Source organism: Sus scrofa, chromosome 2 (assembly GCF_054392235.1).
Source record: "Sus scrofa isolate SSC_HxYL_T2T_F1_AM1 chromosome 2, Sscrofa_HxYL_maternal_Yorkshire_Landrace_v2.0, whole genome shotgun sequence".
In the NCBI taxonomy this organism is placed as follows: Eukaryota; Metazoa; Chordata; class Mammalia; order Artiodactyla; family Suidae; genus Sus; species Sus scrofa.
This window is the reverse complement of record NC_139384.1, coordinates 4,020,616-4,158,164: the sequence shown is the minus strand read 5'-3', so window position 1 is coordinate 4,158,164 and position 137,549 is coordinate 4,020,616. Positions and strand designations below refer to the sequence as shown.

The window sequence follows — 137,549 nt, the reverse complement described above, 5'->3', positions numbered from 1 at the left end:
AGAATCGGAGGTGGTGGTCAGGCCTGGGGGAGGGGGGGAACTGGGCATCGCTGGCTGAAGGGGACCTATCCGGTTAGAGGTGGCTAAGTTCTGGGGACCTACTGCCCAGCAGGGTGACGGGATTAACCATATCATCCTGTGTCCTTGAAAGGTGTTCAGAGAGCAGCTCTCTCTCTCTCTTTTTTTTTTTTTTGTCTTTTTAGGGCCACACCAATAGCATGTGGTAGTTTCCAGGCCAGGGGTCGAATCCCAGGCCAGCCTACACCACAGCCACAGCAGCATCAGCTCCCAGCCACGGTCTGTGACCTACACCACAGCTCATGGCAATGCTGGATCCTTAACTCACTGAGTGAGGCCGGGGATGGAACCCGCGTCCTCGGGGATGCTAGTCGGATTCGTTTCCACTGTGTCACGACGGGACCTCCGAGAGAGCAGCTCTCTTGTGTGTTGTCACCACACACGGCATGGCCACGAGGAGCAGCGAGCTACCTTCACTGCGATAAGAATCTCTGGAGGCCGAGATTGGTCTGGGACACCTTTAAAAAAACCATTTGGTTCAACCTGGGGAAAAATAAGACGGGAAGGCCATTCCTACAAAGGACTCCTGGTTCACTGAGAAAGGGGCTTGGAGGTGGCACCACCCCAGACAGCAGAAGCCAGTTCCTCGCCCTTCTCCAGACTCACCCGTTCCCCAAACGCCCCTCCCCTCCCGCACCCCCAGCATCTTGGGCCGTCCAGGCACCGCCTTTCCTGCGGATCCTCTCTGGGGCCAGGGCGGGTTCAGGATGCGGCTCCCGTGCCTGATTCCCTCCCACTTTCTGAGGTCGTTGGGTCCTTCCATCCACACTAAGCCGAGGGCTCCCTCTTCCAACCCCGGCCCGGGTGCGGTTCCGATTCAGGCTAAGGGCGCTCAGACTCCCCGGACCACGCCCAGCCTTGTATGGTTTCCCTAAACACACCCACAGTGGCTCGTTCCACTTGGTCTTAAGGAACTTTGCCCCCTCATCCGGTAAACTCCCCCAAAGGCACCCACAAAAATCACCCCGACCCTTACTCCTGTGGGGTATGGAGTTCCTGTTCTGCTCTCCACCCGCCCTCACTCGGGTGGGATCTGGTCCAAGGTAAGGAGGAATATGGGGGCGAGGCGGGAGGGAATTAAAAGCTAGATTCCTTAGCAAAACGCCCTCGGGAAGGGTGCGGCGGCCTCAGACGAGGCGGAGGGGAACCTTCCAGCGGAGAAGCCTAAGGGTGGTTCCACGCGGTTTGGCGCTTCAGGGCCAGGATCTTTCCCATGTCTTCTGGAACCTTCTGACCATCTCTTTTTCCACGGACAGAAGCACCGCCTCTTATGAGCAGTGCCTGGCTCACAGTCAACGATTACAAAGGTTGAATGAATAACAGACCCGTGTGAATTTGGGTGAAGTTGTGAAGTCAACAGATGTTCTGCTTCAGCAAATTGCAGAAGCACATTGTGAGTGTTCCCTTGGTTGGTTGGTTGATTTTCCAGCTCAGTCTCTCAGCCTCCAGGGTTTCTTTCAGCACTGGCACGGAAGGTTCCCGAGCCTCAGTCCAGATTTCAAAATGAGAAATTAGAGATTTGAGTTGTCATTCTGTTGACTTAAGGTATCCGGTGCTGTCAGAAGCAGCTCCCCAGGGCTCAATCCCTGGCCCAGGAATTTCTACATGTTGGGGGTGTGGCCAAAGGAAGGAAAAAACCTGCTCCACAGCTGTTGGCCCTGGGGCCCCGCCCATTCCGCATAGCCCCCCCCACTCATGGCCACGCCCACTCCCATGGGGCTCCTCCCACTCTCCACGAGGTCCCTCCCACTCTTCCTGGGGCCCCTCCCACTCTTCCTGGGCTCCTCCCACTCTTCCTGGGCTCCTCCCACTCTTCCTGGGCTCCTCCCACTCTTCCTGGGGCTCCGTGACAATAGCTCTGGAGTCGCCCCTCAGGCTGTCCTCCATGGACTCAGCCATGGTCTGCTCCGTGCTGACCATCCAGAATTTGAATGGGAATTCCTCTGCCTTCTGCCTAGGGACAAACTTCGTGGGGCCCAAAGCTCGTCAACAAGAAAGAGTGTTCTTTAAGAAAAAGAATGCAAAATGATAAGTACGGAGGTAGATGCCATAGTATTTATTTAGAACAGGAAAAGAATTCACAGCAAAGCACAGATTTTTATTTTTATTTATTTTTTGGGTTTTTTTTTGCCTTTTTCTAGGGCAGCACCCGCGGCATACGCAGGTTCCCAGGCTAGGGGTCTAATCGGAGTTGTAGCCGCCGGTCTACACCACAGCTCACCGCAATGCCAGATCCTTAACCCACTCAGCAAGGCCAGGGATCGAACCCACAACCTCATGGTTCCTAGTCGGATTCGTTAACTACTGAGCCACGGCGGGAACTCCAAGCACAAATTTTTAAAAGCTGGCAAATACCACAAATAATACAAAATAGAGAAAAACATCTGCAATGGTTTTTTTTTTTTTCTTACCTTTTTTAGCTGTACACTCTCTGGGAGCCTTTTCATATATCAATAGTTTTGAATATTTTCTTTCTTTTAAAAATTTTTTTTTTGTCTTTTTAGGGCTGCACCCATGGCATATGGAGGTTCCCAGGCTAGGGGTCAAATTGCAGCTGCAGCTGCCGGCCTACATCACAGCCACAGCCACGCGGGATCTGAGCCGCATCTGCGACCTACACCACCGCTCAGGGCAACACCGGATATTTAATCCACTGAGAGAGGCCAGGGATCGAACCCTTGTATTCATGAATACAAGTCGGGTTCGTTAACCACTGAGCCATGATGGGAACTCCAGTTTTGAATATTTTCCATAAAGAAATCAAAGACCATTCAATCTCGTTTTTTAGTATGGCTGATCCACATTTGTTTTGTAATAGTAATAGTTTTAAAATGTTTCTTAATTTCATAATTCATTATTGGTAAAGTTCTGCACATTTTTAGGGTTGTTATCAGATCTGGGAAAATCTCTGTTAAATTTTTTCACATGTGAGTAAGATTTCAGACCATCTCATGTTTTCTGGTATATGGTGATTAACCTGAAAGAGTCTCTGAGTTGATGCCATTTGTGAATTACTTCGTTGCCAGTGCCCTTGCTGCCGTGGTGACAAGATTTTTGAGCCGCCTTCAATGATGTCAAGTCAGTATGCAGTTTAAATATTTCCCGTGTTCCTAAGACACATTCTTCTTGATCAGTCAGATGATCCAAATCCAGGAGTTTGTTGATTTCTTCTAGTCTCCAAAGATTTCTTCCTCTTAATGAATTACTTTTGGTGACAAGTCAGCTCTCAACTCCAAGCTAACATCTGTCGACATCACTGTTTATTCTTTTTTTTTTTCATAAACCATTAATTTTAAATCTGAATGTTCTCTTTTTTCACAAACAAAATTAAAGATACCAAAAGAGGGTTCCTTTCATATCCATTGAAGTCAAGAGTTTAACATGTCTCACTTTGTCTCGGGAAATGTTACACACTATCTTTCCAAATTTGAATCATCTCTTTTTTTTTTCTTTTTTGGCCGCCCCTCGGCATATGAAGTTCTCGGGCCTGGGGTAAGATCCACGTCGCAGGGGTGGCTGCGCCGGATCCTTTAGTCCCCTGTGCCAGACTGGGAAATCAAACCTGCATCCCAGTGCTGCAGAGATGCCGCCGAGCCTGTTGTGCCACAGTGGGAACTCCTTGAATAATCTTTTAAAAAATTGTCTTATTGAAGTATAGTTGATTTAAAATGCTGTGTTAATTTCTACTGTACAGCATGCATATAGACATAGATGATATAGATATAGATATCGATATCACATAAGAATATTGGTGGAGGGTATTGAACATAGCTCCTTATGCTCTACAGTAGGACCTTGTAGTTTATTCATTCTGTATGTAATAGTTTGCACCTGCTAACCCCCAAATTCCAGTCCCTCCCTTCCCCACCCCTCCTCCCCTCGGCAACCACAAGTCTTGAACAATCTTTTTTTGATGCTTGATTTGTGCTTTCCTTCCACATCCGGTCTTCGAACCTATATTTTAGGGTCTTGAAAATGTCATTTTCCGCATGACGTAAGGAACAAAGAGTTTTGTGATGGGAGCCCATCTCGTTAGGATATAGCTCTTTAAGAGGAAAAGCCAGGCCGGTGTGTGGCTTAACATATTCCATGAACTTGGGGAGTTCCCGTCATGGTGCAGTGGTTAACGAATCTGACTAGGAACGATGAAATTGTGGGTTCGATCCCTGGCCTCGCTCAGTGGGTCAAGAATCCGGCGTTGCCGTGAGCTGTGGTGCAGGTCGCAGACGCGGCTCGGATCTGGTGTCGCTGGGGCTGTGGTGTAGGCGACAGCTGTAGCTCCGACTCAACCCCTAGCCTGGGAACCTCCATATGCTGTGGGTGTGGCTCTAAAAAGACATCAATCAATCAGTCAATCAATAAACGACCTCACCCTGCAAATTCCACACATGGCGCTCGTGAACACAGGCTGGGGCCTCCTCGAGGGCTGGAGTCCACGGACAGGGAGCTTGGGGGTTCATGCTTTATCAGCCTCGTCCCCCCTCCCCCCGCCAGATCTCAAAGACTCAACTGGAGAATCTGCTTCCTTTCCAAGGGGACGTCTTGTGTAAAGTTAGTGATCCTTGGTTGCAGCAACAAAAACCTCTTGTGGCCACGTCATGAAGGGAATTAACTAGAAAGAGAGCCCGTGTGTAATCAACACCCAGGCTGGAGAACTGGCTTACAAACAGAGCAGGCACTGGGACAAGATCGGAGCTCTATGTCAGGTTGCGGCTCTGGGAACGGATGACTCCCCAGTGCTTCTCCTGCCCTGGTTCGCTCTCGACGGCGTCCAGCATCATGCGAGAGAGGCAGCCTGGCCACCGTAGGTCCTGGACCAGCCTCTAAGGTGTTCTGGGATGCAGAGGACTGGATAGAAGGACCTGTGTGAGTGGAGGGCCCCTCGATTTGTCCCACAACGGGACACAGTAGCAAATTGTGGGGTCCTAGGAAAGGGGACTTGAGGCTGGGTGCCCCCCCCCATCCTCCGAAAGGTCAGGAACATAAAGACAGTGACCACTTAGCGAGCCCTTGCCGTGAGCCACATACAGCTAAGCATGGCACAGTCATCCCTGAACCCTCTGTGAACCCATGAGACAGACTCTGGAATCGTACCCACTTCGCAGATGAGAACGTTGGAGGGATCTGGCATTGTCACTGCGGTGGCTTGGGTTCAGTCCCTGGCCTGGGAACTTCCGCATGGCACGGGTGTGGCCAAAACAGAAAAGATGCAATTGTGGGGAATTAGGGAGACTTCAGGACTGGACCAGCCCGCACGGCCAGTGTGCGGTGGAGGCCAGAGTGCTCCCCCACCCTGATCACGCGATCCCGAGGTCTTGGTCTTGCACATTTTGTCCTGTTTTCCACCAAGAAAATAGAAAGAGGAGTTCCCCCTGTGGCATCTTGGGTTAAGAATCTGACGGCAGGGGCTCAGGTCGCTGTGGAGGTATGGGTTTGATGCCCGGTCCGGGAACTTCCATCCAGTGAGCATGCAGCCATAAACAAACAAACAAACAAACAAAGAAACGGGAAGAGAACTTGAGCTTTCTTCAGCGAGCAGATTTATTTCACAATTTCTACAGCTCGGATGCATGAAACATGCAGCAGCACGCAGACTTTTTGGCGGGTTGTGCTCCTGCGCCAGGACTGTGTCTACAAAGACAAGCTGTTGGATAAATTGCATCTTTGGATGGCTGCTGTCGGAGAAAAGATGTACCTTGCTTTACAATCACACGTGATGCAACTTCAAGCATTTTCCTAGGGAGGAGAATTATTTTGACCAGGCGGCCTTGGGAACGGACGCCTCCTCTTAGGATTTAACGTGGCCGATGACCGGAGGAGCTGAGATGGGACAGCAGGTGACCAGGAAACAGAGGGCGCTCAGAGCACATCTGCTTCTAGGGGCTGCATAGTCCCTGGCTCAGTTCAGTGAATGCCAGGGGGAGGTCAGGACAGGGGGCCCCAGGGGGAGGGTGGCCCGGGGGAGGCCAGGAGGGGGGCCCCAGGGGGAGGTCAGGACAGGCGCCCAGGTGCGTGCACACTAGTGTCTTAGCTCCCAGGACTCCCAGTTCTACAGCCTGGGGGATTTGCTGTCTCGTTGTAGGTTTTTAAGTTGATCAGTGAGCTTTGCTCTTCCTTACTGAGGATCTGACCTTCGACCCAGCTGGCTCGAAGCCTCCATCTTTCGGGAGGAGCTTGAGAATTGCTTCAGAAGGATGCCAAGAGAAAGAAGGTGGTATTCTCCAGCTTCTCATATAGAGAATAGGTCCACAGGGCAAGATGTGGCCATGTGGTCAGGGCTGGGGTCCTGTCTTCCCACCCCCCACCTCTCTTCATCCATCCCCGCTCTGCTCGGCTCCCCCATCATGCTCCTTTCCAGGTGAGCCCCCCGCCACGAGGCTGGATACTGGACAGTAGCGGAGGGTGGAGATAAAAGGAGGGGCCCCTCTTGTTCTGGACCCGGGAGACGGTGGGAGGAAGAGGGAAGGAGGGGAGAAGGGCACTGCCCCCACTTTTCCCTCTTTGCACTTAGGGCCCAGAGAGGAAGAAATGTTTTGGACAAGTTGGGGGAGAGCCTGGGGCGGGGGTGAATCGGGGTACAGACTCTCACTCTGCTGGTCACGTGGGTCGCTGGGACAAAGCTGCTTCCAGGCTGCCCCCACCCCCCGGGGCACAGTCACCCCAACAATGGGGCCTCTCCCACGAGGCCAGACAGAGGCTCTTGGGCTCCAGTGCGACCTCCTGGAGAGAAGGAATCAGACCTGCCGTGGGGGTAAGATGACCGAAGGCCAAGGCCCCGGGGGCAGGTGCTGGCCAGGGGCCAGTGGAGGGCAAGGCCATCTCATGACCTGCCGCCCCCAGGAGCCGGGTCGGCCATGGCGACACAGTTGATTGGCTGCAGGCTGCAGGCGTGGGGGTGCTCGGCCCGACACTGGGTGGAAGGAACATCACCCAAGGACCAGCATGGGGTCTCAAGGTCACACAAACCACATCCCACCTTCTGTGCAAAATGGTCTTAGGGGGAGAAGGTGGCTGGGCGAACCCGAACCCGGAAATGCACACTGCGCACCCAGGGATCTTTTTTCAAACAGGCCAGGGCTGGACGCTGACACCTGCCCTCTAACCTCTAAGATCCTCCCCAAACTGAAAAATTCCCCTTCCCCTTCCCAACGGAGTCGCCTTGTGAGATCTCGAACATGACATCTGGTGGGGGAGTCCTGGCTGGTAGGAAAGGGACCCCAACAGGGTGAGATGCAAACTGGGCGGTGGTGGGGCTCCCTGGACAGCAGCCAGCCAAGCAGGTGGGGCTGCGGGGTGCGGCTGCTCTCAGACCCCCACCGGGTTGGTGCTGGAGGCGTCTCCCTGCCTCCAGCTCTGGCTCCTCCGGCAGCACCTGGCACAGCACGGCCCCAGGGGCTCCCCGGGGACCTGGCTCCCCCGCGGGCCCACCAGAAAGGAGATGATTCAGACGGCGCTGCTGCTCACGGCCGAGGAGAGGCGGATTGAGCGGCAGAACAGACTTTCCCTGCACTGGGGCGTTTCCAGCCAGAAGAGGGAGAACCAGGCGATGCGGAAGGGCAGGGGGCAGAGGAGGAAACCAGGACGGAGACCAGGAGGGCCCCGTACCGTCGTGGGGGCTGCTGTCCGCGTAGCCGGGAGCTCCTCTGCACCTGCGCAGAGGGTGAGGCTGGGCCGGGTCATCCCGGGCGTGAGGACCCCGTGATGACGATGTTGGAGACGGGGGCTGCGGTGAAGCGGTCCAGTTCTTCGGAAGACAAACGCTGCACCAGAAGAGGAAGGCGAGCCAGCTCAGCAGGAAGGAGCACCCAGAGCAGGGCGCACACCGTGGACCCCAGGGGCCGGGGCTGCTGACCCTTGTACCAGACGGGGAAGAGGACGGAGATGCCGTGCCACTCGCCATCAGCAGGCTCAGGCTGTGCAGGCGAAGTACGTCGCTCTGTGCATCACCTTGGAGGCCACGGCGCCTGCGCGCAGCAGCAGGGAGCTCTCCAGGCTGAGTGTGGAGGCCACGCAGAGGAGGAAGAGCAGGTCGGCCCCGGCAGGTGGAGGACATAGAGGCAGAAGGGGCCCCTCTGCCTGCGGAAGCCCAGCAGGATGACCACCAGGCTGTTGCCCATGAGGCTGGCCATACAGGTGGGAATGACCAGCGTGCTGAATGCCCAGTCGGCTGTACCCGGCCGGATCACCTCGGCACGGCTCCAGTTGCATGCCAGGGTCTCGCTGCCATTCAGAATCTCACTCATCCTATGGAAGGGAGATGGACCAGTGTGAGACTCTGTGTTGCTTGGACCCTGGGGGACTCCTGGGAGCCCCCAGCTCAATGTTCCTCCTTCAGGGCTCTCACCCTGGGCTCTTTTATTTAAAAAAAAAAAATTAAATGACTCTGTTAATAATTTTTTTCTTTTTAGCTGCGCCCGCAGCATGTGAAAGTTCCCCGGCCAGGGATCGAACGCTCGCCAGAGCAGCAACTCAAGTCACAGCAGTGGAAGCGCCAGGTCCTTAACCCGCTGAACCACCCTGGGAACTCCCCCTGGGCTTCTTTTTGCTACAGACCACGACCCCATTCCCCTGGCTCCCACCACACCTGGTTCTGCCAGGGGGTCCCCCAAGGCACCCTCAGAATTGTTCTAGATGCCCTTTGTCAAGTTAAGAGTTTCTCTTCTATTTTGTTTCATCAGTTTTTTTCAGCATGAAGAGATACTGACTTTTATTAAAGGCTTTTATATACCTCTTCAGAGTGTATTTGTTTTTCTCTCGCAATCTGCAATTCCTGTGAAGTAAACATTTTTAAGCTGGACGGCACGTACAAAGAAATACTTCAGTTTCGTCCTGCATACCAGGAGCATTAGGCCGCTGAAAATCAAATAAAATCATCGATTAATTTCAGTTTCCCTCTTTATTCTACCCGCTTTCTCCCTCCCCTGCTAGCATCTGTTCTAACCTAACCTACGTCCTTGGACGGCTATCTTTCCAAAGAAGTGGTTGCCCAGGAAGTGTTTTGAATTTATGTAAATTTTGTTGTGATGTACAATTCGTGCAGGTTTTTGTTTTTGCTCCACGGTGTTTTTAGGAAACTCCAGTTTATACATGGGACCGTTTTTGCACCCTTCTTTCTGTAGCGTTGGTTTGTCTCTTCCTACGACCTTAACACATTGCTGCTGTTTTTAAATTAGATATCTTTGTGGGAGCCCCTGCGCCCCCCACCCTGGAGTTTTTAGCTGACAGTTATTCAATGGCTGTTCTTTGCCACTTTCATGGAGTTTCATCTTACTAAGCTCAGCCTAGTTTTCAGCTCAAGTTTACTCAAGGGGACCCTAGGCAGGTTTTTGGAGTTTTTTCTCCAAGTAGCTGGCTCCCTTCTTTCTGATTCTCCATCTCACAGATTCCAAGCACTTCAGTTTTCACCAAGTCTGCCCTCGTGTCTTTAACTCAAGGAGCCCCACACACCCTGCCTGTCTGGAGAGCAGCTCCGGGCAGAAAGCTGGCATGAGCCTAGGGCTTATCGCCTATTTCTCTTGTCTCAGAGATTATCATCCTGAGGTGCCCCTTGTTCAATCCCTGAAGACAGTCATTTTTTTGTTTGTTTGTTTCCTCCAATTTTCTAGTTGTTTACAGCAGGAGGGCTGGGTGGGATAGTAGCAGTTACCCCATCATGACCACACAGAAGTGTGTCTATTATATCTTCTGGTGGATTATTGCTGGTATAGAGGTATGCAGATGATTTTTGTAGTTTTTAAAAACCAGGCCGATGACTTCATTTAGTTTATCCTTTCTTTCTTCCTTTCTTCCTTTCTTCCAGGGCTCCAATCGGAGCTGTAGCTGCCAGCCTAAGCCCCAGCCCCAGCCCCAGCCCAGCCACGCCAGATCCGAGCCACGTCTGCGACCTACACCACAGCTCCCGGCAACGCTGGATCCTTAACCCACTGAGCGAGGCCAGGGATCGAACCTGCAACCTCATGGTTCCCGGTCGGATTCGTTCCCGCTGCGCCACGACGGGAACTCCTAGTTTATCATTTCTGTCACTTTGCTGAACATTTTGATTTTCTATGTGACTGTCTTCATACCTCTAATTTCTTTTGCATGTCTTACAGCATAGCCCAGGGCACCTAGTATTATGCTGAGCAATGACTGGAATCAGGCACACTTATCTTCCTCCCGATCTTAAAGAAAATGTGTCTAATGTTTTGCTATCAGATATTTTGTTTGTTCTAGGGTTTTGGTACTATCTCTTTTTTTTTTCTTGTCTTTTCTAGGGCCACACCCGAGGTATATGGAGGTTCCCAGGCTAGGGGTCTAATCGCAGATGTAGCCACAGCAATGCGGGCTCTCTGCCCTGTCTGCTACTTACATCACGGCAACGCTGGATCCTTAACCCACTGAGCAAGGCCAGGAACTGAACCCGCAACCTCATGGTTCCTAATGGGATTGATTATCCACTGAGCCAACACGGGAGCTCCATGGTTTTGGTGCTGTCTTTTATCAAGTTGAGAAAGTTCCCCTCCTAGTTTTTTTTAAGGGTTATTATAAATAATGGCCTTTATCATAATTTTTTTCTGTGTCATCTACTTAATAATTTTCTCTGTCCCCTCTCTTAGTCTGTTTATGTGGTGAATATATATTGATACCTTTTCTGATGCTCATTCATCCTTCTATTTCTAGGATAAACCATTTCCATTTGCTCTTTTTTTCTTCTTTGCCTTTTGGTGCTCGATTTTATTTGGAAAATTTTTAGCCATGTTCATAAGTGGAAATGGCCTGTAATTTCCTTCTTGTATTATCCTTGTCATTTTTTTTTTTTAATTTCAAAACTGTAAGGCTATACTGGCTTCATAAAATGACTTGGGGAAAGTGTCCTTTTTCTCTATCCTCTAGAACAATTTGTATCATGTAAGGATTATCTTTCTTTGAAGATTTGGCAGAAGGTAAAACCATCTGGTCTGGTAATTTTTGTGTGAGTGTTGGAGGCTACGCATGGCTTTGGGAAAAAAATGCAGCTGCAGTTATTTAATGTTTTAGGCCTATTTAGATTTTTAATCTCTTCTTGAGTTAGAGTAGGTGATATTTTTTCTAGAAAATTGTTGATCTTTCTAGTTCCACGTTTATTGGTATACTACTTTCCTGAGGCATATGGAGGTTCCCAGGCTAGGGGTCAAATTGGAGCTGTAGCTGTTGGCCTACACCACAGCCACAGCAATGCCAGATCCAAGCCATGTCTGCAACCTACACCACAGCTCAGGGCAACGCTGGAGCCTTAACCCACTGAGCAGCGCCAGGGATTGAACAGGTAACCTCAAGATTCCTAGTCGGATTCGTTTCCATTGAGCCATGACAGGAACTCCCTTGCATGGCATTCTTTTACTATTTTTAAAACCTTAATTCTATCTGCCATTTTAAATTTGTGCTTCTGCTCTTTTTTTTCTTTATCAGTTACCAGAAGCTTTTTTTTTTAAGAACTATTTTTAAAAATCAACTTTCTTTGCTTCCATTTCCTTAGTTTATGCTTTTATTTCTTCTACTTTCTTTGAATTTACCTTGTGATTCTTTCTTCAGCTTTTTGTGTTGAATTCCTAGGTAATTAATTTTCAAACTTTCTTTTTCTAGCAGATTTTTTGGGCTATAAATATGCCACTAAGTATTTCTTTAGATGGTTCATGAATTTTGGCTTGTAATATCTTCATTGTTATTTATAGCTAAAATTTTACAACTTAAAACCATTTAAACATTTAAAATTTCAATTTCCATAAATTAATTAGAAATACATTGTACAGTGTCTGCTTTGGCTGTCTTTTCATGACTAATTTCTAATATTGCATTGTGGTCAGATAATGGGTGAATTTTTTCATATTTGTTGAGACTCACTTGGTAGCATGGTAGATGGCCAATTTTTGTTTACTTCATATACTCATTCGATTAAACTTTTAAAATTGTGTTGTTTAAATGTGCTATATCCTGATTGATTTTTTGTCTTCTACAAATGTAACCCATTATGATTGGAGTTTTGTCATTTTCTCTTTCCTTCACCTGTTCAGAAACTTCGTTAAGGGTATGCAAATCCTTGATTATAATTTTATTTCATTTTACTATTTATTTATTTATTTTTGAGGGCTGCACCTGCAGCATATGGAAGTTCCCAGGCTAGGGCTCTAATCCGAGCTATAGCTGTCAGCCTACACCACAGCCACAGCCACGTCAGATCTGAGCCATATCTGGGCCCGGCAGGCTGGAACACCACGGCCCACGGTTTCGATTCAAGACCATGACTCAACAAGGGATCTGGTTTTAGTTACCAGTCATGGCACTGACCCAAAGCAAAGAAACCGAACATGCTGAAGGTGTGCAGAGGGCAGCATCGCCTAAGCCTGGCTCGCCCTGCGGGACCATCAGAAAGTGGTCCCTGGAGGTGTCTCATCCGAAGGCTCAGCTGTTTCCAGACTTGCACAGGTGTTGACAGGATGAAGTTTCTTGCAGATGGCTGGACTGAGGGCCCTTGGTGTGTTGCTGGCTATTGGCCAGAAGCTGCCCTCAGCCCCTGGCCATGGGGACTCCCCCGGTATGGCAACTCGACATGGCAGCAGGCTTCCTTAAAGCCAGCAGGAGGGCGTCCCAACCTCCTGGAGCTGGACCATCTTCTCTCCATCCCACTGGTTAGATGCAAGTTACCTGGTCCAGCTCATCCGCAAGGGGACGGGTTTACACAGGCTGTGAATCCCCAGCGGCGGGTTGTTGGGGGGCATCTTGGATTCTGGCGCCCATGCGTATCGGCCGATGGAGAACCTCCCGTGTTGCCAGTCCTTACTGCTTCCTGTCCAGTGGGGACTATGCAGTGGGCCACTACCATTGCCCATCGTTCCTGTGCTCTCCTTTTCCAAATGGGATTTTCCTTTAAAAAAGTCATAGTTCTTCCCTTTGTCCCGCCCGCTGTGCGGTGTGTGTCTTGATGGATGGTGTCTGTCACTAGGATTGGACTGGGCACCAATCCTAGAGGAAAGACCTCTGGGTCTGATGCAGGGAGATGCACGTGGCCACAGCTCCTGGGCTTGGCGCTGGGGAGGCTGTTGCTGGAACTGACTGGATGGTCTCCTTCTGGGGGGAGCGGGGCGAGCCTTTTTTGCGGTGACGGTGTGGGAAAGGATATGTGGGAAGGAAATGGGGTGTGGGTGGTGGGATGGCGGGGGAGTGGCCTCCCTTTGTCACGTCACCTGCTGGCATCTCCTTTTCATGCTTTTCGTTTGAACGCCGTTCTCCCTGCTCTCAGCCTGCTGGGTTTCAGCGAGGTGGGCACCCTCCTTACCCCATCTGCCTTCCACTCCAGGGGAGGGCGTGGGCCTGGGGCCTGGCCAGTGAGCGTGATGGTCGGGACTTTGTCAGAAGTATCAGCAGACGGATGCCCTCGTCTGCTGAGATCGCTGATTTTGCTGAATGTGAACTAGGAACTGCTAGTTACCTGCCATTTATTTTTTTATTTTTCATTTCCCTTTTCGGCTGCACCTGCAGCATATGGAAGTTCCTGGGCCAAGGATCCAACCCGAGCCGCATCTGCGACCTATGTGACAGTTGCAGCAACTCCGGACCCTTAACCCACTGCGCCTGCGTGGGGCTGGGGATCGTACCGGTAGTGCCACAGGGACAAGTCAGATCATTAACCCACTGTGTCACAGCAGGAACTCCTGTTAGTTAGTTTATATTTATTTATTTTCTCTTTAGGGCTGCACCTGCAGCATATGGAAGTTCCCAGGCTAGGGGCTGAATTGGAGCTGCAGCCGAGGCCTATGCCACAGCCACAGCACCGCCAGATCCAAGTTGCCTCTGTGACCTACACCACGCAGCTTGTGGCAATGCCGGGTCTTTAACCCACTGAGCAAGGCCAGGGATCCAACTCCTGACCTCTTGGATACTAGTTGGGTTCTTAACCCGCTAAGCCACGATGGGAATCCTGTTTAGTTTATTCATTGTGAATGAAGGCAAGGCAGACAAAAGCAGAGACGAGAAGCAGTGTGAAAAGGGGAGTAACCTTGCTAACGTCATTTGAGGCTTGGCTCCAGCTAGGTATGAATTGAAAATCACTTCTGGAACTTCCCTGGTTTGTGAGTCAGTGAATTCTCTTAAATAGACAAGACTCTCATCTCTGCTTCCCCACCCGAAGCTGGATTAAAGTCATGTTTCTGTTGCTTGTCACCAAAAGTCCTGGCTGATGTGATATAACAATTTGCCTAAATGAATCTATAATCTATAATCACTAGTGGCCTAGAGCGGAGAATGGGTGGTGGCCTCCGGGTGGGGGCAGGGGTGGGAGGATGGGCTGGATGCCTTAGGACACTTGCGGGCGGGGGTGGAAGCTTCTATATATTGATCTGCACACAATACAGGTGTCAAAGATCGGTCAGCTGTATATTAAACGGATGTGTCTTCCTATGTATAAATTAGACCGCAAATAAATCAGTGGCAAAGATTGAAAAAAACAAATCTGCCCGAGTGGGGAAAGCCTTCTCTCGAATTGCCAGGAAACTTGGTGCTGGCATTCTGACTCACTGAAGCAGTGTTTTCCATGAGTTTCAATTTGGTGAACTGTATCCTGTTGTTTTCTCCAAAGCCCTACTGGCTCCTCTCCAGCCCCGACTGGCTTAGAATGGGATATTTTCGCACTGGTGTTCCCAGTTGTCCTGGTTCGGGAAGATTCTGAAATTCGTTTGCAGAGCTCCTGAGCCTTGTCCCCAACACGCTTAAGGGCACCCTTCCCTGGGTGGGGGCTTCTCCGCATGCATCGAGAGGCTGGACCATAAACGGACCCATCCCCCCGGGCTGCTTCTAGAAGATGCCCTGGGTTTCTTGGGAAAGAGGAATCCTCTCAGCCAAGGGTCATGAACCCTGCTGGGCTTCACCATTCTGGCAGAAAATATAAACCCCAAGTTATCTCCAAACCTCACTGGCAGGAGATTCCCGAAAGCAGGGTGGATGCCAGAGAGAGATTCCATTTGCTCCTATTAGGTGGGAAGAGGAGACCGGAAGAGGTGTCGGTTTCCAGGCCGTTCACTGCCTTGTCTGTTGAAAGCGCCTCTCTCTTCCCATCCCCCACATCACTCCAAATGCGACAGCCCGAAGCGGAGCTGACCCGGTCTCTGGTGTCTATTGACCGAGGAATCCCACAAGGCTGGCCTGGGGATGGGCTGGATTCACCCGCCCCACCTTATCACCCCCGAGCGGCAACGCTGGTGCTTTGCTGATGGGAAAGGCTGAGGTCAGAGGCCTGAGCTTCCAGGGAAACAAGAAACCACTGGGCCAGAGTGTGGGGATAGTGACTGGGGCTCCAGTCTGCGCCGTCCGCCTGGCACGACTGACCTTGAACGAGCAACCCCACTTGTGAGTCTGACCTCAGACTCACAGCTGCTGCTGTACCTCGGAGCTCTTGGCGTGAAAATTAAATGAGGTTTGTACGTGCAGCTCTCAGCCCAGGGCCTGCCGCACATAGTAGGGCCTCAAGACCCAGCAGTCATTGCCCTATCCGCCAGTGCTGGGACTGGCTGTTGGCATGAATGTCCTGCCTTCAGTGTCCGCCCCGCTCCCCTCTGAGGCCTGACTGTGGTGTGCGGAAAACGGAGCCACTGCAGACCCAGGCCCCGGGGTTTGCGGGTGGCAGCCCCTGGCCTCCTGGAGGCTTTGCTCTCGGCTTTCCAAACTTGGCCGTTTGATCCCTTGCCTGATCTAAAAGGCTGCTTCCCCACTTGCTCATGTTTGTAGAGACAGCGGCGACAGGAAGTCTGAAAAACTGAAGCTCTCTGTCCCGCCCGAGGCCACCCCCCCTCACCCCCGCCCCACCCCGCCTATCCTGCGCTGGGAAGTCTGCCTGGTAACAGGCAGGGCAGCGTGGGGACAGGGGAACAAGGGTTCGTTCTTTGTCCGACCGCCTGGAAGCTCCTAGTAGGTATGGGCAGTTGTCAGGGGAGGCCAGACCCTGGGCAATTTTAGGGTAACCGTCTGTGATGCTTGGGGACCCTGGGCTTCCTGCCTTTACTGGACACCGGGAAGAAAGAGGCTTGGAGTTCCGTTGTGGCTCAGTGGTTAACGAATCCGACTAGGAACCATGAGGTTGCAGGTTCGATCCCTCGCCTTACTCAGTGGGTTAAGGATCCGGCGTTGTCGTGAGCTGTGGTGTAGGTTGCAGACACGGCTTGGATCCTGCGTTGCTGTGGCTCTGGCGTAGGCTGGTGGCAACAGCTCCGATTGGACCCCTAGCCTGGGAACCTCCATATGCCTCGGGTGCAGCCCTAAAAAACCAAAAAAAAAAAAAAAAAATGAGAGGCTTGAGGGGCTGCTGGGTGGCCCCAGCTGTGATGCTTGTGGGGGGGCAGGGGCGGGGGCGGGGCAAAGTCACATGACCCCACTCTGCATGGCGGCCACTTTACTAATTAAATACCAAAGGATGGAGGAGGAAAGTGGTCAAGGGCCCGAGGCTCCTGTGTGGGGGTCTATGCCTTCTCCCCTCCATTAGCACAGAGCCTTCGGCACAGAAGGGAGGGGGTGGGTGTGGAAGCCCCCTGGGGGCTGGAGTGGTGGGCAGGGCTGGGGCGTGTGTGGCTCCTGGAAAGATTGCGGGGTCCCGGGGCCTGGGAAAGACCCCGATTCCTGGAGCCCATCCCTCACCAGGGCCCCCGCGTGTTCATACTCGGGCCCAGCCCTGTCCTGGTCTCCAGGCCTTGCTAGTGGGCGAGGGCTGCCCATGCCCCAACTTGGCCTGGGTCCTGAGCCGCAGCAGCAGGCAGCGGGCCTGTGGAGCTTCTGGGTGGGGGGCAGCTCCCCACGGGGAAGGGGCTCAGGGCTGGAGGCCTGGGGTGGGGGCCCCTGAGGAAGAGGTGAGCTCCCAGGGACGCCCTCCAGCAAGAGGAGTGGCCAGCCTACCAGGACAGGGGGCACGCCAGAGTGTAGACAGGCCAGCCAGGAGAGGGGTGCACCAGGGTGTAGACAGGCCAGCCGGGAGAGCGGTGCAAGATCTGAGGTGTACACACAGGCTGCCCCATCCGGGCTTCGGTTGCCCTGGGATTCTCACTGTGGGCACAAGAACAGGGACCAGACAGAGGGCAGGGAGCCTTCTTCAGTGCAAGATAGAAAACGTTTATTGATAGGCATTTCCTGTCCCTCATAAAACTGCCATCTGCTCCGCTGGGCCACTGTGCTTGCAGGCAGGCTGGGGGGCACCAGGCAGAGCCAGTGCCCACTGCTGGGTGGGGGCCGGAGCCTAGAGGCTGCCTGGATGGCCCGTCGAGCCCTGTGGACCAGGCGGATGGCAGCTCGGACACTCTGGCCAGCACGGCGTCAGAAAAGAGGGTCACCCAGCCAAGCTGGCTGAGGGGTCCTTTCCGAGTCCAGAGGCTCGCTGTGACAGAAAGTCCCCCGTTTCAGTCACTGAAGGATGCGCCAGTGGCAGGGACGTGGTCAGCAGAAGGACTGAGCTACAAGGCAGCTTAAGGAGAACCCTCTCCAGAGAGGACAGAATGGAGAGAGCAGGTGTCCTAATGGCAGGACGAGACTGCTGGCCTGATGGGCGACCACACTGGCCGTGAACTTCTCAAGGAGGCCTGACTAAAGAGGCAGGAGGTGGGTGGGGCTGGGGGACCCCCTCTTCTCCTTTCCTGACCAGCCTGGCCAGCCTGGGGCGAGGAGGAACCCCACAACTGCCGCCCCCACCAGGGGCACCTTCGGTACACTGGGTCTTGGAAAGGGGGTGGCTGGGGGAGCCTGGCGGGGCCACAGGGTCTGTGTCCCTGTGTTTGCAGTTGGCCACCCCGGAGCCTCAGCCCAGGGAGCACGCGGGACGGGCACAGACCTTTCTCCTTGAGCTTGGGCACCAGGGCACACACCCAGCTCCTGTCCCTTTGCAAAGGGCCTCTGGAGGCCCCTGCCTGCCCTGCGGGGGCGCCGGCCTCTCAGGAGGCGTTGCCCGAGGGGCACTGCATCTCCATGGTGACGGTGTTGGGCGTGCCGCCCCCGGCCTCCCCCAGCTCGGCCCCATCACGCAGGGCCCGCTGGAAGACCACCCTGAGGGGCTCCCATAGCCGCTGCGACTTGTCCCTTCCGGCCAGGAAGTAGACGACCGGCTTGGCGCTGCTGTTGATGCAGATACACAGGTCGGTGACATACTCGGGGAAGGGGGCCGGGATCTGGAAGACCCAGAAGAGGAACCAGTCGATCCCTAAGTAGATGGAGGACACGAGGAAAACGGAGACCATGGCCAGGACGACGTGGTTGAGCTTGGCGGAGCGCTGGCGCCGCCGGGCCCGGCATTCCACCTGCAGGATGAGCGCCAGGCAGGGCAGCACCATGAGCGGGCAGAAGACCAGGAAAAGCAGGATGCCCAGGAAGGTGTCCATGTGCCTGCAGCCCGCCCCGGATCCGGATGCCTCGTGGCCCAGGAACACGCAGAAGTAGTTGTGGATGCTGGTGACCAGGAGCGACAGGGCCCAGAGCAGGGAGCACACCACGGCGGACAGGCGCTTGGGCCGGCGGCGCCAGTACCAGTGGGGGAAGAGGACCGACAGGCAGCGCTCCAAGCTGATGGCTGGCAGGAGGCTCACGCCGGTGACAAACATGCAGAGCCCCAGGATCCGGCACACGGCGCGGACGTAGTCGGCAAAGGTGCTCAGGAAGCCGCCGGTGTTGAGGACGGAGAACACGGCCTTGCTAAAGAGGTAGCCGACGTCGGCGCTGGCCAAGTGCAGGAAGTAGATGGAGAAGGGGCTCCTCTTGATGGAGAAGCCGAAGAACCAGAGGACCAGCCCGTTGCCCACCAGGCCGCACAGACAGAGAAGCAGGAAGATGTAGTTCATGACGGCCGGCGGCGGCAGCATGGTGATCTGCTCGATGGTCAGGAAGCCGCGGCTGTAGAGCTCCGGGGCCTCGCTCACGCCGGGACACATCTGCGCAGGCGTGGAGGGGAAACACCTGAGGATGCTGGCTGGGCCCCGCCCCCCGCCCCGCACCTGCGTCCAGTTGTGCTGGGCCCCGCCCCCCGCCCCGCACCTGCGTCCAGTTGTGCTGGGCCCCGCCCCCCGCCCCGCACCTGCGTCTAGGCGTGCTGGGCCCCACCCTCAGACCCGCACCTGCGTCCAGGTGTGCTGGGCTCCACCCCCAAACCCACAGCCCAGCCCAGGTGTGCTGGTCCTGATTACAGACTTGGCCCTGGAGCAACGAATTGGCTCCAGCTGGAGCAGAAGACACCCCTGATCTGGCCACCACTCTGTTCCCCAGAGCCTGGAGCGAGCTGTCTATAGGAGTGGAAATAATGAGTCCTTCATAAGAGTACCTGGCCGCCCACTGGCTAGAACATGTCCTTGTAAAGCGAGATGAAGAAAAGCCCCAGGAACCTTTCCACATTGAAGGAAACAAAAGAACGTGACCAATAAACGCAGGGCTGTCAGCCTGGACTGTAGAGTGGCTCTAACCACTGCAGTAGAGGCTCTTATGGGGACGAGTGGGGCAACGCGGACACGGACTATGGAGAGAGAACAGGGTGGCACCAATGCGACGCTTTCTGAATAGGAAAATGTACTGTGCCTGTGTTTGGAGGCATCCTTGTTCTTCAGAGATACAGGCTACGGGGGGCCAAGGGGCTTGGTGCCTGCCGTTTACTTTCACATGGTTCTGGGAAAGACAGTCTAGCTAGAGACTACACACAGAGAGAAAGTCCACGTGGCAATAGGCTAGCAATGACAGCATTGGTGAAGGCGTATGCAAAATTTCTGCACACTTGCAATTTTTCACGCTAACACAGGAACATGTTTATTTCAAAAAAAAAAATAAGATCACTTGCAAGTTACCAAAACAAAACTGGACGCTGACCCACAGTGGGATTAGAGAGAACTGGGGCATCAGAGGTTGTCCCCTGCTGGGCCAGGGTGACCCTTTGGATTTCTGGGTCATGAGGAACGAGGGGGTCCTCAGAGGGGGAGACACTTGAGGCATTTACAGAGCCGTGGGGAGCACTTCGGTATTTTGACATGGGCCTGGCCGTATGAGTCCTGCTGGTAAATCAGTCCTGCCGGCAGGGTCTAGGCGGGCATATAAAGGCACGAAGGTGGGTAGGTGCACGACCATGGCAACTGAGGAGGTTGGAGGCAAGCGGAGGGCACCCGTCCTGCACAAGTGGGCAGTTGTCCTGCTCTAGCCGGTAGGTGCCAGGGGGGACAGCAGGCTGAGTGATGGGCCAGCCTTTTCCCACTCCCCAGAGACGCCAGAACTCTAGATCGTAATGTGAACTATCCTGATTTTTAAATGTCCACATTTAAAGAATACTGTGTGGGCCAAACACAACATAGCTACAAGTTGCATTTGGTTCTCAGGCTGTTGACTTTGACCTCTCATTCCAAGTGGCCAAGGCTGCCCAGAGCACTGTCACTCCCCCTCCCACACCCTGGCAGACATCACTAATCCATCCCAGCACTCTATCCCGTCGGAACCTGGCCTCCCCCTGATCTAAGGCTGGGTATCATTTCCCATTGCTCATGACTCTCTTCCCATCAAAACAAAGCAAAACAAACAAACAAACAGGAAGTTTCTTGAAGCAGGACCATTCTGCCCCTTTCTAGATGTCCCTAGAAGAAAACTGGGCAGAAAGCTAGGACCCGAAAGACTGCTCTTTGGGCCTGGCACCCTTTAACCAACGGAGGGACCTTCTGGCCTGGCCCAGGTCAAGGTGAGTCTGCAAGGAGGGGTTGCGGGGTGCTGCCAAACTTTGGAGAGACTCCGTGAAGTCAGGGTAGGGAGTCCTATCCACTATCCAGCATCCTCTAAATATATGCATTGGCTCCACATTTGTCTGTTGGTCACCCCTCAATCCCCTTAGCCTGCTCTTTGCTCAGCCTTTCCTGTTGGTGGCTCTGACCACACCAGGCCACCCTGTGGCCTCCCGCGAGCCTCCCGCGAGCCTCCTCGCCGCTGGGGAGCAGACCCAGTAATTTAGGCAGCTCAGGGTGTAAAGGAGCCCCCAGAGGACCACCTCTGCTGCTGGAGGGAGCTGGGCTGCAAGGTTGCATCTGACAGATCAGATTACTCAGTGCCTCTCGCTGAGGCTGGGAAAAATCTGCCATCCTCTCCTCGGAGTCAGAGGGGAAGGGCCAGTGAGTGACTGGGCACGCAGCTGCCAACCCAGCCACATGCCACCTGGTAAAATGCCTGTCCTGGAGCCTGCTCCCCTCCCTGGGCTCTGCCTTTTCTCTGGGGATTTCTGGAGTGTTCGGAGCCAGTCCCATCTCTGCCTCTCATGGCTGCCACTCCACAGTGGACCCCATTGGAGGCAGGAAAGGGCTGCGGGCATGGTGGGGAAATGCCAGGGGGGCTGGGGTCCGGGGCCCTGGGCAGGAATGCCCAGCTCCGCCCCGACCTCTGGACTCACCCCTGGTCAAGTTACACGGATATGAGCCTTAGTTTTCTCAAACGTTGCAGTCCGCAAACTCAAGGGATCCTTCCAACTTGAGAGCGTTTTGCCCAGGATTCCAGAGGAAAAGTCTAGTGTTTTCAAGGGCCTCAGAGGAGTTGGGGGCACGTGCAAGGAGGGCAGAGGGGGTGCCTGAGCCTGATGGGGGCAGAATCTCAGCCACTGCTGGTCCCTGGATGTGGGAGGTAAACTGACTAGTGGACCCTGGCCTTAGCTGACGCCGGCAGGGTGGCCCAGAGCTCCGTGGAGCATGTGACCTCAGGGCCAGCCTCGCAGGGCCTCCTGGCAGGGCCTGACCATGGGAAAGAGCTGAATGCCCTGTCTCCCCAGGGAGGAGATGATGAGGCCTCAGAAGGTTGGTGACAGACGCCCCTAGGTCTGCAGGGACAGGAGTCGAGGGTGTCCAGGGATGAAGGTACGGGGGGTCCGAAGCACCTGGTAACCCGTGCCAGGCCACCTGCCCAGAGGGCTCTGCTGCCCGCCTGTCTGTCCTGAGCTAGAGGATGGGGCCTGGGTGGCAGAGTGCATCTGAGTGGGAGATGCTGGCCTGGGTCTGCCCCCTCCCACTGCACCCGTCCTGCAGACCCAGGCTGAGGAGCCCCCTCGGACGGGAGCCGATGGTGGCACATGCCTTGTTCCTGTTGGTGGGATGGGCGTCCCAGGAGCAGTTTCCAGCCATCTCCAGGCCTGGCGAGTCCAGATTCCTCACGGCTCTGCTCGTGGCTCACTGGCCTGCACACCTGGCAAGGCAGAAAGGGCCCCATCAGGTCCGCGCCATTCTCCAGTCCCCCGCAGACCCTTCCCCAGGCCCCTGGGGCTGCTCATCAGACATCAGCCTGATGAGCCATCCCTGGCTCCTCGGAGGCTGGGCTTTGTGGGAAGCACGGGGCTTCCCGCAGAGCTCAGAGCAGGTCACATCTGCGTGGACCACCCTCTCCTTCTCCAGGGAGGGGGTGTCCTCATTCACCCCCATGCCGGCATCCTAGTGACACCTCCTGGGAAAGAAGCCCCTCTCCTTTCCCACTTGGTCTGAGATTCCTGGAGCCAGATGCTTCTGGAGGTATACACTTTTTTGCCCACACACATTTCTTGGGCCCATCCTTTGTGCCCAGACAGGGGTTCCAGGCAGTCAGTCCCGGGAGGGAAAGTGGAAGCAAGGCTTCCTGGAGGAGGAGGCTTTTGCCCCTGCCTTGTGTCTGTAACATGCCAAGGTCTGGTCTTTCCCCTGCACGGGTCTGGAAGGCAGGGCAGCCCCATCAGCAGCAGTATCATTGTCACCACCATCAACCCTGTGTCAGTGAGTAACAGCTGGCCTACACCCAGCCTCCTGTTGGTCCTGGGTACCAGCTATCAGGCAGGTGTAGTCACCTCCCTATGAGGAGGGTAGGGAGGTGAGGTCACCTGCCTGGGACACACACTATAACCGCCGCGCACGCTGCAGCTTTGCAGATTTGTGTTTTTGCAGGACTACAGCAGCTGCGGGGGCAGGAGGGGCCAGCTTCCAGGCACTGGTGGTGGCTCGTTGTCCAGGCTGGAGGAGGGGCAGCTAGGCTAGGCCAGGACTGCAGGTCAGGAGGTCTGGGAGAAGCGACAGGCCGGGGAGGGGGCGTCCCCGCTTGCGTCGTGTCCACTCTGGCTGCCTAGAGCTGATTGGTCTACCCGCCTTGGGGCCCCTCGAATTGCCTTCTGTCCCCCAACTCGCCGGCAAGCACCCATCCCTCTCACTGTGGGGACCCATTGTGGGGACCCCTGGATGGGAGGAAACTGAGGCTGTGAGCGGAGGAGGGGCCCTGAGGGGGCACAACCAGGCCTCGGGCTGCTGGGCGCCTCCTCCTGACTCCCCCGGAATTCCTTGCTTGGCCCTGAGACCCAGCCGCCACGCGCGCGCCCCTCCGCCCCGGGCCGGGAGGGCGGGGCCGGGCAGACGCCGGTCATTGGCTGCGTGGGGAGGCGGTCCCCGCGAGCGGCCCGCCCCTCTTTAACCCTTGGCCTTCTGGCGCCGCCCAGAAGAGTAGCGAGCAGGACCCCGGGGGCGTGCGGCTTGTGCTGGTTCTCCGGGGGTGGCTGCTCGCGGGCTGGGAGCCCTCGTGTGCGAGAACAAATGAGCAGCTCCGGAGGGGTGCGCAGCTGGGTTGACAGATGGGGAGGGTTGATGGGGTGGGCAGAGATGTTACTACGTACCCGCCTCGCACCCACCCCCCCGCCCCCGTGGAAGTCTAGTTGGGTCACTGTCCCCACTGGCCACAGAGAGGCCTCATGCTTCACGCTCTGGGGCTTGCCCAGGCTGTCCTGATAACTGCGACCTCCAAGCTACCTGCCCCACCCCCACCCTTCCTGGCCTGGGGTGTTCTCCCCCACCCCTACCCGCAGGCGCTTCCACCCTGCTCTTCCACTGCTCCACTCTTCTCTACCGCCCTTCCAGACACAAGGCAACTCCTAGGTCTGGGCCCCAGGCGTGGCCCCCAGGGCCTCTGCCAGGCTAGACCCGGGTGAGACAGATGCCCCAGGGCAGCCGGCTGGGGCTGCGCATGGAGGGGGGCCTGAGCTCATCTCTGCTGGTTGGAGGGGAGGGTGTCCCCGTGTATCTCTGAGCCCTTGCTGCCCTGCCACCAGCCCTCTGAGAAGCTTCTGCCCTTGTGCAGAGAGATCTGGAAGCCAAGCTGGAGCCCACATGAACCAAAGCAACACATGTGTGTGACATGTGTATAGGGTGTGTGCGAGCATGTGTGCTCCTCCGGCCTGTAGCAGAACCAGCTCTGGCCAAAGCCGACGCAAAATGTGGCCAGCTCAGCCTGCTCCTGACTATCCCCTCAAAGCCACGCCCAGGGATGGGCCCCCAGCTACCTGTCTGCCTCTCCAGCCTCCAGAAGCTCCTCATCTCCTTTTGTCACCCCCACCCACCACGCCCAGCTCCAAACCCACCCTGGCCTCTGTCCCCCTCTCCTTGTCCACCTGTGATGTGCCCGAGAGCGCTGTCTCTAAGGTGGGCTTGCGGCTGTCACTTCCCCCAGACATAGAGCAGACCTTCCAGAAGGTCTCATGAATTGTCTTCATCCAACACCAGCACCCCATCAGGCACTGCCCACCCCGGGGGAAGGTGGGATGCAGCTGTCAACCTCCAGTGGCTGATCCCTCGGTGTCCACCCCAGGGCTGGTCCCACAGCTTCCCCGGGCTCAAGCTCCGTGGAAAGAGGGCAGTGTGGTCCGTGTGGATGACAGCAGTGGGAGCCATCACGCCTGGGACACTGTCTGCTGGGTGTTCCCTTCCTGCCCTTCCAGAAAGCACGCTGGCGAGGGTGGGGAGGGAGAGGGGGGGAGCGCCCACCCACAGGGGGCCGGAGCAGGAGTTGGAAGCTGAGGACAGCTTGGGGGCCCGACACACCGGAGGGGGACTCGCAAAGCTGCCCCGTGTCCCTGGGACTCCTGGGGCCCTGGAAGTGCTGCATACGGGAGGTCCTTCTCTGGTGGTGACACCACTGCTCTGGGGTCTCAGGGCTCCTGCTTGGGGCCATGTCATTTCTGGGGACCGCCAGACTCAAGGTGCTCACGTCTTTCTCCTTCCCCGCCCTGGCCTTGACCGTGCAGCCCTGGGTCCTGGCCTGCCACCCCCCCTTCCCCCCCCGGGGGGCCCTGGGCGCTATGGTGCTCTACCTGCAACTGCTGGCCTGGTCCTCGGGGGCCTCTGCTTCGTGGGCGGATTTCCCCCTGATGCCCACCTCTGGTCGCTGACCACCAGGGCTCGGAGCCTCGGGAAACACGAACTCAGAGCAGAGAAGAGATCTGCCTGCCTGCGGGGGGAGGTGGCTTTGGAAGTGTAACCCGCCCCAAACCCAATTCCAGGCCCGGCAGGGGAGGAGGCGGGGAGGGGGAGGAGGAGGAGGGGCTGAGCCGGGGTGAGGCTTTGGGAAGGAATGCCCCACTCGGGAGCCCCCCCAGAGCCCCACTGGGAACTCAGCTCTCTGCCTGGTGATGTCACCCTGGCCCGAGCACTGTGGCCCGAGTCCAGCTATGAATTTGCAGGTCCGCAGGGCTGCCTGGAGAGGGCGCCAGGCTGTCCACCTGCCCAGTGCCTTCCATCGGCCCCTGCTGGGCATTCTTTTGGGGCGGGGGCACAGGCCTGGGAGGGGCGTGTCCCCACCTGGTTGTTTAAATGTACTGAGGGGCTCTGGTAAGGAGAAGCCGGGAGGCCACAGGCTGAGGGCCCCAGGGCTGGGGTGGAGAGGCGGGGCGGGGGGGGGGGCAACTGGATGGACATGCCACCCAGGCGGCACCCCAGTACCCCTTCTACCCCAGGCCCCCTGCGGGCTTCTGGAGCCAGGAATTCCCTTTCCCCAACCCTAATAGCAATCAGATGGCGCAAGTGGAAAATCACAGCGCTGGGGAATTGGCGGGCCATGGTGCCTGGTGCGTGCGCTCAGCAAGAGGATGAGTCAGCCTCCCCCACCCCTGCAGGGACCTGGGGCACGGAGCCAAAGCCTGGGGCGGGGGGTGCAGGGGCCAGGGGATGGTGGGGAGAGGCTTTCCCCTGGGCGGGGGAGCAGGGAAGCCCTCCCTGCCCTGGACCAACTTTCTCATGGCCCCGGGGAGCCCAAGGGAATTCTGAGCAGCGCTTTCCCTGCGGAACGCATGGTACCCGGATTGGAGGGGGTTCCTCGGTGAGCATCTTCAGGACCCAGAAATCAGCTGCCTCTGCACCTGCCCTGGAGCTGCAGGCCTCCTGCTGGCCTCCTGCACCTGGAGGAGCCCCATGTCCCCACATCCAATGCGGGTGGGGTTGTTCCGCTGCAGGGTGCAGCTGGGCTCCTGGGGCCTTCGTTTTTAGGGAGGGGAGGGGAGCTGGAGGATGCTGAAGCTCACGGCCACGCCCAAGGCTGAGAGAGGCTGGCTGCAGGCAGCGGTGTGACCCTCCCTCCCCTTCTTCCAGGCCGGCCAGCTGGGGCCCAGCTGGGCTGCTTGTTTACGTGGGGAGGCCAGGGGGGAGAGGGGGAGGCCAATCCGGGCAAGTTCCAAGTGTAATTGCGTTTGGACTCTTAAAAGGAATTGTGTGAAGTGGGCAGCGGACTCTGAAGTCCACCGCCTTATTTGGTATGGAAATCGGTTTCTTTCAAAACTAACTTGAGGTGCTTGTAAACGGGAGAGCCATCCTTTGCCTGGGTTTGCTGTGTCCCATGGCCACCCAGGGTCCTCCCGCCTGGAGGCTGGGTCCTGCGGGGACGGGGAGAGAGCCCCACTGGCCACACTGGGGCTGCCTCTCACCGTGGCTGACTCCGCCTGGATCCCTCATCTGTCAGGTGGGCAAATAATGACTTGCGGAGCTGCAGTGAGTAAGGATCTGGTCCCCGGGGGGGAAGGTTCTTGGTGACCCTAGAATCGTTGTCATTCATTCCCTCCCTCCCTCAGCGAGGCTTAGGGCGACTTGGAGGTGGCCGGCCCCGTGGAGACCGAGACACCATCCTGGCACTTCCGACCCTCCTGTTCCATCCTTATGTTCTTTTTTTTTTTTTTTTTTTGTCTTTTTAGGGCTGCACCCGCCGCATATGGAAGTTCCCAGGCTAGAGGTCCAATCGGAGCTGTAGCTGCCGACTTACAGCACAGCCACAGCCACAGCCACGCAGGATCCAAGCTGCATCTGCGACCTACACCATAGCTCATAGCAATGCTGGATCCTTAACCCACGGAGTGAGGCCAGGGATCAAACCTGCGTCCTCACGGATCCTAGTCATATTTGTTTCCACGGAGCCATGACGGGAACTCCTGTCCTTATGTTCTTCTGAGCAGCCACCACCCAGCCATCAGGTGCCCTCCTGCTCCCCTCCCAGTAGAAAGTAGGGACATTTATTTTCAGTGGTCCACTGCCTTGAGCCTCATAAGCGGAATCTGTGGTTTCCCATCCTGTCCCATGCCCCTGACAAAGGTGCAGGCCAGGGAGTTCCCGTTGTGCCTCAGAGGGTTAAGCACCCAACTAGGCTCCATGAGGATGCAGGTTTGATCCCTGGCCCCGCTCAGTGGGTTAAGGATCTGGCATTGCCGTGAGCTCTGGTGTATATCACAGACATGGCTTGGATTTGGTGTCACTGTGGCTGTGGTGTAGGCTGGCAGCTGCAGCTCTGATTTGACCCCTGGCTGGGAACGTCCATATGCCACAGGTTCAGCCATAAAAAGAAAAAAAAAAAAAAAAAGGTGCGGGCCAGGACCCTCCTCTGCTGGGCCCTCCTGTGGTCCCTTGCTGCCCGGCAGCTCCCTGGATGGTGGGTCGGAGCCTCCCAGGGAGGCCTGTTCACACTGCAGAGCACCTGCTGGGGGCTGGGTACTGTGCTCCCTGAGAGTGAGCAGGCAGACAAGGAGAGCTCTTGGCCCTAAGGGAGCCCACATCAGGCTCGAAGCAGACCAGAGTCAGATGCCCAGAACTGAAGGCACCAGGGCCAGGCTCACCAGGGAGATCAGGACGGCTTCCTGGAGGAGGTGACCGTAAAGCCGGTGGGGAAAACTGGGCAGCAGTGATTCAGGTAAGAAGGGGCAGGAAGGCATCCGAGGCAGCAGCATGAGTGAAGGCCCTCAGGCAGGAGGGGTGCGAGCAGGTGAGTGGGGGCTGGATGAGGCCGAGGGAGGCAGAGAGGGCAGAGGCTCGGATGAGTCCCCCGTGCTGGGCAGCTCTGAATGGCCTCTCCCGGCTCAGGATCTCCCTCTGCCTCCTGTTCTCACCTGTCTGCTGCCCTTTGTCCATCTGCTCAGGGGACAGTGCAGTGACGGTAATGACCCCTGCGGCCACCACTGGCCGTGTCCTCTGAGCCAGAGCCCGCCTGAGGGGGAGCACGTCCTCCTCAGAGCCTTGCCCACTTTGCGCGTTCATTCAATGTGCACTTACTGAGCATCTTCTATGTGCCAGGTACGGTTCTAGGCCCTGGGAATCCACTGATGAAGGAGGCAGATAAAGACCCCTGGAGGCAGGAAGCCCAGATTCTGGAAACGAGGACGTGCAGGCCCGTGAGCATCTCCGTATCTGTTGGACCCCTCCTGCCTCCATCTGCAGGACTGGAGCTGGGGGGGTGGGGGTGGGCGGTAGGGTGCTGGGACTCCTCCGTGTCTAGCTTCCAGCTCTGGGCACAGAGGCATCGGGATGGGAGGGGAGCCGCGGAGCCCCGGGTTCTGGTCCCACTCTGCCTCTGACAATCCTGGGGAAAGCTGAGCGTCACTTTCCCAGCTGTACCACGGAGAGGGCGGTGGGGGGTTTGATGATACCTCGGCCCTGTGCCTTGTCCTACCTTCTGCTCCACCTCTGATAAGCTGGTGCTGCCTTTTCCTCAGCAGGTCTGTTGACATAAATGTCACACACCAAACGACTCACCTCTTTAAAGTGTACGACTAGGGAGCTCCCTCCATGGCTCAGTGGTTAACGTATCTGACGAGCACCCATGAGAACGCAGGTCTGATCCCTGGCCTTGCTCAGTGGGTTAAGGATCCAGCGTTGCTGTGAGCTGTGGTGTAGGCAGGCGGCTACAGCTCTGATTCGACCCCTAACCTGGGAACCTCCATATGTCACAGGTGCGGCTCTAAAAAGAAAAGAAAACAAAACAAAACAAAGTGAGACTCAGTGATTTCCGTGTATGTTCACAGGGCTGTGCAGCCATGACCACAGTGGAGAGAATGTCATTGTCACCCCCCAAAAAGAAGCACACGCTCCCTAGCAGTCTCTCTCTCTGCCCCCCACACCCCTGCCACTCATCTATTTTCCGTCTCTATGGGTTGACCTGTTCTGGACATTTCATAGAAAAGGAATTACGCAATTTATGGTCTTTTGTGTCTTCTTTCTTTCATTCACCATAAAGTTTCCAAGGTTCTTCTAAGTTGTGTATTCACTCACTGGCGCTGTGTCCTTTTTATGGTGATAGGCTGGTTCTTTGAGGTCTGAGGCCCCTCTCTTCTGCTTGATTAAGCTCCTCCAGGAGAGCTGTGTGTGTGGTCTGGGTCTCCTAGAGGTCCTTTGGTTTCAATCCTGATATTAAAAAGGTCTCTCCAGGGGAGTTCCCGCTGTGGCCCAGTGGGTTACGATGCTGACTGCAGCAACTCAGGTTGCTGAAGAGGCATTCTGACCCCCAGCCAGTGGGTTAAAGGATCCAGCATTTCAGCAGCTGTGGCGTAGTGGCAGCTCGGATTCGACCCCTAGTCTGGGAACTTCCACATGTTGAGGAATGCAGCTGTAAAACAAACAAACAAACAAAGAAACAAAAAAAATGGGTCTTTTAAGGACTTCCCGGGTAGCCTAGTGGTTAAAGATCTGGTGTCGTCACTGCTGTGGTGTGGGTTCAATCCCTGGCCCAGGAACTTCTGTGTGCCACGGGGTGGCATAAACAAACAAGCAATTAAAAGGTCTCTCCAAGGTCTTGCTGGCTTTCCTGATGGGGGAGAGTGCTCTTCTTCCTCCTCTCTCCCCTCCTCCAGCCAGGCTGGACAGTCTGTGATAGAATATGTGTCTTGGGAATCTTTGCAGAAGCCTATATTCTCTTCTGTCCTGCATGTGGAAGACTATTCTTTTGTTCTTTCATTTGTTAATTTATCCATCCATCCATCATCCATCCATCACCCATCCATCATCCATCCATCATCCATCATCCATCCATCATCCACCCATCCATCCATCCATCATCCATCATCCATCATCCATCATCCATCATCCATCATCCATCCATCCATCCATCATCCATCACCCATCCATCATCCATCCATCATCCATCATCCATCCATCATCCACCCATCCATCCATCCATCATCCATCATCCATCATCCATCCATCCATCATCCATCATCCATCATCCATCCATCACCCATCCATCATCCATCCATCATCCATCATCCATCCATCATCCACCCATCCATCCATCCATCATCCATCCATCCATCATCCATCATCCATCCATCATCCACCCATCCATCCATCCATCATCCACCCATCCATCCATCCATCATCCATCATCCATCATCCATCCATCCATCATCCATCATCCATCATCCATCCATCACCCATCCATCATCCATCCATCATCCATCATCCATCCATCATCCACCCATCCATCCATCCATCATCCATCCATCCATCATCCATCATCCATCCATCACCCATCCATCATCCATCCATCATCCATCCATCATCCATCATCCATCCATCATCCATCATCCACCCATCCATCCATCCATCATCCATCCATCCATCATCCATCATCCATCCATCATCCATCCATCCATCCATCCATCATCCATCCATCCATCATCCATCCATCCATCATCCATCCATCATCCATTCATCATCCATCATCTGTCCATCCATCTATCATTCCTCCATCCATCATTCATCCATCTATCCATCCATCATTCATCCACCCACCCATTCATTCAACCTCCATCTATCCATCCATCATCTGTTCATCCATCCATCATCCATCCATTATCTGTCCATCCATCTATCATTCCCTCATCCATCATTTATCCATCCATCAATCCATCCATTTTTATCTTCATTCAACACGTATTTACTGAACACCAACAACAGGGCTGGGGGAAGAATTGTGGAGGAATCAGACATGAGGGGAGAGAAGAGCAGGTGATAAATAGAAACAGGTGAATGCAAGAATTCCAACTGGAGTCAGTGAGGAGCATACATAGACAATGATGTAGTAGGGGAAAGAGCTTGCGGTGTAGCCGTGGTCGCCCTGCCGCCCTGCCCACCTGAAACTCCACGGCCAGTCTTGACGCCAGCTCTGGTCTGCCTCTGCCCGTCTATACCCTGCTCCCTTCCCCCCACACCTGCGAGCAAACGTCCTGAGAGCAAATCACAGTCGTCACTCACCGGATCTGTGACTGCTCCAGCATGGCGCTGAAAAACAAGGAAACCTTGAAAGGTCCACCATTTCATTTTAAAAGTCCGCCATGATCATTCCTACAAGTAATAAACAGTAATTCCTTAAAATCAACCAGTATCCGGGATCCGTGTTTGTTTGCTTCCTTATGTGTTTGTTTATTTTTATGGGAGAGGGTTGCATGTGTGAATCAGGATCCAAAAATACCCTCTGGTTGGTATGCTTCTTTCCCTGTACTTTATTTTTTATTTTATTTTATTTTTGGGGGCCACACCCACAGTGTATGGAAATTCCCAGGCCAGGGATCAGGCAGAGATGAAGCCAGCAATGCCATAGAGACAAGCCAGGTCATTAACCCACTGTGCCACAGTGGGAACTCCTTCCTGTATTCTGTCTGTCTGTCTGTCTGTCTGTCTGTCTATCTATCTATATATCTATCTATCTATCTATCTATCTATTTATCTTTTTAGGGTTGCACCTGCAGCATATGGAAGTTCCCAGGCCAGGGGTCGAATTAGAGCTGCAGCTGCCGGCCTACACCACAGCCACAGCAACTTGGGATCTGAGCCGCATCTGCAACCTACACCACAGCTCACGGCAATGCTGGATCCTTCACATACTGAACGAAGCCAGGGATTGAATTCGCATCCTCATGGATACTAGTTGGGTTCTTTACCACGGAGCCTTAACAGGAACTCCCCTCCAAGTATTTTAATAGGTTCCCTTGCAGCATCTCGCTCGCGCTCTTTCTGAGTGGATCACATTATCAGGTAAATAAGAGGTTTAATATGGGAACGTGGCTGGGGCTGGGGCACGAAGTCTAGACCCGTGTGGGTGCAGCAGCTGGGGGACCTCTGACCCAGGATCACTCAGGGAGGTCGGGGGAGGGGGCGCAGACAGCCCGCCGTGGCCCACCCACCTCTTCCATTATTCTTAACTTGTTGGAGGGCTGCAAGTAGCGTATTTGGGAGATGATCCCAGGACGAGGGACACAGAGGTAAAGGAGTGAGACGGGAGAATCACGAGAATTGCTCCCGCCTGGCTTTGAGAGGTCTGGGCCCCAGCTCGCTGAAGCCCCTCCTCCATCAGTGGGTTATGGTGACGAGAGAGGCTTGTAAGACATAGGCAGGTGCTCCAGGGAGGGGGGATTGGCTGGGATGGACAGTGAGGGTGGCCCGTGTAAACCCACTCCTGATTTGGGGGAACGGGGAAGGGGCCAGGCAAGAGGTGACTTTACATTAAGTATAGAGATGACATTTTGTTCCCCTGGGGCTGTCACAGATGCTTATGGGTGGCAAGACCAGAGATGCCTTGAACTCTGCATCAAATTAGTCACCGTTTTCCATGGAACTAGGGCAGCGTTGCAGAGCTGCTCTTAAGTCTGAGTGCTCCAGTGAGGCCGCGTTTCCTAAGCTTTCTGGCCCAAGGAGCTGTTTTCCAGATAAAACTCAGAATTGTGCTGCTCCTTTGTACAGCTGTTTGATCTGGAATTTCCCCTGAGGCCTGGGTCAGTTGAATAGATTACACAGGTTGGTGTGTGTGTATCTCAAGTCATTAAAAAAAAAATTTAAACACCACCACCAACAACAAAGCAGTTTTCTGGCAGCCTGTCGGTGAAGGATTCGGAGTGGTCACTGCTGTGGGGTGAGTTCAATTCTTGGCCCTGGAACTGCTGCATGCTATGGGCATGGCCAAAAAAAAAAAGAAAAAAACAGGATATTTTAAAATAAATTGTGGTCAAATACGCATAACAGAAAATGTGCCATTTTACCCAATTTTTAGGGTACAGTTCTGCAGCATTACGTACATTCACGTTGTACAACCAGCACCTCCATCCATCTCCAGAACTCCTTTTTTCTGGCGAAAGTGAAACTCTGTCCCCGTTAAACACAAACGTCCCTCCTGCCAGCCCCTGGCCTCCACCGTTCTCCTGTCTGTCTCTGTGAACTTGATGACTCTGGGACATCAGACGAGTGGAATCCTGACATATTTGTCTTTTTTGTTTTTTGCTTTTGAGGGCCCCACCCACAGCATATGGAGGTTCCCAGGCTAGGGGTCGAATCGGAGCTGCAGCCACCAGCCTACGTCAGAGCCACAGCAATGCGGGATCCGAGCCGCATCTGCAACCTACACCACAGCTCACGGCAACGCCGGATAATTAACCCACTGAGCAAGGGCAGGGACCGAACCCGCAACCTCATGGTTCCTAGTCGGATTCGTTAACCACTGCGCCACGACGGGAACTCCCCTAGGTCTTTGTTCTTAAGCTTAAGTCATTCACCGTCACTGTGACTGTTTTTCAAGCAGGAAGGTGGGATAAAGTAAAGCAGGACAAGATGGGGTTTTCAGCAATGAGGCTGAGAAAATACTGCAGAAACGCGTCTCGCGACAGGATCCGAGCCGTGTCTGTAACCCACACCGCAGTTCACGGCAATGCTGAATCCTTAACCCACCGAGCGAGGCCAGGATTGAACTTGTGTCCTCATGGATGCTAGTCGGGTTAATTCCCTCTGAGCCACAGCGGGAACTCCTGAGCATCTGCTTTTTGGGGGGTTTGTTTTGGGCACACCTGTGGCATGGGGAAGTTCCTGGGCCAGGGATTGACCCCGAGCCACAGCAGAGACAATGCCGAGTCCTTAAGTGCCAGGCCACCTGTGAACTCCTGAGCATCTGCTTCTGCAGTGACTTATGCCTTCAGGTCTGATCTCCTGAGTGTCCTTCCCCTTGACCGTGGGGTGCCATGGTCCACAGCTCAGGTTCTAACATCTAACTCAAGATGCACAGCTCAGATCGACCGTAATTTTGCAACCCCCGTTCTCACTGTTACTCTCTGCTAGGCCCAGCAGCAAGCCAGGAGCTGGTTTCCAAAAGGAGAAGAGTCTGGAGCTCCCGCTGTGGCTCAGCAGAAATGAACCTGACTAGTATCCATGAGGACTCAACTCGGGTTTGATCCCTGGCCTCGTTCAGTGGGTTAAAGGATCTGGCGTTGCCGTGAGGTGTGGTGTAGGTTGCAGATGGGGCTCGGATCCTGTGGGGCTGTGGCTGTGGTGTAGGCCGGCAGCTGCCGCTCCCATTCGACCCCTAGCCTGGGAACGTCCATATGCCTCTGGTTTGGCCCTAAAAAGACAAAAACCAAACAAACAAACAATCCCCAAATCCAAAGAGGCCCCCCGGCATTGTGGCGCTTTTCTGGCAGCGGGAGCTGGCCCGCCTAGCAACTCGTATTTCCTCGTGGCGGGGCGGTCTCCGAATGCCCCAGACGATTGTCCTGCTGGAAACATCACTGCATTCCACCCCCTGACATGCGTGTGTCTGACCAGGATTTCTGGATTGTTTATGTTTCTGGCTGACCCGGTCCAAGGTGCCGATGTCATCAGAGGGTGGGTGAGTTGACGGTCCTGTGAATCAGATCTAGGGTTTTTTTTTTTTTGCTTATTCCAATCAAGCGAGATCTCACTTGGCTGCTCATTTATCAGGTAGGCCCATTGGAAATGGCAGTTCAGGTCCAAGATGGTTGCATATCATACATTTTATGGGATTAAACCCAATGTTTTAGTCCCAGGCACTTCGGGATCAATTAGCCACAGCCAGAGGTCTCAAGCGACTCTGGGTTTTTGTAAGGGAAGCTCATTTCAAAGGCAGCGTCTCCCAAGGTCACTCCTGGCCCGCAGAGGTCAGCCACGAAGCCTTTCTGCAGGCTGTGTTCCCCCCCCCACCCCCGAACGACGGATGCCTCACAGATTTGGTGAAGGGCCCTCCTAGGGGCAGAGTTAGGGCCTGGGCGAGTAGTCATACACAATTAATCCACCTAATATGCTTATTTCCCCAAGTTTTTGGAGACTTTTCTCTCTCTCTTTCTCTCTTTCTGCTTTGCTTTTTAGGGCTGCACCTGCGGCATATGGCCGTTCCCAGGCTAGGGGCTGAATCGGAGCTGCAGCTGCCGGCCTACACCACAGCCACAGCAACTCCAGATCCGAGCCGCATCTGCAACCTACACTGCAGCTCATGGCAACACAGGATCCTTAATCCACTGAGTGAGGCCAGGGATTGAACTCGCGTCCTTATGGGCACTAGTGGAGTTCGTTACTGCTGAGCCACTAACCGGAATTCTGGGATATGGGCTTTCAAAGGGCAGTCACGGAGGTTTTCTGGTGCTCTAGTAACTTGGCTGTGAACCTGCCCCAGCACCACGTGCCCTTACTGCTGTCTCCCGAGATTGTGGGAGCCGTCGCCCAGGTGAATGCTCGTCCATCTGGCTCTGAACGGCACCCAAGTCCCTCCCTGTAGAAATTTGGGGTTCTCTCCCCTCTGTTGTCACCTGTGCCTTCTGCAGCCTCACCTGGGGAAGGGCCTCAGGGATCCCGAGCAGGTGGACTCAGCCAAGCTGGAAGCTGGGAGACCCGGAGGAATTGAACCAGTTAGGGGGTCAGCCCAGTCCAGGGGGCTCTCGGCAGAGAGACTCCAGGGCTTTGCCCCTCCTGGAAAGTCCCCCACAGCTTTCCACCCCCTGTCGCGGGCTGCTCAGGTCCCTGGTTGCGCAGGCCCTTTCCAACCTCTAGGTCTGTGCTCCTGGCTTCTCTCTACCTGCTACTTCTTGGAAAACTCCCACCATCCTTCAGGGCCCAGCTCAAACGTCTCCTCCTCCAGGAAGGCCTTTCACGAAGCCCGGCCAGGACCTGGTACCCAGGGGATGCTTGATGTGGGGTGAAAGTGATCCGCGGGGGCGCCCTCAGCCAGCTCCGAAGGAAATCGAAGTTCCCTTGGCTTCGCTCTCCCAGAGGCTTCCCGGTTCTGGCTGCTGGGACCTGGCCAGCTCTCCGAGGGACTCACGTGTTTCTGAGGCGTGTAGGGACTTCCCCTCCACCCGCAGAACAGACCTGGACAAACAGACCTGACTGTGACCTGCCAGGTCCCCTAGCCTGGCTTAGATTCCTGGCCAGCCAGGCAGGACCCACCCTCCCCAGGCTGGACAACCACTAGGGCCTTCCAGGTTTCCTGGCCCTGGTGGCCTCTGCCCTTTGGGTCTGGGCCATGGGCCCGGCTGCGGAGCCTGGGCAGCTGGCCTGGCAGTGAGCCAGCCGAGTCTGGGCTGCTTCGGGGCCTCCGGCTGAGCCCCTTCTCTGTGCTGTGAGCTTTCCTCTCTCCACCTGGGGTTCATCATCCAAGAGCAAGGATACCTTTCAGATGCTGCAAATGGCACTTGGATCGAGCGACCTGCCACAGCCCCTCTTAAGGGATGGGGGTGAGAACTCATTTGTTCTGGGTAACCCCAGTCCCAAGTGATCCCCAGGGGGCATCTGGCCTTCTGGGGGTGTCTGCCTCCTGGCCCCCTCTAACCTACCCCCACCCACCGCACTTAAAATGCATAAATTGCAGGAGCTCCCGTTGTGGCTCAGTGCCAATGAACCAGACTGGAATCACGAGGTTGCAGGTTCAATCCCTGGCCTCGTTCAGTGGGTTAAGGATCCGGTGTTGTCGCAGACTGCCCTGTAGGGTTGCAGATGCGGCTCAGATCTGGTGTAGCTGTGGCTGTAGTGCAGGGCGGCAGCTGCAGTTCTGATTCGACCCCTAGCCTGGGAGCTTCCATATATAGCAGGTGCGGCAGGAAAAGGAGAAAAAAAAAAGTTAAAAAAAAATTAAAACATAAGAGCCGAAATCCCATCGTGTCTCTCCCAAGCTTGAGACCCTCCAGCCACCTTCCCACTGCTCTCAGCGGGTGCGATGAGATGCTGCGCCCTCTGGGGTCTGCTGCCACACACTCGCTCCACCTTGACCCGCTGCCCTTGAGCTCACTGTCCTCAGCCCGTTGTCTCTCCCGCTATACACCATGCCCCCTCCTGCCCTGCCTCGTGACCAGCTCATCCTCATCCTTCAGAACCCCAGCTGAAATGTCACCTCCTCCCAGAGGCCCTCCCTGACACAGCATCTAAAGATGGCCCCCCATGTGTTTCTTAGAATCGAGATTTAAGGAAGTTGCTTAACATAAAACTCACCCTTTTTAAGTATATAATTCAATGATTTTGAGTATATGGTTAAGGTTGTATGGTTGACACCATTCTCTAATTTCTGGTCATTTTCATCAACTTGAAAAGAAACCTCTAGGCGTTCCTGCTGTGGCACAGTGGGTTACTGAGCTGGCTTGTCTCTGTGACGTGGCCGGTTCGATCCCTGGTCTGGTTCAGTGGGTTGAGGGTCCAGCGTCGCCACAGTTGTGGCAGAGGGCAAACATGTGACTCAGGTTCAACCCTTGGCTCAGGAACTTCCACATGCCACAAGTGCAGCCACAAAAGGAAAGAAAAGAACACAAAACAAAACACCTCTTACCCATTAGCCATCTCTCTCCATGCGACCCCGCCCTCCCCAGGCACTGAACCCCACTCATCTGCCTTCATCTCTGTGGATTTCTCTCTCCTGGACCCTTCCATATTAATGGAATCCTACAGTACGTGGCCTTCCGTATCTGATTTTTCCACATAGTGTCTTTATGTCAAGATTCAGCACTTCATTCCTTTTTTGGGGGGTGGGGGGGGAGTGCTTGCAGCATGTGGAAGTTCTCAGGCCAGGGGTCAAACCCGAGCCATGGCAACGACAATGCCAGGTCCTTAACTGCCAGGCCACCAGGGAACTCCCTCTTTCCTTTTAACAGCAAAATAATACGTCCTTGTATGGATCTGCGAATTTTATTTCTCCGTCCATCAGTCCCTTTGTGCATGAATCCAGTGCGTGCTTTTTACCTCCCTTCTGTGCCCGTATTATTTTTGAGCTTTTTGATGAGACATCACCTCCAAGAGGGGAGGCTTGAGTGTGTGCTCATGGCTGTGCCTCAGTGTGTGGCCCGGGCTGGGCGCATCAGGGTGCTCGTGAATAGGGGTGCGTGGGAGGGTCTGAGCTCTGCACAGACTCGTGAAGGAGGATGCCTTCCGTGCTGGCTCGTATCTTGGTGGCATCCACTGGTCCAGGACAGTCTGCTGGTGTCATCCCATCAGCATTGGCACCTCTCTGGGCTGGGAAACTCACACCCTCGGAGCGGCCCCAGACAGTGGCCGTGTCACTGAGTTGGGGGAGCACCGATTCCTCACCCCTCGATGGACGGATGCCCTTAGGTTTGTCCTCCAAGGTCCCCACGGGGACTGAGCCCTGTGGCTACCGGCTGACGCTACTCCTTCTGCAACGTCCTACTTCCCCGGCCAGGCTCTCGGGATCACCATGCAAACAGCTCAGACCCCATCCCAGCTCCCCGCGCAGGAGGATGTGTGCCTGCCTGACCCGGAGAGGCTCCGGAGTCCACCCGAAGCCTGACGCGGCCCCCGCCTCTCCCAGGCTCTCATTCGGCTCCCCCGGGGCCTTCTCTCCAGCACGGCACCCCCACCCCGATGTTCTGGGCTCGACCATCAGCCCCCGCTCTCCCGCCCCGGCCACCGACCCTCGTCGCCCCTAGTCCTTCCCTTGGCTGCCGCCCCGAGCAGCTCTGTTCCCAAGGCGCAAGCAATCCACTCTCTCCAGATTCCCGTTGCTTGGCTCAGGGGTGGGAAAACCCAAAATAGCCCGTGTAGCCTGTGCCCAGGCTGGGAACTATCTGGTTTTCCCAGGGGTGGTTCCCCAGGGTCTGGACGAGGGGCTCGATTGGCAACACCCCTGCTTTTGGCCCCATGATCAGCTGACGTGCTCGCCTTCCAGACTCGGGCAGGCGGGACGCCCACAGTGTCTTTCACCTGCTGTGTGACTGTGGACAAAGCATGTGGCCTCTCTGAGGCTCAGTGTCCCCAACAGCAACATTAGGGTGGGTACCATGTCCTTCTTGGGGTCATTTCAAGACCGAAGTGTGACAAAGGACTTGGGAATTTGCTGCGATCTTAAAAGTGCGTGGTATGTTTCTCCAGAGATGGTTCAGAAGGGTCGGCGGGAAGAGCAGGACAGCGTCTGGGGCCCCGCCGTGCGTCCTTTGTCGCTGCAAATGGGACTTGCTGCCACCGTCACCCCCATTTTAGGGAGGCAGCGACCAAGGCCCAGCAAAGTGGGGGGGCTGCCTGAGCTCAGGAAAGAGGTCATGGGGAGGGGTATGGATGCAAGGCCCACGATTTTCCCTCATAACCATGAAGATGGGTGATTTTTTCCAATTACTTCCCTTTTAAAATTTTTTAAAAATTATAGTTGATTTGCAATGTTCTGTCAATTTCTGCTGTACGGAAAAGCGACCCAATCATATACATATGCACATTTTTTTTCTTATGTGATTTTCTATCACAGTCTATTTTCGCAAGCGATTGGATAAAGTTCCCTGAGCAGGAAACTGTTCTCAATGCTTATCCATTCTAAATGTAATAGCGCAGTTATTTCTTTTTTTGGGGGGAGGGTGTTGCATCTGTGTCATGCAGAAGTTCTCTGGCCAGGGATCGAACCTGCGCCAAGTCACAACAGTGACAATGCCGGGTCCTTAATCTACTAAGCCTCCAGGGAACACCGAGGTGGGTGATTTTTAAAAATGTTTCCATGGGCGTTTAGAAATCCTTTGAAACTGTGACAAGGAGGACCTTTTGTATGATTCAATAGCATTTGGGACAGTTCCTTGCATGCAGTAGGCGCTCAAGAGATGTATGGATGAATGGGTGAGTGAAGGAATTAAACCATAAAGCTATGTTGGCTTTATGGGCACATAACCCACAGGCACATGTTTGCTGCTCCTGCAGGTGACAGAGGAGACCCAGCCCCACGGAGGGGGGTTGGCCTGACGCATCCAGGAAGGAAATGGACGCCGCCAAGCAGTGTCAGGAACAGGCCCGGGGTGTCTGACTTCTGAGGGTCAGGGGCCCAGGCTGGGAGGATGTTTGGGCCCCTCTGGGGTCTCCTCGATGCTCCAGCGCATCTCCCGGCGAGGCTCCGTTACTTCTCTCTAACACTCTTCGGGATCGAGACACAAAGGTGGTTGGCTGGGGGACCTTTCAGGAGCCAAGGGGGCATTTCTGACATTCAAGCCAAGTTTGCAGCATCCTGCGACAGTGACCCTGGTACGGCATGAAGGCCACGCAGGCCGAGCCAAAGCCAGTGTCCCCACCAAGAGGACGCCTTCCTCCACTGCAGGCTCCGAGGGTCCTGGGCAAGGAGAGCAATGCTGGAGACGCGCCTGGGGGCAGTGGGTGGATTCCTTGTTCACGTCTGGTGTGTGGGGGGAGGGGTGGCAGGGGACAGGTGGACGCTGGCCCCTGAGGAATCTCAGGTCTGCTTTCTTGGCTGGGGGAAGGGCAGAGAACTGAGTTCGTGCCAAGGATGCCCTTTCTTGTCTGCTTGGCAAACCAGTGTCTCTGGCCGCCCCACTGATTCCTCTGAGCCAGTCTCATGTGCAGGAGCAAAGTTTCGCTTTGTGTCTCTGAGGGTAGCCCAAGCCCCTGGCAAGGCCCAGCCTGGCCCCTCCCCAGGTCTGTCCTGTTGTGGCCTGTCCTCCTGGGCGGCCTGACTCTGCAGCCTGCATCCCTGCCCCCGCAGCGGGTCCTATGCTCTGGGCTTGGCTGACAGTCCTTCAGCCTATTAGTGATGCAACTTTGGGAGGAAAGTCACGGAGCCCCTCTGGCCTTGGGGACAGTCACAGCTGTCTCGTCCCCAAGGGTGGGGTGAGAACCAGGTGAGGAAGTTGATGTGGGAGACGATCTGAGTGGCACAGGACTGAACATTAAAAAGAAGCCTTTCTTGGAGTTCCCTGGTGGCCCAATGGTTAAGGACTTGGCATTGTCACTGCTGCGGCTCCTGTTTGATAGCTGGCCCAGGAATGTCCACATGTCATGGACATGGCCAAAAAAACACAAAACAAACAAACAAACAAAAAACCCCCAAAACCCAACAAAGCCTTTGGGGTCACTACTGTGGTCAGCAGCCTTCTAATGTGACCCTAAGAGTCCCCGCCTCCTGGGGTTCTAAGCTCCGGGTGTTCCCCACCCCCTGATGCTGGGCTGGGTCTGGTGACTGGTTCTGACCCACAGAACACAGCAAGCGTGATGGACGTTGCTCTTGACGTTAGGTTCTATAGGACCAAGACTTCCATCTTGTTCCCTCCAGCTTTTCTCCCTTGCTTAGTCCACAAAGCTGGCTGCCCTGCCATGAACTGCCCTATGGAGAGGTCACAGGGCAGGGAACTGAGGCCCTTGGTCCATCAGCCGGTGAGGAGCTGAATCTAACTCATGGCTGCTGAGTGAGCCTGGACCCTGGCAACGTCTGCAGCCACTGCCACACCTGGACTGCAGTGTCTGAGAGACACAGGGAGACCTCTGTCCAAGCTGCATTCAGATCCAGCCTAGGTAAAAGTGGAAGACAACAAACATTGGTTTAAACCATGATGATTCGGGGTTATTTGTTATGCAGCAGTAGCTAACTGATACACCTATGTAATTGAATGTGTCTTCAGAAAAACGTAAGTAGCCCATGACGTTGGGTTTGGGACATTTGTTGGTTGCAGTGATACTAAGGGAAAAAAAGCAATCAATTTAGATCAGTTTGAAGAGACTATAAGATAAATAAAATGCAGATGATGGCAGGATGGTAAAAATCCAGAGAAGGCAGATGATGACTGAAGTTAAGTGAGTGCTGAGATATTGACGGGACAGTCATCCATGCCATGGCAGGTGTGTTCAGTGTGAGGGGTAATTCTGGATCAAGTTGGGGGCACAGGGTGCAGCAAGGGCTTCCTCTTCCCAGGCTGAGCTCTGCTCTGATGAGGGGGTGGGGGCTACACACAAGATCATCCAACTTACCACTGCCTTCCTCCCAGGCTCCCTGCCTCTCCCTGGACCTCCCTGCATCCCAGCCTACATACTCCCAGCATCCTCATCACAGGAGGCGTGGCCCATGGCTTCTTTGCTGTAGCCCAGTGTCCAGTGGGTGGAGGGGACCAAGGATCTGGGAACCCTGGTTCTAGGGCAGCTTCCGACGGTGGCAGAGTCACCTCCTTTCTCTGCGCTGAAGAGGAGGGACAGTAGGGGTCAGGGGAGGAAGAGGAAGGAGAGAGGAAGATGGGGGCAGAGGTGTCAGATGCTGTCACTGCCACACCCTGGGTTTCCTGCAGGCCTGATTTCCAGTCTGGGGCACCAGAAAGACCCATGGACAGAGCTGGTAGGAGGCCTGGTGACCTCATCTGACCTCAGTCACAGACAAGGGGAGACCTTGGTAGAATCCTTCTTACCTCTGGCCCATCCCTAAAATCCGGGCTCTACAGACCCGCAAGGCATTCTGGGGGGTGTGGCTAGAGCCCACTGAGCCTGCATCCCTTCCTCCAAAGGCTGGGAAGTGCTGTCACAGTGTCCTCTGTCCCTGTTCCGTCTGTCTCCTCCACCGAGCCAGACGGTGGAGTGCTCTGAAGGCTAAGTGGCCCCCTCTCACTAAGCACCTCCCTCCGCCCAGCACCTGACAGGTGTCACCTTGCGGGAACCCTGCCAACAGCCCGAGAGGCGGGCGTAATTCTCTCCCCCGTTTAGGGATAGGGAAGCAGCTTAGAGGGGGTGTGGAGAGACCAGCCTAGGAGCAGAGGCCACAGAGCCAGAATGCTCGATAAATAATTGCTGGGCGGGGCTGGCTGGGGGGCACTTCCTGGTCAATGTCGCAGGGCAGCTGGACCTGGAGGAGGCAGGTTAGGTCGCCGCCAGGTGGGCCAGGTCGCCTGGAAATTCCTGAGGGCCTGTGTGACCCCTGCACGCCTCACAGGGCGAGGTCTTGGGTTTGCTAGGATCCCACTTCACAGAAGAGGAAGGGCTGTGAAGTGCCTGAGGTCACATCACGGCTGGGCTGGTGGGTCAGCACTGCTCCTGGGTCCTGTCCCCTTCAGCCAGGGCCCCCAGGCCCAGGAGACCCGTGCCTGGGACCACCAGGCTGTACCAGTTACCCATGGCTACCCAGACGGCGCCAGCTCTTTCTCTCCCCCAGGGGACCCATAAGTGCCAGGCTGACTTACTGAAAGCTAGGACTGGACATGGCCCAGGGGCCATCTGTCTGCACCCCAGGGACGGTTTGGGCCTACTAGGAATAACACACTGGCATCTGAAAAAACTTATTTCTGTCTGCCCTTTCTGGACAGCCCCTTCTTTGAGCCCCACCTGCCTCCAAACCAGCCTCGACCCATGAAGTCCTTGTAAACGCTTACACAGCACTGCGTTCCCGCCTGGGCCTCCTGAGTTTGTATAAACATCAAAGGAATTCTTTAATTACAGTAAAGACAAGTCCTCGGGGGATGGGCCTGTTTGGCAAAGAGCTGTGTGCATCTATTGTTTCCTTTTTCAGAATAAAAATATCTTCCCTTTTTTCAGGTTTTCAAATGTATGCCGATTGTGTAAAAAAGGAACAGGGAGTTCCCGTTGTGGCTCAGTAGTAACGAACCCAACCACCATCCATGAGGATGAGGGTTCGGTCCCTGGCCTCGCTCAGCGGACTAAGGATCCAGAGGCAGCTTGGATCCCATGTTGCTGTGGCTGTGGCACAGGTTGGCAGCTACAGCTCCAATTTGACCCCTAGCCTGGAAACGTCCATATGCCAAGGGTGCGGCCCTAAACAGAAAAACAGCAACAACAAACAAACCAAAGCCATGAATACATCCTGTGATTTCTCTCCACCCTCCTGGGATACAGAGCTGTTATCATCTCTTAAATCCTGACCAACTGATGGGCTCAAGGATTTCGCTGTTATTTTAATTTGCACGTCTGTCTTCTAAGGAGTCATGGCTTTGCTTCAAACATTAGTTGTTGATATTTCTTTGTTGGTAAACTTCTGGTTCTTGTCCTTAGCTCCTTTCCCACCTTTGGGGAATTTTATCTTTTCCTTGCTGACTCTTTTTGTTCTTTTTATGGCCTTCCCTGCAGCATGTGGAAGGCCCTGCACCTATGCCACAGCCACGGCAAGGCTGGACTGGAGCCTCATCTGCGACATACACCACCGTTTTCATCAATGCAGGATCCTTAACCCACCGGGCAAGGCCAGGGATCAAACCCGCATCCTCACGAGACCGTGGCGAGTTCCTAACCTGAGCCACAACAGGAACTCCTCCTTTTTAATTTTTAATTCTGTGGGGGGCACGATTTTAGGTCCCATGACCCCCCCCTCCCCATCATGCCTGTGGTTATGGTTGGTTAGATGTCAAAAGAGATTACGTAGATGTAATTAAGGTTACTAATCAGCTGATCTTAAAATAAGGAGATGATCCTGGATTATTTGATGTGTCTAGTGTAATCACATGAGCCCTTAAAAAAGCAAAGAGATGCTGCAGAGGGGGAAGCACTGTTGCTGCATCTTGGAGCATCTTATTCAAAGTATGGGAAGGATTCAGTGTGCTCTTGTGGGCTCTGATGATGGAGGGGGCCCAAGCAGAAGAATGCAGTGGCTTCCAGGAGCTGACAGTGACCCCCAGCCAATACCGAGTGAGAAGTGGACACCTCAGTCCTAGCCCCTGTGGCGGTGGATTTTGCCAACCACCTGGATGAGCCTGGCTCAAACCTTGACTTTGGCTCTGAGTACAATCTTTTTTTTTTTAGTTGCGCCCATGGCATGCAGATATGCCAGGGCCAGGGATCGAACCCACGCCACAGCAGTGACTTACCTGCGCCACAGCAGTGACAATGATGGATCCTTAATCTGCTGAGCCACCAAAGAACTCCCTCTTGAGTTTGGCCTTGAGATGAGAGCCCAGCCAAGCTGCTGGACTTCTGACCTCCAGGATTTAGAGATAATAAGTGGGAGTTGTTTTAAGCTAAGTTTGTGGTAATGTGTCACCACAGCAACAGAAAAAAGCGCTTTATGTATTAACACCGGAAACGCTTTTTGCATATAGTGTAAATATTTTCTTTAAGTGCATCATTTGTCTTTTTGAAGTTTTCCCTCAATCATATTTAATCTTACAACTTTCAATATCAACTTCCATTTGGGGGATGACCTTTGGGGTCACCCCCCACATGCTCAAAACTCACGTGCCAAACACAGATTCCAGCGCCTTGCTCCAGAGCTTCTGAGAAGGCCCAAGAATGTGCTTTTCTAACCAGTGCCCACGTGGTGCTGACGCAGCTGCCCTACCACCCGCTGAGAAAGCATTTCCCCAGCCCTAGGAGGGTCCTTCGACCTCTCCCGAGGGAAGGAAGCTGAGCCCCACCCACCATGGGGCGTGGTCGGATAAGTCCCGCCTCCAAGAGAGAGATCTCTGTCATCATTGGCTAGTACTGAAGGGGCGGCCCTTACATCACAGTGCTGTCCCCGCCTCCTCCCGAACTCAGGGGCGGGGACACTGCGCCTGCGCCGTGGAGTCCGACTTCTGAGTCTTGCGACTCTGTGACCCCGAGGCGGCGGTGACCCTATGGCGGAGCCCCAGGAGGAATCGGAGCCGCTTCTGAGCCGGGCCCGCGGCGGCAGCGGCCGCTACTGCACGCCGGGTGTAGCCGCCTGCGGCAGCGTCCAAGTCGGCCCCGGTGAGCCGCGGCCAGGGGAAGGGCCGGGCAGCGCGGAGGTGGCGCGTGGGGGTCCCGCCCGCCCTCTCCGCGTCACTGCTGTCGCTTCGGGCATGCCCCCGGCCGGGGTCCGAGCGAGCCAGGGCGGTGCCGGGCGCAAGGGAGCCGCCTTCCCGATGACGGGGCGGCTTCGCCCTGCAGACCCCTGATGCGGGGCGTTGTTCCCTGCCCCCGGCCGGCCGGGCCGAGAGGCCTTCCTGAGCCCGGGGGCAGGCAGGTCCCTGCGGCCCTCCTCACCCCGCTGTGGCCCTGGGCGGACCCTTGCTCCTGCTTTCCGTCGATTTGCTTGGTGACTCCAAGGAGGCAGCACTTCCGTTTTCCCCAGTTCTTATGGGAGAAACTGAGGCACAGAGAGGGGCGTTCGCCTACCCAAGGTCACACAGCCAGGAAGTGACCGAAGTGAGATTCGAACCCACTTGGGGGTGAACTGTGAGCTTGGGTATGCCTCCCCGGGACAGGACAGCTTCCTCCCACCGTCTTCTGCAACTCTCTCCTGCCCTTCCTGTTTATCCGTGAGAGATTGCTGAATCCTGGGAGGGTGGGGAGGGTGTGCTGGCCAGACACCCAGGGCTTGGGTGCTGAGTTAGGGAAGGAGGGGCCTCAGCCTCGTTTTACAGAGGGGGAAACTGTGGCCCAGAGAGTCTCCAGGACCTGTCCAGTATCACAGCCCTGAGATCTGTCACAGCGGCTGCAGGCACCCACTCTGGGCCATCCTGGGGCCACTTCCTGTGTTGGGGACATGTCTGTAGTATGCGCCCATTCATGGGATATTGGGGCAGCTCCCTGACAGGAGGTGGAAAATAAATCCACCTTCCCATCTCAGAGGCTCTCCCTTTGTCCATCCAGCCCATGCAGACCTCCCAGGGCCCTGGACAAGGGACATGGGACTTGGTGGCATTCTGGGGGACGCAGACTTTGTGTCTGGACGTCTGGCCTCCTTTCTGGTGCTGCCGGCTGTGTGACCTTGGCAGGGTGCCTAATCTTGAGTCTCAATAAGAGGGCAGTGGTCATGGGGGCTGCCCTAGGGGTGGGGGTGTTGTGAGGATTCAGAATCCAGGTGCCTGGCTGGGTGGCATCACTGGTGCATGTCGGTGCCAATGGCTGTTCCGGGCGGAGGGCCATGATCACTGCTGGTCCCAGCCCTGGCAGAGCACACACCAGGCAGGAGAGCCATGTGGCAGGGAGAGGAGCCAGGGCAGGCAGTGTGGCTGGGGAGGGGGACTCTGGGGAGGGTTCTCTGTCCTGACACCAGGGCCTTGGTGGTGGCTTCTGCAAACGTGCACAGGACACTGTTCTGGATGTCCCTGGCCAGGCTGTCCAGCGAGGCTCTGCGGGTCCTCATTGAGTTTGTACCCAGCTCCCGTGCGAGGCTCCCGGATGGGCCCTGAGCTTAGGGGCTTCCTGTCCTGTTGCCTGACTCTCCTCCCAACCATGGTGGGGGAAGGCTGCTGCTGGGTGTCCCGCGGAGCCCCCTGGGCCCTGTGGTCAGGTCCTGACTCACCCTCCCTCATGGGCCATGAGCACAGGGCGGGGATAGTCCTTTTCTCGTTCCTGGTCAGGGATTAGGGAAAGTCAGAGCCCAGGACTGCTATTCTCTGGAAGCGGCTTTGAGAACAACAGTGACGACGAATGTTTATGAATGGCTTCCCGTGCGTAGCTCTCACCCTACAGTAACCCATGCAGCCCGCCCATCGGCCGTGCTGTGTAGGGGCTGCAGGAACTGAGGCACAGAGAGGTGACGGGGCTTGCCCGGGGTCTCACAGGGAGCTGGTCAGGACCCTGGCCAGGGAGCGGGGCTGGAGTTGGGGGCTGGAGCCAGAGGGAGGTTTATACTGGGCTGTTGGAGAGGGGAGGCTTGGGGCAGGGGGACCGGCGAGGCTGATGTGGGACCTGGCATTTGAGCCCCTACGTCCTCTGCACCCTGACATTATCTACCCTGGTGTGCCAGCGGGCTGATGGGCATGCTGACAAGTGAGTGCCACCTGGGCTGATGAGTCCCTGGATGGCCAAGCTGAGGGACAGTGCTCCTGGTAGGGCCGAGCCTGGGCAGGGGTGTGCAGGCTTTGGAGAGCTTGGCCTTGGCGGAGGGTGGGGTGGCGTGGAGGGCCACGGAGGAAGCAGCAGGTGTGCTGCCCGTGGTGCCAGGCTGGGGGCAGAGTGTGGACTTTGTCCTGGAACAGTGGGGACCCATGGAAAGCTGTGATGTGCTGACTGAGGGCTTGTGGCAGGACCCCTCTGGCTGCTGCAGGAGGGGAGACGGAGGCTGATGGCAGGGCTGTGAAGCCAGGTGGGATGCCTTCCTGAGGGCTGGTGCCTCGAGGGCTGGGTGGCCCTGAGTGAGCTCTCAGTTCTGGTCCTGGAGCGAGCTCGGGGTCCTTGGGCGGCCTTTCCCTGGTCTAGAAAGCTCATATCCAGGGATCCCTGCAGGCTGAGTTCCCCCTCCCCTGGGGGTTTGGTCCCCAGGACCTCTCGGAGTCCCCCCTTAGGCTCCCCTTGGCTCTTCGCTGGATAAATAAGCTTTGAGGGCTACTGTGTGCCAAGCCCCGCGCCTCAGAGCCTCCCTGGGAGAAATTTAGGTCCCTCAGAGCCAGCATGGAGGTTGTACAGGGGGTGGGGGCGTGGGGAATGGTGGTGGAAGGGGTGGGGAGCCAGGGTGCTCGTCCTGGGTGACGCAGCAAGGGGATGGCAGAGACAGGACAGAGTCTAGTCGTCTGCCTCTGTCCAGGGGTCCCCGCATCCACAGTTGTTCCCCAGGCCCTGCAGACAGTGGCAGCTACGTCCCCGGGGCGGCAGGCAGAGTGGGCAGTGGCCTCCCGGCCTCTGGCTTCCGCTCCTTTGCTCCAGAGCCCTGCACACTCTGTGCGCTCAGTACCAGTTAAGGGCGGTTTGGGCAGCTGCTGCCTTCAAGGGTCCGGGGGTAAAGGAGGGTCTGGTGGAGGCTGGGGTGCTGGGCTGAGGTTCGAGCCACCTGACTTGTCCTGAAGGCCCCTGGGCATCGGGGCCTGCCCCACCCCAGCCTCCCTGGCCTGGAGAACACAAGTTGCTGATTGGTGAAGGTGCCCTTGGCTCCTGCCCACCGCCCCCCTCCCCAGTGGAGGGAGGGGGGTGACTTGGTTATGGCTACCTGGCCCTGTGGGCCTCAGAAGATCTGGCTTAGTTTTCAGTGTGTGACGGAGGGTTATTCAGTGTCTCAAGTTTTCAGGTTTCAACTTGACTTATCAGCGTGCAATCTGTGATCTTATTTGGTGGCGCGTAGGCAGGCAGTGTGACCCATCTCACTGTCAAGGCAGCTGGGGTGCTGTGTCCCACCCAACAAAGGCCACCCAGAGGCTGGCGGTGGGATGGGGCAGGAGGGTGGCCTCAAGCATGCTCCGTGGGCTGGCCCGGGCCTGGGGGCTGCTGCCCTTGTGTTGGGGGCTGAGCTGGTTGGCTGTTAACCCCCTCATTTGATGGGGGAGACGGGAGCAGTGACCTGAAGCCCATGGCCCTCAGCCTTTGAGCCAGCAGATGGGGTTCCAGGGGCCAAGCCCCCCCCCCCCCCCGGTCTTGTTCTGTCTCACTGGCTGCTTCGTGCCCTCCATCACTCTGCCCTGGGGGGCGGGGACCGTGGAAGCTGCCCCTCTCCTGGGCCCAGAGCTCGTGCATGCGCTGCAAGACCTCAGACCCTGTCCCAACACGGGGACACAGCCCACCCGGGGTCCCATCCTGTGGGCAGTGCACACACGCTGCTGGGCCAAGGGCATCTCCTTCCAGAGCCTGGAAGGAGCGCAGTCAGGTTCCTGCCTGCTCCTCACCCACCGTGTTCTCTCTGCCCGCAGGCGCTCCGGCTGGGCGGGACCTGTGCTTGGACCAGGCTGTGGTCCTCATCGAAGACGCCATCCAGGTGGGCGGCACCTGCTCCTGGTGGCTGGGCCTGGGCTTGTCCCTGGGCCTCGGGGGGACTGGGTGATGGCTGCCCCACGGGCCCTTCACGCCTCGCCGTCCTGGGCCGGGGCTGGGGTCGTTGGACTGTGTGGCCATTGTGACCGTGACGACCGGGCTTCGGGGCGTGGGCCCCTCGAGTCCTCCCTGCGGCGGTGGGTGCTGGGCAGTCTTCTGGGTCCCTGGTCATTCATTCGTTGATTCACCACCTGCCAAGGGCTGCCCTGTCCTGTGAAAGTTGCCCAAAGGTGACGAGACCTTCCCCCTCTGCAGAGGACACACAGGCTTAACTAGGGAAATGGACAGTGGGAGTGAGCAGGGCTCCTTGTGGGGATAAGGCTGGGGGCATCTGGGGGCACAGAGCTGAGGTGGGGTAGGGGGTCGGCCTGGCACAGAGGAGGGGTGAACCTCAAGGGCAGACAGGGGGTGCAACTGTGCGTCCAGCAAACCAGTGTCCGCCCCTGCCAGCCCTGGGGGACCGCCCCTCAGGTGCCCTCCCTCTGCTGGGCAAACCCTGCAGCTTGGGGAGGGGTCTGACCTTGCCGGGTGGAAGCGGACCCTGCGGCTCGCAGTCTGTGTCCTTGCCTTGGGCTTGCGGGGGTGGGGGGTGAGAGGGGCGCCCTGCAGGGGGCTGGCTCTGCCGTGGCACAGAGTGGCCCCTCACGCTCCCTGTGCCCCCTCCCCGCTCCAGTACCGCTCCATTAATCACCGCATGGACGCCCGGTCGCTGTGGCTCTGCCGATGGTACTACTCCAGCACCTGCCAGTGGTGAGAGCGCATGCATGCGGTGCGGGGGCAGAGCCAGCCTGGAGGGGGCGGGTCTCCGGGTACAGGCGGGCTCCCCTCCCTGGTGAAGCACCTCCTGGAAGCAGACTGTGGACAGAAGGGCTCCTCTGGGGTGGGGGGTTCCTTTCCAGAACATTCTGGGCAGCCGTGGCAGTAGAATTTGACCCGATGAATGTTATCTGACCGCACATGAGTGGCCACGGAGCCGGAAGTGTGGGCTCAGCCCTTTGGACGCGTGGACTCCGCCCTGTGGCCTTCTAGACATCCTGCCTCATGCCCGGCTTTTTCGGCCCTGGAGTGTGGCTGCTTCCGGCTTTTTGACCAGCGTTTGTCCCTCCCAGGGTTCTGAGCCTCACCATCTTCCTGATCTTGGCCTTGGCTTTTGTTGAGACCCCCTCCTCCCTCGCCAGCACCTCGGACGTGCGCTACCGCCTGGCCCCCTGGGAGCCGCCCTGCGGCCTGACCGAGGGCCTGGAGGCGCTCTGCCTGCTGGTCTTCACGGCCGACGTCTCCGTGAAGGTGATGGGGCGCGCCTTCCTGCTGGCTGCTGCTTTCCGGGGTGATTTTTAGCGCTTCTGGAGCTGGTTGTCTGTCCGGCTGTGCCCCGCTGAGCAGTGGCAGGGAGAATCCCGGGCCTTTGGAAGCCCTTCTTCTTCCCCAGAGCATGCCGGTGGCGGGGCACAGCCTGGGGGGGCGCTGGGTGGGAGTGGCAGAGGGCCGGCAGTGATGCTATGGGGGCTGGGGGGGGCCGGAGAGGAGAGGGGCTGTGTGCAGCTCTGGCTTCTGTGACCCAGGTCCTTCCAAAAACGGGAGGTGGGCCCTGCCTGGCTTACCCGAGCTTCTGAGCTGTGTCAGGACTTCAGAGCCACTTCCCAGTGGGACGGGGTGGGTGCTGCTGGCCGCTGCTGGCCACACCTTCCGTCGCCTTTGTCGGCCCCACGTGCCTGTCCACGCCTGGATGGGGCGGGCGCACCCTGCCTGCAGGGCCCCCGCCCTCAGTGGCCTGACCCTGAGGGGCACGGGTGAGCCTCTGTGCTCGCCTGTGCAAGTCTGAGCCGCAGGCAGGCACGCACGGAGGGCCCCGGGCAGTTTCTTCTTCTTTTTTAGCCTATAATGTGGGTAGGAGGCTTAGGTGTTTCTAAACTGGAACTGAAACTGGTGAGAAGTTCTCATTCGGTACTTTGGGGAAGGTGGGAAAGAGCGCACGTTTTTATCCGTGACCTCTGGGGGCCTTAGGGATAGGACCCAGGCGGTGACAAAAGGCCACATCTCCCAAGGCACAGACCTGAGCGCCTGCTCTGTTTCCTAGTCTTTTCCAGAACGATTCCCAGGCAGAGGCAGATGGGGGGGTGGATGGGCCGAATGAGCAGGGCCCGCTGCCAGTGAGGACACGGAGGCAGTGGTTAAGTGCTGAGCCGGGGTCATGAGATGCCCAGGTCACGAGGAGGCCGGGCGAGGCGTGTGGGCATCTGTGTGGGCATCCGGACCGTCGCTCAGCTTCCTGCTCTGAGTCACACGGAGACCACACTGCGGGCCACGGCTGCCCTGCCTCACCCGTGGTCCGTGTGCGTGGCCTTGGTGGTGCCTGAGCCGCTGTCTCTTCTGCAGGGCTACCTGGTGGGGTGGGCCCAGTTCCGGAAGAACCCCTGGCTGCTGGCCTACCTCGTGGTGCTGCTCGTGTCCCTGGTGGACTGGATCGTGTCCCTCAGTCTCGTCTGTCAGGAGGTAGGTGGTGAGGAGAGTTTGACGGGGAGCAGGGAGCTCCCGGGCGCGGGGGCCGTGTGTGGGCCCAACTGCCCAGGTGAATGGGGCTGGAGTCCCGAGGCCCTGCCACCACCTGCCCGCTGCCCAGCTCTGCCTGCCCTCCGGAGCACTGCGGTCACTCACTGGCCAGGGAGCCTCATTCCCATTTTGCAGATGATAACACTGAGGCCTAGAGAAGGCACGAGGACCTGGGACCAAGTTCCAGGTGTAATTCCCGCCGTGTGCCAGCTCTGAGGCAGCCCCAGCCTCGCCACCTGCAGCATCGGTTTCCCCAGAAGCCAGAAGCACCGCTCTGAGATCCCATAGGATAGAGCTGGGAAAATTGGCTTGGGGACATAGGTAGCCATCAGGGCTGGTCAGGGACACACGAGCCCATCAAGTGCTTGAGGAGAGCGAGTTTAACACAGAGGCTTCAACTGGTGTTGAGGAACCAGCAAAGGGAGAAGGGGACCCAGCAAACCCAGAGCCGCAGGCAGGATCCCCCCTCCAGACGGGCCGGGGGTGGGAGGGAAGGGGGTTAGGGGTACGGAATCTGGGAGCTCAGGGGAGGGGCTCGGCTGGGACCCTGTCCTCTGCCCTCTGGGGTCGGGGTGCTGGTGGAGGCGGAGGCTGCATGCCCTGGTGCTGCCAGTGGGAACCACAAGTGGACAGAAGCTGGCAGGTGCCCCTCCCTCCTCCTGCCTCCCACCTGCCTCCCCCCCGGGGCCCCCGCTGGGCCAGGGCGGCCCATGAAGAAGGGATGTCAGCCCAGCGTCTCAGCAGGGTTGCAGGGTGGGAGGAGGTCACAGCACCCCCTTCAGCCCCCCATGCCTGCTGCACGTCCTGCAGGACCGCCAGCGGTGCACGCTTCTCCCCAGAAGATGCCACTCGCCTTCCCGCCTTCCCACCGAGGGTGGGGGGGAACAGGACGGGGGCGCTCTCACCCCCTCCCCAGATCGGGTAAAGGTGGGCCCAGCTGCCACCAGCTCCATTCCTGGGTGACACCCATCATGGCCGTCGTGTTGCCAAACGTTCCATCACTTCGAGGCTGGTCTGTGAACCTCACCACCGCTACCTGTCCTTCTGTGACGCCGCGGGGGGGTGCAGGGGGAGGGGAAGAGGGGCGTGTGTCTGCATGACTAGCGAGGAGGAGACCCCTGAGGCTCCGCAGGCCTTGGTGGTGGTGGTCGAGGACCTGGGGATACAGTGTCCTCTGCTCCCCGCCCCCTGTGCCTTCTGCCTCGATCAGGGACCCAGACCTTTGGTCCGGAGTCCTCGGTGGTCCTGCCTTGTTGTTCCTGGAGTTTTGTGATAATTTTCCATTTTGGGGAGTTCCCGTCGTGGCGCAGCGGAAACGAATCTGACTAGTATCCATGAGGATGCAGGTTCAATCCCTGGCCTCGCTCAGGGGGTTAAGGATCCGGCGTTGCCGTGAACTGTGGTGTAGGTCACGGAAGCAGTTTGGATCTGGCGTTGCTGTGGCTGTGGTGTAGGCCGGTGGCTACAGCTCCGATTAGCCTGGGAACCTCCATGGGCCGCAGGTGCGGCTCTAAAAAGACAAGAAGAAAATTTCCGTTTTGGATGTACCTCAGGGGATCCCTGACGGGCCTCCCTGCTCCTCCAGGCTGCAGCACCCCAATCTGTCCTTCGTAATTGGAGTCTTCCACCCCCATTGGCCCCCACCCCAGCCCTCTTTTCACGACCAGCCCAGGGGCCTGGGATACATGCCTCAGGACTGGGTGCTTCCCGCCCTGCAGGACCTGGAATTGTGGGGTGGGGAGTGGGTGTGTTGCTGCTCCTGTCCTAGGGCTCAGAGTTTTCCTGCCCCACAAGGGGCTCCCCCTACCGCAGGCCATCAGGCCCTCCTAGGCACCTGCTTCAGGGCAGGGCCGTGATAAGGTGGGCACTGGGGCCCCTGGTTGGGTGCGGCGTCGGCCCTGAGGCTTGGCTGGTGGTCCTGGGAGAGGCGTCGAGGGCAGGCAGCCAGAGCCCACACCTGCTCACCCACCCGTCTGCCGAGGACAGAGGAGTGTCTTGCCTGGGGAGGGGCTGGTGACTTATCCGTCCACCTGGGGCCGCGTGGGGCCGGTGCTGGGCTCTGCTTCTGGCAGGATGGGCCCTCAGTAGTGGCCTTGGGGTGTGCTCACACTTTTGGCCCCAGACATTGTCTGTTCCTGTCTCGGTGGCCACTTTGTCTGCGGCCCATGGAGATCGGAGCGGGTGGTCAAGGGGAGAGGCCGAGGACATCCACAGATGTGTCCCCTGTCCAGATGCGTCATTTGTCCCAGACACCTCGCGGGTGTCCCCTTGGCCCGTTCATGCACGTCCTCCCCCGATCTCCTCTTCCATGGACCCTGCCCTCCGCAAAGCTTCCCCCATGGCACCGTCTCCGGGACTTGCCTGATGGAGGTTGTCACACTGCACGCAGTCCACTTCTGGCAGGGCTGGCCCTTCACTCAGAACCGTCTGCCAACCAAACCCGAGGTGCCCCGGGGCCCCTGTGGCCAGCTGGTCAGTGATCAAAAACTGCCATGGCCTCGGGGAGGCCCAGGGCCCCCGACCTGCTCAAGCCTGGTCTTTCCTGTCCTTTCGAACCTGATGGTGTCCTGCCCCCACTGCCCTGCGGCTGGGAGGGTCAGATCACACGTGGTCCCCCACCAGTCGCCTGGGGCCCTGGTGGTCCCTATGGCCGTTTCTTGCAGGGGACTCGTTCTCTGCCTGGGGCCCTGGTGACCCCGGGGCCGTTTCTTGTCAGGGACTAGCTCTGTGCGGGTCAGCGAGTGGCTTCTCTGCAGGGCCTCCAGGGTCTGGGCTGTGATTCTCAGTGTGGTTGAAGTCTCGCCAGGGGCTGAGCAGGCACTGGGCCGGCTCTCCTTGCAGGCAGGTCACGTGATCACACCTCCCCACTTTCCGCATGTCCCTGGATCCGTGGCAGTGCCGTGGTCCCGGCTGTGGGCAGGTTGGGTATCGCGCCCGGGGAGGCTGTGCTCTGATCCGTCTCTAACTACAGGTGAGGGTCTAAGACCCGGGCTGGGGTGTGGCTGGACCTCTGGCCTCTGCTTGGCCTGGGGGCGGCTGAAAGGGCCTTCGTGTGGGCCCAAGACTGGAGCTTCTGTCGGGGGGCGGGGGGGTAGCGAGCGGGTCGTGGGCGGAGGTGGGGAGCCTGGTCCCGAGCCTGACCTTCACCGCTGCGTCCTTCTGCCTTCTCGGTCCTGTGGGGAGCCGGGCCCCTTCTGAGAATGAGTGCAGCCCAGGGGGGCTGAGTGAGACACTGGGTCGCTCACTTCACAGACCTCCTGAGGCCTTTCTGTGCACTGGCCGAGGGGGGCCGAGGGCCCAGGAAGCAGCTGAGGTGCAGAAGGCCCAGAGCGAGGCGGGGCCGGGGGAGAGGAGCCCAGAGCGGCGTGAGGCAGAGGAGGCCTTTACGGCAAGATGGGGAGGGACCGGTCCAGGCAGCCAGCTGAGCAGAGACAGCGGGGGGCGCAGAGCCATCAGCACAGTGACAGTGAGACGCGGGCCCAGGACGGGGCTGGCCTGGGTCTCTAGACAGCCATGGGGGGCCTGGGCAGGGAGGGGACTCCGTCAGCCTTGTTTTCTGGCACAAGAGGTCCAGTAGGACGTGAGTGTGGAGTTGGCCTTGGAGGTCGAGCGTGGCGTGGTCCTGACAATGGCGAAGACAGGCCAGTCCCCTGGGGCGGGAGCCGGAGAGCGGGGAGGAGGGGGCGTCCAGCACGAGGTCGGCCCCAGAGGTGGTGGCCAAGGCACCAGGCGGGGGACGGAAGGCGATCTCGGGCTCAGAGGCCTGGTGGCCACTGCGGGTGGCTCCTTGGAAGGAGGGGGGTTGGCTGGGGGGGGAGCGGGAAATGGGTGTGTCCCACGTGGGAGGGGCTGGGGTCCTGAGCACGGGGAGGGGGCCCCTTTGCTAGTGACAGGAGGGAGGAGTGGAAGGGGTGTGTGTGTGTGTGTGAGTGTGTGTGTGGAGGTGCGGGGTTCCTGCTGCGGTTTCTGCCCTGCGTGCGGGAGCCGAGGCCCAGAGCCGAGTGGCAGGGCAGGGCTGTGGAGAGGAGGCGTGGAACAGCCCCCCAATGGCAGGACAGAGCCGGAGGGGTTACTGGAGACCCTTCCCAGGTGCTGGCGGGTCTGGGGTTCTGAGCTGGGCCCCGGGAGGGACGTGGGGGGCTGTTGAGAGCCTGTGAGGTCGAGGCTGGGTGTGCTGGGAGTGCAGAGGGTCAGAGTCTGGGCCTGTGTGCTGTGTGGCCACTGGTGCTCAGGGTCCCCGTCTGGTCTCTTCCAGCCTCTGCGGGTGCGCCGGCTCCTGCGCCCCTTCTTCCTGCTGCAAAACTCCTCTATGATGAAGAAGACACTCAAGTGCATCAGGTGGTCGCTGTCCGAGATGGCCAGGTGGGCGCTAGGGTGGGCGCTTGGCCCAGGCGGGCACTGGGGCTCCCCCCTCCCATCCCGGAGTGTGGCCGCGGCACCTTGAGGAGTCTGGTGGGTGGGTGGGCATTTGAGGGTCTCCGTCTTACCCCCACCCCTCCCCGATGGAAGCTTCCGCCTTGGCTGTGACCACCCCCCTCCCTCCCTACCCCCCCAGCCTCTCCCTCCCCACCTCCAGGGCTGCTTTGGCTTGCTGTCCGCTGAGACCCCAGAAAGCAGTGCTCCCCCTGTCAGCCCCCATGATTCACGGGGCTGACCCTCCACCGTCCGGCCCACGGTGATGGAAGCGGCCTTTCCCCTCCCAGAGCCCTTGAGGTCCTTGGATGCCGCTCTCCCAGGCCCCTGGACGTGCCCCGGGGGCTGCACTGTTCCTGCGAGAAAAGAGCTTCCACTGAGCAGGGCTGCGAGTGGGCGGCAGCTTCCAGGGCGGAAGGGGCCCGGGTGCCGGGAGCTCCCTGGCGGCCGGGTCAGCCGTCCCAGAGCCCTGTGCGCTGAGTGCCGCTCTCGCCCCCAGTGTCGGGCTGCTGCTGGCCGTCCACCTGTGTCTCTTCACCATGTTTGGGATGCTCCTCTTCACTGGCGAGAAGGTACCGAGCTCCCGGCCCGGCCCGTGCTTCCTCCGCAGGGAGTCCTGGGGCCGGGAAAGGCAGGGACCAGGAGGTGACCAGGCGGCCCCGCTGAGCTGCTGCCAGGGCGCCTCTGCCCTGGGCTCAGGCCTGGCCGCTCTGCCTGGCTGCCCCCCGCCCCCGCCCCCTCTCTCCCAGGTCACCGACCCGCCCTCCCCGCAGCCGTCTTAGGCGCTCAGACCGTCTTAGGCGCTCAGACCGGCCATCAGGGCGGCCACTGCCACAGCGCCCCTGCCCATCTTCCGAGGGCGGCTCTTAGTGGGCTTCCCGCCTGCCCCCCCCAGCCCCTCTCCCGCCCCCAGCAGCTTGTTGCTGTGTGGCGATGTCACCTTGGGCCCACCCTGCTTCTGTCCTCTCGTGTTCTTTGCTCACGGCCTGGCCGGCGTCCTTGTCCTCCGGTCTGGGCTGTCCTGCGCCTCTGACCTGGGGTGGTGCCTGGCGCTTGCCCAGGGCTGGTCTTAAGGTTGTGGCTGTGCTGCCCGTGAGGGAAAAGCCCAAAGACTGAACCTCTGAGCCCTGGCGGGGAGTCAGCTCTGGAGAGCCAGAGCCCCCTTTGTGTGCCTGTGTGTGTGTGTCTATGTGTTGTGTATGTGTGTCTGTGTTGTATTGTGTGTACCATGTGGGTATCTGTATTTGTCTATGTGTGTATGTGGGTATGTGTTGTGTGTACTGTGTGTGTCTGTTGTGTGGGTGTCTGTATGTATTGTGTGTACCATGTGCATATCTATGTTTGTCTATGTGTATATCTGTGTGTGTGTTGTGTGTAGTGTGTGTGTCTGTATATATATGTGTTGTGCATTCTCTGTGTGTGTCTGTGTGTGTACGTTTCTATGTGTTGTGTGTACCATGTGTGTGTATTTGTATTGTGTGTGTCTATGTGTATATCTGTGTGCATGCTGTGTGTGTGTGTTGTGTCTGTGTATGTGTTGTGTGTGCTGTGTGAGTGGGGTGTGTGTGCATGTCTGGGTGGTGGGCACAGCTAGAGGTGGCACCGGCCAACTGAATCTGATGCTGCTGTTTTGCGGTGTCCGGGGCGGGTGTGGGGGCTGGGGTGGGGCTCTGCCCTGGGAACGCCGAGGGTCCCGAGGTGCCTGGCAGGGTTGGCCCTTCTGCTGGCTCCGTTTCTGCCACACAGAAGCCGGGGCTGGGGCCTCTGGGAGGTCGCAGTGGGGTGGGGGCTTCCCCGGCAGGAGGTGACTGGCGGTGGTGGTGGTGGTGGGGGGGCAGGGGGCTGTGGGAGGCTGACAGTGCCCTGCAGAGGGTGGAGGCCTCTGTCCTGGGGGTCCTCTTGTTCCCAGCGACTTGGTCTGTAAGATGCACGGGAGCTGAGCCTTCCTAGGTCGGCGAGCTTGGCTTGTGGACGGTGGTGTGTCAGGCAGAAAGGGCAGCCCTGGGAGGGCACGGCCTCCCTCCTGCTGTGCCTGAAGCCCCGGCAGGGGTGGGGACATCCTCCAGGCCCCTTGGCTGCTGCTCCTTTGAGGGGTTTCCTCCGTCCGCCTCCTCCGTCATCCTCGCGGGCTTGGGAGGTGGCCTCCTCCCTCAGCAGCAGCCGCCCCCACACCCTCCTGCCCCACCCGTGGCAGAGTGCCCAGTGGAGGCCACCGGTCTGTGACTCCATCCCAGGGGTTTGTGACCACCAGTTAGCTCACCTGTCCCCTGGTCCCCACGACTGGGCAGACCAGTTAGCTCACCTGTCCCCCGGTCCCCACGACTGGACAGACCAGGTGAGGATGCGGCGGCCCCAGGCCCGGTGCAGGAGCGGGAGCGTGGCGGCGGCTCCTGCGGAGGTTCCTGGTGGGAGGGGGGCTTGGAGGGCTGGCTGAGAGCTTTTTCCCATGGTTCCCAGCAGGCCTGCTCCAGTGGCCAGTGCTCCCATGGGTGTGCGGTGTCCCCAAGCGTTGGCTTCTGGGCCTGGAGGTCCTGAGTTAGGTCCTGTCCAGCCCTGAGCTCAGCACCTGCTGCTGAGCCCACGTGGGTGGTCCTGGCTCGCTGGGTCCAGGGCCCGGAGCTCTGGTGGCCCCAGGCCTTAGCCGGCGAGCCAAGACCTCCGGGCTGCCCTGTCTGTTCGGCAGGATGATGGGCCAGACAGGGAGAGGCTGACCTACTTCCGCAACCTGCCCGAGGCGCTGACTTCGCTCCTGGTGCTGCTGACCACCGCCAATAACCCTGATGGTGCGAAGGGTGAAGGGGAGGGCTCTAGGGAGTGGGCGCCTTTGTCCTGAGTCCTTAAGTCACACCCCCGCCCCGCCCAAGGGAAAGCTGAACTTTCGGCCTGTGGGGAGTGGTCAGGGGGAGGCAGAAAAGATGAGCATCCTTGAGAGGTAGTGAGCACCCCGTCCCCAGGGTATGCAAGCAGATGTGAGAATCCGCTTTGTTTGGACAAGAAGGCGTCCTAGCTCCTAATACAGGGCCTTCCTCTCTGTGGCGAGGACAGTGGTGAGAGGCACGGGAACCACTGGACACGGGGGTCGCGAGCACATACGTATTTTCTCCCCCTTCTTGCAGTGATGATTCCTGCGTATTCCAAGAACCGAGCCTACGCCATCTTCTTCATAGCCTTCACCCTGATAGGTGGGTCTGGGGCGGGGGCGGGTCTGTAGGGGTCACTTGGGCCAAGACGCTGCCCCACGTGATAGGACCACAAAAACTCAGGGCGAGGTGTGCTCCCCGATCCCGTGACTTCATCTCAGCGTGGCTTCCCCGGCCCCTGTGACCACGGATGGCCCCATCCTCCATGCCCTGCTGGCAGCCAGGTGGCACGCCCCAGGCCCCGTCCCTTCTCGCTGTGCCCTTGTCCACCCTCTGGGCCTCCGCACTGGGCCCCTGATGCTGCTGCTCCTTCCAGACTCTGCCCCCTTGCATGCAGTCCCCACGGACCCGGGGTCCCCCCTGACTGTGGCTTTTGTCTCCCCCAGGGAGCTTGTTTCTGATGAACCTGCTGACGGCCATCATCTATAACCAGTTCCGGGGCTACCTGATGGTGAGCAAGCTGCCATCCCTGCCCGGCTGTGCCAGGGGCTGACCCTGGAGGCCCAGCGGGAGCGGACCAGCCCGTGGCCCCGGGACTGTGTGGGTGTGGGTGGGAGGGTGGGGTCCATGGTGGTCTCGGCCCTGCTCCCAGCTCCCTCTTGCCGGTGAGTGGGAGCCAGGCCCATGCTCCCTCCCTGCCCCTCCCCCCAGACTGTGCTGTCCCTACAGCCACCTGGGGGCTCCTCCCTTGCCGGGCCTCTTCTAGAGGGAAGCTGCCAGAAGCTCGCAGCTCCCAAGCAATGACTCCGAACCCACCGTGTGGGGGAATGGGGACCCCACATACGCCACGAAGGAGTGTGTGCCTTAGTGAGTTACACAGCAAGTGGCTGATGGCAGGACTGGGCCTCGTTGTCTGCGACTGTTCCTCTGATGCTCACGGGCAGGGCGAGGGGCTGCTCCCCCGGTTGTGGAGGGCAGAACGCCCTCGGAGGCTGCCCGGGGACAGGGGATCGGCGGCCGGGGAAGGCGCTGCGCTGAGCCCCTCAGAGCCGTCCTCCTTTCAGAAATCTCTCCAGACCTCACTGTTGCGGAGGCGGCTGGGGACCCGGGCGGCCTACAAGGTCCTGTCCTCCTTGACGCCCCAGGGGTGAGTGCCGGGGCTCCGGGGCGGCGAGAGGGTCACGGGGGGATGTTGGCTGAGCCCCCACTCTGTGCCGAGCTCCCTGCTGGCGGCGGAGTGCAGTGCTCCTTTGGAATCATGGAGCCGCCACATCCCTGTGCTGCAGGGACTGCGTGGTCCTCAGGTCCAGGTGAACTCTTTGGCCTCATGACCCCCCGGAGATCCTGGGTTGGCGAGGAGCTACGTGCTCTGGCCTGTCCCCCACCCGACCCCCAAGGGGCACCCTCCACACGCCCCTGTGCAGTGACTTGGGTGTTGGGACCAGAGGGGCCTGGGACACATGTCCTCGGGTCTCAAGCCCTTCCCCAGCTGCTGCTGCTCCCCTTTAAGGTGGGCCGATGGGGTCTCTGGACGTGGGGGGACAGGAGGACCGAGGCCTTCCTTCGTGGAGGCCCTGTCATTGCCTGGGGCTGCTCAGTCTTCATGTGTAGTTCAAGCTATAGGGTGGGGCACCTCAGGGTGCTGGGCTGGCTGGGCTCACGGCTGGGGTGTGTTTCCCCCCACAGCGTCGGGGTGAAGCCCCAGGACGTCCTTCAGGTGCTCCAGAAAGTTCAGCTGGACAACGACCACAAAGAGGCCGTCATGGAGGTGCCAGTCTCCCCACCCTCCCCTCCTCTCCCCTGCCTGTGTCTCTGGGCTCCGGGGGTCACGTGGGCATCATTTCAGATCCGCCTGGCTGGCTCAGTCTGGGGGCGGCCCCCCTCTTTCCCTCGGCCTGGCTGACATGGACTTTCCTGCTTTGCAGAAACTGCATTCCCGCGATGCCTTGCTGTCGGCTGACGAGTTTCAGAAGCTCTTTGATACATTCGACAAGAGGGTGACTAAAGAGGTAAATGGAGCTGGGCTGGAGTCACCTGCCCAGTGCCAGGGCCACCTGGGGCTAGCAGGCAAGTCCTCAGTGTCTGTCGGCAGTGATCCCCTAGGTCAGTTTTCGTGACTGTGCCAGGATGCCTTCCCGGGAATTCTGGCCCCTAGGATGGTGCGAGGGAGCAGAGGGAGGTGGCCTCTTGGAAACTGGGGAGGCTTTGTTGACCTCAGGAAATTCACAAACCTCAGGGACTGGCCTGGGCCAAGCTTGGACCAGAGGAAGCTTCCAAATGTTTTCCTCCATTCCCGTGACAGACTCTTCTCCTCTTTCCACGCGTCCCTTCCTGGGAGGTTCCTCGGTTTGTCCAAAACCTTTACTCTTTTGTCCTGACACTTTGACACTGATTTTTAAAGTTACCAGATGGGCCTCAGCATCCAGGTCAGCACTGCATCCATAAGTGCCTGGGCTGCCTCCGTTTTACATAGCAGTTTTCTGGGGGTGGGTGGGTAGGGTGGGTGAGGGTGTGGCAGGGGGTGGTGCGGTGGAGGTGTTGGGAAATAGCCAAGCTGTGCACAGGCAGATTGTATGAGTAAGCAGAGGGGGCTGCCGCCCCAGCCACTTGGCCTTTAGAGGGCCAAGCGGTACTTGAGTGGGGACGGATTGAAGAAGTCTCCTGCTGATCAGACGCCTGAGAGCTCTGTGTCGCTGTTGAGTCAGTCAGCTCAGTTCCTGTAACAAATAACACAGCCTGGGGTGGCTTAAACAACAGGGCTGGAGGCTGGAAGTCTGAAGTGACAGTGTGGGCAGGGCTGGTCCCTCCTGAGGCCTCTCTCCTGGGCGTGTAGGTGGCCATCTTCTCCCTGTGTCCTCACAGGGCTCGTCCTCTGTGTGTGTCTGTGTCCTGACCTCCTCTCCTTATAAGGACACCAGTCCTATGAGATTAGCCCCCACCCCCCCAGTGACTGCGTTTTTCCCTTCATCACCTCTTGAAAGCCCCTGTTTCTGAGTGCAGTCACATCTGAGATCCTCGCAGTTGGGACCTCAAAATACAGATTTTGGGGGGATACATCTTAGCCCACAGCAAATGTCGGCTTCTCCAGCTCAACTTCCGTGGCCCCTCTCAGAGCGGTTTTCCTAAGAACGTGCTTTCCCGAAGCCTTTCCAGGTCATGCGGAGGCAGGTCCTGTTTAGCCTGGAGGGCCAGGGGCTGCACCCTTGGCTCTCCATCATTTGGGCCGTCTGCTGTCAGCATCCTCATTTTGGTACCCCGAGGGCACGGGAGGTGGTTGTCGGGAAACACAGGCAGACACTTGGTGTGCTCACGCCTCTGCTTGGGACGAGGCGAGGCAGCCGTGCCCGCTTCCAGGTGACTTGAAGGAAATTAGTAAGTACGTGAGCTCAGGTGCAGGTTGTGTAGGCTCTTCAAACGATGGAAGATTGGGGAGCCCCTTTCTGGATAATGATTCTTTCCAGGAGCAGGAGGTTTGCTGGACCCAGGAGGCAGCTCTTGGCCGCTGTTACGGGCCTGACTTGCTGTGGTCCAGTCCTTTTCTGGCTACAGGCTGACCTGGGCGGGAAGACGTCTGAGAAGATGGGCTCATTTCTCAGGGTTCGCTCGGTGGGTCTGCAGGGCCAGCCAGCTTCTGCCTGGGCACTTGCTTGCTGGCCTGTAGTGAGTCGTGGGACCAGGTCACCCAAAACTGACTTAGCCTTCCTCTTCTGCTGTCAGGGTCTGATGATACCAAAAAGGAGGCGCTGGGTTTGTGACTGGGTTTGAGCCTGGGGTGTAGGCCACGCCCCTGCTCTGGCCACGCCCCCGCTCTGGCCATGCCTTTCCTATGGTGGCACAGGGAATGTTCTCTCTTCGCAGAGCACCCTGGGTCTCAAGTCCAGAACTGTGGTTTGAGGTGGGCGTTTGGGTTCTAGAGGTTTGGGGAGCTTGTGGTGTCCTTGCCTTGGTTTTACGACCCCCTTTCCCCTAAAATGCTGGTTGCAAGGGGGCAGGCAGGTGCTTCGAGGATGGTTAGCATTTGGGGCTTGTCCCAGGCGCCCTGGTGTGACTTTGGAATCGCTCCTGAAGAGAGGCGTCCTCCAGGCAGGATGATGCCTGAGCACCCCCCCAACCCCCGTGAGTGGTCACCCCCTGTCCATCAGCCTGGCGTTGGTCCAGTGCTGGTCAGTTCATGCTAACTGGCTGCAGAGAAGGTACCCGGCCAGCTTCGGAGGGCCCGTTTTTCTTCTAAGAAGAAGCTTTTATGGTTAAAACTACCTCACTGTCTCCCTAACCCAGTGACAACCCCTGAAACCATTTCAAGGGTTGTTATTTTTTAATAACAAGGTAATACATGAATCCATTCTTCTTGTAGCAATTTAAACATAATGGATAATGCTGAAATCTCTCTTGGCCAGTGCATGAGTCTGAGACTAAGCAGGAGATAGAAGCCACACAGTGGGTTTAACGGGAAGTTTAGCATAAAGAAGCGAAATTATGGGAGTTCCCATTGTGGCGCAGTGGTTAACAATCCAACTAGGAACCACGAGGTTGCGGGTTCGATCCCTGGCCTTGCTCAGTGAGTTAAGGATCCAGCGTTGCCGTGAGCTATGGTGTAGGTTGCAGATGCAGCTCGGATCCCGAGTTGCTGTGGCTCTGGCGTAGGCTGGTGGCTGTGGCTCCGATTGGACCCCTAGCCTGGGAACCTCCATATGCCGCGGGGGTGGCCCAAGAAATGGCAAAAAGACAAAAAAAAAAAAAAAAAGAAGCGAAATTATGATAAAAGAGTAACTGTAAGAAAGAGACAACTCTGTGGTCTGAAGCCTGAGGGGGATGCCCGGGGAAGGGTAGACTGAGGGCCCCCTGCCCTGAGGCCCGGCTTCAGACTCCTTTGGAGAAGATGCAGTCCAGCCCCCCAGGTGACAGAGATGCCTGCTGGTTTGCCCGGGCTGGAGCAGGTCTGCGTCGCTGGAGCAGCAGGAAGTCAGCCTCTGGGGTGTGGCAGGCGCGGGCCATCAGTAGCCAGGGGCGTGGGGGTGCAGAAGAGAATTGGGTACCGGCATGGGCAGGCGGCCCCTGGCACCAGTGTCCACGTGGAGGGCTGTGGGAAGGTTCGGGATGTTGCTACCGGGTCAGGCTGAGGCCGTGGGTCACCAGGGGCTGTGGATCTGAGTGTGGGGCTGGGACAGCTCCATGGGCGTCCTCTCCCCACTTGAAACGTGGCTGTTGGGACAGAGGAACTGAGGGTTTAATTTGATCAGATTTAAATTTCCGTTTTTATTAACATCTTGTTTTGCTTTTTTAGCCACCCCGTGGCACATGGAATTCCTGGGCGAGGGCTCAAGTCCGAGCTGCAGTTGTGACCTATGCCAGGTCCTTTAACCCACTGTGCCAGGTCGGGGATCAAATGTGCATCCTGGAGCTGCAGAGATGCCACCGATTCTGTTGCGCCACAGCGGGAACTCCGATTTAAATTTAAATCAAGTAGCCACATGCAGTGGCCCCTGCCTGGCCCGCACAGGCTAGTCCATCTCATGCTGCGGTGACTGCCCCGTGCCTTGTCCTTGGGCACACGCGGCGGCGTCTCTGGAGGGCACCAAGCGGTGTCTTCACATCAGCATTTGTCGCCACGCTGCCCTCCTTTGGTTTCCACTGCAGCTTGGTCGCAGTGTATGAGTTTCTTTTGTTTGTGCTCAATTTCCACAGCCTCTGGTTTATGTATAGATTTTCACATGATATTTCATGCCACGGTGACTGCTTTGCATGCATTTGAGATGCCTGCCTGGAGTCCGCTGTGGGTTACTTACGGCATCGGTGCCCAAGTAGGTTGTTCCCGCCTCTCTGTTTTTTTTTGTTTTTTGTTTTTTTTTGTCTTTTTACCATTTCTTGGGCTGCTCCTGCGGCATATGGATGTTCCCAGGCTAGGGGTCCAGTCGGAGCTGTAGCCACCAGCTTACGCCAGAGCCACAGCAACGCAGGATCCGAGCCGCGTCTATAACCTACACCACAGCTCACGGCAACGCTGGATCCTTTAACCCACTGAGCAAGGCCAGGGACCGAACCCGCAACCTCTTGGTTCTTAGTCGGATTCGTTAACCACTGCGCCACGACGGGAACTCCCCGCCTCTCTGTTTTAAGACGACTGGGATGGCTGTCTTGGTGCCTAAAACTTACTGTGTTTGAGATGATTCCCTTAGGCTGGAGAGCCTGGGATGGGAGATAAGGTAGGAGGAATTCAGATCCCAGAGACAGAGGGTAACAGGCGTCATGGGGCCCAGACCCTGGCATGTTTCTGAGCGTGTATGTCTGCCCGCAGCACCCACCGCGGCCCGAGTACCAGTCTCCGTTTCTGCGGAGTGCCCAGTTCCTCTTCGGCCACCGCTACTTTGACTACCTGGGCAACCTCATGGCTCTTGGAAACCTGGTGACCATCTGCGTGAGTGCGGGGCTGCCCTGGCGTCTCCCGTCCCCGAGTCTCACTCCTGCCCTTCCTCCCGGCGTCCCGGCTGAGCCGTGTCCGCTCTGGCTCCGCAGGTGTTCCTGGTGTTGGATGCAGACATACGGCCCGAGGACCGGGACGATTTCGTGCTGGGGGTGAGCTCTGCGGCCGCACCGCAGCCAGGCCGTCTCTGGGGTGACTGGGATTAGAGGGGCAGAGGGCATGGCCTGCCCACCGGGGCCCCGGGTCCTTGGGAGGGGGGCTGTCCTAGGGCAGTGCACGTCGCTGGTCCCAGGGATGCCCGGGCTGTGGGAGGGGAGCCGGCGTGGCTGGACGGTGGAGGGAGGTCGCGTGGAGACAGAGCCGACGGCAGCCGGGGCCACAGCAGGCATGGCAGGGGGTGCTCCCTGGCCCGTCCAGCCCTGGGATCTGAGATCTTGTTGGTTGTTTCTCGGCCACTTTTGGAAGTGGAAGCTTCTTTCCTAATATTCTAAGTTCTTGTCAGACTCCTTAGGAGCTTAAAACAATTTTTCTGTTGGATTTTAAGCACTCCCCTGTCCCTTAATACCAGACCTTAACAAAGCGTATGTTTTAGTTTATTTTCATGAAATAGCTCAGGAATGTTCTTAAGCTGATGAAAATCATTAAATATTTTCTAATTATGTAAGGAAAGCTTGATTTGTCTAATTAAAAAAACACACATTTAAGTCAGGTATATTCAGCGTTGGAAGTCCCATTCTGGCTCAGCAGTAATGAACCTGACTAGTTTCTGTGAGGTTTCGGGTTCGATCCCCGGCCCTGCTCAGTGGGTTAAGGATCTGGCGTTGCCGTGAGCCGTGGTGTAGGTCTCAGTCACAGCTCGGATCTGGCGTTGCTGTGGCTGTGGTGTAGGCTGATTCAACCCCTAGCCTGGGACTTTCATGTGCCGTGGGTGCGGCCCTAAAAAGCAAAGCAAAAAAAAGTCATGTGTATTCAACACGTTGAGTAAAACTTAGCATCAAAATTTTAAAAACAGCTTTCTTCACTTGCTATTTGAAATTCCTCTATTTTACACTTAAAGGAAAACAAATTTTCTATTTTCCAGTTTTTTTTTCTTGATACAACAGGAAGGATTCAGCTCCTTTGCATGACTAACATATTGCAGAGGTGCCTGTTTTTTTTTTTTTTTTGCCTTTTTAGGGCCGCACCCGCAGCATAAGGAGGTTCCCAGGCTAGGGGTCCAATGGGAGCTGTTGCCACCAGCCTACACCATAGCCACAGGAATGCCAGATCCGAGCCGCGTCTGCGACCTACACCACAGCTCACGGCAACGCCGGATCCTTAACCCACTGAGCAAGGCCAGGGATTGAACCCGTAACCTCATGGTTCCCAGTCAGATTTGTTGACCACTGAGCCACAACGGAAGCTCCAGAGGTGGCTGGTTTTTATTCTTTTCAAATGTCAAATTGGATACCGTTGACCTGTGTTTTATCTTTTTTTTTTTTTTTAACACTAGTTTTTTTGAGCACTGGAGTGGCCTTGATTGTTTATGAGAGACTTCAGATGAGATCGGTGCCACGTAGGGTTCTTGGGGTGACTTTGCAGAATTCCATCATGTTATGCCCCTTGATAACTGCTGTGGTGCAGAGTCAGAAGTGTTTATTCCTGCTGCCTTTGACAATTATCTTTATGGGTGTGACAAGAATACAGCCTGGATGCTGGGCAAGGTCTAACACCTTCTCCCCCGCCCCCGCCGTGGCCCCCTTTGAGGGACAAGCTACTGGGTATTTTACTTACTGGCTCCAAAAAAACCACCTTTGATGATGAGGCGTCCTGAAACACCCCCTCCCCCGGAACCAGGGGGGCGCTCTGAGAGCCAGGAGTTTCCATCGGCCTGGAGGGTGGGTGGTGACATTCCTGGTACATGGTGTCAGCATTGCTATCCCTGGACCAGAGGGAGGCTGAGACCCCCCTCCCAAGGCATCCAGGGCAGAGACCAGGGGGCAGGGGGCTCAGGTGGTGACCGTGGGGAGTGATCCTTGTGGCAGAACAGGGCCAGGCAGGGGGAGGGTGACCCTGGCCCGGCCAGCATAGAGACGGCGTGGGCCCTGGACATGCAGGGCTGGGGTTTTGGGGGGCGCGGGCCTGTGGGATCCTGGCCAGAGGAGCCTGGACTCAGGGTGCAGATGTGTGAATTGTTCTTGAATGGGGTACAGGTCACCCGAGGAGAGGGTGTGAGCCAAGAAGGGGGTGCTGGAGGTGGCCAAGTGTGAGGGGTGGTTCTTGAGGGGAGCAGCAGGGTGGCAGGGGGAGGAGGGTCAAGTGGCCCAGCAGGGGGAGGGCTGTCTGCGTGCCAGGCCTCGAGGTGGGTTTTGCGGCGCGGATCCACCTGGGTCCTGTCGCCCGTGGCTCAGGTCGCAGAGCCCGGCAGCTGAACACCATGCTGCTTCTCCGTTTCAGATCCTCAACTGCGTCTTCATCCTGTACTACCTGCTGGAGATGCTGCTCAAGGTGTTCGCCCTGGGCCTGCTGGGGTACCTGGCCTCCCCCAGCAATGTGTTTGACGGGCTTCTCACCATCGTCCTGCTGGTAAAGTCAGATGGCCGGGCCGGGCCTCCGGGGCGGGCGGTGTGGGCTCAGCATCCGGCTGTGCACCGTGTCTCTCAGCTGCCCCTGGGCACCAGGGGGCCACAGGAACTGGGGCTCCTGCCTCTGGTCACAGAGGGGCTGGCATCCCCTGGCTGAGCAGCGGGTGGCTGGTGGCGGGGCTGCGGGAGGCTGGTTTCCACCGCAGCTGTGCACCCCCTCCCGACCCCGAGAACTGCCCTCTCTGGCCAGGCCAGCCCCACTCGGGACGCTGGGGCCTCGTGTGGGAGAGGGAGGGGCGGGGGGGTCTCAGGCACTGGGGGGTCTCAGGAAACCTTTACCTAGAGCCCAGGGGAGCAAGGGGTCGTGCCCGGTGTGTGTGTCACAGCAGCGATATTGATGTCATGTGTGTTCAGATTTGCGAGGTCAGAGCCGTGGGCCCAGGAGGGGAGGGGGCGGCTGAGAGGAGGGCCTTGACCCCGCCTGTCCTTGACCCTGTAGCTTCTCCTGCCCCCCCAGGCTCTGCCCTTCCGGAGCCCCGCCCTCCACGTGTGTAGCCCGACCCCTGGGGCCGTGGTGTCCTCCTCCCCCACGTGGCACCCACCGCGGGGCTCTGATTTCTCCCCCAGAAGCCCCTCTGGGGACAGTGTGTCGGGGTGAGCCTGCTGTAGCGAGCTTCTGGTTTTTTGTGATTAAAGGTTTTGGAGATCTCAACTCTGGCCGCGTACCACTTCCCACACCCGGGCTGGTAAGTGACTGGGCGACCCGGGGAGGCCTGTGCAGCCCCGGGGAAGGGTGTGCGCCCGGCCTTGGCCACGGTTCCTGCCCTGCTGGGGTCTCTGGGGACAGGCCCTTTCCCTTTGCTCTTGGGGAGACTTTAACACCTTGTAGGAAGGTGGCACTGCTCCCGGATCTGGGGCAGGGAGCTGTGGACGTGCCCCTGTGGGCCTGGACTCAGCCCCCTGCCCCCAGGACGGACACGGGTCCCAGGGCCTGGACTCAGCCCCCTCCCCCCAGGACGGACTCGGGTCACAGGAGTGCTAGGGCCTGAAGCAGGGAGGCCCCGGCTGAGGGCTGGGGGACCCGGGAGCACTGGGATGGGGCTGGGCCCCTTTCTGGCCAGAAGCTGTGTGCCTGGGGTCACACCTCGCTGTTGATGGTGGGGCTCGTTGAACTCGCACTGCGTTTGGGCCCCGCAGCCCTCAGTTCTGGTCCAGGGTGCCTTGCAGTGTGGCTCGTGGCAGCCTTGGGGTCTCGCGGCCCAGAGCACAGCGGCCCCAGCCAGCACGCGTGCTCAGTTTGCACTCACGTGGCCTAGTCTCCTGGTACCTTGGGCCGCCTTGTCTTAGTGGAGCAGCTGAGGGTGGCCTGAGACAGGGATGGGGTGAGATTCCTGCCGCTTAGAAAGCCTGTCTGGGTGCAGCAGACAGGCGCGACTCCGCCGTCCTCACCCGACGTGCAGTGGGGCCGCGCTGCCCGGCAGCTGTGGGGCCGGCTCACCGTGTTTTAAAGTCCGCTAAAGCCAGCATTGCGCTTTTGTGTGTGGGGGGGTACATTTTAAGTGAGAATGGGTTTAAACAGAAAGGTGAGCACAGTGCCGTTTCCGTCGTGGCTCAGTGGTTAACGACCCGACTAGCATCCATGAGAGTGCGGGTTCGATCCCTGGCCTCGCTCAGTGGGTTAAAGATCCCGCGTTGCTGTGAGTGGTGGTGTAGGTCGCAGATGCGGCTCGGATCCCGAGTTGCTGTGGCTGTGGTGTAGGCCGGCGGCACAGCTTCCCTTGGACCCCTAGCCTGGGAACCTCCATGTGCTGCGGTCCTAAAAAAACAAAAAAAGAAAAAGCAATAAGAGCATGGTAAGGCCATGAAGGTCACCTAGGGGAGGGGGCCAGGGTCAAGGGGTCAGGGTCAAGGATGGGGCCAGGTCACAGGCCAGGTCTCCTGGCTCCGCTGGGAGCTGAGCTGGGCGTCTGGAACTCCGTGGCCTCCCGTGTAAGCGGCGGGCGCGGGCCCTGGAAGGTGTTGCCGTGCGTGGCCGGGGCTGCGGGCGTCATGGTGGAGCTTTTCTGGTTGGCTGCTCCGTTGGCCGGTTGCTGCGGGCCCGTGGCGGCCCCTCCAGTCTGTCCCTGGACCCTGCGTGTCCTGTATTCACCTTGCCGCCCCCAGGAAGCCAGAGATGCTGGGGCTGCTGTCGCTGTGGGACATGACCCGGCTGGCGAACATGCTCATCGTCTTCCGCTTCCTGCGCATCATCCCCAGCATGAAGGTACCGCGCCCGCGCCTGCGCCCGCCTGCCGGGCACCGGGGCTGAGCACGCGCCCTGCCCTCCCCGCCTGCCATCTGGGGCCCCTCTGGGAGGGCACCCCCGCTGCACTGCGGCCGGTGATGCTGGGGCCGTGTGGGAGGCAGGGGACCGTCGGGCCGAGCTTCGTGGGTGAGGACGGGAGTGGGGGTGGTGGGACCCGGGTGAGGGCCCTCGGCCAGTAGCAGGGGCGGCCCTGTGCTCCTTGGGGCCCCTGGACTTTGTGAGGTTGGTGTGGGGATCCTGGGGGCTGAGGGGGCTGCTGCCCGAGGCCTTTGTGCATGCACACACACGTGATCACACTCATGCTTACACATACAGTGTACAGGGCACATGGTCACCCACGGACCCACGAGCACACGTGTGATCATATGTGTGATCACATGTCCACACATCCGTCATCTCACACCACAGTCAGTCACACACGCGTAATCACACACATGTGTAATCTCACACAGGCGACCACTCAGTGCACTCACGAGTACATGCATGCATGCACGTAACCACCCACAGTGTTACATGCACCCGTGTGTAATCACACACATACAATCGTACACTTGCACACACATAATAGGAACTTGTACAGGCACGACTGCGTGGTGTACACAAATAAGGGCACTTGTGTACTTGCTCACACGTACGTGCAGTCATTGTACGCACGTGTGCCTGTCTGTGCTGTAACCACACGCGCGCACACGTGCAGCGGGGTTCCATCTCTTAGCATCTAGCAGTCAGGTGGGGGGAAGGGCTGATCGAAAGCCCTTCTGCAGGGCTCAGGTTCTCGGCCGGGTCTGAGACCCCTGTCTCAACCCCCTCACTCGCCATTGGCATTTCTGAGGAGCCTCCAGACCAGGGAGGAGCTGGCTCGGCCTCAGCGGGCGGGCGGGCAGCGTGGGCTGAGGCTTCACACTGTGGCTTCCCCTGAGGCTGGCTGGGTGGGGGTGTCTGCGTGTGGGTGGGCATGGAGGTATAAGTGTGCCTGGATGTGTGGGTGGCTGAGTGTGTGTGTACAGGTGGGTGTGTGGGTGGCTGTGAGTGTGCAGGTGTGTGTGCAGGTGGGGGTGTGTGAATGGCTGTGGGTGTGTGTGCAGGTGTGTGTGCAGGTGGGGCGTGCGGGTGGCTGTGTGTGTGCAGGTGTGTGTGCAGGTGGGGTGTGTGAATGGCTGTGGGTGTGTGTGCAGGTGTGTGTGTGCAGGTGGGGCGTGCGGGTGGCTGTGTGTGTGCAGGTGTGTGTGCAGGTGGGGTGTGTGAATGGCTGTGGGTGTGTGTGCAGGTGTGTGTGTGCAGGTGGGGCGTGCGGGTGGCTGTGTGTGTGCAGGTGTGTGTGCAGGTGGGGTGTGTGAATGGCTGTGGGTGTGTGTGCAGGCGTGTGGTCAGGAGGTCTCTGGTCCCGTCCTGCTTTTCTGGTCAGGGCCGGGTGGTGGGCAGGGGTGGTGTCGCCTCAGTGGGACCAGGAGGAATGGGGCTGTGCTTTTCCCCGTCCCAGCTGATGGCCGTGGTGGCCAGTACCATCCTGGACCTGATCAAAAACATGCGGGCCTTCGGCGGGATCCTCTTGGTGAGTCTGGCCGCCTGCGCTGGTCTCTGGAGGGAGCCGGGGCCGGGCTGTTGGATGGGGGCGCTGGAGCTCCTGGGAGGCTGGTGGCCTTAGGAAGGAGGGTCCCAGTGTTAGCGCAGCGACCGGTGACTGGGGTACAGCACAGGTGGGGACAGGGAGCAGGAGAGAGGACCTCAGGCTGGTCTGGCTGGCGCTGCCGCCCGCCTGCACCCCTCCTGGGCCAGGTACCCCACGGTCCCTGCTGAATCCCTCGCGTTTTCTGGGCTGTGGGCCTTACTGAGAAGACGAAAGATCCGAGGCATCAGGGCCCCCAGAGCCACAGGGCCCGGGTCGGCCGTGCTCAACTGTCCTTGCTCAGAGGGGTTTGGGGAACTCACAGCTGCCTTTGCGGAGACAGCCGTGATGTCCCCAGCCACTCCCCCGGATGCTGTTGGCTTCTCACTGTGGCCCAGCCAGGCAGGGCCGTGCGAGCTGGGGGCCTGGGTGCTGCTCCAGGCACTGCCACCTGGCAGGCAGGAGATAAGGTGACAAGCCCTGCTGCTTTGACGCTGCTGCCTGTAGCAGTTTTGTCTTGTTTTTGATCCTGGGGGCAGGGGGTAGTGGGGTGGGGAGCCCCTGGGAGGGGCCCTCGCGGTGCACGGCGCTCTGGGCCTGTCACGGGCTTGAGGTAGAACCTTGCTTTGGCACCTCCCCGAGACTGTATTTGCGCAGCGGAGGAACGGAGGCCCAGAGGGGGGCAGGTGACCCTGGAGCCTGTCCCCCTTCCCTGCACCCCCCGCCCCTGCCCCCGCTGTGTAAGGGACAGGTCAGGGCGGCCAGCAGCCCCTCCTCTGGCTGGCACAAGGCTGCCCAGTGGTGCCTCTTGGGCACCTCCTGGTGGCTGTGGGGAGAGCAGAGGGACTTCACCCGGAGGGCCTGGCCGGCTCCCCGCCGTGCTCCCTGATGCCTTCCCTGGCCCCCTGGAGGGAGGGTGGACAGCTCAGCTTCCCGGGCCCCGCCTCAGCTCTTATCCCGGGGCCCGCTTGTATCTCTGGGGCTGTTCCTGGCAACGCCGCCTCCCCCTTCCCTCTGGGCCGGTGTTCCCGGGGCGGCGGCCGTGCCAGCCTGGTGTCGCAGGCTCTGTCCTCGGGCGCTGACGGGCGTCCCATCTCCATAGGTGGTCTACTACGTCTTCGCCATCATCGGCATCAGCCTGTTCCGAGGCGTCGTCGTGCTTCCTGCAAATAGCAGGTGAGGTGGGGCTTCAGGGCGCAAAGGGACCGCCTCGGGGCCCTGGGAAGCGGCGTGGGGGGCTCAGCGCCCCAGGAGGGGCCTCCGGCTTCCCCTTTCATCCTTGGCTCCCTCCCCCTCTCCCCCACCCTGCGTTCCCACCCTCCTCCTGCCAGGAGCCCTCCCTCCCTAGACTCTGCGCTCAGGGTGTTTCCCGTGGCTGCTAGGAGCCCCCGCCCCTGTGCCCCTTTCTGGCCCTGCAGGTCCAGCTGTCGGGCCGATGGGCTCCCCAGGCTGGCTGCCCTCGGGAAGGTCACTCTCCCGGGTGTGCCCTCCTTCCTGCCCTCGTGGCACTTCCAAGGTCCGGGGGGCATCCCCCCCTTTTTCACGCAGGGGCTGAGGCGGTGCCATGGTGCCCGGGGGTACGTCCCGCCCCTGCCCCGCCACCGACCCGTGTTGTGCTCCCTCAGCCTGGCCCCTGACAACGGCTCAGCACCCTGTGGGAGCTACGAGCAGCTGGAGTACTGGGCCAACAACTTCGACGACTTTGCTGTGAGTCCCGCGGCCCCTGCTCCTTGGGGTGCCCCTGCCCCCCGCCTCCCGCGGCCTCCTGGACCCTGTGTCTGTGCCCGCAGGCTGCCCTGGTCACTCTGTGGAACGTGATGGTTGTGAACAACTGGCAAGTCTTCCTGGATGCCTTCCAGCGCTTCGTGGGCCCGTGAGTGGCCCTGTCCTGCTGTCTTCCCGGTGTCCCCGCCCCGCGCAGCTCTGCACACCCCAGCCGCAGCTCCCGGTGGGGTGCGCGCCCGGCTCGGCACTTCCTGGGGTCGATGGGGCGTGTGGACGATGGTTCTGGGCCGTGACAGCCGGGCTCCTGGAGCTCCGCCTGGAGGTGACCAGCTTGCCGGCCCCCCTTTGCTGGCCCTGGTGCCCGGGCAGCTGGCTGAGTGTCCCTAAAGGGCCAGGTTGAAGTTCAGTGCTCGGCCCAGTGGGGTTTCTGCTGAAACGCTCTGCTCACGGGTGCCCGTTGCGGCCCCTTCCTCGTCTGCGCAGGTGGTCGAAGATCTATTTTGTGCTGTGGTGGCTGGTGTCGTCTGTCGTCTGGGTCAACCTGTTTCTGGCTCTGATCCTGGAGGTATCGGAGATTCCGCCTGGCTCTTCCCGTCAGGAGTTTCTGACTTGCTCACTGAGCGGGTGGGGACAGCAGTGGGCAGCCACCAGCCCGCCCACCTGGAACTTGGTGCTGGGTTGGGACGGCCCTGGGCCCTGGGTTCCGGGAGCCTCGTGGAATGCTCCTGACCTTTGACCTGTGGGGGTGGGCGTCAGCAGGCGTCTCCTGTGGGACCTGGCGGGCCTTGCTGGGCCCTGGGTCCCGGTGTCCAGGTTGAGCTTCTCAGCCAGGCTGACAGCGGAGGGGGCCCGGGGAGGGGACGGTGCTGGCTCCATGCAAGACCCACACCTGCGGGCACCCCATCCCTTTCTCCCGCTTGCCAGAACTTTCTTCACAAGTGGGACCGCCGCGGTCACCTAGAGCCTCTCGCGGGGGATTCGGGGGCCTCGTCTCAGATGACGGTGGAGCTCTTGTTCAGGTGCGTGGATGGGGAGGGGGGGCTCCGAGCTGGGACCCGGCTGGGAGCTGTCTCTGGCTCCGGGACCCTCGTCAGGGAAGCCGTCTCAGGCTCCGCTGGCCTCCAGGGGACTCTCTTGGTGGCTGTAGCCAGGTGGCCCGCGGCAGCCCCTCCCTTCTCTTTTCCGAGGTAACCTTGAGGTTGTCCCCCTGCTCGTGCAGGAGAGTGACGGTGTCGCAGAGGCGGCCCGGCCCCGGGCGGCCACGCTGCCCTCCCTGCCTGAGTGCTGAGCAGTTCCTGCCTGTGCGGAGCGGCGTCTCCCGGGCTTTGAAGGGTGCTGTGCTAACGTCCCAGAGACAGACCCCGGTCCCCGTGTCCCCCTCCCCTGCTGCGTCCGCTCAGTACCTGTCGTAGCTCTGAGGCTTTCCATCACTTCTGCTCACCTGCTGTCCTGGAGGTGCCCGTGGCTCCCGGTCCATCCTGTCCCTGACTCCCCAGGGATGTCCTGGAGGAGCCCACGGAGGAGGAGCTGATGGAGAAGCTGAGCCACCACCCGCACCTGCAGCTGTGCAGGTGACGTCCAGGTGCGCCCTCCTGGCTGGGCCGGCGGATGGCGGTGCGGCCCGGGGAGGAGGAGGCGGCGGCGGCGGCCCCGGAGGAGAGGCTTCCCCTCGGAGAGAACCACTGCAGCGCCCGAGCCAGGGGCAGATGCGGGGCCCGTTCGATGCCCAGCAGGACCATGTCCGGGGCTTTGGGTGCATCCACGCCACTTTCCTTTGTGAGCTGCTTCCGTGGGATGTGTTTTTCTAAAGACGGAGAGAGGGGGACTCCGTAGGGACCTGTCAGACAGTCTGCAAAGCACGACGCAGTGGCCTCCCCCTCGTGCCCTGCAACTTCCGTGGTGCCTTCACTGCTGGTGGCCTTCAGGGACCAGAGGCCCCCGTGAGGCCTGCACAGGCTGACCAGCAGCTTTCCGGGGCATTAAGCTGGGGATCCTGGTTTTGCATGATAAGAATCTGGACTGAGTTTTATTATTTTATGGCTCGTGTGAGTGTGATGGGGGAGGGTCTCTCTATGGGTCAGAAAACCAATCATCTTCACCACTAAGTCTTAGCAAGGGTGTCATTGTCATCCTTATGTGGACACAGCTCTAGTTCTGCTTCCCTGGGCCGGGCCCTGGGGTCTCAGCCAGTCAAAAACCAGGGTTGTGGTTGGACCAGCCCTCGTGGTTCATGCTATGACTGCAAGATGCCTTTCAGCAACAACTGTCAGGAAACTTTGAAAAAAAATAAAGGTTTTTATTACTTATAAGACCTGGAAATTACATAGCACACCTGGGGCTGCATAGCAAGGTCATAGGTAGGGAGAGAGATGGAGAGAGAGAGAGGGTGGGTCTGGGATTCTGCATTTATTGGGGCCGAGGGTTTCAGGGGCTCACTCTTTTTTGGTGAATTTAAAACATAAGAACGGGAAATTAAAGCAAGGGAAACAAGCAAAAAGTGGCTCAAATGGTCAGTCATCAAAATCAATCAAGATCTCTAAAAAAGGAGCCTCAGTGGAGGAAGGTGGCCTGGCTCTTTATCTCATCGAGAGGCTGGCAGTGTGTTTATGTGAGATAGCCTTCTTTGAAGTGGATGCCTCGGCAATCAAAATTTAAGACGGGCGCTTGCATTACAGAAAAGAAAACAACTGTCAGGCCTTATGCTAGCCTAGGTATGGTTGTATAGGTTGTGCACTGCACAAAGGTACCTGGCTGCCAAGGTGTGTCCTGGCACTGGCTGTCTGCCCCAGGTGAGGGACACCTTTTTCTCATTTGCAGAGACACACACATATATATATAAGTCAATGGTGGCCCTACTCTGTGTGTCCAGAGGGGTGTGTGGCAGAGGGGGCTGGGGTGGGGGGAAGTGAAAGTGAGTAGTGTGTGGCAGGCCGCATTGCCATGTGATGCACCATAGATGGGCATCTTTGTGGGAAGCAGTGCTGGGATCTATTAGTGATGTCTGCTCTAGGCACCGAAGGGAAAATGAGGGTACAAGTGCTGACTCCACTGCAGGGATTGATCTCGGTCTTCCCCAGCTTGTCAGGGAAATGGGATTAGAAGAAAAAATTTTTAAAAGGAACTTCTAGGGGTTCCTACTGTGGTGCAGTGGGTTAAGGATCTAGCATTGCCCCAGCTGTGGCATAGATTGCAGCTGTGGCTGGGCTTCAGCCCCTGGCCCGAGGAACTTCCATATGCTGCAGGCATGGCTGGAAAAGGAAAAAAACAAAACTTTTAAAATGTCATGAAACCTCTGTGATTGCAGTTTTTGTAACTTCTGACAATGTCTTTTTTTTTTTTTTTTTTGTCTTTTTGCCTTTTCTAGGGCCGTTCCCGTGGCATAAGGAGGTTCCCAGGCTAGGGGTCTAATCGGAGCCATAGCCACCGGCCTTTGCCAGAGCCACAACGTGGGGATCCGAGCTGTGTCTGCAACCTACACCACAGCTCATGGCAACGCTGGATCCTTAATCCACTGAGCAAGGCCAGGGACCGAACCCGCCACCTCATGGTTCCTAGTCGGATTCGTTAACCACTGTACCACGATGGGAACTCCTTTTTTTTGTTTGTTTGTTTTTTGTTTTTTGTTTTTTTTAGGGCCACACCTGCACCATATGAAAGTTCCCAGGCTGGAGGTCAAATCAGAACTGCATCTGCTAGTCTACACCACAGCCACAGCAGCTTGGGGTCTGAGCCTCGTCTGTGACCTACGCCACAGCTCACGGCAACAGCAGATCCTTAACCCACTGAGCAAGGCCAAGGATCGAACCCACGTCCTCATGGGTCCCTAGTCGGGTTCGTTGTGGCGACGGGAACTCCCTGACAATGTCTGAGTATCAAAGCACGGTTATGAATTCTGGGCATGTACCTGATATTCCTTAGGTTCGGGTGCCTCTGGGGACAGTGAGGACTCCCAGACCTGCCTCTCTGCAGGCTGCCTTCCTGGCAGGCTGGGTTTGGGTGGGGAGGCCCTTACAGAGCAGCGAGCTGTAGGTCTATACCCAGCTTCAGTGACTGTGCCCCGGGGCAGTTTCCATCCCGCCCCAAGGTCTGAGCGCCATCTAGTGGCTGGTTCAGATGCAGATGCCTGACTTCATGTAAGCTGGACCTCTGACCCCAGGGGTAGCTCATTGCTTTTCCCAGGCCTCCTGGAGACCTGCTTCCTTTGTCACGCACTTGTGATCCAAGGCTGGGAGCCCGGCCTCACTGGGCTACAAGTTTGTCCACCAGGAGTGACATGGTTCTCCTGGGGGATGTGCCCTCTGCCATGCAGGTCCTGGCTCTGAGGGTCCACCACCTGCCCGTTCCCAGGCTTGTGTGCAAAGAAGCCCCCTCTGACTTTATGGCCACGTGGCAGATAATTCCGGACGACCCGCGCTGGACCCTGGAACGGCACTGTTCAGAGAGGCTGGCTCTGCCCTTGGGAGCGGGTGACAGGGCTGGTGCTGGTGCTTTCTGACCTTGAGCTGAGGGTGACCTGTCCCACGTCAGTTCCCCGTGTCGAATGATGTCGGCCTCCAAGACTTCGTCCGAGCAGGACCTGGGCTGAACTCCAGGCTGGGCTGGGGCTTGGTTGCTGGCCAAGGGGGGCAGGGCTGAGGGGTCTGCCGTGCTCCTAGTGTCCCCCGTCCCCAGGAAGGTGCTCTGGAGCACAGGAGCACTCCAGGGCTGCACTGGCAAAGATGCATTTGAGAAAGAACACGTGCTCACACCTCTAAGTACACCCTGCAGCCCTGGGCGGGGGTGTCTCCAGGGACCTTCCTGCTGCTGCTGTGGCTCTGGTCACTCCACAGTGCTCTGGCTGGGCATGAGGTGTGGGGACTCAGACCCGCGGGACCCTGGAGTCACCTAGCAGGGTGGCAGGAGTCAAGGACACTCCTAAAGCCCTGATCCAGGTAGGAGGAGGTGGGGCAGGAGGCAACTGTGGCCAGATGAGCCCTGTGGCCTGGGCTAGGGTTCGAGGAGTGGCCAGTGTCGTCATGGCCTGGGTGTCAGCAGGATGTGGGATGGACATGGCTGGTCCGGGGAGGGGCTAGGCCCGAGGTGGGTGGGGGAGGGTGGGAGATGGGGTCGGCACCCATCCGGAAGAGTGGCGGGAGAGGGAGGGCAGGGCTGGCAGGCAGCAGAGGGGTGCTGGTGGGGCAGGGTGGTGTGGGTGCCTGTGGACTGAAGCTTGGGCTCAGGGCTGCCTATACTGAGAGAAGCAGGTCTTGGGTCTGCGTCACTGATGGGCTGGGAGTTGGGTGTGTGGGCACGTGGGTGAGGCAGGGACCTGGCTGGCACCAAAGCCCCTCACCTGCTTGGGTGGCCCGAGTCCTCTCAGCTGGCGTATGTAGCTCCCACATGGGGAGGGTCTCACTTTACCCCACCCAGCTCGGGGCCGCCAGCTGCTTGGAGCCTGCGCTGTGAGCTGGTCCTCCGTCCTGGTGCCACCTGCCTCCTTTCACCGTGACCTGGAAGGGCTGGGACTGGAGGACCCGGTTCACATGTGGGGGTCCCGCCCATAAGGTTCCTGTGACCCCACCTTCCCGGGGGAGGCACCGAGGTCCTGTCTGGCATGGTGACCGCCGCACTTTCCAAGACCAGCCTGTGATGGTGTAGAATGCCCCCCCCCATTGTTTCTTTGTGAGATTTCCTCTGTGCGAGCTGCAGATTCTGTGGCTTTCACGTGAACACCGCAGAAGCAGTGCACCCTGGCAGGTGGTATGCGGTTTCAGTTGCCCCGTGGCTGACGTGGTCTCATTGTTTGGTGAGGAATGGTGGCCAGGCTGCTCAGCGCAAAGTCACTCTTCCTCCCTCCGCAGTGACTGCGTGGGGAGGGGCTGTGACACTCTGTGACTGTCCTGTCCCTTACCCAACTTTCTTCCCCCTCCCGCCCCCCGCTTCCATCTGTGTGAGTCGTGGTTTCTTTTATTCAGTGCGCCTCGTCTGTTGCTAGATTTCTTTTCATGCTCAATTGTCCTCATCTGGCCAGGAGGGAGCCCTTCATCTAGGGTTTGTGACTGCTGACTACATCCCTGCCATTCTTTGACTGTTTCTTTGCTTTCCGGCATGAAAAGGTGTTCTAACCTCCTCTTGTACCTTCTTTGCCCCAGCCCTGGAATGAGTCATTTCTCTCAGGTCCTCTGTTGCTTTAAGTGAGAAGAGCCTTAGGAACCAAGATGTGGATGTGGGGTGCGCTCAGGGCTGTTGAGGTGCTGCTGGACCCAGGTTCCCTGGCTGGACAGAGCTCGGGAATGCATCGTCTATCTATCTGTCTGTCCCTCTACCACCTATCTATCTGTCCACCCATCCATCTGCCTATCTACCTGCTTATCCATCCATCCATCCATCCATCCATCCACCCATCCATCTATCCATCTACCTACTTACCTGTCCTGTCACGCTACCTACCTACTTATCTGTCTATCTATCCATCTATCATCTATGCATCCATCCATCCATCCATCCATCCATCTACCTATCATCTTGACAACTATAAAATTACATCAGTGCCTCTAATTTCAACCAATTCCTCTGATTTCTGTCTTTCCACAGCTCTAAGCACTTTTTTCCTGAATGAGTCCCATTCTCCTTCACTCTGCACTCGCTTGATCAGTTCCCTTGTAAACAGTGTCTCCTATCGCTGCTGCCATAGGTGGTGCCCTTCTCACCCCACTTGGGTGCCCTGTGGATGCTCTCTGACCAGAAACCTCCAGGAAAGAGCTTTCCAGATGGGGAGATGGTACTGTCGGGCTCCTTAAAATCGGGAACAGTAAAGTCTACCTTGCATTGGAGAAGCTGGCCAGCTCGTTAATACCCAATACATAAGTAAAAAACAACAGTAGAAGAAATGTAACTATTCACAAATGATATGATTGTCGTTACAGAAAAGCCAATTTTTTTGGAGACATCAAATGGTTTAATAGAAGGGAGTGCTTACACGTCTGAAGCAAGGTCCTGGAGTGACGCCCCACCGCCTGTGACAGACAGCAGGTGGCAGGATGGTGGGACATGGCAGGAGACTTTGCTCCCGGGGGGAGGAGTTGATTACCAGGAATGGGAGAACGGACGTTGGGTTGGCTCGAAAAGCCGAGATTATTAAACATGGTAAAGATTCAGCAAAATAGTTTGTTATAAGTTTTTTTTGGGGGGGGGGTTTAGGGTTGTACCCGCAGCATATGGAAGTTCCCAGGCCAGGCGTCAAATCAGAGCTACAGCTGCCGGCCTATGCCACAGGCATGGTAATGCAAAATCCGAGCCCTGTCTGTGACCTACACCACCGCTCACGGCAATGCTGGATCCTTAACCCACTGAGTGAGGCCAGGGGTCAACTTTGCATCCTTATGGATGCTAGTCAAGTTTGTTACCACTGAGCCACAACGGAAACTCCAGCTTGTTATAAGAGTAATGGACTGAAATTAATTGCTTTTCTAAATACAGCAAACTACCCCAAGTTATTTAAAAGACACCATCAAAGGCTATTTAAATAAGTAAAATTTTCGTGATCCTTAAATATAAATTGAACAAGAGATGTTCAAAGCATATATAGAAAAACTAGAATTTCATTAAAATCGTGATGATAGGCTCGAACAGGGAATGTGTTGGTTTACTGCTGCTGTGTATCAAATTGTCATGCAGCAGCTCCCCCGTCTCCCCCACCCCACTTACCGGCTCACAGCTCTGCAGGTCAGAAATCCAGGCATGGCTTGCTTGGCCCTCAGCTCAAGGCACTGGCCAGGCTGCATTCCTTCGAGATTCTCTGGGGAAGAGTTCACTTCCATCCACATTCAGGTTCTGGGCTGAATTCAGTTCCTGTGATTGTAGGACTGAGATCCACCCATCCGTCCATCTATCTGGCTGTCAACTGGGGGCTTCCCTTAGGAACTAGCTGCTGCCTGTGTTCACCACCACATGGCCCCCAAATCAGCAACGAGAACCTGTCTCCAACCAAGTCGTCCTCACTCTTTGAATCTCTTCTTCAGGAAGCGCCCCTGGCCTGTTACAGCGTCGCCTGATTAGGTCAGGCCCACCAGGACACTCAACCTTAACTTAACCTTTTCTCTCCTCCAGAGTCATCCATAGATTTGCTATAATTCTTTAAAAATTTTTTCTTTTAGGGCTGCACTCGCGGCATATGGAAGTTCCCAGTCCCATGGTTGAGTCAGATCTACACCTGCCGGCCTACGCCAGAGCCACAGCAACGTGGGATCCGAGTCACATCTGCGAGCTGCACCACAGCTCACGGCAAAACTGGATCCTTAACCCACTGAGCAGGACCAGGGATGGAACCTGCCTCCTCATGGATACCAGTCGGATTCGTTTCCGCTGCACCACAAAGGGAATTTCCTAAGATTTGTTATAATTCTAAACCTAATCCTAATTTGATAAGCGGGTGGAAAAGCTTACATGCAGGCATAGCTAAGTTACTTCTGTGGAAGAATATGGTTCCTGACCTACTTTAAAGACATGGTGACCAGAATAGTGTGACGCTGGCGCAGCATCTGACAAGTGGCCGGGTGGAATGGAACGGAGGACACAGGAGTGGCCCCGCACAGACATGGACTTTTGATGCACAGCAGAGACTCGTGGGAGGGAGGGATAACCAGTAAATGCAGCCGGAAGTCCCAGTCCACGTGGACAAAGATGGAATTAGGTTCTGGTCTCGTGCCCCACGTAGAAGGGCACCCCAACTGGATTAAGGCCCTAGGTGTAAAGGGCAAACCTCAGAACTTTCAGAAGACAATACAGAAAATATGGGCAAACTCAATGCCTTTAAATCAAGAACATCTTTCTTTAAAAGATGCCACGGTGTAGACCAGGCACAGCCTGGGAAGAAGATACTGTAACAGATGAAACTGACTAAGGGCTTGTATCTATGGACCACACGCAGAGCTCCCAGAAACTAACATGGAAAAGAGGAGGTGGTTTGTACATTTTTAACTTTTCTCTTTTTGTGGCCACGCCTGCAATATGTGGAAATTCTCAGGCCAGGGGCTGAATTGGAGCTGCAGCTGTGGCAGGCGTTCCCTGTGGCTCATTGGGTTAAGGATCTGGTGTTGTCACTGCTGTGGCTTGGGTTGCTGCTGTGGTGCCTGTTGGATCCCTGGCCTTGAAACTTCTGCCTGCCATGGGCCTGTCTACCCCCCCCCCCCACACCCTCCTGCCGACCAAAAAAAGGGAAAATTTGAATGGGTTTTTCACAGAAAAGCAATCTCCCAAGTCTGGCAGATATGCGAAAAGATGAAAAGATACTTCGATCTCACTAGTAATTAGTGGCAGAGTAAGGCCACATTGCAATAATTACACTGTCACTGGATGGTCAAAACGGAAGCGATCTAAGCAATTGAATTATCAGAATTTTTTTTTTTTTTTTTTTTAGGGCCGCACCTGAGGCGTGTGGAATTTCCCAGCCTAGGGGTCGAATTGGAGCCGTAGCCACCCGCCTACACCACAGCCACAGCAACGTGGGATCCGAGCCACATCTTCAGCCCACACCACAGTTCACAGCAACACCAGATCCTTAACCCACTGAGCGAGGCCAGGGATCGAACCTGCGTCCTCATGGGTACTAGTCGGGTTCTTAACCTGCTGAGCCACAGTGGGAGCTCCTACATATCTTCTTTTGTATGTGCCACATATTATATTAAAATCTAATGACACAAGAGCACCAGAGGAGGGGAACTGAAGATGCTGGATGCGGGCTGCGCCCGCCTGGGAATTTTGCCAGCAAGGGGGAGCAGAGAAATGCGCACCCCTGTTGGAGGGCAGTGGGGTCCAGAGAACGTCAGTATTTACGTGGAGAAATTCTTTGGACTTCAGGGGAAGATCCAGTGGCACAGGGGCGAGAAGGGGAGCCACGGGGCCCTGGTATGGAGGCGGCGGGGAGGCCGGGCCTTGGACGAGGGCAGAGGCAGCGACCAGGGTGTGGGGCGGGCTGGGAGGTGCTGGGTGCCCCCAGGGACCATGGGCAGGATCTCTGTGTGGGGTTTCTGCCAACCTCGCAGGCCCAGGGTCTTTGTGGGAGGGGACAGTGGCCCCCGAGGTCCTCTCCCGGTCCCGCCCACCTGCCAGCCCCCAGCCCTGGCAGCTGGAGGGGGTCTGGGCCCCGGGCCCCATATGTTGCTGGAAGCTCAGCCGAAGCCTCCGCAAGCGGATTTGGGGCTTTCATGTGGTCTGGTCCGCTCCGCACAGCAGGGTGGAAGCTTGTCTTTCACCAAAACAGCCAGGGTTTGGTTTCCTGCCTCACTCATAATTGGTGGTTCTTCTTAAAATGTTAGAACAATTCCTTACTTAAAAAGACAAGGAGTGGAAGGCAGGCACACGGCCCTGCTCTTGAAAACCAAAGAAGGGGGCGTGGGGCCGCAACGCCCCTCACATCAAAGCGGCCAGCAGATACCGCATCCCCCCCCACCCCAGCCCCGCTTCCTCCCAGCCTCTGAGCACATTTGGCCGAGCTATTCTTCTAGAAACATGATCAGAGCCACTCCGCGCCGCACAGGGTGGCCGGCCCCCACCTGCGAGGCCCGGGTGGCCTGGCTGCTGCCCGGGGTCCCACGGCGGTTGGCTAATCTGTGCCTGGGCCCCAGCAACACCTGCCGCCAGGTGAACCGGACCTGCCCCACCCCCACCCCACCCCGGCCTTGGCTTTTTCATGGCAGCAAAGGGGTGATGGAGCCGCTGACCCCAGAAAACACGCTGCGGCCCCACCCCTTCTCGAAGCCTGGTGCCTGCGAGGGCTCGGTACCGGGCCGGAGTCTTGGCCCCTGGCTCTGACCTGCAGAGACCTTGGGACCTCCTGGAGGAGGGCCCTGCTCCTGAAGCCCCATGGGCCTGGAAACCTGCATTTCTGCCAGTTCCTAGGCGATGCTGCTGCCGGTCCAGAGACCACACCTAGAGAGCCGGCCTCCCTTTTATCAACTAGGCCACGAGCACCCAGAGCTGTCACTGGTGAATTTTCTTTGCTTTTTATTCATTTATTTTTCCTTCTCTGGCTGCCCGATGGCGTATGGAATTCCCAGGCCAGGGATCAGATTCGTGCTGCAGTTGTGATCCAAGCCACGGCTGTGGCAATGCTGGATCCATGACCCACTGTGCTGGGCCAGGGATTGAACCTGCGTCCCAGTGCTCCCGAGATGCTGCCGATCCTGTTACACCACAGCGGCAGTGCCTGTCATTGGTGAATTTTAACAAAGCAACCTTTGGGGAGGTAGAGAAAGGACCCCTTTCTGGGTGGTCAGTACGGTCCCAACCTTCCCCTTTGGGCAGAGGACTTGGGGGAAGGCGTGGCTCCCAGTGCTGCAGCCGTGGCCTCGGCCCCAGCACCACAGGATGCCCGTCTTGGTTGGCAGGGTCCCGGCGGGACCACGACACCCATCCTTGGCTCCAGGCTTGTGCACAAGTTGCACAACTGGCCGTGGAGGGCGGGCTGGATGGCGAGGCCCTGCCCAGTCTCAGCCGGGGTGGGTGGGCTGGGCGGGGGCGCCACCAAGGGCTCCTCCCCCCGGGGCGAGAAGTGGAGGGGGGTGGGGTCCAGCCTCCTCCCCCAGCTCCAGTCCTGTGTCCTCCTCGCTGCCTCCCCCCACCACAGTGGGGTGTTTCCTTTCCCTTCTCTGCCCCCAGGGCCCACGGGGCTTGAGGTGTATAGCTGGTGCTCAGACCAGCTCCGAGCTTCCCAGCAGCCTCTGGGTGAGGGGCAAAGTTTCTGCGGAGAAGGTGGCCGGCTTCTTTCCGGGGAGCAGGGTCCCTTCTCAGGCCCGGGGGGCGGCGCGCTGGGTGGGGCTGTGCCTGGTGGGGGGACTGCCCTGTACTCACTGACACCCAGCCCCAGCTGGGCCCTGTCTCCTGGGAAGTAAGCCTCTTCCCACAGCAGCCGCTCATCCGTGTGTTTCTGGGCTCATGAGAGGGACCCCACAAGGTGAACGGTAGGGAAGCCCCTCCTTTGAAGACTGTGAGGCGGCGCCCACTTAAGTCATCAGCATTTTATCCCCCCGAGGGGTCTTTTGGGACAATAATGGTATCAGTGATAATTTGAGGAGTTCCCACTGTGGCTCAGCAGGTTACAAACCCAGCTAGTATCCATGAGGACACAGGTTCGATCCCCGGCCTCGCTCAGTGGGTTAAAGGATTCAGCGTTGCCACGAGCCGTTGTGTACATCATAGATGCAGCTCGGAATCTGAGTTGCTGTGGCTGTGGTGTAGGCTGGGAGCTGTAGCTCCGATTGGACCCCTAGCCTGGGACCCTCCATACCCTGTGGGTGCAGCCCTAAAAAGCAAAAAAAAAAAAAAAAAAACAACCGTGATAATTCATCACAATCAAAGCCAGTTGGAGGGAGCTCCCATCCTGGCTCAGCAGTTAATAAACGTGACTAGCATCCATGAAGATGTGGGTTTGATCCCTGGCCTCGCTCAGTGGGTTAAGGATCCAGCGTTGCCATGACCTGTGGTGTCGGTCGCAGACGTAGCTCTGATCCCTTGTTGCCGTGGCTGTGGTGTAGGCTGGCAGCTGTAGCTCTGATTGGACCCCTAGCCTGGGAGCCTCCATATGACTTGGGTGCAGCCCTACGAGACACACACACACACACAAAGGCCAGTTAGAGAACCTGCTCTCTGCAGGTGCTTTTCTGAGCACTTTACACTGGCTTGAAGTCCTCAGCTGTGGCACTGTGTGTCCTCATGGATACTAGTTGGGTTCCTTACCACTGAGCCACAGCGGGAACTCCCTCAAATGAGACTGTTGCGTGTAGCTGTTTGTGAGGCAGGAAGGGACCATTTCTGGTGTCATTTTCAGGTGGCCTCCAAACCTGAGCATGTTTCCCACTGCCTGGAGGGCTTATGGAGCCCGGCTCGCTGCCCCCCCCCCCCCGCCCCTTGAGTTTCTGATTCAGGAGCCCCCAGGGGGCAGGGGGGCAGGCCTGGGAATTTGCACATCTACCCAGGTCCCAGGGCACACCCTTGTTTCTGGCCAGGGCGCAGCCCTGAGAAGCACTGGAGTGCTCCCTACCTCACACCACTGTGAGCCCCCCAGAAATAATCCGAGTCCTAGCCGCTGGCACTGCTTATATGGAACTAGAGTCTTTGCAGCTGTGATTGCCTTAGGGACCAGGAGGGGCGATCACCCTGGATTTGAAGTAGACCCTGAACAGAATGTGGTTTCTGTACCGGAAGAGGAGAGGAGTTCCCGTTGTGCCGTATTGGGTTAAGAACCTGCTCAGGTCGCTGCAGAGGCACAGGTTCCAGCCCTGGCCTGATGCAGGGGGATAAAGGAGGAGGCACTGATGCAGCTGCGGCTCGGATTCAGTCCCTGGCCTGGGAATTTCCACATGCTGTGGGTGCGGCCATACAAAAAAAGGAAAGGGAAAAAGAAAGAAAGGAAGGAAAGAAGAAAGGAAGGAAGGAAGAAAAAGTGGGGAGAACGCGGGACACGCGGAGGCGAGGCCAGTGCCCACCGAGGCAGAGGCTGGCTGATGCGGCCGCAGGCTCCAGGGGCGTCCGGACCGCGTGAGCTGGAGGAGGCAGGACGAACCCTCCCTGGAGCCTTTGGGAGGAGCGCAGCCCTGTCCACACCTGTTCTTGGACTTCAGTCTCCAGGTGGGGAGTGAATCAGTGTGATGTTTCAAGCACCTGCCTGTTCGTGGCACCTTGTCGCAGCCACCCCAGGATACTCTCTCTGTAGCCCCGACACCATGCAAATGAGACCTCAGATCATAAGCTCCAGGCAGCCCAGACCTGTCCGAGGGACCACCGGCCTCAGCAGAAATCCCCACCACCTGGCCTGGGCCCAAAGTCACTGGTCCCCGTGTTAGGCATGCCTCCGTGTGGTGGGGCTACCAGCACCCTAGGGTGGTCCCATAAGCCGCAGGGGTCTGGGGGTCCTCCCAGGAGCCCACCACCGGAGTTGAAGGTTTGCTTATCCAGAGCAGAGCTCAGGTGATGATTGGGCTTGGTGGTCAGGCAGGCTAGGGCTTGCCCCCAGCCCGGTGGGAACCCGCTCTGTGACCGGGCCCCTTCTCTTCTCCAGCCTTAGCTGCCGGGTGTGCATGTGAGATGGGACGGCGGGGCTTCCTAGACGCCTCATCAATCCATTAGAAGTTGGCAGAGCGAGCTTAGGTGACAAGAGATGCAGTTTCTTCCTGCTGCCCCTGCTGGCAGTGGGATGGAGGCCCCACGGGTTATTTGCATACAGGTGAGGGCCCACGACAGAGGCCCTGGGTGTCCGGAGGCCGGGCCAGGTAGAGGGCCAGGTAGGACACACCTGGAGAGAGCCTCATGGTGCACATGCAGTGCCATAACTGGCCAGCAGAGGGCAGCAGAGCTCCAGCAACAGGTTTCTTCCCGTGGCTTGGCCTGGACCCTGTCCCTCCCTGTCCCCAACGCCAGTCTTTACTCAGGGCAGAGGCAGGTACACTGGTCTGAAAAATTTTCCCTCCCTTCCCTACAAAGGTCTCCTCCTCCTCCTGCAGCCTTCCTGGCCCCAAGGCCTGTGCGAGGAACTCCCTCTGGCTGGCATAGCCTTTGCCACCTACATTGGGGCTCATTTGTCTCTATCTTGACCGGTCTAAGGGACACTGGGGGACACTGGTGGCAGTGATGTGTCCAGGCCAGTGCGGGGCCCACAGTCAACACTTGCTGAATTGTAGCCTGTGGGACAGAGGGCAACCTGGCCTGTCCGTGGGGAGCTGGTGTGACCACACGTAGCCGGTGGGCTCCTGGAGGGCAGGGTCCCTGTGCCTGGTTCTGGAGTGACTGGTGCTGGCCCTGCCTGCCAGCCACGGGGAGGCAGCTGGGAGCCCTTCTCTCCCGCGGGGGCATGTGAGGTGTCTGTCTCTGCCGCCTGCAGGGAGAGTCTGGCTGCTGGGGCGAGGGGGCGGGGGTCCCTCTGTCGTGCCTGGAAAGACCTTGGGCTTCTGTGGATACTTGATTCTCGCGGGCTTGTTTCCCCAGAGTCCCGGGTTTCAGGGCCCCCCCACGACACTGAGCACGTGCCCCAGGACCTTGACAGATGCCATCATGCCCCATCCTTGCCGCAGCCAGCCCCTCCCCCACTGTGACTTTCTCCATGGCGTTTCTGGTCCCCACTATGGAATATCTTGAGGGGTAGCTGTGGTTCGCCGTCCTTACTGGAGTGGAAACTCCACGAGAGCAAGGACTTGAGTGTATTCTCGTTGAGTCCCCAGTGTCCAGAATACCGTCCTGCACACTGGGGGCTGAATGCACCGAGAAAGAATGAACGGATGCCTGACCCTGTGCCCCCGCTGCAGGAACCCCCGTCCCCCTTCTGAGCTGCCACGGGGCTGGGGAGGATGAGGTGAGAAAACAGAACCCCCTCTCTGTCCCCAGTTGTCCTTCCTGGGCCCCCCACTGTGGGGTGTGCGGCCCCCATCCCAGGAAGAGTCAGAGGGTCAGGGTCCGTGGTTGTCTGCCAGGGCCGTGTACCCTGTGCTCAGACGTGGGGGCTGCTGACCCTCTGGCAAGCTTCTTGTCACCTGGGTCCAGAGCCCTGTCCCCACGGGTTAGTAGGGGGATATGAGTCGGCTATTCTGGTCCCCGAAGTGCCAGGCCACAGGCAGCCCAGAGACCCTGTGGGGATGGGTTCTCTGGCCCAACTCCTGTGCCTGCCCTCTGGGGCAAAGGAGGGGCCTTGGGGGGTGGGGGCGGGGGCAGGCCCTGGAAGCACGGCTCAGTGGTACCCAGGATGTACTCAGGATGTAGCTTGGGCGGCAGGCCATAGGGATACAACAGGATAGACCCCACCTCTTCTGCATCCAGCGCCCCCACCCCCAGGCTGGGCGAGGTTCTGGCTCCAGGGACATTGACCAGGAGGGGAGTCAAAGGGGCTGTGCTGACATCCTTGGAGAAAAGGTTCAACAACCCCCGGGGGCTGGGTCAGCGTTGGAGGCCTGCTTCCTGCCTCTTCCTGAGGGTGGGGGGCTCTCTCTCTCTTTCTTTTTGCTTTTTAGGGCCACACCCACGGAACATGGAAATTCCCAGGCTAGGGGTCTAATCGGAGCTGCAGCTGCCGGCCTACGCCACAGCCACAGCAACGCCAGACCCGAGCCGAGTCTGCAGCTTACACCACAGCTCATGGCAACGCCGGATCCTTAACCCACTGAGCAAGGCCAGGGATTGAACCTGCATCCTCTTGGTTATTAGTTGTGTTCATAACCCGCTGAGCTACAACAGGAACTCCGGGGGGCCTCTCTCTCTGTCAGTGCCCCCATTTCTGTCTTACAGAGGAGGCAAGGGAGCTGAGAACATTTCAGACCCCCCACAACCACATCCCACCCCTGCCTGGCTGCTTCCAGAAATCAGAGCATTGGCTGCTTTTTTGGGGACGGTCCAGGGTTAAAAGTCACCCGGGGAGGACTGGGAAACTGGTTTTAGCTCAGAACAAGGGGCATATTGTCACCGACGGGTGTCCGAAGGCGTCGTGGGGCGAATGGGCTTGGGGACAAGGGGCCAATTCCCTTCGTGGCGCCGACGCAGGGGTGAGGAAGGCTTCACAGGGCAGGGAGTCCTCTCTCTGGTCCGATGCCCTCGTATTTCTCTGAGGCGCGAGGAATGTGTTGGGGGCACCTAGGACCGGGTCTTGCTTTCCTCTGGGTACATAGTCTCGCCACATAGCTGGAGGGCAGTGACTGCTCAACCGCGGGGCCGCGAAGGTATGTGGCACGGGAGCTCGGGCCCCACCTGTAGGGAGGGGACTCCGGGCTGGACATCAGGGCCGGGCGCCGGCTGGCAAAGGGCCCCCTGGCTCCAGCGGGAGGGCCGGCCACCCTTCGTGGCCCTGGGACCTGCGCTCTCAGTGGACGGCCTGGTGCCTCCTTTTCTGATTCCAGAACAAAACTAACCCACATCCCTAACTGACCAATAGCGCAGCAGAAACAGGAAGACCACGTGGCAGGCTGGGGGCTGGGCCGCGGGCCCGGCCCCCCAACACGCAGGGTGCTGGGGTGTCCGACTAACCTCCTGGGAGGCCGTAACCAAGGGCCACCCCTGGGTGACTTTCAACAACAGAGGTTTTATCCTCTTGCAGCCTGAAGGTCGGAAATCCTGGGTCAGGACGGGGCTCCAGGGGAGGGTCCCTCCTGCCTCTTCCAGCTTCTGGGCCCCGCCCTCCGCCACCCGTGGCTTGTGACCACATTCCTCTCACCTGTGCCTCGTCCTCACGGGGCCTCGTCTGGGTCCTCTCTCCTTATAGGGATGCTGCTCCCTGGGTGTAGGCCCACCCTAACCCCGTGTGACCTCACCTTGGTTACATTGGCAAAGGCCCTATTTTCAAATATGGTCCCGCTCTGAGGGGCCGGGGAGTCGTGATGAGCCCAGCAGAGCTTCCAGTGGCCTCGTGTTGGACATGTGATGACACAGCGTGGAGGGGCTGCAGGAATCAGGGGACAGTGGCGGGGCTGGACTTTGGTGCCCCATTTGGGTGCCAGCGCTGGCCTTGCCAGTTTGGTAGCTATTTGGCCTTGGCAAGTTATTGAGCCCACTTGGCCTTCGCGTCTCTGTCTGTAAAAGGGGTCTACGGGTTCCCTCCACTGCGATGACCTGATTCTCTAAAGGAAGGGGAGGGGACAGAGGTTCATGTGAGACCAGAAGCAGTGTCCTTGACACTGACCCAGGGTCCTGGTCCTGCCGCCCCGTGGCGGCACAAGCTCCTTGCCCCTCGGTTGTCTTATCTGCAAGATGAGATAAGGCTCGTGCCCACCTGGCTGGCTGGCAGTGACGACTGACAGGAGGCCAGCAGGAAGCACCTGCCCCCCAACCCAGGTTGGTGCCTAGCACGGACTGGCCTTACAGGTGTGGCTTGGGTTGGCCGCTGGAGATGGTCCTGCTTGAACACTGCCATCTGACACAGTTTTTATTGGTTCTTTTTTTCTTTCTTCAGGGGGCTGCGCCTGCAGCATATGGAGGTTCCCAAGCTAGGGGTTGGATCGGAGCCATAGCCCCCGGCCTACATCACAGCCACAGCAACGCAGGATCTGAGCCATACACCACAGCTCAGGCAGCGCCGGATCCTTCACCCACTGAGCGAGACCAGGGCTCGAACCTCCCTCTTCACGGGTGCTAGTCAGGTTCGCAACCCGCGGAACCACAATGGGAACGCCTTTATTGGCAGTTTTAACAGTGAGTGCCAGCAGGATGAAGCTGAGCAACTATTACAATTATCAACCACGTCAGGAGGTGAAGCAGTTCTAGTCTGGTGGCACACATGGTGTTAGGAGTGGGAAATGCAGAGTTTCCTGGCACCGGTGCCACCCCAGAGTCTTTGCGCCAAGGCTGGGGCTGCTTGGACGCTGGGCTGCAAAGTAGCTATGCCCACAGAAGCTGGACGAGGGCAGTGTCACTGCCAGGCCACCAGTGTCCTCCCCGCACCCCTCCCCATGCATGACGAGAAGCGTGCGTTTATGTGCACCCAGGCTCGAACTCAGAGACGGGGCCTGGGGAGCGGAATTCACTTACTGCCAGTTTCAGGGGACCCCTCGTGCCCATGTGACCTCCTGCCCTTCTAGATACCAGAGCCGTGTCCGCTGGTGGGGCCTCCCTTCCCTCTGGCTTCACACCCCCTTGCGCGGGGCCTCTTGGTCAAACAGCTAATGATGCCGAACCGAGCAGTGTCCTGGGGGAGCCCCTGTTTGAAGGGGCCCCGCCATGGATCTTGTGTGACGTGGGGTTTCGTGGGTCCCTCCCCCACCCCCACCCCTGTGTCGTGATCCAGGTCGGCAACCCTGGCTTCGCCCAGCCCCTGGGGCCCTGTGGCTCGCTCACCTGGCACAGAGAAGCCGGGACAGCCACGAGAGGGGCTTTTGATCTCAGAACGGCTGGCGCTTTTGCCAAGAGCCCCCGACGTTCCTGCCTGGCTGCAGCCCAAGCCAGCCTCTCAGAGGGCATCTCCTTCGAGAGCCATTTGGGAAAAACACCTTTGACAAATGGCCTGTGCCGGGGCCTGGGGGGGCGGTGACGGGGGGCGGCGCACCCCGCCCCAGGTCTCCTCCTTGGCTACCGGCCTGGGTCCCAGGACGCAGGGCCATATGGCAGGTTCAGAATGCGTGCCAGCCCCCACATTCCTGTGTGGCGCCCCCGAGGCCCTTAGTGCCGGCAGGCACTGCCCACCTCTGCCAGCCGGAGCCCCTGGGAGCTCTCAGTGCCCTTGGAGTGGGAGGGGGCACCTGCCTCCGCACCAGTGACCTGGGACCGCGTGCACGCGTGGGAAAACCAAAAGCAAAGCTGCGCCCTCCCCTCCCCCCTGCCCCAGGGCAGCGAGGCTCCGCGGGGCCTTCGTTTTCTCTCGTCCCGTTGAGCCAGGCTGACAGTCGTTCAGAAGGCCGTTGCGAACACTTCCTTGTAAGTTGGCTCGAAGGAAGTGTTTGCGTAGGAGCGCTTTCCCACAGCCGGGGGACAATGGGGTGCCTTTGCGTCCTCGTCCTTCCTGCGGCGGGAGGTGGGCCTGGAGGCCCGCCAGGCCCGCGCTGCCAAGTCACCTCCACTCATCATTAGCAGGATGCGTTTGATTAATATCTGACGTAGAAAGAGGCCTGCGCTTGGCTGGCGGTCACACCCCGCCGCCGAGGGGCTGGCGCTCGCAGGCCCGGCTCTGTGCGCAGGGTCCCCGGGGGCCGCCGGCTGGCGGGTGGCGCGGGGGACCGCGCTGGGCTCAGCGTGGCGGTGCGAACCGGCCGCCCGGCTCGGCTCCCAGCCCTTTGAAGCCTTTCCAGGTGGCCCGGCTCCGTCCTCCCGGTGCGGTCCTTGTGTGTTTCCAGTCCATCCAGATCCACGAAGCAACACTGAATGGTCCAGTTCGCCCGAGGCCCGCTGGCCTGGCCACCAGGGAGGCCACTGTGGGAAGGTGCCTCTGGGGGATTCTCTGAGCCTGTCTGAGCACCCCCCCTCCCCGCCGCCTGTGTACACAGGCCTCTGTCTTCCCATTGTCTCATCCAGGGCCACTCGGAGGCCACAGCTCTCAGGCAGCCCTTGCCCACGAGTGGCCAGGAAGGGGACCACGGCATCTGGCTAGGGGGACCGGGCCGTGGAAAGGCAGGCAGGGACAATAGCCGGTGGCAGTGGGATTTTTGAGGACCACAGCCTCTGGGCAGCAGAAGGGGGCCCAGAGCGTGGGTGGTGCAAACTATGGGTCCGGGCGGAGGGGAAGAAGGGCCGTGTGTGCTTGGGGCAGGAGGTGAGGCTGATGCCCAGGGCTTGGGCATCGTCGAGCAGATGGGGATGAGTGGTGCCCGAGGGAGTGGGTTTCCAGACAGGCAAGCCCTGCAGGGTCTCGGGACTGATCCTGAGATCAGTTTAAAGCAGGAAGGATCTTCCGGGACCTCTGCCTCGGACCCTCTGTGTTGGAGGAGCCTAGAATCCTATAGGCAGGGAGCAGCCCAGGCCACGCCCCTTGGGGGGGACCCCCCCACACACACCGAGTGCTCATTTGGCGGGGGGGTCCTCAGGAGCTTCAAGGAAGACCCTCCTGAACACTGTTCAGGCTGCCAGTGTTTGCTGAGCCGGGGTTTGCTGAGCACCACAGCGCCGTGCCAGCCCGGGGAAGTGCCAGCCCCCCGGGAAGCCGTGGTGAACACAGCAGGTGCCACCCTCACGCCCTGCCCTCTCGGATGCTGCTCTGGGCACCTGAGCCTCCCGCTGGATCAGGTTCCTGCAGCCCCCACTCCTCAGAGCTGTGGGAGGCTCACACCTGGTCAGGCTCACCTGCCCTCTCAGGGCTTTTGTCCAGGACCCTTGTAGTGACCCCAGAAAGAGGTGTCCAAGCCCCTCTCCCGGAGCCTGTGAACGTGACCTGACTTGGGAAAAGGTCTTTGTGATCAAGGGGTTGCCACGTGCTGGTCCTGGATTATCCACATGAACCCTAAACCCAGGAGAGCGTCCTTACAGGACGGAGGAGGAGGCAGAGGTGGGAGGGACTCGGCCACCGCCCAGGAGGCTGTGGATTGCTGACAGCCCCCAGAGTCTCCGGGGAAGACCCTCCCCTGGAGCCTCGGCAGGGAGCGTGGCCCTGCCCACACCTTGAGCTCAGACTCTGGCGGCCAGACCGAATGAGTCAGGTTTTGCTGTTTCAGGCCTTGGGGTGCTGTCCTTTGTTAGGGCTGCCCTGGGACACCCTCCCTCCCTCTCTGGCACCTTTCAGGTCGCAGCCTGGCCCGCCTCCTGAGAGAGGAGCTCCCTGCTGCCCAGCCGAGCCCCCGCCCCAGTCCCACCCCGAGACCAGGCACTTCCTGATCGCCAGTGGACCCCTGGGGGGTCGCATATTGATATCATGAATAGCTTGATTCTTACTAAATGAGTGATCCATCCCCCCACCCGTCCATTCACTTAGCCACCATTCCCTGAGCGCCCATGGGGTGCCAGGGCGGCGGACTTCGCAGAGCACAGGACAGACAGGAGTGCTGGCCCCCAGCCATGCTCTGGAGGGGTGGGGGTGGCATGGAGAGAAGCAGAGGAAGTGTCTTCTGTGTCAGATGGTGGGAATCCAGGCCCTAGGATGAGGGGACATCTCAGCAGGGGCCTGAGAGCAGGGCTGGAGGGAGCTGGCTAGAGGTCTGGGGTAGAACCTTCTGCGTAGAGTGAGTAGCAGGTGCAAAGGCCCCAAGAGGGGCTTTCTTGGTGCCTCCAGGCTCACCCAGGAGGCTGGGGCAGAGGTGCTCAGGGAGGGAGGGAGGGAGGATGGCTGGCAGATGGCATTTGTGGGCGAGTGAGACGGGGAGCCCCTGCTTGGGCAGAGGAGGGATGGGGGCTCATGCACATTTTTAATGCCCGCCCTGAGCTGGGCAGTCTGGGGGTGAGCATCCACAGGGCCACTCCAGAATATTTCCAGGAAGTCAGAGCACCCCCTTTCACCAGGTACCACGAACGACTGAAACCAAAGCTGGGAGGGGGGTGCATCTCCTTGTTCGCGCAGAGGCAGGATCAGGCTGAGCACCAGCCAAGAGCTGAGAGGTAGTGACAGGACCTCTGTTTACAGGGCATCTCTTTACAGGGCTTGGACGTGTTTAAAGGAATCTCAGGCCTGGTCTCTCTGAAGAGCATCGCTCCCTTCAGAGCCTCAGATCCATCAGTCCATCGACACGTGTGTTGACTGCTGGCTGGCATTTCCTGTGTACCAGGCACAGCACGCACATTACCAAACTTAATCCTTACCACTTTCCCATGAGGTGCCCTTCCTACAGAGGATGAAACAGGGGCTCAGAGAGGACCATCCACCCATCCATCTATCAACCCACCCACCCACCCACCCGTCCATCCATCCACCCACTCACCTATCCATCCATCCATCCATCCATCCATCCATCCATCCATCCATCCATCCATCCATCCACCTATCCATCCATCCATCCATCCATCCATCCATCCATTAACCCACCCACCCACCCACCCATCCATCCATCCACCCACTCACCTATCCATCCATCCATCGACCCACTCATCCATCCCCTCATCCATCCATCCATCCATCCATCCACCTATCCATCCATCCATCCATCCATCCATCCATCCATTAACCCACCCACCCACCCACCTATCCATCCATCCACCCACTCACCTATCCATCCATCCATCGACCCACTCATCCATCCCCTCATCCATCCATCCATCCATCCATCCATCCATCCATCCATCCATTAACCCACCCACCCATCCATTCATCCCCTCATCCATCCTTCCATCCACGCAAACATTCCTCCTCTCTTTTCCTCCCCCCTCCCCCCTGCAATCTATTGCAAACGGTCTTGTAGACACTGGGGATGCAGGACAGACCCGGCCCCGGTCTCACCATTGGATGGTAGCCACAGACATTGAACGAATTATTCCACAAATAATCCTGTCACTAGAATTGCGAAGCCCACCTGGAAGGAAGGAAGATACAGCTCCCACCGCGCATCTGACAGTGGCCGTGCCTCCTCTGGGGGGGCGGGGGTGGGTTTCTCTGAGGATGATCTGGGCGTGGGATGAATTGGAGGGGTCTGGTCAGGGGAGCGGAGCAGGGGGAACAGAGTGTGCAAAGCCTCTGCGCAGGGAAGGTTTTGGGGAGGTGGGAAGAGGCGAGAGAAAACCAGCGTGTCGTGTCGTGGAGAGGGGAGCGGGGCGACCAGCCCAGCCTCGGACCACCTCCTGCATCTCCTGATGCCGCCGACGCACTGGGGGGGGGCCGTCAGTCCCTCTGGGGGCGCCGTGCCCCAGGGTCTGTCTCACCATCTCGGCTTTCTCGGAAGGTTCCTTTGAAAGGGGACCTCAAGGTCAAGGTGGGCAGGAGGCTTTAGATGCCGAAGCAGTTGGGCCAAGTCAGCTGAAGGAACACGTGGGCCTAAATTTAGGCGAGTGTGTGCTGAGGCGGGTTCACACGCTCAAAGCTCCCCTGTCTGTTAATGGTACAATCTGTTCAGACCTTTGGAACATTCCTCAGCTTTTATTTAATGTAGGAAGAATCATTTCTGGAATTAGCATGTAAATGAGCACCGTCAGCAGCTCTTGCAGCAAAGCCCTTTCCCCAGATGTGGGCTTCGGCGCCAGAGACCCAACCGCTGTCCAAGCTCCCCCCACCCCCACCCCCACCCCCGGGTTTTCTCAAGGGGCCACACGCTCGGTTTAAAGGACTCCAGGCTGTCTCCCCAGATGACGGCCCCGGGAAAGGCTGATGCACGACCCCAAGCGCTGGCCACGATGGGAGAGGGGTCTCAGCCAGTGTGGGGCGTGTGAACCGGGGGCTCCTTCTCCAGGTAGGGGATCTGCTCCCAGGGCTGGCTCCCAGAGGCCCGCTTCTCCAACAGGCTTCTTGAAAGGGGAAGCCGAGAAGGATCCCCTCCCAGCTATCATGTCTGGTCTGGTCGGGGGCAGATATTTTACACATTTTATGGCCGTATTAGTTCTCGGTCTCTTGGAAAAGGGGTGACCAGTTGATCATTAACTGTTTGCTACGTGTGGCATTCCAAATTCTGGCCCAAGACAGCTCGGTCCAGCGTGCTGATTCCGCCTGCCCATTGGGCCATGGCCGGGCGGGCCTGCCTTCCTGAAGCGGGCGGGGTGAATTCCTCTGATGCCAGGGGCTGGCCCCTGGCCGTGCCCTCCCCAGCTCCGTCGGGCTGGGCTCTGGCATAAACGTGGAATTATCCTTTCAGGCAGTGTCGCTGCCCCATGAACCCTGTACACCCCCCGCCCCCACCGTCGTCGTCAAGGCTGTGGCCTGCCACCCCTTGGGCGGGCACTGACGGTCTGGTGCTGGGGGTCCCCACCTCTGCCCGTTGTGTCCTGGACCGTGACCCAGCAGCTGCCATCTTTTCAAAGGCTCAGCCTCCGAGCCTGGCCTGGGACCCTGCTCAGCCCTCCTCACACACTAGCTTTTTCGATGTTCTCTTCCCACAGGACGTTCTGCCAAAGGGTGGCTTTGCATGGGATGGGCATCTCCCCAATTGGCTCCTTGGACACCGGAAGCCCGGGGGGGCGGTGGGAATTGGGGGTCACACTCATAATTAGATGCTCCTTTCGTGCATTTGCTGGATCTTTTACAAATTTCTGGAAGTGTCCTTTTCTTGCAGAATCCGAAGGCATCGCAAGACATTAAAAAACCGTGACAGAGATAAACTTATCTACCGAACCGAAACAGACTCACGGACGGAGGGCAGCCCTGGTGGCCAAGGGGGAGGGGGAGGGAGTGGGATGGACGGAGAGTTTGGGGTTAGTAGATGCGGCCTCTTACATTTAGGATGGATAAGCAATGAGGTCCTGCTGTATTGCACGGGAAACGATACCCAGTCTCCTGGAATAGACCACGATGGAAGATGAGATTAAAAAAAATGAATGTGTGTGTGTGTGTGTGTGTGTGTGTGACTGAGTCACTTTGCTGTACAGCAGGAATTGACACCACTTTATAAATTGACTACACTTTCACAAAAAAGTAAAACAAAATAAAAAGCCTCTAAAAAACATGGCAGCGAGTGAGCTCCTGAGACATGCCTCCTTGTCTGCCTCCCTCCCAGCCCTGGCGCCCACCCCCAGCCTCACCCCTTCCTCTCCTCCTGGAGGCCTCCAGGGACACTTCCACTTTTTTGGACTGCACCCACGGCATATGGAAGTTCCCGGGCCAGGGATTGAACCTGTGCCACAGCAGCGACCGCCCTGGATCCTTCAAACGCTAGGCCACCGGGGAACTCCCAGGGACACTGCGAAAGGGTGAATTTCATCATTTCCTCTGTGCTTAGAACTTTCTGTGCTCCCACAGGTTGAACGTCTAAGTCTCAGTTCCTGATTGATCCTAACATGTCCTTGGCAGCCTGTCCCACTTTGCCCCGTCCTGTTCCCAGGGTGGCTCTGGGAACCCCCCTGGATGTGGCATTGCTGCCCCTCCTCGGTTGCCACTTGGCCTTGGAAGCTGGCTGGACGCTGTGCACCCCGCCCCCATCCCGGTGGCCCCGCCCTCACCACACCTTTATGCCCCTGCCTGGATCTTCCACTTCTGTGTGGTCCCAGGGTCGGAGTCAGCTCTGAGCCCTGCAGTTGAGAAGGGGCGAGAGCACGCAGGGGAGGGGGGAGCAGAGCCCCATTCTCGGGTTCGCACTGCACTTATGCCGCCTCCCTCGGGAAAACTCCAGAGAAGCTGGTGTTGGGTGCTGAGGGTGAACAGGCAGAGGGGGACTGGGGTGGCCAAGCGCAAGAGCGAGGGAGCAGCCAGACCTGGGCCCCACCAGCTGTGTGACCTCAAGCAAGTGAGCTAACCTCTCTGTGCCCTCGTGGAAGCAGGAAACACAACAGCACTCCCTGAGACACCAGCAAGTCTCTGGCCTGCCCGGCACCGAGGGAGCGCTCAGTGCACGGGGTCTGAAAGTCGTGGCCAGAGCCCTGGAGGCGAGGGCCCAGATCAGGAGTGAAAAGACAAAGCTGGAGTTCCCATCGTGGCGCAGCAGAAACGAATCCGACTAGGGACCATGAAGTTGTGGGTTTGATCCCTGGCCTTGCTCAGTGGGTTAAGGATCTGGCGTTGCCATGAGCTGTGGTGTAAGTCGCAGACGTGGCTTGGATCTGGCGTTGCTGTGGCTGTGGTGGAGGCCGGCAGCTATAGCTCTGATTGGACCCCTAACCTGAGAACCTCCATATGCCTCAAGTGTGGCCCTAAAAAGACAAAAAGACCAAAAAAAAAAAAAAAAAAAAAAAAAAAAGAAACCCAGCACGGGGATGGACCTGTGTCAGGCACAGGGTTCCTTTTGGCTTTCTGCCCCTCGTGCTGGGTGACTTGGGACTAGAACCTGGCCCTCCCGGGCCTCTGTCCCCACTTTTCATTGGTGGGGGGGGTGCCTCGGAGCTCCTGGGGCTGCCTGGGAGCTGCTGTTGCAGATGCAGGGGGTCATCCAGGGTGGGGGCTGGGCCAGCCCTTGGGCCCTGCTCCGCGGCCACTTTGTGACCACAGATCTGCGGGTGTCACTCATGATCCTGGAACCGATGGCCCTGGTGACAGAAGCCTCCCTACCCGGAAGGAAGGTCCCCATCAGGAATCAGCGGCGCCGGGACAGACGCAAAACTTAACTTCCTTTTGTTGGCGCCAAATGTCGTCGGTTAAGAGACAAAGACGCCCTCAATGAAGAGGCTCGCCTGGGAAGGGCCCTCAAACGGGATTGGCCCCCAGTGGAAGCACGGCACTTCCTTCCCGGTTTCCAGCGTCGAAACATGGCTTTTAGTTAGAAACACATGTTAATTACACTTACCGAAATTCACATCTTAAGGATTCATTTTTTTCCACTTTCGCCCTGTAAAGCGTGGTGCATTTGTCAGTGAAGACGTGTGTGAAAGGACAATTCTGGGGGTTCTTGTTGTGGTTCAGTGGGTTAAGAGCCGGACTAGTGTCCGTGAGGGTGCGGGTTTGATCCCTGGCCTCGCTCAGTGGGTTAAGGATCAGGCTTGCCATGAGCTGTGGTGTAGATTGCGGATGTGGCTCCCTAGCCTGGGAATTTCCATATGCCGTGGGTGCGGCCCTACAAAGAGAAAAAAAGGACAATTCTGTCAACATTCACCATTCGTCATTCAACAGTCAACATTCACCAGCTCTTTTGGGGGGTAATTAAACTTGGAGATCCCCAGCCATGAGACCCTGCAAGACTGTGGCCAAAAAAGAAAGCAAAAACAGAACAAAGCCAAGCAAAATGCCTTGTCATGCTTGGCCATGGGAAGCTCACCTCCAAGTGACACTGGAGGAAGCTGGGGACAGACCTGTCCTGGACGGGCTGGCTGGTGGGGCAGCTGAGCGCGCAGCCGCAGTTTGGAGGGAACAGCAGTGCCTGTGGCTGTGTTTACCGCGCGCTTATTACCAGGAGGCCCGAGCCAAGGGCGTTCTCTTATTCATGTACATTATCTTATTTAAATCAGAGCCTGCCAAACCTCCCAGTCGGCCCCAAAGTCCCTGTGAACGCCTGTCACCTGGAATCACCATGAATTGTCCCCTTGAAGAGGGCAAACTCAAAAGCGTCCTGGTTTGGATGATGAAGAGTGGGGTTCAGTGTGCGCAGTCTCGCATCGGGGCGCAGCGTGGCAGGCGGAGGCCTTGGCCCGAGGGCCTCTGCTGACTTGCAGGATTTAAAGCCTCAGGTGGGCTCTGGAGCCAGGGGGTGCTGGCTCGCCATCTTGCCCTGCATCCTGGGCCCTCCATCCTTCCCACCGAGGGGCATCTCCGAGGGCCCTTGGGGAGCGTTGCGGGAAGACCTCAGGGCAGGGGCCCTGCCGAGGCCCCACCTGTCCAGATCCCATGCAACAGCCAGCAGCCGGGGTCCCAGGAAGAATTCTGCCGAGAGAGAGCTTTTTCCCCTTGAAGGAATAAAAAGCACACACACACACACATTCCTCTGAATCAGGGGTGTGCCAAGGGGACAGGGCGAGCAGGGCCCCTTGACCGGCTGGCCTCCAGCAGCCTGGGCGCATGACGGCCCCGCAAGCCGCTGGCACCAACTCAGGCCGGGCGATTGCAGTGGGCGGCGGTGCCAGGGGCCGGAGGGTGGCCTTTCACCAGCTTGGCACCTTGGCCACGTGATGGCCTCTCCTTGGGGGCAGGCGGTACAGCCCAAGGGCACTGCGTCTGCCGAACCTTCTGGCCAAGGGAGATGGGGCGGGGGGTGGCTCAGTGAGGAATGTGTGATCCATATCACATTTAGGGGATAGGAACCCAAGTGCCCTTTAAGGACTCCCTCTTACCCGGGAAAGGCACTTTACAGTTTCCAAAGCTGGGCCATTTCTACGGCCCCGCCGCTGCCCCGTGGAGGAGGCGCAGCTGCTGTCTCCACCAAGTGGAAGTGGATGCAGAGGAGCAGCTGAGGCTCTGGGGCCGAGTTCCCTCTCGGCATCATGTGGTTGACTCACCGGCTCCATCCCGGGGCTGCGGGCTGGAGTCCTGGCCTTGCTGACGTGGCTTCCGGGGGTGCCGAGGTGTGCGCTTTGTTCTTTCAGCAATCACAGAAGAAAAGCAGTGAGCTGGTGTGTATCTAAAAGTTGGGAGGCGTGTGGCTGTCCTGGGCTGGCCCTATCAAAAGACCGACAACTGGGTGGCTTAAAACACAGAAGTGGGTTCTCTCCCAGAAGGTGGAAATCCAGGTGTGGGCATGGCCGTGCTCAAGCTGGTGGCCCTGGGGCTGGGTCCCACCTGCCTCTTCCAGGCTCTGATGGTTGCAGGTGTTCCCTGCTTGCGGCTACTTCCCTCCAGTCCTGGCCGCTGCCATCACGTGGCTTCCCTTCTTCCTGTGTCTTGGCTTCTGTCTCTTACAAGGACACGTGTCATCAGATTCAGGGCTTTCGGGGATGGTCTCAAGGCAAGATCCTTAAGTCAATTTCATCTGCCAAGACCCCTTCTCCAAAGAGGGTCGTGGTCAAGATTCCGGGGTTGGGACTCAGGCGCAACTTTTTCAGGGGGGCCACCATCCAGTCCACTGCTGGAGGTTTCACACATGACTCTAAATTTCCATTTCTTTGGAAAAGAATTGGAGGTGCTGGCCCGGGGTCCCCCACCGGGAGAGGTTGCTGGGCAGCAAAAACCTTTGGACGGGGCACGCAGTCACCCCAACACCTCCTCTCCTCAACTCTGCCTGGGACCCCTGATCTGGTCTAACCAGCCCACTTCATTACCAGGTAAACTGAGGTGGAGAAGGGGTTGCAGAGAAGTCCTGGCTGAGGGACCCCCCAGTGTGTCTAGACCCAGGGTGCTGACTCTTAACGGGGTGCAGGCAGGGAGCTGCGAGGGTCTTTCTTGTCACATGGAGCCACTACGGGGTTACCGCGGCTCTCTCTCTGCTCCTTGTCCCCAAGGCCAGCTGGCCTTAGGCTGGTAACACCTCAGATGGCCACATATGGACCCGTGTCTTTTGGAACAAGCAGCTGCTTTGATTGCTTTTTTTTTGCTTTTGCGTTTTAGGGCCGCACCTGAGGCATATGGAGGTTCCCAGGCTAGGGGTCGAAGTGGAGCTTTAGCCGCTGGCCTACACCACAGCCACAGCCACGTGGGATCCGAGCCAGGTCTGTGACCTACACCATAGCTCACAGCAACGCCAGATCCCTAACCCACTTAGCGAGGCCAGGGATTGAACCTGTGTCCTCATGAGTGCTGCTCAGGTTCGTTTCCGCTGTGGCACGACGGGAACTCTGACAAGCAGCTGTTTACATTTAGACACTTTGCATCCACAGAGGTGACATTCGAGGGCCGCGTGGGAATGGAGAAAGTTCTGGAACCTGGAGAGCAGCACATGGGAGGAAAACCCTTCTGTCAATAACAATGAAATGGCTTTCCTCCCAAGTTGTGTTTGAAGTGTCTTTAGAAACATCCGTTGAGTTTCCTCCATTTATGCACCTGTCATGTGCTTGACCCTGAGCTGGGCAACGGGCGGGGGCGAGAGGAGTCAGGAAGGGTCTCTGCCTCTGAGCCTCTGCAGCATCAGGGACTCTGGACCTGGTTGTCATGCTCTGCCCGAGAGGCGGGGGCTGCAGTGGGGGGGGGTGCGGGAAAGATGGGGGCAGAAGCTAGGGGCACTAGGGCATCTTTTGTGTGGGGTGGGGTGGGTCCTGAGCCCAGGACAGATGGCGACTTGTGCAGGGACCACAGGACAACTATGCACCAGCTGCAGCTCCACCAAACACCCTGAGGGAGGCGGCGGGGCCTCTGGGGGGCTTCCTAGAGCCTCCTTCCTCACCACGGCCTCGGGTCTTGGTGACACAGGGACGGAGAACTTCAGCAAGGTGGCTGGAAAGGAACCATGGCAGAGGCCAGCTGTGCCTCCTTCTGGACTTTAGGGAGAAGGCTGGAGCAGGACCTGCATCTGGGTGTTGCTGGATGCCTGTCCTGTTATCACCTCTCCCCTTCTTTTAGACATAGAAATCCAGTGGGTGGTTTTGTGGCTCAGTTGATAGACGACATTCCCAGCCTCCCCTGTAGCTGAGAGTGTATCAGCTAGCTTCTGCTGTGTAACAAACCTCCCAAAACTTAAGACAGCAAGGATTTATTATTTCTCATGATTCTGTGGGTTGGCTGGGCCCCTTTTCTGACCTGGGCTGGCCTGGCTGGTCCTGGGGGAACTAGGATGGCCTGCTCCCATGTTAGAGGTGTCAGCTGCAGTGGCAAGAATGCCGAGGATGACAGATGCTTCTGTCCAAGTGCCCTCCCCACCCAGAAGGCTGTCCTGGGCCTGTTCAAGGTGGCAGAGAGTTTCCAGCACCAAGGGAACAAGCCAGGGGCACGAGTATTTTTAAGCCTCTGCTTGCATTTTTGCCCTTGCCCTTTCAGACAGAGCAAGTTCAAGACTGGAGAAAGAGGAGTTTGCATAGTGGTACAGTGGGTTAAGGGTCTGGTGTTCCTGCAGCTGTGGTGTAGGTTGCAGCTGAGGCTTGGATTCCATCCCTGCCTGGCCTGGGAACTTCCAGATGCTGCAGGTGCGGCCAAAAAAAAAAAAAAAAAAAATAAAAAGTGGCGAAATAGACTTCCTCTCTTGATGGAAGGAGTGACAAAGTCAAATTGTCATGCATATAGGGAAGGATGAACCAAGTGGGGGTCACTACTGCCATTATCTCCTACTAAGTAGAGTGGTCTCCTGAGAAGTGTCCTTTAAAGGCAGCAGGCACAACTCCCTTCCTCCCTTCCTCTAACCTGGCTACTTGGAACCAGGATGTGAGAGCTGGAACTCCTGCAGCCACCTTAGGCTATGAGGATGCGAGCCACACCCAGGGGGTGGTGAATCAGTAAGCTGGCAGGAGGCTGGGATTCTGCTGGCTCCTTGGAGCCTTGGCCTGCATATCCTTGGACTTCTTTTACATGATAGGAAAATTCCCTGTGGTCAACTTTCATCCTAATTGCTATGTTTGGCAAAGACTCCTGTCTCAGATCCTGAGGATCTGGGGGGCTCTCAACACCCTGTGGGTGGAATAGGGATGAACTTGAAGCAAATGAAGAGAGCAGTTCACGTGTTTCTAATTTGTTTATTTATTTTTTGTCCTTTGGCCTTTTCAAGGGCCGCTTCCCACGGCATATGGAGGTTCCCAGGCTAGCGGTCGAATCGGAGCTGTAGGCACCGGCCTACGCCAGAGCCACAGCAACGCGGGATCCGAGCCGCGTCTGCAACCTACACCACAGCTCACGGCAACGCCGGATCGTTAACCCACTGAGCAAGGGCAGGGACTGAACCTGCAACCTCATGGTTCCTAGTCGGATTCGTTAACCACTGCGCCACGACGGGAACTCCAGTTCACGTGTTTCTAAAGGGCCAGGAAGAGTAAGCAGACAATCCGGGGGCACGGCTGGGTTTGGTCACCAGGGGCAGGACCTAGGGAAGATGGGTGGGTTGAGAGCCAGATGGGCAGGTGCAGCCAGGACCTTTGTGTCTGCCTGGGTCTTACCCGTTCACACCTCTGCAACCCTCTGTCCTCGCCCAGGCCCTCAGTCAGGTGACCCCACACTTCTGCCCACCACTCCTGGCGCCCTGGGCAGGGTGGGAGGGCGGGATGGGAGCCTCCAGATCTGGCAGGGTGCTGGGCTTCTTGGGGCTCTTTTGATGGCTGTGGTCTGGGTGCCCAGCTGGCACGGAGCTTCTTATTGGAGGGCAGGTGGCAGGGCTCCCCTTCTGGCTGGGCTAGTGCCACGGAGGGGCTTTGGCTTCGAACCCCCTGTGTTGGTCTCCTGGCTGCTCTAACCAAGTCCCCACAGACATTGATTTCTCCTCCAGTCCTGGAGGCCGGAGTCCGAGCCCCAGGGGTGGGCAGGGCTGCCCCCTCCCAGGGCCTCTCTCCTGGGCGTGTAGACGCCCGTCTGCTCCCCGTGTCCTCGCAGGGCCGTCCCTCTGGGTGTCTGTGTCCTGACCTCCTCTTCCTCTAAGGACCCTGGTCCTGTGGGATTGGGGCCCACCCCGGTGACCTCCCTTGACCTTCATCTCCTCTTTAAAGGCCCGTCTTCTGAGATCCTGGGGGACACGGATCATCTCAGCACATCCCCAGGGAAGGAAGGTGTCGGGGTGCAGTCAGGGAGCGCTTGCTCTGGAAGTCTGGTCTCAAAGGCCTCCCCCTGCGGCAGCTCGCAGGGGGTGCGTGGGGCGCGCTGTGTGGCCCCTCCACCTCCAGCGACCCGTGGGGGTCCGATCTGTGAGTGGGCCAGGACCCCCCTGCAGGCGGGGGGGGGGCGGCATGGGGGGGCCGGGTGGGGCCTCCCCAGCCAAGGCTCCGGGTTCGATCCCAGGTGGCGGCTTGCTGGCTCTGCCCCAGGGACACGTTCCTGAAGTCCTTTGCCTCAGGTTTCGGTCGCAGTGGAGCCTCTTGGCGTGAGACGGAGGCATGTGCAGAGGTCTCATGAGGTGGCCTGGCCTCAGGGAGCCCAGTGGGGACGGAGCTGGCCGTTAACCAGCCTCCAGACCCTGTGTGCTTACGCGCGGTTTGACCCTGCGAAGAGGCGTGTTGCGTTTATCTTCCTGACCTTCGCCGGGACGCTCCGGATGCGCGGGAGGGTCTGTCCTGCCCAGTAGTTAATTGGTGGGGAGACTGAGGTTCCGGCATAGCCCGTCCAGGGCTGTGGGGCCTCTTGTGTTGCCTGGGATTGGCCTCCGCCGTGTCCCCAAGTCATGGGCACCCCTCCCCCAGCTGCCGGTCTCGCCCATGTTGGGCCCAGCGTGTCTCCCAGGGAGTGGTCACCCCTGGGCTTCTCCTCCGAGGTGTGGCGGCCAGTCCTCACAATCACATCTCTGGCCTCCTTGGGGGACATTCAGGGACATTCGTGTCTCGGGCCCCCGTACCCCTATCTCCATCCCACCCCCACCCAAGCCTCTCTCCGTGTCCTGGGCTGCTTCTTCCAGTGGTGTCTGCTTCCTGCCCTGGTCTTGGCCTTTGTCTCAAGCGGGGCAAGGTGGGCTGAGAGAGGGGTGGCCTTGGATCTGACAGTCCTTGGATTGTCCTGTGAGAAGGTGATTCCAAGGGCAGGAGAGCTTGGGGTCAAGTGCAACCTGCCCAGGACACCAGAGGAGGCAGCCCCTGCCTCTGCCTGGGCTTAGAGCGGCAGGAAATCAGGGAAGACTCCCGGGAGGAGGAGGCTTTGAGGCTTTGAAGAGGAAGTAGGAGCTCACCAGAGAGACTAGAGCTGGGTGTAGGGAGCAGATGGGGTAACGGCCCCAGGGCCCTTTCGGAGCCCTGCAGAGGACAGGGATGCGCAACGTGGTGGGCCCTGGACCCCGCTCCCCCCGAAGAAGCTGGCGACTGTTTCTTCTCGCCCTTTGGCCGATCTTCTGAGTGGTGGGTCAGAGGAGAAGGGACAGTCCTTGGCTGTCCTTGAGCAGCTTTCAGACTCCCTGGTCTGGCGCGGATTTGATTGTCTTCAGCTCACCTGTGTCCTCAGCGCCTCCGCCTCCTCCTCCCGGGGCCTCCGTGGCCTCCAGGTGGCCCCATGGGGAGCACACGTGAAAAAGGAACCTCAAGATGCAGACCAGAGGCCCACAGGCGACGTGTCTGGGGGTGAGCGTGTGCGTGTGAGCACCGCAGGAGGTAGCGTACCACGTGCATCACACGTGCTGTTGTCGCGGGAATGACCAAGGTCCCTCGCAGAGCCATCGCTCTCCTTTGGAAGCCTCGTCACCCCCCTGCGGCATGGGCACCACGCCCAGCTCCAGAGGAGGGACTTGGGAAGCTTGGAGGGGGGAAGGGACTTGCCCACAGAGGGCCCCGCTGGGATTCAAACCCCCAGCGCCCAAATCTGCAGGGGTGCCAACTCTGTACCTGCCTCCCCTTTGGAAGGCGGGGGTCTGAGTCGGCTGGTCCCCCCCGCCCCTCCACGCAGGCTCTGGTTGTGTCCCTTCCCCAGGCGGTGGCCTCGGGCAAGCTGGCCAGCTTCCTCATCCATCACCTGGTCTTCAATCAGATGACGCTCGCAAAGTCCCTAGCCGGTGCCTGGCACACAGAGGGGACTTGAACTCCTACCTCATCTGACGGCCACGCGGGCTCGGGGAAGTAGGAATGACTGTCCTTTGGCCACACGGGGCCCCTGAGGCTCAGACAGGTGAGCAGCTGCCCTTGGTCACAGGGCCAGTTTGAGGCACAAGCAGGACTTGAATTGGATGGACGCTTCTGGTCTTGGGGGCCTCGTCTCGTGGGATGACACTGCCTCCCAGCAGCCAGGCCTCCCGCGCAGTCACGATGCTGTGTCATGAACAAAGTTCAGCTGACGTGTGAGGATGGCCTGGACCGGCTTGCACTGGGCTGCCCGGGGAGCCTGAGCCCTGGCCTGAGCCCCTAGTGACCTCGAGCCGTGGCTTCCCCTCCTGGCGAGTGTACATCCTTCTCTGTGGCTGCTCAGACCGTATCTGGCTGGGCGGTGGATGATGACGCCCGAGGGCTGGTTCCAGGCTGCTGTTTACCCCGGTTCTGCTTGGAGGGTTTGACCTCACGCCCGCTCCCCACCCGCCGGCCGCCGGAGCCGCCTCCTCTCTGCTTCGGCTGACTCACAGCTCTGCGATGCGTCCTGCAAACATTCCGGAACCCTCACCCCTGCAGCAGGGTTCTCTGAGTTGGCGGGTGACAGGGCAGTGCTCTGTGCCCTGAGCGGGCATTTGGGGCCCCCGAGACGCGTCCTCCCCTCTCTCTGTGCCTCTCCAGGGTCTGGGACCTCAACAGGGCTGCTGCTGTGTCTCTGGGCAGCCTGGGGGTCCGGTGGAAACACCTCTGATGGAGCCTGAAGACCTGGGTCCTGTCCCCTGTCCCCTCCTGCTGCCTTGGTGACCTGGAGCAAATCAAGTCACCTCCCTGCGAGGGACAGCAGTGATGTACAGAAATGGTGCCGCCGAGCTCAGCCGGCCACCTAACTCTTTTGGGTGGCAGAGGGGAGATGCTTTGTTTGAACTTGTTGGGGGCAGAGAGCAGAGCTGGGGCCTCAGAATTGCCATCAGTGGGGAACCCCCAGAGTTCCCTGCAACCTTCACGACTCCGCCCTGCGTGGATTTTGTGCACCCCCAGTTTAGCCCAAGAGCAAAGTTGGGCTCCAGAGGGGATTTGAACTTCAGCTTTCCTGACCTCAGATTCTACAAGCATTCCACCTGCAACGTGAGGTTGGATTAGAGGCCCTGACTGCTTGCTGTGTGACCCAGGGCCAGTGACTCAATCTCTCTGGGCCCTGAGAGGGGAGAAATGGGACTTGTCTTGTCAGGGGGCTGGGAGCGTTCAGGTCAGCGCTTTGCACTGGGCCTGCTGCTGGCTGAGGGTTCCACTAGGTTCAATATTATTGCCTTTCCAGGCTTCCCCCCAAAGGGGCAAACCCCCAAAGGCTGGACAGGCTGTGCTGAGCCCAGGAGCGGGCTGCCTGCACCCTGTGGGCCCAAAGGGTCGTTGTCTTTTCTCTGGACAGTCCTGCCCAATAGAACTACATCACACAACTCACACGCAGATAACTGAAACATTTTTTAGCAGCCTCTTTAAAAAAGTAGGAAGAGGAGTTCCCGTCGTGGCGCAGTGGTTAACGAATCCGACTAGGAACCATGAGGTTGCAGGTTCGGTCCCTGCCCTTGCTCAGTGGGTTAAGGATCCGGCGTTGCCGTGAGCTGTGGTGTAGGTTGCAGACGCGGCTCAGATCCCCCGTTGCTGTGGCTCTGGTGTAGGCCAGTGGCTACAGCTCCGATTCAACCCCTAGCCTGGGAACCTCCATATGCCGCGGGAGCGGCCCAAGAAATAGCAACAACAACAAGAGACAAAAGACAAAAAAAAAAAAAAAAAAAAAAAAAGTAGGAAGAAACAGGTGAAACGCATTTGAAGAACTATTTAACCCAATCTATCCAAGGTATTATTTCAACATATAATCAATATCAAAATTATTAAACAAGATATTTTATATTCTTTTGTACACATTTAATTCTCCAAAATCTGGTGTGTTATTTTTTGGCCGTGCCTGTGGCACGTGGAAGTTCCTGGGCCAGGGACTGGACCCGGGCCACAGCAGTGACCCGAGCTGCTGCGGTGACAATGCGAGGTCCTTTAACTGGGAAGCGACCAGGGAACTCTGCGAGCTGTTTTTACACTGACAGTCCATCTTGATTCAGATACTCTGGGTTCACCATCCCGCCAAAGCAATGAAGTGGTATTTAACTGAAAACCATGCTACATTACTTCAGGTTTTAAATTTAAAGTAATCAAAGTGCACGAAGATTTCAAAATGCATGTCACATGCCAGTGTCCAAGGCCACTCGGCTGGTTGGGGCTGCCGTATTGGTGGCAGTGGTCTGGACAGTGCATGTCCTCCCCTTGGTGGTCCAGGTCCTTTCTGTATGGCCTGGGTGGCCCCTGGCCCCCCTGAGACGCCCCTCTGTTGCAGGAAAGAGACCAGGCGGACATTCGAAGATGAAAAGATGGAGTCCTTGGCTTCGTGGAACTCCAGCAGGCAGGGGAGGGGACTTGGCCCTTTGGAGCCTGATCCACCTGCTGTGGTGTTGACATGTGCCTGGGCTGGGGTCTGGGTCCTTGGGCTGGTTGCGTCCCGTCTCTGGGTCTGTCCCCTAAGCTTGGCCTCTCCGTCACCAGAGACTACAAGTCAGAACCCGCAGCCCTTCCTGGGAAGCTCGGTGGCACTAAGACGGTGGCTCGTATACAGGTGGCACTTAATAGTGGCTTGGAGCATGAACAGTGCAGGTGCCGGTCTCACTGGTACAGCTGCCAGGCACTGCCTTTTGTCCCCCCTGCCCCAGAGATGGACTGGCCTTCCTCGGGGACCCCTGAGCTCCGGGGGTGCTGCATCTCACGTGGGTGACACGGACCAGACGCCGGGGTCTGCCTCTCCCCTGGCACAGATTGACTCCCATCATCCCCACGGCTCCCCTGGGAGGCAGGCCCTGCATATGCCCACTCTGTGGGTGGGAGGACCAGGGCACAGAGAGGTTAAGCCACTGGTCCCGAGTTGCAGAGTTAGTAAGAGACTGGTGGGGTTTGACCCCAGCCTGGCTGGCGCCCCGTCTCCGAGAACCACTGAATGTGTGTCTCCTTGGACTGTCACCGTCTCGGTTCCGATCCTGGCTCTGCAGCCTCCTGGTTCTGGCCTCGCTTTCCCCACCTGTACCTTCTGATGGCCAAGTTCCTTCCAGCCCCTAGAATCTCAGAGCACTTACTTTTGCTTTTCTGAGTGATCTGGCTTCAGGGATGGAGCTGAGGGCGGGCGGGGCCCGTTGGGTGGGAAACCACATCACACCACCCCGCCCCGGGCTCTCCTTGCAGCCCAGCCCCTGCGGGGGGCAAGGCTCTGCACACGGCCGCCCCAAGGCCAGGCCAGGAGGCCCGCCCTGCTGGATCCCAAAGCCGGGAGAAGCCCAGCTTGGCACTCAGGCCTCGCAGCTGCCGGGGGCTGGCCGCGTGCGGTCCCCGGGCTGGCGCGGGCGGCCGGGTGGATCTGGGCGGGCGGGCGGGGGGGAGGGTGCGCCAGGGGGGCCAGCATCCATCACTGCCAGCACCTCTCAGCGGGTCCTGCCAAGTCGTGGTGGAACCGGGCCCAGGTGCCAATGTGCTTGGTCACTGGATTGCTATTTGAAAAATGAAAGCAGTGTCAAGTCGATCTAACCTCAGCATCCATATCAGGACCTGGAGCCAGGCGGCTGGAGGGCTGAGCGAGGCTGTTTGCGCAGGGCGGCCGGTGGGAAGGCGCCCCGGGACGGAGCCGATTACAGCAAAGGACATCATCTGCCGAGCTTGGGAGGAGGGAGAGGCAAAGAACGGGCCGGGACGGAACGTGCGAGCCGGGCCTGACCTGGGGCAGCTGCTGAGCTGAGCCCCTGTGGGCCGGGGGCTTGGGGCAGATATTAAGGTGGGGTCTCCAGGGGGCACCGGGCGGAGCGCAAGGAAATGTTTCACATTCTTTTAGAATCAGAATTAAAAAAATGAGACTTTAGGTTAAAGAACGCTTTTTTTTTTTTTTTTTTTTTTTTTTTTTTTTTTTTGCTTTTTAGGGCCGCACCTGCAGCATAGGGAGGGTCCCAGGCTAGGGGTCGAATTGGAGCTGTAGCCGCCAGCCTACACCACAGCCACAGCAACATGGGATCCAAGCCATGTCTGCTACCTACACGACAGCTCACAGCAACACTGGATCCTTAACCCAGGGATCGAACCCCCGTCCTCAGGGATACCAGTCGGATTCATGACCCCTGAGCCACAATGGGAACTCCCAAAGAACACTTTTTTTTTTTTTTTGGCTGCCCTGCAGGCTATGGAGTTCCCAGGCCAGGGATCAGATCTGAGCTACAGTTTGGACTTACACTGCAGCTGTGTCAGCGCCAGATCCTTAACCCACTGCGCCGGGCCAGGGGGATCAAACCTGCGTCCCCAGGCTCCAGAGATGCTGCCAATCCCATTGCACCGCAGCGGGAACTCCAAGAACTGTTTTTTTTTTGGGGGGGTTGTCTTTTTAGGGCCATACCCGCAGCATATGGAGAGTCCTAGGCTAGGGGTCCAATCGGAGCTACGGCTGCCAGTCTACACCAGAGCCACAGCAACACCAGATCCGAGCCATGTCTGTGGCCTACCCCACAGCTCATGGCAATGCCGGATCCTTAACCCACTGAGCAAGGCCAGGGATGGAACCTCATGGTTCCTAATTGGATTCGTTTCCCCTGCGCCACGGTGGGAGCTCCAAGAATATGTTTTAATATATGTGGTTGAATAGGGTCTCTGCCAAATTCAAGTGCCCCCCTGGACCTTCCGCCCGGGGTGTTATTTGGAGACAGGGTCTTTTTAGAGCTTATAAGTGAAGAGGCAGTGACCCTGGGGTTGGTGGGCCCCGATTCAGTGACTGGTGTCCTTATAAGAGGAGAAGACGCACAGGCGCCCAGGAGGCCGTGTGACAACAGCGACAGGGAATGGAGGGATGCGGCCACAGCTAGGGACGCCTGGACCCCTGATGCTGGAAGAGACAGGAAGGACCCTCCCCCAGAGCCGTTAGGGGGAGCGAGGTCCTGGGGACCCCTCGATTTTGGACCCTGGCCTCCAGACTGGGGGACAGAAAACTCTCGGTTGTGGTAATTCACTGTGGCAGCTCTAGGAAACTAACATAGCATCTAAACTTGAAGTGTTTTCTTCCAATGAAGTTGCAAGTGTAAATTATTATCTTTTTATGAAAGAAGGAGCCCTTGAAAGCAAATGTCCCTCAGGCCCGCAAAGGTCCTGATTCAGGGTGACAAGACTTGCCCTTCTTCTGGAAACTCAGCTCCTGGGCTGGGGGGCCGGGCTGGGTGGCTCGAGGGCTCCTTGACCCAGTGAGGGGACATGGTGGGGGGTGGGGTTGAGGAGTGACCCTCTTGGTTTCTGGTTCCTGTTCCGGCCCTGTGGTTGCCTCACCCTGTGAAGGGGGGGCGTGACCTCCCCAGGCCCACGTCCAGGCTGTCAGTACCCACGTCCCAGGGGCCCTGAGCTGCCGTGTCACCCCTGTTACTGCAGCTGGGGGTCTTCCTTCAGCACAAGCACAGGTCTCAGAGGCCAGGATGGTGGGCCGTGTGGCCTTGTCCCCTTCCGGACCGTGGGGGGAGGAGCCAGGGACCTCAAAATAGTCACCTTCATGCCTGGGGGGTGGGGTGAGGGTGGGGGCGTCCCATCCAGGTGTGGAAGAGCTGGCCCTCTCTCCATCCTGGGCCTGAAGGTGTGTCTTTCCGCCGAATTGGGGTCCCTGTCCCTGTGGGTTCTCGTCCTGACGGTCAGCTCAGGGCCGGGTCAGACCTCAGTGGTAGCCGGAGGGCCCCCTGCCCCCCACTTTTCCCACCCAGAATCCCCTTCTCTCCTGGGGGCTGTGTCCAGGCCAGGCCTGTCTGAGGCCCCCCAACCTGCTAGCAGTGGGGCCCCGGGCAGGGTGGGGCAAAGTCCAGCCAGGCCCCCGCATGGGCTGGACGAGGCTCCAGCACTGGCCCAGCCACCAGGGTGGTTCGGAAGCGTTCCCAGACTGGAATGACGTGGCTTCTTGGCCCAGGCTGCCCAGCCTTCAGTGGGAGACACCCGGCCAGCCCCAGGGCCACCAGACATCCAGGCAGTGGGCTCCGGATCCAGACACACTTGCCGCCAGCCAGGCCCACATCACTGTATACGTCATCGCCACTGAGCCCCTTGGAGAGTCTGGGGTGTAGACAGGATTTCAACCCTCACCTTACAGAGCAGGAAACCAAGGCGCAGGGTGGCTGGCTGGCTTGGCTGCAGGTGGCACGGCCGGGATGGGAGTCCCTGCAGAGGCCCCTCTGGGGGGGCAGGGAAGGAGCGGCCTTCTGCCCCAGGTGTCTGGACTGGCCTGGACTCTGCAGAGCCGGCAGTGGCCCTGTGGCTCAGGGTAGCATTCTTGCCTCTAGGTGGGGCGTTCTGCCCGTGCTGGTCCCACAGCTTTGACCCCTGAGCCGGGTGCTCAGCGCCCCAGCTTCCTGGAACTGTGGCTCAGAACGGGACCAGTACCAGGCTCCCTCAGCAAGCCCACTCCCAAGTTCAGCCCCTACCGGCTGACCCCTCCCCCATGCTGCACCAGTTCCCTGGAGAGCCTCTCCCCGCCCTCTCCCTAGGCCTGAATCCCCCCTGCCCCCAAACAGGCCTGAATCTCCCATCCCTCCCTTCCTCCCACCCCCTGCCCCTCCCCCCCTTGAGGAGTGAGACTCTTGGCTTCCCTCCCCTCCCCCTCCCACCTCCCTCCCTCTTCCCTCCCTTCTCTAAAACTCAGCCCCCTCCCTCCTACCCTCCCAGGAATGCTGGCCTCCTTAACCCCCTGGCCCCATGGCTGGTTCTCAGGAGGAACCAGGGGTGTGCATCAGGGCTATGCCCTGGTCTTGGACGTGACCTTGGGGCAGGTGAAGCTGTGAGCTTCCTGAGGGCAGGGCCCTACTCAGTACGTCTGGTGCACATCCCCCCCCAACCCCGGGTGCTCGAGTCCTGGGGCCTTTTCAAGGTGGTTCCTGGAGGGGCGAGGGTTTGTGGATGAGACCTGGTTCCCTCCTGAATCCATTCCACTCCTTGTGAGTTGGGGTGGGTCAGACCCCCGGTCGCCTCCCTCTGGAAAGTGAGTGAAGGCGGCCGCTGGCGTGGCGGTCCCTGGGGTCTGGGGTGTGGAGGCTGGAGTCAGGCCTTGGTGGAGGTCCCGCACGTCCTTGCTGGGTGATGCCTGGTGACTGGACTTCCCCAGGCCTCCGTTTGCTCATCTACAAAGCGGAGAGAACACAGGGCCCACTGGATCCCGGGCAGCGGAGACACTTGGCCTCTGCCACACGGGACAAGCGCATCCTCCTCTCCCCACTTTGTTGATTTCGGGGACAGGGCGATGCTGTGGGGAGGGGAAGTGACGGAGCCATAATCACCATGCAGGGAGTTTCGCAGTTTTGACAGTGTGACGCCTTTTGATAAAAGCATTCAGGGTGTGTGACTGCGACAACCAAGGCATAGACCTGCCCCGTCACCCCCACGGGGACTTCGCAGGCAACACCTTCCCCTCTCCGCAGCAAAAGCACCTTCATTGCCTGTTTTGTTTTTTCCAGGGTGGGGAACATACAAAGTACCAGAGTCGGGTTTCCTGGACTGGAGCTGGGATGTGCCTCAACTGGTCCCCCCTCCAAACATCATCGGTGACCCGTGCCAAGGCCACAGCTGCTACCATCCCCAAGTCAGGGGCAGCCAGTCCTGGAAGGGTGGACACTCGCTCCGGCCACCAGCTCCCCCGGGGCAGACTCTGCCATCAGCTGGGAGGGCCAGGAAGGTGAGGGCAGCCGTAGCAAGGGAGGGCAGCCCTGACAGGGGAGGGCAGCCTGGTAAATGCCAGCTAAAGACACACTCAGTGTGACCTGGCCAAGGGCTACTCAGAGGCCTGTGATCCCTGGGCCCGCAGGGCTAAGAGGCAGCTCAGGCTGCTTGCCTCCTGCTCCGTGAATGGTTTGTCCAGCAGGGGCCTCTTCCGCCCCTGGTACATGGGCGACAGGCAGGAAGCTGTGTGCACATCAGCTGGGCCAACTGCCGGGTGTCCTGGAGGGTTTGGGGATCCGTGGTTACAGCAGGAGCTCCAGGAAGGGGAAGAGCAAGGGACCCACCGTCCACATGCCAGGCTGGTGCTGGGACCTCTCCACAAGAAGTGTCATCTAATCATCGAAATTAGGGCCTCTCTGCTCTGGCAACTTTGGCATTTGGGGCAAATTAGTCTTTGCAGGGGCGGTGGGGGAGGCTGTGTCCTATACCTGCAGGATGTTGGCTAGCATCCCTGGCCTAGCTGCTGGATGCCAGTTACCCAGCCCCAGCTCAGGGTGACAGCCAAAAATGACCCCAGAGAGCCCCAGTGTCCCTTGGTGGGCAAGTCACCCCTGGGTGAGAAGAACCCCTTGAAATCACCCCCACTATACAGAGGAGGAGACTGAGGCCAGAGAGAGGCAGATGACAGCCTCAACGGCGACTGAACAGTGACGAGAGAGCCGGGCTCGACTGGCTCAAAGCCTCTCCCAGCTGGACCTTAAGCTCCCAAGAATTTGTCCATCCCCCTGGGGTCTAGAGCTCAGTGATGCCTGGCTGGAGCAGGTGCTCAGGGAATCTCTGTGTGTGAATGGTGAGCAAAGGGAGAGATTCTGGGTTGGCCTTGCTTTCCCAGCTCTGCCCTGCTTCGTGCTCCCCCTTAGTCTTCCGGGTGGCTTGGGATGCAGGCGGATGACCCGGCCCTTGTCTGATGCGTGTGGCCGTGGGATATTGAATCTTTCCCTGGTTCCGGGGGCCTGGTGATGTCTGAACCCTGATGGGGGGCCGGTGTGCGGGCCGAGTGTGTGCTGGCTGTGTGCAAGAGACCAGATTTTTTTTCAAGTTTTATTGAAGTATAGTCTGTTTCCAAGGCTGGGATAATTTCTGTGACCCAGTCGTACATAAACACATCTTCACTCTCGGATTCTTTTCCCACACAGACGATCACAGAACACTGGGTAGAGGTCTCTGCACTCCACGGCAGGTCCCCACCTGTCTGCTTTGGTGGCCATAAGTTTTTCTGTTCTGCAAACAAGTTCACTTGTATCCTTTTTTTTTTTTTTTTTAAAGATTCCACATATAGGCGATATCATATGATGTTTATCTTTCCTTGTCTGACTAACTTCACCTAGCATGATAGGTTCTAGGTCTATCCATGTTGCTGCAAATGGCATTATTTCATTCTTTTTTATGGCTGAGTAATATTCCACTGTGTATATACACCACATCTTTATCCATTCCTCTGTCAATAGACATCTAGGTTGCTTCCATATCTTGACTATTGTGAATGGTTCTGCAATGAATATTGGGGTGCATGTATCTTTTTGAATTATAGTCTTCTCTGGATAGATGCCTGGGAGTGGGGTTGCTGGGTCATATGGTAGTTCTCTTTTTATTTTTCCGAGGAACCTCCATACTGCTTTCCACAGTGGTTTCACCAATGTACGTTCCCACAAGCAGTGTTGGAAGGTTCCCTTTCCTCCACACTCTCTCCAGCGTTTGTTATTTGTAGACTTTCCGATGATGGCCCTTCTGGCTGGTGTAAGAAGATCAGCTTTGGATGGTGGAGCAGGTGGCACTGAGAGAGGGGTGGGGGGTGCTGGGAGGACAGTGGGGCTAGACAGAGGGTGGAGTCCTGGCTGGGACATGTCCCAGCGGTGTGACCAGGCAGTTGGGTTGCACGATTGGGATATGATGATGGCATTTCCCCCAAGACCTGTTGTGAGCAGTCCGTGCTGGAGACTTGCCTCCGTCCAGCAGGTGCCTGATCCAAGCAGGACAGAGTTGCTCGGAAGTTAGTCATCTCCTGCCAATGAATCATGATTCGACTCCGCTCCCTGGAATTTCTCTTGACAGCTGGAATACTTTTCTCATGAACACTGTGTCCACACCTAGACCCATGGCCCAGGCACAGGGGCCCCAGGGAGCAGGCAGGGTCCCATCCTCAGGCTCCTGTTTGTTCTCGGAGCCCTGGCGCGAACATCACACCAAGGCGTAGGTCGAGGTTTTCTGCAGGGGTGGGGGATGTAAAAATCTGTGGCCAGAACAGAATTTCCCATTCTTCCATCACGGGGACAAAGCAGGCGTGACCCCGGTGGGAAGGACTCAGAAAAACGGAGGAGTGGCTCTGTTCCCTCTTACTGTGCAACACACGTCCCTAAAACGTCATGATATAAAACAGCAATAAGCCTCATTATCACACCGTTTCTGGGCATTGGGAATTTAGGGGGCACTTAGCGGAGTGGTTCGGGCTCAAGGTCTCTCCTGGGGCTGCGGCCACGATGCTGGCTGGGGCCGGATCATCTGAAGGCTTGACCAGGGCTGGAAGATGTGCTCTCCCGGCAGCTCCTCGTACGTTTGGCAACTTGTTGCTGGCTGTTGGCAGGAGGCCTCAGCGCCTCACCACGTGGGCCTTGCTCAGGCTGCTCAACTCCTTACAGTGTGCTGGCCGGCTGCCCTGCCCGTCCCCGAGGGGCTGATCTCCAAGGAAACATCAGGAATCACACACCCGCGTTTCTGCAACATCTTCCTGGCTCACAGCGCTCTCTGGAGTGGAAGGGATGGCACACGGGTGTAAATACAAGGAGCTGAGAAGGATTAGGGTCTATCTTGAAAAACTCTGGCTACGACAGGGCCGGACAGGCATCCTACGGCTGGGAGGGGGGCTTCGTGAGCAAAAGAAATGTGTCTGAGGAGGAGGGAGAGCAGCCTGGTTTTGGGGAGTGAAGTGGTTGCGTGAGAGTCCAAGGGCTTAAGCGATGAGCTGTAGAATGACCAGATGGTGGGGGGACCTCAAAGGCCAGTCTCGACCCTGCCGGCCCCCCGGGAGACAGAGTGGCCAAGAGGGTGTCACCCCTGGCTTCGCTGATTAAGGATGAGGCGCCGCTTACTAGCTGCAGGGTCTCTGGGGAGTGACGGAATTGTGCTGAGCCTCAGTTTTCTCATCTGCAAAATGGGGACAGCAATGCCGTACCCTGTTGCTGGGAAGATTCAGTGCGTTAATGCGAGTTAGGTGATTTGCGAAAGAGCTTCTAAAATGGGCAGTGCTCAGGGGTATTCTTGAAGGGTTCGGGGTGTGTGTGTGTGTGTGTGTGTGTGTGTGAGTGTGCTGGTTCGTGTGTATGTGTTTTGGGAAGATTAATTCGGCAGCATCATGCAAAGAGACAGTAGGGAGAAGATCCACCTACCAGGCGCCCGGGGTGCAAAGGTTGCGTGAGGGGGAAGAATTGGATGCATTTGAGGAGGGTTTAAAATCGGCACACCAACGGCAGCTCCACCTGTGTGGGGCTGTACCGTGCGGTGTTTCTCCACAAGCCTGGCGGAAGGGGACGGATGCCCAGCCCAGTCTGTGGTTCTTAGTGTGGTGTGGCAAGGTGCCCACTGGATGGGACTTGAGGAGGGGGCAGGAAGCAGCCCCATGGTCCTGCCAGCCCTCCCCTGGGACCTGCAGCTCTAAGCCTTGGTCTGTTCTCAGGGGGCACGTTTTTGGGAGAGGTGGCTGGGGACTGGAGGTCACTGCTCTGCCTCACCCTCTCCTCGCCAGCTGTGGGCACCGCCAGCTTTGGAGGTGCGGTGTTGCCCAGACTCCTCAGGCCCCTCCGACCTCCTGGCCACCCTTCCTCAGCACCCAGGTGGGCCGTAAGCCCAGGTAGGTTTGGGGCTGATGCGCTTGTGGGAAGAACGCCCAGGGCCGGGTCGGAACCAGGCATTAGCTCAGCAGGAAACATCGCGGGAGAGGTGGGCTGCCAGGTTATCTTAATCCCTGGTTTCCTTTGCTTCCCTCCTGCTCCTGAAACGAATCTTAGATTCCCTCCCCCCCCACCCCCCACCCCTCCCCAAACATGCAAACAAAGAGATTTTAGGCCCTGGACGCACCCTGGTATGATAGACTTGCCATTGTGACCAAAGGGGCTCATTTCCTGGGGGAGGAAAACCATGGGCCCTTATGCAACCCGACTTGGCTGGGGAGCCCCCATTGTCCCGCGCCCCCAGCCACGACCAGCATCTTAATGTGCCCATTTACTGGGAAACACTAGACGCCTCATCCAGGCTTAGCCTCACGTGTGAGTTCAGATTACGTGGTGAGAAAGGTGGCAACGAGGTGGGGGCTGGTGGGAGAGCGGGGAGGGGGAAGCGCCCTGCCCTTGGCCGCCGCCGTCCTCACCAGCCACGGCCAGATTCCCAACGACAATGGTGACGCATCTCACAAAGCGTTTGTGCAGGTTTGCCCCTGTATGGATGTGAGCAGCCTCCTTGCAGCATCGCCCGCTGCCACACTATGTTCTGGGAGAGGAAAGAGCCCGTGACAGCGTCTGATTGGCCCTGAGGTCTCACAGGACCGTGACTCGTAGTGTCCAAGCCCAGCAGCGGGATGAGGAGGGGGCTTCTCCTGGGCGGTGATTTGACTCAGTTGAAACAGGTGTTCTCATGTCAGTGGGCTCTGCTGAGGTCGGATGGGACAAGGGCAGCTGTTTTGAGGATGATTTAAGAGAAAACTTAAAAGCGACATCACTCCCCCTGGGAGAAGTTGGCAGAGCAGGAGCCAGAGGTTGGGAGAAAGAGTGTGAAAATCCCTTGGGTGGGTTCAGACAGGCTTTTACATGCTGTAGTTTTAAAAAATACCTGCCTCGCAGGAATCAAGGCACAACCATTTGCAAAGTGCCCATCAGAGGAGGCAGTGCGGCCAGTGGCTGACCTGCTCTCTGGTCCCCCTTCTAGCTTTCTAAGAAAACCCCAGAGGTCGAAGCAATGGAAAAGAGCCCAGCCAGGATTCCTGACCTCCTGGCTGCCTTGGAATCCAGGGCCACGTGACACCATTCTTGCCAACGGGATGTGAGCAGAAGTCAGCTGGAGGTTTCCTAGCCAGCTTTTGCTTTCTCAGGACAGGCAGTACTGCCTCCTCCTGGGCTCTTTTCTTCTTCTTGGAGTTTGGGTAAAAGGCTGGAGGTGCAGCAGCCATCTTGGGCCGTGAGGATGAGACTCCGTCCTCAGGATGTTGGGGTCAGACGCATGTGGACATTGAGGGCATGCTGTTCCCACCTTGTTAGTGGGGAAAATTAGATCCTCTGGGTTAAGCCTCTGTAGGGAGTTTCAGACTCCTCCTGATTGATGCATGCAGTGCTTGACATAGAGTAGATTCTCAATCAAAGCTGAAGCCACTCTTACCCCTTTCCAGGCCAGTTGAGGCCCAGAGAAAGGAAGTCACATGCAGTAACAAGTCCGGTGCCCCCTGCTTGAAATAGGACCTGGGGTCCTGTGTCCAGGGTTCTGGAACTTTGAGGGTATGAATATGGGTTCGGGAGCCCTTTTCCTGATTCTCTCTCTCTCTCTCTTTTTTTTGTCTTTTGTAGGGCTGCACCTGTGGCATATGGGGGTTCCCAGGTTAGGGGTCAAATCCGAGCTACAGCAGCCAGCCTACACCACAACCGCAGCAATGTGGGATCCGAGCCGGATCCTTAACCCACTGATCGAGGCCAGGGATCGAACCCGCAACTTCATGGTTCCTAGTTGGATTCATTAACCACTGAGCCACAATGGGAACTCCTCCTGATTCTCTTAACGAGTGTCACTGAGCAGTGGTTCTGTGGTATAAAGTCACTGTAAATACGGACTGAGTGGATACCGAACCACTGGTCCTGGAAGCCTCTGATGACAGCAATTTCATCTCCCATCAATACACGACCTTGTTTGAAGTGTGTTTCTGTTTAAAGACACTTTAACATATTCCCCTCTGTTGATGTTAGCACGGAACCCATGGCCAATCGGTGCTGTCACGTGTGCCTGGAGGTCTGCTGATGTGTATTTCTCCCCAAAGCACCTCACAGCCTCCCTGCGCTCAGCCCCTCGGCCCCATGCTTGGCAGGGGGTGCTTTTAAACAGCGACGTTAGCAGCAAAAAGGACAAAAATGCAGAAACTGGGCAGCAGGTAGACCATGAAAAGGATGCCGTTGCCGCTTAAGAACCAGAACCAGAAGGCAGAGCCTTGCGTTGCTGGACCTCGGCTGGCAGCGTGTGCGGCTGGCGGCTCAGATGTTTCGTCACACACCACACGTCTGCACACACCTGCATGGGTCTGTGAAAGGACTGCTCTGGTTGAGCACCGAGGGGAGGAATTGAAGCGAGTAGGTGAATGCGCGATCGCGGGATCCGTGGATAAGGAGGATGGGCTGTACCTACCAAACGGGACCTCAGCGGGGAAGAGGAAGGAGGGGCATCTTGGAGCCCAACCCTGGACAGGGAGGTCATCAGAGGCCTTTCCGAGAGGGAGGAATTAAGCTGAAACTTGAAGATGGAGGAGAAGGTCGAGAAAGCTGTGCAGGGTTCAGTGGTGTCTTTTCCCAAGGTCAAGTTCAGAGCAGACATTGTTTCCCTCAGCATCACCTTGGAGCAGTGGGATTTATCTCTGTCTTTTTTATTTTGAGCTGCCACATGGCCAGTCTTTTCTCTTTTTGTAGCTTCTTTTATTTTTAGATTTTTTGCAAATATCTTTTTTCTTCCCTCTCTTATCATCTAACATAAGGTAACTTAAAAATGGTTAACCTTAGTTTTCCTACTGTGGCACAGTGGTTTAATGATCCAGCTTGTCTCCGAGGTGGCATGGGTTCGACCCCAGCCTGACACAGGGGTTAAAGATCCAGCATTGCTGCAGTGGTGGTGTAGGTTGCAGATACAGCTCCAATTTGACCCCTGGCTTGGGGAACTTGCATGTGCTGAGGGGTGGCTGAAAAGGAAAAAAAAAAAATAACCTAAGATATTTGTTTTTTTATTTACTTATTTATTTCGGCTGCACCCAGGGCATATGGAAATTCTGAGGCCAGGGATTGAACTTGTGCTACAGCAGTGACGATGCCTGATCCTTAACCACGAAGGCACCAGGGAACTCCGGTAGCTTCTTGTATTTTTATTTTTAATTTATTTTTTGCTTTTTAGGGATGCACTGGCGGCATATGGAGGTTCCCAGTCTAGGGGTCCAGTTGGAACTACCTCTGCCGGCCTACGCCACAGCTACAGACCAGATCCAAGCTGTGTCTTTGACCCACGGATCCCTTAACCCACTAAGCGAGGCCAGGGATTGAACCCGCATCCTCATGAATCCTAGTCGGGTTTGTTTACCACTGAGTCATGATGGGAACCTCTGTAGCTTCTTTCAAATTGTTTACTTTTCTTCTCATTTTATTTGCTCCTCGTTGACCACTTTGAAACTTATATATTCAGTGTCTAGTCACATAGTGGTGACCCTGGAGGCTTTTCCAGGTGTAGCCACCTTGGATGTGTTTAAGTTAATCAACATTCTATACTCCTGCCAAATGAAACAAGACCTCAGAATATATCACCTCTCTTTTGACTCACCTGTGGAGGTGCCATGTATTTTGTTTCCAATTTTAACGTTCCGGATTAGACCTGGTTTTTCTTGTTTAGGTCACCAGTGTCTGCTTAGATTTACCCAAATAGTCCCCGTGCCCTTTGCTCATGGTTTTATCTTGCATTTTGAATCTTCCTCCAGCAATTATTTCCCTTTGGCCTGAAACATACCCCATTGGGATTGTCTTCATCAGCAGCCTATTAGGGGCAGGCATGTACATTTTTATTTGTCTGAAAATAAATTGGTCAGCCTTGTGTTTTACAGTGTGTACATTTTGTGTGTTGTTAAGCTGGGGCTGCCCCGAGGCTGTGACAGTTACTCTGTACTGTTGTCTGAAAGTTTTATGTTTTTACCCTCACATTGACTCTTTAATCCAGCTGGAGCTGATTTTCGTGCGCGGTGTGAGGTGTGAGGTAGGGGTCTGTTGTGGTCATCGGTGTTCTCCAGCTAATATTCAGGGGGATAAATATTTCAGGCACCTGGTGGGACTGCAGGTCCCCCCTCCCCTGAGATCTGTAGCAGGTATCTATGCTGTGTAACAAATCACACCTGCACTATGGCTCAAGGCTCCTGCTTACAAACTCACCGTTCTTTTAGGCAGGAGTCCAGGTGGGTCTGGGTGAGTTCTCTGCTCAGGTCCTCATAAGACACCAGGGATCTGGTCTCACTTGGAGGCTCTGGGGAGGAATATACTTCCAAGCTTGCATGGTTGTTGACAGAATTCAGTTCCTTGCAGCTGGAGCACTGTGTTTTTCCTGTACCCTTGCTGGACGGTCAGTGGGGGTGGGGGGCAGTGCTATTTTTCTCAGCCCCTTTCTCAGGTCCTAGCCATGTGCCCCTCCTCCTTCACAACATGGCAGCTCACGTCTTCAAAGCCAGCAGGAGCCTCTCACTTCTCTATGCTATGGCAGTCTTGGGCGGCAGAAGCTGCCTAACTGCGGGAGGGACTGTTCCATCAAATTAGTGTTGGTCATGGACAGGTAATTTGCTTTGGTTGATAATGTGTATGGAGTGGGGCACCTGTCCCATCACACACCACTTCCCAAGAGAAGATTTAAGAGCTTGTCATGTGACTTGTCATGTAATTTCCTCCATCGCCTCTGTAATTGGGGAAAACGGATAGCCTTATGTCTTCTTTTCTCATCTTTATGCATTTAACCTGTTTGCCTCACTGTTCCAGGGAGGGCCCTTAGTACAATGGATAACTTTGACCACATTACATTGAGAACTTAACATTCATCTAAACACCATAAAAGGCACGAAAAGACAAACTGCAAACTAAGAGGAGATATTGCAACACATAGAATTGACAAAGCATTAGCAAGAAGGCAAGGAATGTTTTTTTTTTTTTTAAAAACTGTCTTTTTCTTTTTCATTTTTGACTGCCCCATGGCATATTGAGTTCCTGGGCCAGGGATCAGATCCAAGTTGCAGTTGCAGTCTAAGCTGCAGCTGCAGCAATGCCAGGTCCTTAACCCACTGTGCTGGGCTGGGGATCAAACCTGTGTCCCAGTGCTCCTAAGATGCTGCTGTTTTTGTTGTGCCACAGCGAGAAATCTGAAAGGAATGTCTTAATATAGGTTTTATTATGATGTAGGGATGGCAAGGGCAATAGACCAGGAGATGACTGTTTTTGGAAAGAGTTACAGACCCCCAGAGAGGGTAGATACCACACCAGGAGGGCCACATGGGGAAGTACCAGTGCTGGTTGTGGAGAGGTGGGGAGACCATGGACAAGAACCTCACTGTGGGCTCCGTGGAAGAAACAGGTGAAGCAGGGGAAGCTGGCTGAAGATCAGGTAAGGGTATATCATTTTCCCTCCCTAGGAATTAGCTAACCCTGAGAGTAGCAGTCCCTTCAGGGCTGGGAAAGCCCCAGATGTCAAGCATTAGAATACAAAAAAAGAGAGTCATGGTTAATACAATGAAGTATGCCAAAAAAACATCAATAAGAACAAGAAACCACCCAGTAGACAAAAGACTCAACTGAAACTTCATAGAAGAGGAAATCCCATATGAGAAATAAAAACAAAGATGCAAATTAAAGCTACAGTAAGATACCATGCCTCATTCATCAGATGGGCAAACATTAAACAAGCTGCTTCTGGGGGTGGAACTTGGTGCCCCCAGTTTGGAAAACAAATTGGCATTTTTCTCATGAAGTTTAGGATTTTTCCCCCCTTTAACCAAGATAGTGTTCATACACTCATAGATAATGTTCCCCAAAGAAAGCCCTGGTGTACATCTTTATTTATATGTTTTTGGCCAAATATCCACTTTTACATCACCATTTTACTCCAGCACCGTGAAGACGTGATTCTGTCATATTTTGCTTCCTCACTGTTTTTGAGAAGTCACCTGTGGGGCTCACTGTCTTGTCAATCCCACCTTGTCTCCCCAGTGGCTTCTAAAACATTCACTTCTGTAATAATCATTCCTTATGTCCTATAATTGATGATTTGAATTCTTGTAACCATGAACCCAACTCACGGCCAAAGTTGTTTACATTCACCCAACCCCGTGTTTTCACATGTGTGTGAAAGTCACATTACAAACCCTCCACAAAGCCCAATATCTGTGTTTCGCTTCCTACCCAACAGGGAAAACCCCACCTAACTTCCTGTCTGTGCAGTAAGGAAGGCTGTCACCAAAGCTTTCTCCTGACCAATCCTGGTGCTTCCCCATGTGGCCCTGCCTGGTGTGATGGTCCTTCTCCTCTCAGCAAACTACAAATAATACATTCTTCTTTTGAGGCAGTAGTCTCTGTGTTTGCCATCTTAACATACCTGATTAAAATAAAATCCAGGTACACTTTAATTCACTTTCCTACATTGGATTTTTTGGGATGCCTGAATCTGTGGATCAATGTCTTTCATCAGCTCCAAAATTTCTTAGCTCTTTTCCTTTCAGATATAGTCTTTTTTCTTGCCTCTCCTTCTATGGCCTTGCATTTCATCTCCCACTTTCTTCCTCAGCTATCATGGGGCAGACCAAGCAGAGTGAAGAGACCAGTGAGCAGGGAGAGAGAAGAGGTGGAAGAAGCTGGACACAGAGATGCCTTGTCTTGGAGGCTGTGTGGCTTCAGGTAGAGGCGAGACCCAGGCACTGTGCTTCCTGACAGAGTTCCAGCCCATCTTCCATGAGCTAGCCCATGACCTGATAATATACCTGAGCTAGCCCATGGCTGGGGGACATGCCTGAGCTAGCTTGAGCAGCCTCCTGTCCCTAGCTGTCACCCACTGGTGACAACAGAGACTCAGAGGTGTGTGGACAAGAGCCCCTGGGGTGGTGGTGAGAGTGTGATATTTCTGGGGTGACAGGACATCCTCCCCAAGATCACACATTGGGTGGCACTGGGGCACTTTCCTGTGGCTCCTTCCCACTTCAAGAGCCCACGGGTGTCACCGAGTCCCCACACCTGCCACTGTTCTTAGGGCCACACACACTCCAAAAATCATTTTGCGTGTGTGCGGCAGGCCTTCCAGTGGTCTTCCAATCTTTCCTTTTTTTATTTAGAAATTGAGGGAGGGAGTCTAGGCCAGGTCATGCTTGGAAACGGCTGAGATTTTTTTTACCCCCTCTTCTCAGTGCATTTCTTTTACCTAAAAAAATGTAATACATTAGGTCATCTCCACCCTCCCACCCCACCCCCTTTGATTTCTGGGAAAATCGTCACCTTGTGTATTTCCCAAGCACCTTGACATTGCATCTCAGGCGGATCACTTCCTGCCACTTCCTCTCAGAATGCCTGCTGGTTTTCTCTCTTTCACATGCCTTCGTGCTGCAAAGCAAATCCCTCCTGCTCCCTCTGTCCCTCCACCCCCCTCTCTGTGAAAAAGAAAAAGGGTCTTTGGGGCAACCCAGCTATACCCCCAGCGCCTTCAAAGGTGCCTCCCCTGAGGCGGCACCAACCTCTGCCTTTTAACTCTTTCAAAAGCATTTGTTGGCGTGTGAAAGCTGTCTGGGTTCATTGATTTAAAAAAAAAGGGGGGGGATTGTTTTTAGGGCTGTTGAATGTATTAATGAGTTGTACCAGGGCACCGTCAGCATTTGCAAAGGGCTGGGGTTCCCTTTCACCTACTTTGTTGCCTTAAAAGATGAAATGATGTTTGGGTAGCGGAGCCCCCCTCCCCGCCACGGTCGCCAGAACACACTTCCCTGAGGAGCGGGCAGGCAGGACGCGCCTCTTCTCTTTGGCCCCCGCGTCTGAAGTCCCTTCTTCAGACCCAAGTAAGTCACATGTGCTTCCGGGGCTCGGCGACAGCTTGCTCGCCTCCTCCGCGAGACATGAATGGTGTCTGCCGACGTGGTCGCAGAAGCACAATTTCATCCATGCTCAGGGCTCACATCACGCAGGCACATATTTGTAGCCCCACGAGCTACGAGGAGCCCTCACTTTGTCCCTTCCCGCCGGGGACTCTCCGCCCGAGGTGAGAAAAATGCAGCGAGGTTATTAAGAATTCTGACAAGGTAGGCTGAATAAATTGTGTTTTCTTTGTGAGCCTTAATCCGGTGTTGTACTGGCTTCTCGGACATGGCTAATTTATTTGGAATCTCATTCTCTTCCTGACAGCGCCCTTGACTAGCTGTTTGATCGCCCCGCGCGAAGTTACACACCAGCTTTCAACTGCGGTGAGGACAGTGGCGCGATTTTTCTCAAGTGCATTCTCCCGGCTTTATGCTCACGGCGGCTGGGGCTGGCCCTTGTTCGGCAGAAGCCCCGGTCTGCGCAGGGGTCTCCTTCAATGAGGAAGCTTTCCACTTCCCCCCACTCGTTGCACTGTGTGGGATTTTAATCTGCTTTTGTCGCCCTGGAAGAAAGAAAATTAATTTTCGCCCGTCTGCAAGGAGGGAGCGTTTCAGCGGAGACTCGGTTTGAGAGGCTTGTTCTGCTGATTTCAGAGACCAGCGCCAGCTGAGTTTTAAGATGCGATGTTCTCAGGGGAAGAAATAAATCAACCACAAACCTTTTAGGGCGTTAACCCCAGGGTCTCCATCAAGCTTAAGGCCTGTGGCATCGTATGCTCCATCTTCGTGGAGTTGACATTCACTCTCTAAATCACACATTTATGCATTTATGCAGTGTTTGCTTGTTGTTTGTTTTGTTTTATGATAGCAAATGTGTCGTGCTTTTGCCAAGAGAAAAAATGAATGATGATTTTCAATAAGACTCCACCACTTCTGAGAGACTCCTGCTCAGCCCTGTCGTGGCTGGTGGTTTGCTGATTTGGGCAGAATCCGGCCTAACGAAAACACGGGCTTCCTTGAATCTGGCCTCTTGACGTGGACCCGTGAAGACACGCCTACTGAGTGCATCTAGATGCAGGAACGGTGCTCAGCCTCGGCTGTGGCGAGAGCTCACCTTCTAGAAACACAGACGAGACTGTTAGGATGTCAGGTCCCTGATGAAAGAAAAAAGCAAAACTAACGGACCAAACACCAGGGTGAGATGCTGGGTGGCAGGTGGCTGTGACAGTCAAGTGCACTGGGCCCTGCCTTTGAGCTGGGGAAGCCCTCTGGGTCCCTAGGCTTTTAGCTCCCACCCAGTGTGGCTCCCCCTCCCCAGTCTTCCTGAGAACATGTGAAGGGTCTACAGTCCCCTTTCACGGATGCAGAAGCTGAGGCCCAGAGCGCTGCTGGGACACCGGGGAGATGCAGCTGTGAACCGGAGATGGGCACCTGCCACCTGCCTCTACACGGACCGAATCCTGAGCCGCTGTAGCCCGCCACCCCTCAGCATCGGCGGGGGAGACCAGGAGGGAGGGCTCTGAGCTCTGGGAAAATGAGCAGAACAGAACTTCAGACAGATAGTGTCAGGAGAAGATTTTATGAGCCCAATTCTTGCATCTCCTCGATTCTAGAAAAGCAGTGAAAGCCTTCATGGTGAGGCCTGCCCCTCGTGACGAGCGGTAACCTTCAGGAGACCAGCAGCAAACATCTGTAAAGTGGGTGCTTGGGTGCACGAACCTCCCCCCTCACCAAAATCACGTCTATACGGACCTTCCCGCCACCTCTTGGGGATGTTTCTCAGAACTCTCTGAAATGCTGCCTCCTGGCTCTAGTCCTCATTTTGCCCCCATTAAAACTTAACCCTCAACTTTTAAGTTGTGCACATTTTTTTAAAGCTAACAGCTTGTTTAGGGCAAGCAGCTTGGGTGGGGTCCTTGGGGCTCGTTCCAGGGCTGTGACCCCCCCCCACCCCACCCCGTGAGTCCTGGGTGGAGACACGGCTTTGACTTCACCCACGGGAAGGGGCATCTTCTTAGGGGGCAGTGAGGGAGGGTCGCTGGGGCTGCTCCACGCCTGGGCTTTGGGTGGAGGAAGATTCTCTGCCCTTTGAGATCCTGAAAATAACCCGGGTCCCCCTGTCTGTCCTTAGTGACCGGAGGTGGGAGCCACTACCATGAGTTGCGTTCCGGGCAGGCGATTGAAGAGGTGGTGCCTCCTGGGGAAACGGGGGGGGAGGAGTGAGGTGGGGGAAGGGCGGGAAGAAGGAGGAGGAAGCCAAGAAGAGGCATGACCTTGGGTATGGTCCCAAGCTCACTGTCATCTCGAAGGGCACTCTGGGGGCTGCGTGACTTTTGACTTTGTCCTGGCCTATGGCGGGAGGCTGGGCTTTCATCCCGCCACTATCAGTCCTTGGTGAAGGGCCACCTGGGGGCTGTAAATCCTGGGTACTCGGGCTTTCTGCCCCATGGTGGCTCCTGGAGAAGAATTGTGTCAGGGACAAAGGGACATGGGAGCAGGACACAGATGAAAGGGTCCCAGGGACTGGGGTGGAGCCCCGCCTGTGCCCCACATTCACCATCAACACTAATAATCACCGGCTGATGTGGCGCATTTGCTCCCTGTGAGTGGGGAGCCCCGGCGCCCACGACACAGGGGCCGTGGGTGCTGTGTGTATCATCACGCCATCAGTCCCCCTCCCGGGTGATAGCCACCTTGTCCATCTAAGGCCGCCACACCTGCGTCAGGTAGGACTCTCCCAGAAGAAGGCAGCCCTGGGCCAGCCCTGGTCCAGGGCGGGGTTATCTGCTTCCATCCTTCAAGGACGCGCTGACCTCAGCCTCCTCGATTCCAGGGGCCTGGGGACGTCTGAGCAGGAAGGGGGAGGCCTCCGTGACCCCAGAGTCTCCGTGGGTGGATGGCACGTGACGGGGACGATGTTGACTTTGTCTCGGATTGTGTGCTCGCAAACAGAGACGTTTATCCAAGGCCACCTTGTCCCTGCTGCTGGGTTGGGGCAGTGGGGCGGGAGGCTGGGGACCGGCTCTGCAGGTGCTCCTGCCTCTGGCTGCCCCGTGGACGGCCCACCCCGAGACAGCGACCTCCAGGTAAGCAGAACTGAGGTGTCAGCCTCTTCTCCCTCCCAAGCTCAGCTGCTCTCCCCTGCCCCCCGCCTCCCACCTGCGGGTCGGCTGTGCGGGAGTTGGGGACCCCACTGGGGATGGACTTTCTACAACATCCCGGAAGCCCTAGCGAGTCACTGCGTCCCAGGGATGCTCTGCGTGATCACTGACTCCAGGTCTGGCTCCTGACCTAAACCCCACGTGTATTAGAAGCGGTCATTGACCCTCTGCACGGGGCAAATAAACCCAGAGCTAAATGCTGCTCCAGAGTCTATTCTGCAAACAGCCCAGACGCCAGGCCAGGGCCACCAGTGGCGACTGACTCTGTGCACCGAGGCGGCAAGGGTCGCTTGCCGTCCAGAGGGCACACCAGGGGTGCATGGGTGAGGGGTGCCGGGGGGGGCGCCTCGTGGGTCTGGCCCTCGGCGCCCGTCCACACACATTCGTTGGATCATCCTTGTGAAGCCACGAGTGGACGCCGTCATCCCGCCCCACTGCCGGTCTTAAGCGGGGCTCCCATCAAGGCCTTTGCCTCACTCCTTAGACAGATCCTTCTGGAAAGACTGAGGGGGAGCATATTTTCATTTTGTAGATTACAAAGAAATTCGGCAACTGGCTTCAGGTGGCCCTGGCAGCCCCTTCACTTTCTCCTTGGCTCCGTGTGGGGGGTGGGCTTTTCCTGCTGAGCACGTGGCTGGACTCCCGGGACCAGCATCAGGGGCCTGGACCCCTGACCTCCAACCCTACGTGACTGGGGGGGGTGGGGGTGGTGGAAGGGCCTGGGCTACGGGAAACGTGGCTGTGAAGAGCCGGACGTGACTTTGCGGGTGGCCAGAGTCTGCAGGGCTGGTGGCCCTGGTGTGTGTACACACGTGGGTGCACCCGCATGTGTGTGCCATGCACTGGCGTGTACACGTGTACATGTGTGTGCACGGATGTGTGTGTGTACACGCGTGTTCTTGTGTGTGTGTGGCAGGCAGAGAAAGGCGGGCAGATGCTATGATTTCAGAACGTTCAGGGGACATTTCTTGGGAGAGGAAGGCAGGCAGCCGTGCCACACGCAGGCACCAAGCTGGTCCCCTGTGGATACTGTCCTTTAGTCCCCACTGCTGCCCTTCAGAGCAGATATGCCACTTGCCTCCCTTTCCAATAAGGTTTGTGGCCCCGAGGAGGAGCAGTTTGCCGGGTCGCTCAAGAGCCTGGAGGGACCTGGCTTGGGCCCAGAGGCACCTAAGGAGGTAAGAAGATGCTGGCAGCACTGAGCTGTCCAGCCTGGGCCGCGGGGGTGGGCGAGGCCTCTTGGTGGGCTGGCGGGGTGGGGGGGCGCCCTGGGGGGCAGTGGTGGCCTGGCTGATTAAGCAGGTTCCCCTCCCGGGCCGCCTGTGAGGACCCCCGCGCTGACCCCGTGCTGCGCGCGGGCCTTGGAGATGCTGGCGGCCCATGTGCTCATTGAGCGGCGCCGGGTCGCCGCTGGGCTCGGAGCGCTCTGATCTCACCTTCTCTCGCCTCTCCTCCCCTTTCAGCCGCACAGCTCCCGCCCGCCCGCCCGCCCGCGGGGCTCGCGGCCCCTCCCGTCGGGGCTGCTGCCGCCGCGGCTGCTGCTGCAGGGGCCGCGGCCGCTGGACAGCGCCGGCCTCCAGAAGTGATAGCTAATTGGGCAGAGAAAGGGCCCGATTGTCTGGCGGGGCCGGAAGAGCGGGCGTGGGCGGCTGAAAGCGCCGGGAGAAGGTGGCCCGCTTCGCCCAGCAGCTGCCGCCGGAGACGTTTGGAGATTACGTCAGCGCTGGCGGCGGGGGAGCCTCCCCCCACCCGGGCCCTGACAATGCGGCCCTTGTCGGCCCCGAGAGCCGCGCGCTCGGGATGAATGGCGCGGGGCCTCTTCTCCAAGGAGGCTGCTCGCGTCCCCGGTCTGTCTTCTCCTGCCAGGGGGGCCCTGGGTTGGGGCGTGGAGGGAACAGGGTCGGTCCCTTAGAGTGGCGGCCGCGGGCCTCGGAGACACCCCCCCCCCTCCACGGCTGGACTGAGCTGGCGGCCCCGGCTCCTGGACGCCTGGCTGGCACTTGGCACAGCCGGCCTGGAACCCGTGCCGGGACCTGGCTGTAGACCGTCTGCGCCCGGGGGCTGCCCGCCCTGGGCATGGCATCCTGGTTTGGGGAAGGCACGGGCCCCGACCCGCTCATGGTCCTGCTGGTCATCATCCTGCTGGCCCGCTTCATTCTGTGGTCCTGCCTGGGGACCTACATCGATTACAGGCTGGCCCGGCGGCAGCGGCCCGGCAAACCCAAGGAGGACTAGGGCCTCCGCCGACTGGTGGCCTCCAGCTTTAGGCACCAAAGGGCCTTCCCTCCAGGAGGGCGCTGTCCCAGAGCTGTCCCGTCCTGGGGAGCTGTGGGGAGGGGGGCGCAGGGCGGGGAGACACCGCTACCTCCCACCCACAGGGCAGAGGTGGACCAGCCCCACCTGGACGGAGCAAGGATGTCCTGGTCACATCCCCTGACCCGTGTTGGGGGGATGGAGGGGCCCCCTGCCTGCCCGTCCATCAGGTTCTGGGGTCCCCCATCCGTGTGCGTGATCCTGGGGATGGGTCTTCCTTTAAGACATTCTCTGCTTCCGATTCTTTATAAATGTGTGGGCAGGAAGAGGAGGGGGTGGATGCGCCAAAGGGGTCGGGAGGGGGAGGGCACAGGGTAGCCAACCCTGCCACCAAAAGCCACCCCCGACGCAGTCTCCAGCAGGCGTGAGAGTGAGCCCAGACGGCGCCTTGGTTTCCCCGGAGCAGTCCCCTGGGAGGGTCTCAGCATAACCTGTGACTCTGAGTTCAAGTCCAGCTCCAGCTGACCACAGGCAGACGCTTTCCCCAGCTCTTAAATGGGCCCCCTAGTCCCCGCCCTCCTCCTTCAGAAGGTTCCCGGGAAGGTCCTCCAGCTTCAAGACACTGTGGAAAGTAACATCGTGTCTTTTCTGTCAAAGGAAATCTTGGTGATGCCATTTTGCTCTGGTTTCAGCTGAAACGCCCGCCTGCGACCCCCTCCTCCTTCCCTCTTCTCCCAGGAACAAGTTGTTTCAAAGGAGCCACCCGAGAAGAATGTGCGCCCTGACCTGACCCACGGGAAGGGGACAGGTCCATCCCCTGCGTTAGGGGTCAAGAGGGAGGGTCTTTTCTTCTGTGCTTTTGAGCATGCGCGCCCTGCTGCAGAAGTAAAATGCCTTGTCGAGCTCTCCCCGGGTTCAGGCGTCTCAGTTTCCGACACGGACCATCTGAGCCGTGTCCCCAACAACATGAGGGCGATTTAGTGGGGAAGCCCCAGGACCTGGGCCCCTCTGTGCTGTTACGCGTGTGGCTGAGACACCCCTGAGAAGACGGACAGGCAGGCAAACTTGACCGGAGCCCAAGAATCCTGCGCCCCCTACGGCCACCTCCCGTCCAGCCTGCTGGTTCCCACCTGACCTCAGAAGCAGTGCTATAGCTCGGGGTTTCTGCACCTGGCGGCAGATTCGTATCATCTGGGAGATTTTGGCAACACGGCCAAGCCCCCCAGACTGAGAAGCGTCAGCTGACTGATTTCAAGACGCTCTTGGGAGACGGGGGCCTGGTGACGCTGGGAATTCCAAAAGGATTTGGGTCAGCGTGGAGTCTTAGGTGGCCATTAGGGGGCTGGAGTCGCTTGGGCCCCCATCGCTGGGAGCTGTCTGCCTTGCAGCATCCTGCAGCGGGGACCACAGGCGTGATACGCCCAGGCCTGGTGTGTGGCTGTCCTGTGGTTTCTGTTACTTGCAACTGATGAAATTACTCATCAGAGTTTGTCAAAATTACTCATCTTATAGTATAAGCTCTCTGCATCCAGATGTCAACCGCCTACAGCCTCCTGACACGTGCCTGACACGGTGCAGGCACTACTCCCTGTGGCTGAGTGGGTGAGAGGTGCGCCCGGCTCTACACAGCCAGCAGCTGCATATTCAGCTGCAAGTAACAGCTAGACAGATAGTCACTTGAACAAGAAAAGTTGTTTCTTTTTCTTTTTTTTTTTGCTCTTTAGGGCCACACCAGAGGCATATGGAAGTTCCTGGGCTATGGGTTGAATTGGCGCTGCAGCTGCCAGCCTGCACCACAGCCACAGCAAGGCCAAATCCAAGCCGTGTCTGTGACCTATGCCACAGCTCATGGTAATGCCAGATCCTTAACCCACTGACTGGGGCCAGGGATGGAACCCACATTCTCATGAATACTAGCTGGGTTTGTAAGCTGCTGAGCTACCATGGGAACTCTGAGAAATTTTTTCTTTTTATTCTCTTACATGCAGCAAGAAGGTCTGGGACTTTCCTGGTGGTACAGAGGGTCAAGGATCTGGCATTGTCACTGCTCTCACTTGGGCTGCAGCTGTGACACAGGTTCGATCCCTGAGCCGGGATCAAACTTCCCCATGTCACAGGTGTGGCTTAAAAAAAAGAGAAGTCTGAGCTGGCATCCCCAGTCTGTGGTATGGCAACTCCCTGATGACATCGGGGGTGTTCTGGGTAGTCAAGAATTAACCTACCCAAGGAGCATTCTGGCCTTTGCCCTTGGCTCCTGGGAAGGGATCTCCAGGCCCTCGAATGTTGTGCCTGATAAAAGTGTTTAACTGGACCTGGGGTCACCTCAGACAGTCTAAGGGTGTGACTTTTGATGGGAGCTTCGGGCCCGGCGGGGTCCGGCTGAAGGCCAGACGTGTGGGCGGGCCTGTGCAACTGGGGGCAGAAGCCAATGAAAACTGCAGACGGAGGCTCGGGGGCCATGCTGGTTGGCGGGGTTCGGAGGGTGTTGCTTGGAGGAGCTGGCCCCATCCTGGACTCCGTGGGGAAGGCGACCAAAGCTCCGTGGACGGAGCCTTCCTGGATTCTGCCCCAAGCACCTCTGCTCCTGGCTGATGTTAACTCTATTTTGCTGTAATAAATGGTAACCATGAGTATAATGGCTTTCAGTGAGTTTGGAGTCTTTCTGGCAAAAGATGGAGCCTGAGAACCGGGGGGCCCCCTCCCCGAACCTGCATTTGGAGTCAGAAGTGAGGGTGGGCTTGAGGACTGGCTCCGGCTTTTGCACCTTTCTTCGCTCCGACCTTGAAAACTGCAGAAGGTCCTCGGGAGAAAAGCCAGTCTGCCTCCACCTCTCCCCCCGCCATCTGACCCCTTCCCCCAAATGCGGTCCTGGTCTGGTGGTTTCTTGTGTCTGGTTTGGAGATTTCCTGCGTGCTTTCCAGGAAATACCAAGGCTTCTCCCGCCGTGCCCTCTTTGCCATAACTGGCAGCACAGGCCTCCGACTGTACTTCCAGTCCCGCATCAGTTTTTGTGAATTATTACTTATTTTCTATAAGGGACATGTATTTTTCAAAGAAAGAGATGAAATGGGTGCGTATGAAAAGCAAGGCAAGGGTGGGCCCCTGAGACAAGGGTCTGGGGGCTGCTCTGGGAGTGATGGTTTCCTAGTGTGTTTTGGGTGGGGGGGTGGCGAGGAGGGAAGCCGCACCTGGGGTGGGGGAGGCAGGGCCAAGGCGGTCAGGTCCCTCCCTCTGAGCACAAACTTCCTTCGGGCAGCGCCTGCTATGCGCCCAAGTCATCAAGAACTGGCCTCCCCCACCAAAGGGCCACCCAGCCTGGGAAGCAGCTAGTTTTTCTGTCCCCATAGATGGAAGCCACAGGGGCAGCCAGCGCCTCCCCCTGGAGGCCGGTGCAGCAGCATCAGGCAGCCAGCCCTACTCCGTGACCCGTCTGTGTGTGTGTGGTGGGAAGGGGGTAAGGGGCTGAGACCCCTTTGTCCCATGCTCTTTTCCCCCAGGTGGGACATGACAGGTGCCACCCTCTGCCCCGGCCGCCTCTTCTGTGAGTGTGTCCCTGGGGCCTGTGGGTGGGAGTGACCGCCTCCGGGTGCCGGCAGAGCAGCCAGCCCCTCTCCCCTCTCCCGGTGAGCCAGTGCGGGGCCCCAGCCAGCTCCCCGAGAGCAGCCCGCGGAGCCCCG

General features: G+C 57.6%; 4 protein-coding genes and 2 long non-coding RNA genes across 16 annotated transcripts; 4 read left to right on the top strand and 2 right to left on the bottom strand.

Moving 5' to 3' along the window:
- Positions 1-17,163: 17,163 nt before the first annotated feature.
- On the bottom strand, positions 17,164-25,260 carry MRGPRF (MAS related GPR family member F). Of its 2 annotated transcripts, none has more exons than XM_085009898.1 (3): positions 25,154-25,260; positions 19,130-22,242; positions 17,164-19,089 (listed from the first exon to the last, which is right to left on the bottom strand). In XM_085009898.1, exons 2-3 carry the CDS (start codon positions 19,441-19,443, stop codon positions 17,997-17,999), a joined length of 1,407 nt encoding a protein of 468 aa, XP_084866024.1. In that variant the 5' UTR covers positions 19,444-22,242; positions 25,154-25,260; the 3' UTR covers positions 17,164-17,996. The 2 variants fall into 2 exon arrangements, with proteins under 2 accessions (XP_084866024.1, XP_020938349.1); XM_021082690.2 differs by having other exon boundaries at positions 17,164-18,986; positions 22,134-22,242.
- A 1,383-nt stretch (positions 25,261-26,643) lies between these two features.
- On the top strand, positions 26,644-29,286 carry LOC110259230 (uncharacterized). Of its 3 annotated transcripts, XR_014836570.1 has the most exons (4): positions 26,644-26,793; positions 28,389-28,486; positions 28,811-28,926; positions 29,045-29,286. It is a non-coding gene; the product is annotated as an uncharacterized LOC110259230 (long non-coding RNA). The 3 variants fall into 3 exon arrangements; XR_014836571.1 differs by lacking the exon at positions 28,811-28,926 and having other exon boundaries at positions 29,117-29,286; XR_002341415.2 differs by lacking the exon at positions 28,811-28,926.
- An 8,733-nt stretch (positions 29,287-38,019) lies between these two features.
- LOC146405031 (uncharacterized) lies at positions 38,020-45,443 on the bottom strand. Its single transcript, XR_014836569.1, has 3 exons — positions 44,921-45,443; positions 42,151-42,297; positions 38,020-41,635 (listed from the first exon to the last, which is right to left on the bottom strand). It is a non-coding gene; the product is annotated as an uncharacterized LOC146405031 (long non-coding RNA).
- Positions 45,444-45,613: 170 nt separating this feature from the next.
- Positions 45,614-81,563, top strand: TPCN2 (two pore segment channel 2). Of its 8 annotated transcripts, none has more exons than XM_021082688.2 (26): positions 45,614-45,779; positions 49,637-49,701; positions 50,431-50,507; positions 50,867-51,044; positions 52,134-52,250; positions 56,563-56,669; positions 57,220-57,292; positions 59,404-59,503; positions 59,837-59,902; positions 60,247-60,311; positions 60,865-60,947; positions 61,487-61,568; positions 61,726-61,809; positions 66,096-66,215; positions 66,314-66,373; positions 68,658-68,786; positions 69,482-69,531; positions 70,949-71,048; positions 72,571-72,642; positions 73,799-73,872; positions 74,322-74,403; positions 74,487-74,569; positions 74,905-74,986; positions 75,346-75,440; positions 75,918-76,003; positions 81,327-81,563. In XM_021082688.2, exons 1-25 carry the CDS (start codon positions 45,668-45,670, stop codon positions 75,994-75,996), a joined length of 2,235 nt encoding a protein of 744 aa, XP_020938347.2. In that variant the 5' UTR covers positions 45,614-45,667; the 3' UTR covers positions 75,997-76,003; positions 81,327-81,563. The 8 variants fall into 8 exon arrangements, 4 of the variants coding, with proteins under 4 accessions (XP_020938347.2, XP_084866021.1, XP_020938346.2 ...); XM_085009895.1 differs by lacking the exon at positions 81,327-81,563 and adding an exon at positions 76,155-76,730; XR_014836565.1 differs by lacking the exon at positions 81,327-81,563 and having other exon boundaries at positions 74,487-74,649; positions 75,918-76,730.
- A 49,726-nt stretch (positions 81,564-131,289) lies between these two features.
- On the top strand, positions 131,290-136,512 carry LOC146405029 (uncharacterized). Its single transcript, XM_085009893.1, has 3 exons — positions 131,290-131,544; positions 132,714-132,797; positions 133,083-136,512. Exons 1-3 carry the CDS (start codon positions 131,374-131,376, stop codon positions 133,203-133,205), a joined length of 378 nt encoding a protein of 125 aa, XP_084866019.1. The 5' UTR covers positions 131,290-131,373; the 3' UTR covers positions 133,206-136,512.
- On the top strand, positions 133,696-133,854 carry SMIM38 (small integral membrane protein 38). The gene has a single exon (XM_085009894.1). It carries the CDS (start codon positions 133,696-133,698, stop codon positions 133,852-133,854), a length of 159 nt encoding a protein of 52 aa, XP_084866020.1.
- Positions 136,513-137,549: the final 1,037 nt, after the last annotated feature.

Coding starts and splice junctions, on each gene's coding strand:
- MRGPRF (XM_085009898.1), bottom strand. CDS start 19,443: ATGTGGAAAGGTTCCTGGGGCTTTTCTTCATCTCGCTTTACAAGGACA. Junction 19,090..19,129: donor CCCAGCACGCCTAGACGCAG/GTGCGGGGCGGG, acceptor AACTGGACGCAG/GTGCGGGGCGGGGGGCGGGG.
- TPCN2 (XM_021082688.2), top strand. CDS start 45,668: ATGGCGGAGCCCCAGGAGGAATCGGAGCCGCTTCTGAGCCGGGCCCGC. Junction 61,810..66,095: donor ACAAGAGGGTGACTAAAGAG/GTAAATGGAGCT, acceptor GTCTGCCCGCAG/CACCCACCGCGGCCCGAGTA. Junction 73,873..74,321: donor GTGCTTCCTGCAAATAGCAG/GTGAGGTGGGGC, acceptor GTGCTCCCTCAG/CCTGGCCCCTGACAACGGCT.
- LOC146405029 (XM_085009893.1), top strand. CDS start 131,374: ATGTTGACTTTGTCTCGGATTGTGTGCTCGCAAACAGAGACGTTTATC. Junction 131,545..132,713: donor CCCGAGACAGCGACCTCCAG/GTAAGCAGAACT, acceptor CTTTCCAATAAG/GTTTGTGGCCCCGAGGAGGA. Junction 132,798..133,082: donor GCCCAGAGGCACCTAAGGAG/GTAAGAAGATGC, acceptor CTCCCCTTTCAG/CCGCACAGCTCCCGCCCGCC.
- SMIM38 (XM_085009894.1), top strand. CDS start 133,696: ATGGCATCCTGGTTTGGGGAAGGCACGGGCCCCGACCCGCTCATGGTC.